This window comes from Pan paniscus, chromosome 3 (assembly GCF_029289425.2).
Source record: "Pan paniscus chromosome 3, NHGRI_mPanPan1-v2.0_pri, whole genome shotgun sequence".
Taxonomy (NCBI): Eukaryota; Metazoa; Chordata; class Mammalia; order Primates; family Hominidae; genus Pan; species Pan paniscus.
In genome coordinates, this window is record NC_073252.2 from 140,752,735 (window position 1) to 140,896,913 (window position 144,179).

Sequence of the window (144,179 nt, forward strand, 5' to 3'; positions counted from 1 at the left end):
AAACTCTCAATAAACTAGGTATTGATGGAATATATCTCAAAATAATAAGAGCTATTTATGACAAACCCACGCCAATATCATACTGAATGGGCAGAAGCTGGAAGCATTCCCTTTGAAAACTGGCATATGAAAAGGATGCCCTCTCTTACCACTCCTATTCAACATAGTATTGGAAGTTCTGGCCAGGGCAATCAGGCAAGAGAAAGAAATAAAGCATATTCAACTAGGAAGAGAGAAAGTAAAATTGTCTCTGTTTGCAGACAACATGTTTGTATATTTACAAAACCCCATTGTCTCAGCCCCAAATCTCCTTACACTGATAAGCAACTTCAGCAAAGTCTCAGGATACAAAATCAATGTGGAAAAATCACAAGCATTCCTATACACCAATAATAGACAGAGAGCCAAATCATGAGTGAACTCCCATTCACAATTACTAGAAAGAGAATAAAATACCTAGGAATACAATTTAGAAAAAATGTGAAGGACCTCTTCAAGGAGAACTACAAACCACTGCTCAAGGAAATAAGAGAGGAACAAACAAATGGAAAAACATTCCATGCTCATGGATAGGGAAAATCAGTATCATGAAAATGGTCATATTGCCCAAGGTAATTTATAGATTCAATACTATCCTCATCAAGCTACCATTGACTTTCTTCACATAATTAGAAAAAACTACTATAAATTTCATATGGAACCAAAAAAGAGCCCATATAGCAAAGACACTCCTAAGCAAAAAGAACAAAGCTGGAGGCATCATGCTACCTGACTTCAAACTATACTATACTGCAAGGCTACAGCAACCAAAACAGCATGGTACTGGTACCAAAACAGATATATAGACCAAAGGAACAGAACAGAGCCCTCAGAAATAACACCACACATCTACAACCATCTGATCAACCATCTGTTTTTGACAAACCTGACAAAAACAAGCAATGGGGAAAGGATTCCCTATTTAATAAATGGCATTGGGAAAACAGGCTAGCCATATGCAGAAAACTGAAACTGGACCCCTTCCTTACATCTTACACAAAAATAAACTCAAGATGGATTAAAGACTTAAATGTAAGACCCAAAACCATAAAAACCCTAGAAGAAAACCTAGGCAATACCATTCAGGACATAGGCATGGGCAAAGACTTCATGTCTAAAACACCAAAAACAACTACAACAAAAGCTAAAATAGATAAATGGGATCTAATTTAACTAAGGAGCTTCTGCACAGTAAAAGAAACTATCATCAGAGTGAACAGGCAACCTACAGAGTGGGAGAAATTTTTTGCAATCTATCCATCTGACAAACTACTAATATCCAGAATCTACAAGGAACTTAAACAAATTTAGAAGAAAGAAACAAATAACCCCATCAAAAAGAGGGTGAGAGATATGAACAGACACTTTGCAAAAGAAGACATTTATGCGGACAACAAACATGAAAAAAAGCTCATCATCACTGGTCATTAGAGAAATGCAAATCAAAACCACCGTGAGAGACCATATTATGCCAGTTAGAATGGCAATCGTTAAAAAGTCAGGAAACAACAGATGCTGGAGAGGATGTGGAGAAACTAGGAACACTTCTACATTGTTGGTGGTGGTGTAAATTAATTCAATCATTGTGGAAGGCAGTATGGTGATTCCTCAAGGATCTAAAACTAGAAATACCATTTGACCCAGCCATCCCATTACTGGGTATATACCCAAAAGATTATAAATTATTCTACTATAAAGACACATACACATATATTTATTGCAGCACTATTCATAATCGGAAAGACTTGGAACCAACCCAAATGCCCATCAATGATATACTGGATAAAGAAAATGTGGCACATATACACCATGGAATACTATGCAGCCATAAAAAAGGATGAGTTAATATCTTTTGCAGGGACACGGATGAAGCTGGAAACCATCATTCTTAGCAAACTAATATAGGAACAGAAAACCAACCACCACATGTTCTCACTCATAAGTGGGAGTTGAACAATGAGAACACATGGACACAGGGAGGGGAACATCACACCCCAGGGCCTATTGGGGGGTGGGGTCTAGGGAAGGGATAGCATTAGGAAAAATACCTAATGTAGATGACTGGTTGATGGGTGCAGCAAACCACCATGGCGCGTATATACCTGTGTAACAAACCTGCACATTCTGCAAATGTATCCCAGAACTTAAAGTGTGATTTAAAAAAAGAGTCAATTTCTGAATTATTTCTCAGTTTGAAGAATATGTCCTATCCATTAGAGGAGAAAAATTTTCACACAGTGTTGTAGTACTCTTTATGACTACAGTTCACCAGTGCCTATGGTCACATAGTTGTGTGTATGCAATGTATGTGTATTCAAATTACTAGCCAAGGGCCACTGATGTTTTAAAGACAAGTGAAACAATAGTTCTTCTAAATGGGAAACATTATTAAAAAAACTATTGACTGGCAAGTTGTAGGTGACTCCAGTCACTCTTGAATTACTGAAAATAGGCAATTTGCTCTTTTCGCTTTTTACCTAAAATAAATGGAGTTCTTTCGACTCATGAATGCTATAATAAAAGGTCAAAATCTTTTATTCCCATCTCAGGAGCAATGTCTCTAAAAGACACCATGCCCTATGCCTTTGCTGAGCAAAACAACTAGAGACGTAGCAATTTTTTATTATAGGATACAATGCTTTTCCAATGACCTTATGACTTTGGGACATTAAAAAGCCTGTCCATTAACAACACACAAAAACAGAAGAAACCTGAAGGAAAATGTCAATTCAAATGTTACATAAAATTTGTTTAACTGTATATGAATAAAAGAAAATGAGTTGCATGTCTTTTTAAAAAATAAATTGTTTAAAAATATTTGAATTTCCTTTTCTTATTTATATTTATTGAATATGTGAATGTGCACTTTTTGTTACCCTACTGATAATTGCTATTGATATTACTTGTGGTTTTGTTAAAGTAACACAAGTTCTAAGTTTAAATTTTTATGACAGAATAGGTATTTTATAGAGAAACATAAGATTTTTTCTCATTGAATCACCATTGATGACTGTAAGTTTCAAGCTGATCTATCTGGTAAAAAAAAAAATTCCATGAAGAGAGTTCACCACTAAATTATTCCTGGTTTTTTAAAAAAGTATAATTACAGAAGTATTAATATTCATTTGGTAAATTCAGAAAAGCATTTTTAATTTAGAAAACCTATTATAACCTACCCAGAGATATCTACTATTAATATTTTGATGGATTTTATTTCAATATTAAGTGGTTAAGAGCATAGGATCAAGAGCCATTTCAAAATACTGCTCTATCATTTACTAACCTTGAGACTTTAAGCAAATCACTTAGCTACTTTGTGCCTTAGTTTTTATATCAATAAAACAGACATGATAATAGACCTAAGTCACAAGGTCATTGACAGGTTTAAGTGAGGTAAAACATGTAAAGTGCTTAGAAAAAATCCTGGTACATAGTAAGAGTGCAATATGTAATAGCTTGAATATTATTGCTGTTTTCCCTTTCATTTTTTTATATTGTTGATTTATTATGTTTGGGATGTCACCAGCTTAAAAACAATTATGAACTTTCTGGAAATTTTGGAAAATATGGTCAAAATTTAAAAGTAAAATTGCACTTCTTATTACATTATCATACATAAGCACTGTTAATATCTGGATACACAGTTTAAAAACCACCTCTGATCATAATAGACTCCAAAATACTCAGATGTGATAAATATATATATATTTATAAATACATAGAAATAAATTTAACACAAGTAGTGAGAGACTTGTACACTAACAATTACAAACATTACTGAAGAAAATTAATTTCTAAATGATTAGGAATACTTTCCTTATACATCAATTGAAATATTCAATAGCATTAAGACTGTATTCTCCCAAAATTAATCTATAGCTTCAGCACAATATCTATCAAAATTCTAGGGGCTTTTTTGGGGCATAAATTGAGAAGATAATCTTAAATGTATATGAAATTGCAAAATGTCTAGAATATACAAAACAATTCTGAAAAGAATAGCACAAGGAGGGGCCAAAATGGCCAACTAGATACAGCTGTGGTTGGCGGCTCCCACCGAGAAGAACAAAAATGATGAGTGAATCCTGCACCGGCAACTGAGGTATCCAGGTTCTCTCATTGGGATTGACTAGGCAGTTGGCACAACCCACAAAGAGTGAGGAGAAACAGGGTGGTAAGGCCCATCTGGGTGCCACACAGAGGCAAGAAGAGATCCCACCCCAAGCCAAGGGAGGTGGTGAGTGATTGTGCTACTCTGACTAGGAAACCACACTTTTTTCATGGATCTGTGCAACCCGTGCATCAGGAGATCCTCCTCATCAGCCTATGCCAGCCACCAGGGCTTTGGGTCCCAAGCACAGAGCTATGCAGATTCTCAGCAGCCACTCTGCTGGATACTGTTTAAGACTATGGGGCTCTGCAGGGGAGGGACAGACATCATCACTGTGACTACCTGCTGCCTAAGGTGACTGAGCTCCTAAGGGGAGGGATGGCAGCCATCGCTGCAGCTCCAGCCTGCCATTTTTCCCCTGCTGGTGCCAGGGAGACTGGGCAGTTTGGATCAAAAATGAATTACCCACAATGCAGCACAGTGGCTGTGGCTCATGGCCCGACTGCCTCTTTAGACCAGACCCTGATGCATCCCTCTTCACCAGGTGGGGCTTCCCTGCAGGAATTTCAGCAACTCCAGCCAAGAGTTTAGGGACAGAATTCTAAACTCCCTAGGACTGAGCCCCTAGGAGGAGCGGTGGCCATTGTCTCCATGGATCAGCTGACTTAGTCTTTCCCCCTGCTGGCTCTGAGGAATCCAGGCAGCCCAGACAAGTAGGATTTCCCCCAGTCCAATTCACCCCCTCCACCAAGGGGCAGCCAGAGTGCTTCATTAAGAGAGCCCCAGATCCCGTGCCTCCTGACTGGGTAAAAGTAAGATCCCTCCAGCAGGGGTCGTCAGACATGTTATACAGGAGTGTTCCTGCCAGCATCAGGTTGGTGTCCCACTGGGACAGAGATCCCAGAGGAAGGAGCAGGCAGCCATCTTTGCTGTTCTGCAGCCTCCACTGGTGACACTTTCAATTGCAGGAGGGACCCAGAAGAATAGGATCTGGAGTGGACCCCAAGCAAACCACAGCAGCCCTATGGAAGAGGGGTCTGACTGTTAAAAGAAAAACAAACAAACAGAAAGCAACAACAACTGCATCAACAAAAAAGTGTCCCCACAAAAACCCCATCCAAAGGTCAGCGGCCTCCAAAATCAAAACTAGATAAACTCATGAAGGTGAGAAAGAATCAACAAAAAAATGCTGAAAACTCAAAAAGCCAGAGTGCCTCTTCTCCAGATGATTGCAACACCTCTCCAGCAAGGGCACAGAACTGGGTGGAGGCTGAGATGGATGAATTGTCAGAAGTATGCTCCAAAATCTGGGTAATAGTGAACTTCACTGAGCTAAAGCAGCATGTTCTAACCCAATGCCAAGAAGCTAAGAGCCATAATAAAACATCACAGGAGCTGTTAACCAGAATAACCCAGTTTAGAGAGGAACATAAATGACCTGATGGAGCTGAAAAACACAACACGAGAACTTCACAATGCAACCACAAGTATCAATAACTGAACAGACCAAGCAGAAAAAAAGAATTTCAGAGCTTGAAGGCTATCATACTGAAATAAGACAGACAAGATTATTTCAAAAAAAAAATCAAAAAGAATGAACAAAACCTCCAAGAACTACGTATAAGATTATGTAAAATGATTGAACCTATGACTGACTGGGGTACCTGAAAGTGACAGGGAGAACAGAACCAAGTTGGAAAACATACTTCAGGTTATCATCTAGGAGAACTTCCCCAACCTAACAAGACAGGCCAACATTCAAATTCAGGAAATCCAGAGAACACCACTAAGAAACTCTATGAGGAGGTCAACCCCAAGACACATAATCATCAGATTTTCCAAAGTTGAAATGAAGGAAAAAATGTTAAGTGCAGCCAGAGAGAAAGGCCAAGTCACTTAAAAACAGAAGCTCATCAGACTAACAGCAGACCTCTCAGCAGAAACCCTACAAGCCAGAAGAGAGCAGGGGCCAATATTCAATATCCTTAAAGAAAAGAATTTCTAACCCAGAATTTCATATCCAGCCAAACTAAACATCATAAGCAAAGAAGAAATAAAATCCTTTTCAGACAAGCAAATGCTGAGGGAATTCATCACCACCAGGCTTGCCTTTCAAGAGCTTCTGAAGGAAGCACTAAATGTGGAAAGGAAAACCAATTACCTGTCACAGCAAAAACACACTGAAGTACAAAGATCAATTACACTATGAAGAAACTACATCAACAAGTCTGCAAAATAACAGGCTAACATCATGATGACAGGAGCAAATTCACACATAACAACATTAACCTTAAGAATAAATGGGCTAAATGCCCCAATTAAAAGACAGAATGGCAAGCTGAATAGAGTCAAGATTCACTGGTGTGCTGTATCCAAGAGACCTAACTCATGTTCAAAGACACATATAGGCTCAAAATCAAGGGATGGAAGAAAATTTACCAAACAACTAGAAAGCAGAAAAAAGGAGGGGTTGCAATCCTAGTTTCTGACAAAACAGATTTTAAGCCAACAAAGATCACTTAATAAACTTAAAAAAAAAATCCCGTAATACTGGAGCTGTACTCAGCTCTGGATTAAGTGCACCTGATAGATACCTACAGCATTCTCTACCCAAAACAACAGAATACACATTCTTCCTACCACTACATGGCACTTGCTCTAAAATCAATCACATAATTGGAAGTAAAACACTTCTCAGCAAATGCAAAAGCACTGAAATCATAACAAATAGTCTCTCAGACCACAGCACAATCAAATTAGAACTCAAGATTAAGAAACTCACTCAAAACCACACAACTACATGGAAATTGAACAACCTGCTCTTGAATGACTCCTGGGTAAATAATGAAATTAAGGCAGAAATCAGCAAGTTCAGCAAACTGCCATGGCACATGTTTACCTATGTAGCAAATTTGCATGCCCTGCACATGTATCCCAGAACTTTAAATTAAATTAAATTAATTTTTTTAAAAAAGAAGAGCACAGTGAGAAGACTCAACCTTTCCATTTCAAAATGTAATATAAAACTAGGCCAGGAAGAGTGGCTCACTGTTAAATGTTAATCCCAACATTTTGGAAGGCTGATATGGTTTGGCTGTGTCCCCACTCAAATCTCATCTTGAATTCCCACATATTGTGAGAGGGACCTGGTAGGAGGTAACTGAATCATGGGGTCAAGTCTTTCCCATGCTGTTCTGGTGATAGTGAATAAGTCTCATGAGATCTGATGGGTAAATAATGAAATTAAGACAGAAATCAGCAAGTTCAGCAAACTGCCATGGCATGTGTTTACCTACGTAGCAAAACTGTACGCCCGCACATGTATCCCAGAACTTTAAATTAAATTAAATAATTTTTTTTAAAAAAGAAGAGCACAGTGAGAAGACTCAACCTTTCAATTTCAAAATGTAATATAAAACTAGGCCAGGAATAGTGGCTCACTATTAAATGTTAATCCTAACATTTTTGAAAGCTGATATGGTTTGGCTGTGTCCCCACTCAAATCTCATCTTGAATTCCCACATGTTGTGAGAGGGACCTGGTAGGAGGTAATTGAATCATGGGGTCAAGTCTTTCCTGTGCTGTTCTGGTGATAGTGAATAAGTCTCATGAGATCTGATGGTTTTAGAAGGAGGAGTTCCCCCTGCACAAGTTCTCTCTCTTTGCCTATAGCTATCCATATAAAACATGACTTTCTCCTCCTTGCCTTCCACCATGATTGTGAGGCTTCCCCACCCATTGGAACTGTAAATTCAATTAAACCTCTTTCTTTTATAAATTTCTCAGTCTTGGGTATGTCTTTATCAACAGCATGAAAACAGACTAATACAGAGGCCAAGGCAGGCAGATTGCTTGAGCTTAGTACTTTGAGACCAGCCTGGGCAACATGGCAAAACCCATCTCTCCAAAAAAAAAAAAAAAAAATTACCAGGTGACACATGCCTGTAGCCCAGCTACTCTGGAGGCAGAGGTGGGAAGATCCCCTGAGCCAGGAAGGTTATGGCTGCAGTGAGCCCCAGTCTTGCCACTGCACTCTAGTCTGGGTGACAGCATGAGGCCTTGTCTCAAAAAAAAAAAAAGTAATATAAAACTGCAGTTAACAAAACAGTGTGTTGTTGGCATAAGAATAAGCATATTCTTGTTTATAGATTTATAGACAATTCATTTCACTTTTTAACAAATGTTGCTTGAACAAGTGGATATCCATATGTCGAAAAATTTAAAAATGAACTTAGACCCTTACCTCTCACCATGCACAAAAATTAACACAAAATGGGTCACATATTTAAAGAGCTAAAACAATAGAACTTTTAGAAGATAACATAGGGGAAAATACTTGAGATCTTGGATTAGGTAAAGATTTCTTAAATACTATACACCACCAAAAGCATGGTTCATAAAAAATTTACTAGGTTGGATTTCCTCAAAATTCAAAATATACCATTAAAAAAATAAAAATGCAAACCACAGAAAGGAAGGAAATACATGCAAAATGTATCTGAGTTTTTAAGTATATCCAGAATATACAATTTAACAATGACATATAAACATTTGAATAGCCACTAAACAAAAACATGAACAACAAATTTGAATAAATATTTTACAAAAAGCAACGTATGGATGGCTGATAATCCCATGAAAAGATGCTCAATATCATTAGTTGGTAGGGAAATGCAAATTAAAAGCACAATGAGATACCATTTCATACCAACTAGAATGGCTATATTCAAAAAGATAGACCATACCAGGTATTGGCCAGGATATAGAGATCAGGAAGCTTCCTACTTTATGATGTGAACATGAAATGGTACAACTACCTTGGAAAACAATTAGGCAGTTTCTTATAAAGTTAAACATAAATTTGCTATATGCTCCAGGAATTCCACTATGAGGTGTCTATCCAAGAAAAAAATATAACATATATCCAGACAAAGATTTGTGCATAAATGTTCTTAACAGTATTATTTATAATATCCATAAATTTGAAACAATGTGGTGTCAATCAGCTGACAAATGGATAGATAAGATGTAGTATACCTGTACAATGGAATACCATTTAGCAATAAGAAAGAATAATACATTCTTTGTATCATGTACACAGAATGTTATGTAAAGAATGATACATAACAACCACTGATACATGTTACGACGTAACTATGTTGGGTCTTTTTATTCGTCACTGACATTTGGTTCTTAACCAATCTTCAAACATTACATTAAGTGAGAGAAGCTAAACACAATACATCACATATTGTATAATTTCATTTTTGTGAAATATTGAGAAAAATCAAACTCTATAGAAACAGAAAAAAATTAGTGATTGCCCAGGACAAGGTGTGGGAGATGAAGTTGGGGATTAGCAGTAAAAGAATATGAAAGATATTATCAGGGTGATGGAAGTGTTCTAAAACTTATTTATGATAATGGTTATACAAGTTGGTAAAGTTGGTAAAAAAATCACTAGATTGTAAGCTTTAAATAGATGAATTATATGATGTCTATAGTATCCTTCAATACAGTTATATTAATAAATACTCTGGTCCAGTTCTGCATGTGAGAAGCTTGGAAGTTGCCTCTCTGTCCTCATATCAAGTAAAAAAGCAAAAAGACTGAAAAATCAGCAACTTTTTTAGTATCCATAAAAGAGTTGAGGACACAGGGCAAACTGCAGCCCCCAGGATTGGAGAGATAGATGGACAATGAAGGGAGTTATGGCTTACCATAGCAGCCACTCAGGAAACCACGGCAGGAATCAGTGCTAGGGTAGGAAAACCTGAACTGTAATTGATGAATTGCTGGAAGCTCAATGTGGACAACTCTGAGATCTAAAAACTCCAGGGGAGTACAATCTGCTCTAGCTTTCCCTGCAGGAGAAGGAAATAACCAACTCCACCTTGCAAGGGGGAATTAAAAATCAAGAAACATTTGTGAAGCTCAAAGTCCAGTGGCACATGTCCACTGAAAGACCAAATCACAAAACTGTAGAATGATGCTTGCCTCCCCCAACACCTCACTGCCACATTTCTAAAGGCCTATTTCAAGTGATTTTGTTTACCTGGTACATCATGTCTGGCTACAAGGAAAAAATTACAAGGCCTACCAAAGGCAAAAAATACAGTTGGTAGAGACAGAGCAGGCATCAGAACCAGACATGGTGATATGTAGGAATGTTGGAATTTCTTTAAAATAAATTTTCAAATTGGAAAGTAAGTGACCTTCAACATCATTTTTAAAATTGTTTTGGCTATTTTGGGCTTTTCTATTCACTTATAATTGATGTTTACTTCTTAAACAAGCAATTGCCTTCAAAGCTTCATTTACCTGTTATTTTTTTAAGTTATGCAAGTGCTTTGCTGTTCACATAACAACAAAGAGGAGAAAACACAAACTTTGTTTTTGAGCCACTATGATAGATTGGTAACTATGGGGATATGACAATGTACATAAAGTACTATATATGAACATGACAAATGTGATTTTGTAGAAAGTATATATATTTAGCACCATGTCACTGAGATAACAGTATAGAAATATTTTTGGCAAACACACGAATAAGAAATGTTAAGGCAGAAATATCTCCATTCAGTTATTTCATCATTAATATCTGATCTTTCTCATAACAGAAAGATGTTTTCCATATATTGTTGATAATAACATTACAAAATAATCAACTACTCAAGAAATTGTTGTCATAAGTACCAGTTAATCCATCAAAACAAGTTAAAATAGCTGTGCAAACTGTTTGTTATGGTTGCTAAAAAGATACAGCAGTATCTCCTGGTAAACATGTTTCTTTTATGTTTGGTACATTTTCTAGGAAATAGGTATGCTAAAGAAACAAGAAAAATATGATAAAAATCAGCATGTGTTTTTTCATTTGATAGATAATATTGAATGTTTATCACTTGCTTATGAATATATTATCCAATAAATCTTTAATGGCTTTTCTATCTGTGAGTAAAACAAAATGAATATCGCAATCTCAGCAGCCCAGAAATGTACAGCTACTAAGAAAAAGATAGCAATTTTGGGGATCAAATCTAGCCTGATGATTCTTAGGTAGAGGTGACTACTTAAAAAAAACTATGGACCACATTTATATACAACCCTATCAGTATCCTGTACTATCTCCCATAAACCCAAAGCATCCTCAAAGTTGTAAGAAATTTTCTGGCAATTTTTCACATAGAAAAGAAATTCCTCACATAACCCTGCACTAGCATTTCCTATGCTGCAATGTATTACTTATTATGAGGGAGGATAGGAGATTTCCTTCTACACAGAGTTTCAAGGAAGATCATGAAACAGACCTTGTGGGTAAAACTTGTCATTTGATGGTCCCTGAAATAGAAACTTTAAAATAACGCCAAATCACTCTTTTGCTAGATTCTATTGGCTTCCCTATTATTCCCCGCTCATGTGTGAGCTAGTTGTGGCAAGTCTCTTCCCTGCTTTGAGTCATTGCAGACATCAAGCATCACCGTCAATCATTCACATGAAAAATACTTACAGCAGGGAGTACAGTTTGTGCACACTTTAAAAATATGTTTTTAAGGTTTTATCCAGGATCCATTACTGCTCACTTTATAGACATACATGAAGTCAAGCTGCCTGAGCTCTTTCACAGAACCTATACAGGGTTTTCTACAATATAAAGGGTCAGCTAATTTACAGAAGAACTTACATAAAGTCTTCCACAATATATGGATCAGCTAATTTATAGAAGAAGCAATATAAAGTCTTCTACACTGTAAGGGTCAGCTAATGTATAGAAGAAATACCTCAACCTTACATGTCATAAAACCATCTGACAAAAGCCATCTGTTACTTACACAATGTCCTTCCCCTCCTCATTCTCTCAGGTATGCTTTTTACATTTAGTGACCCCCCCAAAAAAAGTCAATTAATACTAATCAAGTTAACTGTCAAACCCTTTAACTTCCCAAGCAAAGCATTTCTAAATTCATAATGCCCCAAATACTAAACATATTCTGCTAATATTAGATCTATTTGAAGCAAGTTTTTTTCTTCAGTATTAAATCAACCAGAAGAAACAATGTCAACCAAAACAACTTCACTGTAGCTGAATTCTCTCAGTCTCTAGCTCATAGCCACATGAATGGGGCGGTACATAAGCTCATTCTGGCAACTCCAGTAAGTGTTGTAAACCAGCGCTTCTCAAATTTTAGTACACATATGAATCACCCGGTATTTTGTTAAAATGTAGATTCTGATTCAGTAAGTCTAAGGTGGAGTCTGAAGTTCAGTAAGTCTAGGGTGGGGTCAGCAAGTCTCAGCATCACAACTCCCAAAGTGATACTGAGGCTGCTAGCTGGTGGGCCACCATGAGTAGCATAGTTGAAGTCTTGAATAAGGAAAGCATACTTGTAAGTACGGAAATATTCAGACAAAAAATGCTTCCATTCTTTTAACATTTGTCTACAAGTAGTTTCGGAATTCGAATATCATCAAAGGGTGGAACTTTAGAAAAAAAGATAGGAAGAGTTTATAAGACTAAACATTATTATTCCCCAGTGCAGAGCTTTGAAACTACAAGCTCGTTCATTCCTTTGTTTCCTTATTCATTCATGCACAAGGCATATATGGACTGCCTACTCTATGGTAGGCACTGTGTTGAATTCCAGAGTACAGTGTTGAATAGACAAAATTTTGGGGTTTAGGAAACTCATAATCTCATCCAAACAAATAATCAATTGTGAGATAAAGGGACCTATTTATGATTGCACACCAAGAAAAGTAAAAACACAGAGGAAAAAATACTTCATTCAGCAAGGTGGGGCGATAAGGCAGGTAGCTCAAGGAAGAGTTCACAGTAAAAATTGATGGTGTTTTTTTGATAACTTAATTTGTGCTAGGTACTTTTCTAAGCACTTTAATGCTCACAATGATTCTTTTAAGGTAGGTGCTCTTGTTTTTCCAATTTTTAGAGCTGAGGAAACAAAGGTGGAGAGAAATTATATAATTTACAGAGTAAATAAGTTACTAATGATAACCAATAAGCCGCAGAATTTCCTCTGCTGTCTTCACTAATACCGTTTTACTAATATGTCCCACAAAGTGGACATTACTGGTAATCACTAAGATTTCTGGTTCTCCTTCCCTTCAGGGCACATTCCTCTTTGAATATATGCATGGACACATGCCAATGAAATGTAGTCAAATGCAACACATGTCACTAACAGGCAGAAGCATTTAATAGCCCAGTGCACAATTTTCCATGCTCTCTTTACCAGTCCCCATGGCCATGGGCTTTACCTGCTCCAATGGGAACCTGCTCCCATTGTTGATGTGGAGTTCCTGCAAGATCAAAAGATCTTGCAATGCTAGGCCTCTACAAAAACGACAGCCTCCTCAGATCATCTCTCAGACTCATGCAGGATTTTCCAAATACAAGAAATTTACTTCTGTCTTGTTAAGTCACAGATTTTAATTGTATTTGTTACTGTAGCCTAATTTAACCTATATTGATAAAGCATTACTGTAGAGGCAATCTGTTAGTTACCTTGCAGAATAAATGTAAGTCACCAGAGGAGGGCAGTGTGTGCTGGGGAGGAAGCTCATGGTGGGCATAAGAGACATTCAGAAGTGTTAAATAGAATGATACGTTTAGGAAACTTCAGATCGTCAGGCTTTACTAGAGAATATGATTCTGAAGAAGACATGAAAGAGGAAAGAGAAACAATGTGAGTCTCAGGCCCCTCTGGAGTGAAGGAAAGAAATGGAGAAGGAGTTAAAGTCCAGGCATATCACTCAGGGCTGCATACGGAGGAAGATAATTATCAGATTGAACTCAAAGTTAAATCAAAGAAGTAAGCTTCTGCCTAGGAAATCGGAAATCAGAAAAAGCACTATGCTAGAAAGAGGAGTCAGCCACAAATAAGGAGGTAGAACAGAGGGAAAGAGGAAAGAAGTAAACAGACTAGGAATTTAAAAACCTAGAATAGAGCTAGAGAAGATGGGAGGCATAGGGATGGGAGGGTGGGTTCACACCAGAAAAAAGCTGAGAAGAAATATATGTATCTATTTGTAGGATATGTCTGTTCTCGCCCACATATCTCACACATGCTGCTCTGTGGTTTGCCTTTCCCATATGCCTTCACCTGGATGATGCCTGCTAACTAGGCTCAAAGATGTGGCCTCTGAGAAGTCTTCACCTCCCCACATTCCCATTACCTTCACCCCTGGGCCCACCTGGTATTCTTTCCACATCTTCACAAAGTTCCCTCACTTTCATCACTAAACTTATCTAAGGGAATTTTAGTTGTCTGTTCATTTGTCTGTCTCCCCAGTTATGACAAACTTCTTTAGGAGGGTGATTTTATTTAATTTGTTTCTCTAATTCCAAGACCAAGGTCAGAGTTTGGTCTGTAGTAGTCCCTTAATAATTGTTGGTGACTGTGGAAAATCCAGGGAGAGAATTTCCTATGAATGTTTAATATATTATTTAGGAACTCAGAACAAGATCTGAAATAAAGATAAAAATTTGGTCATCCTCAGTGAATATGCTTATTCAACAACTACTTACACATGCTTATTATACTAAGTGGTGGATATTCTGGTGAGCAAAGAAAACACAGTGTCTGTTTTGTGGTGCTTGGATACTCATAGAAGAGAATAAGTTAATTTAAAAATATGCACACGTAAATATAAACAGCTTTTCTCAAGATCTCCAAGGATCTCCACATTACTAAATGCAATGTTCAATTCTTAGTCCCTGTCTTACCTGACCTGTCATCAGCATTTGACACAGTTGATCACTCCTTATTCCTTGAAGGAAGACCTTATATTCTCCTGGTTTTCCTTTTGTCCTGCTCTATCTCTTAGATGGTTCCTCATTACCTACCACACTCTAAAAGTGGGTGTGCCCAAGATTTTCTTCTTTCCTTCTACATTCACTCCGTAGTGATCTCATCCAGACTCACGGCTTTAAATGCCATCTATATGCTATGATACCAAATTATATTTCCAGGCAAAACCTTTTCTTTGAACCCTAGATCCATACATACCAACTGCCTACGCAACCACTCTATTTGACTAATAAACATCTCAGACAAAACATGTCCAAAAGTGAGTTCCTGTTATTTCCCTCATGACCAGATTTTTCTACAGTCTTCTTCTCAGGTAGTTGTAACTCTATTCTTATAGTTTCTCAGAACAAAAAGCTAAATCTCATCCTAACTTCCTTCTTTTGCTCACATCCTACATCTTGTCCATTAGCAAATACTGTCTTCAAAGTATGTTCCTAACTTTACTACTTCTTACTATTCCCACTGCCACCACCCTGATCTAAGCCAGCATCATCTCTTATCTGAGTTCTCTCATTGGCCTCCTAATTGATCTCTCTGTTTTTGCACTCACTGTCCTTTCTCCACACGGCAACCAGAGTGATCCTGTTATGTCATATTGTGTTACTCTTCAAAACTTCACACTTGCTTCTTATTTCACTCAAACTAAAGGTCAAAATCCTTCCAATTATTCATAACTCTCCATATGATTTAGATGAAATATGGTCTCCCTTAGAATGCATCCTATGATTTTAGTATTTAAAGTACTTTTCTAAAATTTATCTCACCTTTAAAAAAGAAGCCAATAAACATAGAACTATTGAACAAAGTTCCAGTATCTCTTCTTTTTACTTATATTTGTGAATGTCAGTATCAGAGCAGTAAAGTGGAAATGGATCTATTTTATTTTCAATTCCTTGAGAAATCATAGTTCAGTGTTTTTTGAAGGACATTGTAAGTTCATTTATAAAGACTCCCAGAATCTGTTCTTTATTTAGGCAACATCAGACTTGCAAGGTAATAAGCTGGAACAGAGATTTAGAGAGAGAGAAAAAGCCTACTTCAGTTGATAGAGTTCAAAAAGCATTACTTAAGTCAATCTCAGCAATTTTTTATGCTATTAATTTCCTCTTATTCTGTTTCACTACCATATCACAGAGTTCTTCACTGCTAACCTACAAGTATTTACTACTTACCTCATACTAAACAAAAAGCATTTTCTACTCTGATCTTAGAGTGAGTTTATATGTCTGAGTATGTGTATATGTATTAGAGAAAGAGAGAAGTATGGAAAGAGAGAAAATTAATCCAGAGGAAAACAAGGTAGTAGGTTAGACTAGGTCTTTGTACAGGAAGAATAACCACCAAAAAGCCCACCGGGAAGCCAAAATAGAGTTAAAACAGAGGTATTAAGGCATTTCTCTTCCCCATTTTATTCACCAAAACCTGGAGAAAATAACAAATATTAAAAGCAGAGAGAAAAACAATTGTTAGTGATACTAGGAAACAACACAGCCTAACCCAGAATCTATTGAAAACACCTACCAAATTTAAGACCAAGTCAAGAAAAGATTTTGAGAGGAGCATATTTCTATGCAAATTTCAAACACCCTAAGGAGCTCCCCAAAAGTAAGTACCATGAGGAAGTAAACCAATGACCCTTGCATGGAGCTAAGAATATGAGAAGACCAGATGCATTCCTGTGCCTAATTCAACAGCCCTGAGTGACAGAAGAGGACAGCTGAACAAGGAGCGAGACAGACATACCACCTTTGCTGGAAGCAGATGCCGTAGAATGGAGGGGAAAATGAAGATGGCAATCAGGAATGTAGCTGCTGAGGGAGAGCAAATGTCAACTCATGAGGAAAAAGACCTGGGGCATTCAGGCTTCTCTGAGTTCTAGGAATTCCTGACTGATGCAACCAATTATCTCCATATATCCAGCAGAGCCTCTGCCCTTGGTCTGAGCTACTGCAAGAATTTCTCTACAAGAGTTACAAAGAACTTCTCTTCTTAAAGCTGCTTTATGTAGCTCAAAGGCAAATTTGGCACAGGCCACAGTACAACTGACTAGTGCACCAGTGGCCAAGCAGAGACAGCAGCAAAGAATGTTTTTCCCACCATCGCCGGAAACCAATGGAGTTGGCTATCCCTACTCTTTGTATTTATCTGTGCTCAACTGCACATGCCCCACCTACTGAACTTGAAAGGGAAGTGTGATATCAGGTTATATATGGAAAGAGTCAAAATTAGTAAAATGTGTTATTGCCTGTCAACCTTTAGATTTAACTGTATGTTAACTCTGCTCACCGTACATGCATAAGTAGCACATTTCAAAGTGGAGGCTGGAAGTATAAAGTGAAAGTTTATAAAATTCTTCCAAGATTATTTTCATGCAACTATTTATATACTACTTTATTTTAAAATAAAAATAAAAAATCTGAGGCAAATGCAAAATCAGACCGAATCCTAGGGCAGCGGGTCAAACTATGGCGAACTTCTGGTCATACAAGCAAGAGACTAACTCATTTTTAAGGGAGAAGATGAGGCTGGCCTCAAAATTATTCATAGGAATTAACAGCAGAATATTGGGAAGCATTCAACAAAGTTGACAGAGAAATAATAGGAATCACCAAGAATTTTTCAAAGGAAACAATTTCCAATGTAAAGAAGTTAAGGAATATAGCACCACGAACCATTCTTGAAAACACTACGTCATAAAATCCAACAAAACTGGTGAAAAAATTCATGATAAACTGTCATGAATTTGTGTATTACAGAATATACATAGCACCAAAAGTAATAAAGAAAAACTACAGAAAACACCAGGGATATAGAAACAAAATGAAAAAAAATTTAACTTTCCTATTCCATGAGAACAAGGAGAAAAAAAAGTAAGGGAGAGAGACTCTAACTAACAACACATAAGGTAGTTCTAACAGATAAATATTCAGCAATATGTTAGGCATCAACACTTTCTTCTCAATACCCAGGAAAATATATAAAGCTATACATATAATGAACCAGAGAGAAGACCTGCTGCAGATCACATGTCAAAGTGAAGACCTGGATTAGATAGATGGTGAGTGGGATTCAACATTCTTCATTGCTAACCATATTCCAGATCTGCTGCTGGTTTAAGGACTAACTGTGAGTTGTTAGTCTTAAACAACCCTGAGTCGAGAAGCAAAACAAAACCAGTATTTTAGAACATATCACAGAAAAACTATGAGCTAAACTCCATTCAAGTAAATTTGAAAATTTGAATGAATTAGCTTTTTCCAGAAAATACATAATCATCCAAATTAGATTCCAAAAGAGAGATAAATCTAAATAGATGATTAGTGTGGAGAAAAATATTAGTAGTGGTCTTTACAAAATCTACATTTTAAAATGAATGTCATTTGCAGATTTTGTGATCTAGTTTTTGGAATTTCTCCCTCATTAAAAATAATTTGTTGAGATATAATTCACATACCACAAAATTCATCTTTTTATATGTCCAATTCAGTAGTTCTTAGTATATTCACAAAATTGTGCAGCCATCACCACTTTGTAATTTCAGATAGACATATAATTCCAAATTTTTGTAACTCTGAGAATAAACCCTCATCCTTAGCAGTTACTCTCACCATAAACCCTTCTTCCCAGCTTCTGGCAACCACAAACTTACTTTTTGGCTCTGTGGATTTGCCTATTTTGGATGCAGTGGACTGAATATTTACGTTCCTCCAAACGCCATGTGTTGAATCTTAACCCCCAAGGTGATGATGTGGGTCTTCAAGAGGTGATTAGGTCATGAGGGCTTATGAATGGGATTAGTGCCCTTATTAAAGAGGCTGGAGAGAGCTTCCTTGCCCCTTCTGCCATGTGAGGTTATAGTGAGGACAGCTGATGAATAAGGAAGAGGGCCCTCACCAGACACTGAATCTGCTGGCACCTTGTTCTTGGACTTTCTAATCTCCAGAACTATGAGAAATAAATTTATGTTGTTTACAAGCTACTCAGTCTATGGTATTCTGTTATAGCAGCCTGAATGCTCTAAAACACAGAAAATGTCTTATAAATGGTACAATATGTAGCCTTTTGTAGGGGGTTTCTTTCATATAGCATGGTGTTTTCTAGGTTACTTTATTTTGCAGTATATACTGTAAGTTCATTCATTTTTATTGCCAAATATTATAACATTATTTGGATATATCACAAACATGTTATTTATTCATTCCTCAGTTGATGAACATTTCAGCTGTTATTTTTCTTTTTCCCGGGACAGGGTCTCACTCTGTTGCCCAGACCGGAGTGCGGTGGCACAGTCATAGCTCACTGCAGTCTCAACCTCCTGGGCTCAAGTGATCTTCCCCACTCAGCCTCCCAAGTAGTTAAGACTGCAGGTATATGCCACCATGCCTGACTAATTTTTTTTTTTTTTTTTAAAGAAATGAGGTCTCGCTATATTACCCAGGCTGGTCTCAAATTCCTGGCTTGAAGTGATCTTCCTGCCTCAGCCTTCCAAAGTGCTTGGATTATAGGCATAAGCCACCTCACCTGGCCCTGTTTTTACTTTTTGGCAATTATGAATAATGCTGCTGTGAACATGCATGTGTAAGTTTTGGTTGGGCATATGTTTTCAATTTATGTGTATATATATATATACACACACACATATATATATACACACATATATACATATATAGTATATATACATATATACTATATATATAAAAACATATAACTAGAGGTAGAATTATGGATCATATGGTAACTCTGTTGAAATTTTTGAAGAATTGCTGTCTTCATCCATCTAGTGTTGCTATAACAATGTACCTAAGATTCAGTAACTTATGAAGAAAATAAATTTATTTCTTACAGTTTTGGAGGCTGGTAAGTCCAAGGCTGTGAGGCTGCATCTTGTGATTGCCTTCTTGCTGTTGGAGACTCTCTGCAGCATCCAAAACTAGCACAGGGAAACAAATGGCAAAAGGACTCATGAGAGACAACGAAACTGGCTTTTATATCAGACTCACTCTCATGATAACCTATTAATTTATTAAGTCATTAATTCATGAATGGATTAATCCATTCATAAAGGCAGAACCCTCATCACCCAATCACCTCTTAAAGACACAATTTTTAAATATTGTTACATTGGGGATTGAGCTTCAACATAAGTTTTGGAGAGAATATTCAAAGCATAGCAACCGCTAAACTATTTTCTAAAGTGCTCTATTATTTCATATTCACACCAGCAATGAAGGGGAATTCCAGTTTCTCCAAATCCTCACCAATACTTTTCATTGTCTTATTGATTATAGTCACCCTAGTGAATGTAAAGGGTCTCTTTCAATTTTTAAAAGTTTTTTAATGTATTAAAGATATTAGTTCTTTTTCTAAATGTATGTCAATATTATCTCCTTGTTTGTAGTTTTTTTTTACCATGTTAATAATATAGAAAAACAAAGTTTTTCCCCAAGCTGAAGGTTTTTTAATGTAATCAAATTTATCAATCTTTTTTCTATTGCATCTAAATTTTGAGCCACAGTTAGAAAGCCTTTTCCTATTCCCAGATTATAAAATAATTCATCCACACTTTCTCCCAGTGTGTATATGGTTTTGTGTTGTTTTAATACTTAGATCTCCCATCCATTTGGAGGTTTTTTATGCGTGTGACATGGATCAAACTTTATCTTTACCCAGAAGACTATACAGTTATACCAGCACCATTTATTTAAAGTTCATCTTTGCTCAAATGATTACAAATGCCACTACTCCTATATCCAGTAATTCCATGTGTACTTGGGTCTGTATCAGGACTTTCTATTTGATTCTGCAAAGCTATTTATTTATGAGCGATTTACTGTTTCAATTATGGAGGCTTTATAATTTTATATTTTAATATCTGAAGGTCTAGATCTTCCATAACTTTTCTATTTCAGTAATTTTATTTACTATTCTTTTATGTTCAATTGTTTTTACTTATTTCTACCTTTTATTGTATGATACTTTTAAAAAAAACTTTTATTTTAGCTGGACATGGTGGTGGGCACCTGTACTCCCAGCTACTCGGGAGGCTGAGGCAGGAGAACGGCATAAACCCAGGAAGCGGAGCTTGCAGTGAGCCGAGATCACACCACTGCACTCCAGCCTGGGCAACAGAGTGAGACTCCATATCAAGAGAAAAAAAAAGTTTATTTTAGGTTAAAGAGGGTATATGTACAGGTTTATTACATAAGTAAATTGTGCGTTGCGGAGGTTTGGTACACAAATTATTTCATCACCCAGGTACTAAGCATAGTACCTGATAGATAATTTTTTGATCCTCAGCCTCCTCCCAACCTCCACTCTCAAGTAGGCCCTGATATCTCTTGTTTCTTTCTTTGTGTCCATGTATATTCAACATTTAGATTCCACTTATAAGTGAGAACATGTGGCATTTGGTTTTCTGTTCCTATGTCAGTTTGCTTAGGATAATGGCCTCCAGCTCCACCTATGTTCCTGCAAAAGGCAAGATCTCATTCACTTTTATGGCTGCATAGTATTCCCTATTGTGTATATACAACATTATCTTTAGCCAGTTTGCCATTGAGGGAATTTAGATTGATTCTGTGTCTTTGCTATTGTGAATAGCACTGCAATGAACATATGCATGTATGTTTCTTTATGGTAAAATGATTTCTATTTCTTTGGGTATATACTCAATTATAGCATTGCTGGGTCAAATGGTAATTCTGTTTTAAGTTCTTTAAGAAATTGCCAAACTGCTTTCCACAATGGCTAAACTACTTTACATTCCCACCGTCGGTACATAAGCATCCCCTTTTCTCTACAACCTCACCAGGATGTGTTATTTTTTGACTTTTTAATAATAGACATTCTGACTGGTATGAGATGGTATCTCCTTGTGTTTTTGATTTGCATTTCTATAAGGATTAGTGATGTTGAACATTTTTTCATATGCTTGTTGGCCACATGGATGTTTTCTTTTGAAAAGTTTCTGTTCATGCCCTTTTCCCACTTTTTAATAGGGTTGTTTGTTTTGTGCTTGTAAATTTGTTTAAGTTCCTTATAGATACTGAATATTAGACCTTTGTTGGATATATAATTTGAAACAATTTCCTCCCATTCTGTAGGTTATTTGTTTACTCTGTTGATAGGTTTTTTTTTAATTTGTGTGTATTTTTTTTAATGTTCAGAAGCTCTACAGTTTAATTAGGTTTCATTTATCAATATTTGTTGCAATTACTTTTGGCATCTTTGTCAAGAAGTCTTTGCTGGGTCTTACGTCCAGAATGGTATTTCCTAGGTGATATGGTCTGAATTTGTGTTCCCACCCCAAATCTTATGTCAAACTGTAATCCTTAGTGTTGGAGGAGGGGCCTAGTGGGAAGTGATTGGGTCACAGGGGCAGATTTCCCCCTTACTGTTCTCATGACAGTGAGTGAGTTCTCATGAGACCTGACTGTTTAAAAGTGTGTGGCACCTTCCCCTTCATTCTCTTCCTCCATGTCCAGCCATGTAAGATGTGTCTGCTTCCCCTTCACCTTCCATCATGATTATAGGTTTCCTGAGGCCTCCTCAGCCATGCTTCCTGTACAGCCTGTGGAATTGTGAGTCAATTAAACCTCTTTTCTTTATAAATGATACAGTATCAGGTAGTTCTTTATAGCAATGTGAGAATGGACTAATACAGAAAATTGGTACTGGGAAGTGGGGTGTTGCTATAAAGATACCTGAAAATGTGTAAACAACTTTGGAACTGGGTAATGGACAGAGGTTGAAACAGTTTGGAGAGCTCAAAAGAAGACAGGAACATAAGGAAACGTTTGGAACTTCCTAGAGGCTAGTTAAATTGTTATGACCAAAATGCTGGTAGTGATATGGTCAATGAAATCCAGGCTGAGGAGGTCTCAGATGGAGATGAGGAACTTATTGAGAACTGGAGCCAATGTCACTTTTGTTATGCATGAAGAAAGAGATGATCTGAAACTAGAACTTATATTTAAAAGGGAAGCAGAGCATAAAAGTTTGAAAAATTTGCAGTCTGATTGCATGGTAGAAAAGATAAACTCATTTTCTGTGGAGGAATTCAAGCTGGCTGCTGAAATTTGCATAAGTAAAGATGAACGGAATGTTAATAGCCAAGACAATGGGGAAAATGCCTGAAAGGCATTTCAGAGACCTTTGAGGCAGCCCTTCCCATCACAGGCCTGGAGGCCTAGAAGGAAAGAATGGTTTCATGGGCCAGGCCCACAGCTCTGCTGCTCTGCACAACCTCAGGACGCTGCTCCCTACATCCCAGCTTCTCCAGCTCCAACAATGGCTTAAAGGGCCCCAGATATGTCTCAGGCCACTTCTCCAGAAGATACAACGCATAAGCCCTAGAGGCTTCCATGTGGTATTAAACTTGTGGGTCCACAGAGGAAAAGACTTGAGGCTTGGGAACCTCCACCTAGATTTCAGAGGATAACTGGAAGCAATTTGATGTTCAGGTATAAGTCTGCTGCAGGAGCAGAGCCCTCATGGAGAACCTCTACTAGGGAACTGCAGAAGGAAAATGTGGGATTGGAGCCCTCACACAGAGACTCCACTGGAGCACTGCCTAATGGAGTTGTGAGAAGTGGGCCACCATCCTCCAGAACCCAGAATGGTAGATCCACTGACAGCTTGCACCTTGTGCCTGGAAAAGTTGCAGGCACCCAATGCCAGCTTCTGAAAGCAGCTAAGGGGGCTATACCCTGAAGAGCCACAGAGGCGGAGCTGCACAAGCCCTTAGGAGCTGACTTCTTTCATAAATGCGGTCTGGATGTGAGACATGGAGTCAAAGGAGATTATTTTGGAGCTTAAAGATTTAATGATTACCCTGTTGAGTTTTGGACTTGCATGGGGCCTGTAGCCCCATTGTTTTGGCTGATTTCTCCCTTTTGGAATGGGTGTATTTATCAAATGCCTGTACTCCCATTGTATATTGGAAGTAACTAACATGGTTTTGATTTTACAGGTTCATAGGCAGAAGGGACTTGCCTTGTCTCAGATGAGATTTTGGACTCTGGACTTCTGAGTTAATGCTAAAATGAGTTAAGATTTGGGAGACTGTTGAGAAGGGATTATTATACTTCGCAATGTCAGAAAGACATGAGCTTTGGGATGGGCCAGGGGCAGAATGATATGTTTTGGATTTGTGTCCCCACCCAAATCTCATGTCAAGCTGTAATCCCCAAGGTTGGAGGAGGTACCTGGTGAGAGGTGATTAGATCATGGAGGTGGACTTCCCCCTTGCTCTTCTCATGATAATGAGTGAGTTGTTATGAGATCTGGTTGTTTACAAGTGTATGGCACCTTCCCCTTTACTCTCTTCCTCCTTCTCTAGACATGTAAGACATGCCTGCTTCCCCTTCCACCATGATTGTAAGTTTCCTGAGGCCTCCCCAGCTATGCTTCCTACACAGCCTGCAGAACTGTCAGTCAATTAAATCTCATTTCTTTATAAATTACCCAGCCTCAAGTCATTCTTTACAGTAATGAGAGAATGAACTAATACACTAGGTTATCTTCCAGGGTTCTTATACTTTTTGGTTTTAGATTTCTCTTTAATTGATCATGAGATAATTTTTGCATATGGTATAATAAGGAAGGGGTCCAGTTTCAGCCTTCTGCATATGGCTAGCCCATTAACCCAGCACTATTTGTTGAATAGAGTCCTTTCCCCATTACTTGTTTTCGTGAATTTTATCAAAGATCATACTGTTGTAGGTGTATAGCATTATTTCTGGTTTTGCTATTCTGTTCCATTGCAGTATATGTCTGTTTTTGTACCAGGACCATGCTGTTCTGGGTACTGTAGCTTTGTAATATAGTTTGAGATGTGATGATGTGATGCCTCCAGCTTTGTTCTTTTTGGTTAGAATTGCTTTGGTTATTCATGCTCTTTTTTGTTTTATATGAATTTTAAAATTGCTTTTCCTAATTATGTGATGAGTATCATTTGTAGTTTGATAAGAATAGCATTGAAATTGTAAATTACTTAGTGCAGTATGGCAGTTTTGAAATACTAAATCTTTATATCCATGAACATGAAATGTTTTTCTATTTGTTTGAGTCATCTCTGATTTCTTTGAGTAGTATTTTGTAATTTTCATATTAGAGGTCTTTTACCTTTTTGGTTAGCTGTATTCCTAGGTATTTTATTATTTTTGTGGCTATTGTGAATAGGATTGGATTTGTGATTTTTCTGTCAGTTTGGATGTTGTTGGTGTATAGCAATGTTACTGATTTTTGTACATTGATTTTGTATTCTGAAACTTTGCTGAAGTTGTGTATCAAATCAAGGAGCTTTTGGGCAGAAATGATGAGTTTTTTAGGCACAGAATCGTATCATTGATAAACAAAGGTAGTTTGATTTCCTCTCTTCCTATTTGGATGCATTTTATTTCTCTCTCTTGCCCAATTGCTCTGGCTAGGAATTCCAGTTCTATATTGAATAAGAGTAGTGACAGAAGGCATCCTTGTTTTGTTATAGTTTTCAACGGGAATGCTTCCAGCTTTTACCCACTCAATATGATGTTGGCTGTGGGTTTTTCATAGATGGCTCTTATTATTTTGAAGTATGTTTCTTCAATGCCTAGTTTGTTGAAAGTTTTTAACATGATGTTGGATTGTATGAAAAGCCTTTTCTGCAGCGTGTGGTTTTGCATTTAGTTCTGTTTATGTAGTGAATATCATTTCTTGATTTAAGTATGTTGAACCAACCTTGCATCCCAGGAATAAAGCCTACTTGATTGTTGTGGATTAGTTTTTGAAGTGCTGATGGATTTCATTTGCCAGTGTTCTCTTGAAGATTTTTGTATTTACGTTCATCAAGGATATTAGCCTGAAATTTTTGTTGTTGTTGTGTCTCCGCCAGGTTTTGACATCAGAATGATGCTGGCCTCATAGAATGAGTTAGGAAGGAGTCCCTCCTCCTCAATTTTTTGGAGTAGTTTCAGTAGGAATGGTACCAGCTTTTTCTTAGACATCTGGTAGAATTTATCTATAAATCCATCTGGTCCTGGGCTTTTTCTGGTTGGTAGCCATTTTATTACTGATTCAATTTCAGAACTTCTTATTGATCTGTTCAGGGATTCCGTCTCTTCCTGGTTCAATCTGGGGGGCTGTATGTTTTCAGAAAGTTATCTATTTCTTCCAGGTTTTCCAGCTTGTGTGCATAGAGGTGTTTGTAATAGTTTCTGAGGGCTTTTCTGTGTTTCTGTGAGGTCAGTGGAAATGTCTCCTTTGTCATTTCTGATTGTGTTTATTTGAATTTTTTCTCTTTTGTTTTTATTAATCTAGCTAGCAGTCTTTCTATCTTCTTATTTCAAAGAACCAGCTCCTGGATTCACCAGTCTTTTGTGTGTTTTTTCATGTCTCAGTCTCATTCAGCTCAGCTCTGATTTTGGTTATTTCTTCTCTTCTGCTAGCTTTGGAATTGGTTTTGCTCTTCTTTCTCTAGTTCCTCTAGATGTGATGTTAGCTTGTTAGTTTAAGATCTTTCTAACTTTTTTGTTGTGAGCATTTTGTGCTATAAATTCCCCTCTGAACACTGCTTTGACTGTATCTTAGGAATTCTCATATGTTGTATCTTTTTTCTCATCAGTTTCAAAGAATTTCTTCATTTCTGCATTAATTTTATTATTTACCCAGAAGTCATTCAGGAGCAGATTGTTTAGTTTACATTTAATTGTATGGATTGAGTGATTTTCTTAGCGTTTCTATTTTTATTGCACTGTGGTCCAACAGTGTGGTTGGTATGATTTTGAGGTTTTTTTCTTTGTATTTGCTAAGGGTTGTTTTATGCCTAATTGCGTGGTCAATTTTAGATGTGTCACGTACAGATGAGAAGAATGTATATTCTTTCGGTTTGGGGTAGAAAGTTCTGTAGATGTCTATTAGATCCATTTCCTCAAGGGTTGAGTTAAGGTGTCAAATATGTTTCTTAATTTGTTTAGATGATCTGCCTAATACTGTCAGTGGGGTGTTAAATCTCCACTATTATTTTGTAGTTGTATAAATCTCTTCATAGGTCTCTAAGAACTTGTTTTATGTATCTGGGTGCTCCTGTATTGGGTGCATATATATTTAGTTAGTTAGGTCTTCTCATTGAATTGAGCCCTTTATCATTATGTCATGTCTTTCTTTGTCTTTGATCGTTATTAGTTTTAAGTCTGTTTTGTGTGAATTTAGAATAGCAATCCCAGCTGTTTTTCTGTTTTCCCTTTACTTTGCAAATTTTTCTCAGTGCCTTTACTTTGAGCCTATTGAGAGGTGACAGCGTGCTGGCAGTCCTCAGAGCCCTCGCTTGCTCTCTGCATCTTCTCTGCCTGGGCTCCCTCTTTGGTGGCACTTGAGCCCTTCAGCCCACCACTGCACTGTGGGAGCCCCTTTCTGGGCTGGCCAAGGCTGGAGCTCACTCCCTCAGCTTGCAGGGAGGTGTGGAGGGAGAGGCGCGAGTGGGAACCGGGGCTGCGTGCAGCGCTTGCGGGCCAGCTGGAGTTCCAGGTGGGCGTGGGCTTGGCGGGCCACGCACTTGGAGCAGTCGGCCGGCCCTGCTGGCCCCAGGCAATGAGGGACTTAGCACCCGGGCCAGCAGCTGCAGAGGGTATACTGGGTCCCCCAGCAGTGCCAGCCCACAGGTGCTGTGCTTGATTTCTCACCGAGCCTTAGCTGCCTTCCCGCGGGGCAGGGCTCGGGACCTGCAGCTCACCATGCCTGAGCCTCCCACTCACTCCGTGGGTTCCTGGGCAGCCCAAGCCTCCCCGATGAGCGCCACCCCCTGCTCCACGGCGCCCAGTCCCATTGACCACCCAAGGGATGAGGAATGCGGGCGCACGGCACTGGGACTGGCAGGCAGCTCCACCTGCAACCCCGGTGTGGGATTCACTGGGTGAAGCCAGCTGGGCTCCTAAGTCTGGTGGGACCTTGGAAGACCTTTACGTCTAGCTCAGGTATTGTAAATACACCAATAGGCACTCTGTATCTAGCTCAAGGTTTGTAAACACACCAATCAGCACCCTGTGTCTAGCTCAGGGTTTGTGAGTGCACCAATCGACACTCTGTATCTAGCTGCTCTGGTGCGGCCTTGGAGAACCTTTGTGTCAATACTCTGTATCTAACTAATCTGATGGGGAGGTGGAGAACCTTTGTATCTAGCTCAGGGATTGTAAACGCACCAATCAGCGCCCTGTCAAAACAGACCACTGGGCTCTACCAATCAGCAGGACGTGGGTGGGGCCAGATAAGAGAAAAAAAGCAGGCTGCCCGAGCCAGCAGTGGCAACCCGCTTGGGTCCCCTTTCCACACTGTGGAAGCTTTGTTCTTTCACTCTTTGCAATAAATCTTGCTACTGCCCACTCTTTGGGTCCACACTGCTTTTATGAGCTGTAACACTCACCGCGAAGATCTGCAGCTTCTCTCCTGAAGCCAGTGAGACCACAAGCCCACCAGGAGGAATGAACAACTCCAGACGTGCTGCCTTAAGAGCTGTAACACTCACCGCGAAGGTCTGCAGCTTCACTCCTGAGCCAGCGAGACCACGAATCCACCAGAAGGAAGAAACTCCGAACACATCTGAACATCAGAAGGAACAAACTCCAGACTTGCCACCTTAAGAGCTGTAACACTCACCACGAGGGTCCGCGGCTTCATTCTTGAAGTCAGTGAGACCAAGAACCCACCAATTCCAGACACACTATGAGTGTCATTGCATGTGAGATGGGTTTCTTGAAGACAGCGTACCATTGGGTTTTCCTTCTTTATCCAAATTGCCACCCTGTGCCTTTTAATTGGAGCATTTAGCTCATTTACATTTAAGTTCAATATTGGTATGTGTGGATTTAATCCTGTCATCATGTTGTAGCTGGTTAGCTGTAGACTTGTTTGTGTGGTTGCTTTATAGTATGACTGGTTTATGTACTTAAGTGTGTTTTTGTAATGGCTAATAACAGTCTTTCCTTTCCACATTAGCACTCCCTGCAGGACCTCTTGTAAGGCAGGTCTGGTAGTAATGAATTCTCTTAGCATTTGCTTGTCTGAAAAAATCTTATTTCTCCTTTCCTTATTAAGCTTAGTTTGGCCAGATATGAAATTATTGGTTGAAAATTATTTTCTTTAAGAATGCAGAATTTAGGACTCCATCTGACTTATAAGGTTTCTGCTGATGGGCATGCTGTTAGCTCGATGGGGTTTTCTTCATAGGTGACCTGTTCCTTCTCTTCAGCTGCCTTTAACATTTTCTCTTTCATTTCAACTTCAGAGTATCGGATGATTATGTGTCTTAAGGATGGTCTTATTATGCAGTATTTCTCAGGTGTCCTCTGCAATTCCTGAATTCGAATGCTGGTCTCTCTAGCGAGGTTGGAGAAATTTTCATGGATAATATCCTCAAATATGTTTTCCATATTGTTGGTTGGCTTTCTCTCTCTCTCTTCAGAGATGCCAATGAGTTGTAGATTTTTTATCTTTACATAATCCCATATTTCTCAGAGATTTTGTTCATTCTTCTTTATTGTTTTTTCTCTATTTCTCTCTGACAGAGTTATTTCAGAGAGCCTGTCCTTGAGCTCTGAGATTCTTTCCTCAGCTTGGTCAATTCTACTGTAAATACTTATGATTGTATTATGCAATTCTTGTGGAGTATTTTTCAGTTATCAGATCAGATTATTTCTTCTTTCTTATAATGTCCATTTTATCTATTAGCTCCTTTATCATTTTATTGTAATCCTTAACTTCATGGGAATGGATGACTTTCTCCTGTATGTTGATGATCTTAATTCCTATTCATATTCTGAATTCTTTTTCTGTGATTTCAGCCACCTAAGCCTGGTTAGAAACCATTGCTGGGAAATTAATATGGTTGTTTGGAGGTAAGACACTGGCTTTTTGAGTTGCCAGAGTTCTTGCACTACTTCTTTCTCATCTTTGTGTGCTGATGTTTCTTCAATCTTTGAAGTTGCTGACCTTCGGATTTTTTTTTTCTTTTATCCTATTCAATGTCCTTGGGGGTTTGATTGTGGTATAAGGTGGGTTCTGTCAACTGTCTTCATTTCTGGAGAATTTTAGGAAGCCAAGGCTCAGCTCAGGACTCCTGGACTGCAAGCTCTAATTCTTGGGGGCTGACATCTGGCCTCTGGCTTTGTTCTGTGTCCCCATAAGGTTAGGAACATGCCATGCTGGAGGGGCTGAGTTGTTCCTGGACCAGTAGTCAGAACACTCTAATGAGTAATTCCAGCCACAGTGCTTGGTAAGGTTGTAGCAGCAGCATCTGTCCTCAACTGCATGTGCCAGGAACAGCAGCAGCACAGCAGAGTGCACATTCATAAGCTGTAGCAGGGTCCTGGCAGGTGGAGGGGTGCCAGCCTCCATGTGGGCATTCACAGTGGCAATGGTAGAAGTACAGCACAGGAGGGCCAGGGGTTCTGACATCGTCTGTGTGCATGTTTGCACTGGTAGTAGTGTTAGCACAGGGGCAGGGCACTGGCAGGCATAGTCTTGTGCCTGCCAGTGCCCTGTGTACCCTCTATGCATGTGTTCACACATACAGCAGCTACTGCTGGGGGTGAGCAGATCTCCTGCTCTCCCTGCCTAGTTTCACACTGGTGCTGGGTGGGGCACTGGCAGGCTCTGTGCCTGCAAATACTCCAACAGCAATGGTGGCACAGCAGGTGAATTGGGGGAGGGGGTGTACTCCTGCCAGCAGCTGTGGCATGGTGGGCAGGGTGCATACACACATGCATGCTGACAAGGAAGGGAAGGCAAGGTGCACCAGCATGCACACATGGTGGGAGAGTAATGTGAGGGATGGCCATGTGTGAGTGCATGCAGGCCAAGCAACTCCAAGGAGGCTGTGGTTGGGGGAGGCCACAGGCATGCCTGTGCACATTTGCTGGGGTGCTCTAGTGAAGTTCTCCATTGGTCAAGTATAGTCCATCAGTGCAGGAGCTATGATGCAGGACCCCAGGAACCCTCCAACCTGGGAATCTGAGGTTGCACTGCAAGCAGGTGTGGCCAGGCTGGGGCCTCAGGAGAAGTCAGCAGACAAAGGGATGCCCAGGTTGGACCAGCCTCATCTCATGGACAAAACCATCCTGACTCTTCAAGTCCAACAGTTTTTCTAGAGCTAAAGTCTTCTGGAGGAGTAAGGCGAGCCTCAGGGGATGGGTGTCCTGGGCATGCTCCACTACAGATGCTCCCATGCCAAACTATTTGGGCTCCCAACTATCTAGAGTTCTGTCCCTACTATTTTTCTAAGCAGCTTTCCCTGTCAGCTCAAGTGTCTGTGGGGGTTATGGAGTCTCCCGTTGGCAGGATTCCAGAGATCCGTGGTGAGAGTGAGTTGCTCATTGCCTGCTCAACTCCCTAGTTCCCCAGGAGTCACTGGGGGATAGGAAGGAGTCTCAGTGCATGGTAGACTCATGCAGGGTTTCCAGCTTCCACCCCCTTTGGCCCAGCATCTGTGTCCTCCCTTCGTCCACTCTCAGTCTATGTTTATATTTCTACATAAACTTTGGCATTAACTTGTCTAGCTTCAGAAAAAAAAAAGACTAGTTTTAAAATTGGGATTGCATTAAATTAATTACAGAGAAAAAACTTTTCGATGATGCTGCATCATCCTATCAAAAAATAAAAAAATATTTTTTTCATTTATTCAGTTCTAATTCTTTCTTTCAGAAATGTTTTAGAGGTTTTTTTGTTTTTTGCACATAAATTTTACATATTTTTCTCAGGTTTATTCTTTTTTTTTTTTTTTTTCGAGACAGAGTCTTGTTCTGTTGCCCAGGCTAGAGTGCAGTGGCATGATCGTGGCTCACTGCAACCTCCGCCTCTGGAGTTCAAGTGATCCTCCCACCTTAGCCTCCCAAGTAGCTAGGACAACAGGTGCACACTAGCATGACTGCTAATTTTTGTAATGTGTAGTAGAGACAGAATTTTCCTATGTCACCCAGGTTAGTCTCAAATGCCTGGACTTAAGCAATCCACCAGCCTTGGCCTCCCAAAGTGCTGGGATTACAGGTGTGGGCTACTGCATCCAGCCAGATTTATAACTATTTTTATGTTCTTCATTGTGAATGGCATTTCTCAATCATTATACCCTCTACTGGTTATAATTTGTGTATGTGAAACTACTGATTTCTGTATGCAAATTTTATATCTTGCTACATTTACAAATTATTTTATTGTTTGAAGTATCATTAATCATCATCATAAAAGTTGAATTTTATTATTTATTCTTTAGCATTTTTCAGATATATTTCCATGGTATGTGTAATAGAAGTAAAATGGTTTTACATTTTCTTTTCTTATGTTTATGCCACTAATTTATTTCTCTTGTATAATTGCATTAGCTGATATGTCCAGTACAGTGTTAAATAATAATGGACGTAATGGGTATTCTTTTCTGTGTATTTTTGTAAAGACTCCTTTAGTTTTACCATAAAGTAAAATGCTAGCTTTAGAATTAAGATGTGTAATGATAGATCAATAGATCAATTGACTGATATGTAGACACATAAAACTATATGCTGTATGTCTGTAATTTATATAGCTCATAAATTCATATATACAATATTAAAAAACTTTATCTATTAATTCCTATATTTGTATGCTTTTGCTTTTATCTAGAATAAGAGTTTAGTTTTGTCAAAGGCTTTTCAACGTTTATTGAGATAATCATAAGATTTTCCTTCTTAGAACTTTATATGACATATTATATTAATTAATCTCCTAATTTGGAATCTATCTGGCATTCTTGGAATGAATTCCATTTGGCCCTAGCACATTATCTTCTAAATGTGTTGTTAAACTCAGTTCACTAATAGTTTGTTTAGGACTTGTGTATCAATATCAGTGATATTGTTCTGTGACTTTTTCTTTTGTACTATTTTTATCAAGGCTAAATATCATTATTTTATCTTTAAAAAAAGAAATGTAAAGTTTTTCATTGATTTCTATCATTTAAAACAACTTGTATAGTATTAGAGCTATCTGATTTTTTAGATTTTGATGGATTTTCACTGTGAAACCATTTAGGCCCAATATTTCCTTGTGGGGTAATTCCTCTATAACTTTGTCTCATTCTTCTATACAAATTGATCCACTTAAGCTTTCTATCTAAAAGGTAACATGCTGGGTAAAACTATTTTCATAAAAATTAACCATCTAATTCATTTAAATATATATTTTATACAGGAGATCTGCAAAGTAATCTCTTACATTTTCTATTTTTTACTCTTACAAAAGTTATCCTGCCTTGCCATTCTTATTTTGTATATTTGTACTTCCTCACTTTTTGATAATTTTCTTTTCTGTGCACATGTTTTCTCACTGTTTTTTCCAAATGTAGCTAGTGCTTTATTCATATTCTTAATTTTTTAAAAGCACTAGCTGACTTAAGGAAAAAATGGTCACTTCCCACATTTGTAGCTTCTGCTTTTTATTCAGTTAAACAGGCAGTGTTTCCTAATATCTATTTTACCATTATACCTTTTTATTAGAGCCCCTAATTGTTAGTTGAGCATGTGACTACTCTAAATAATGACATTTTCAGCCTAATTTGCAATTTCATATTGCCAAGTGCTAAATTTTGGCCGCTGCAATGTAAGTGGAGATGTTGTTTACAGTTTCCAGAAAATGTCCTTAAAGGGAAATATGCTAGTCTTTTCTTCTTGCGGTCTGAAATGCAAATATAATGATTCATACATAATAATTATACATGTTTATACAGTACATGTGAAGTTTATTTATTTATTTATTTATTTATGTAGAGATGGAATTTCACACTTGTTGCCCAGGCTGGAGTGCTATGACGTGATCTCAGCTCACTGCAACCTCCACTTCCCGAGTTCAAGTGATTCTCCTGACTCAGCCTCCTGATTAGCTGGGATTACAGGTGCCTGCCACCATGCCTGGCTAATTTTTGTATTTTTTTCATAGAGACGGCATTTTACCATGTTGATCAGTCTGGTCTCAAACTTCTGACCTCAGGTGATCCGCCCGCATTGGCCTCCCAAAGTGCTGGGATCACTGGCGTGAGCCACCATGCCCGGCCACATGTGATATTTTAATATATGTATATAATGTGTCATGATCAAATTAAGGTAATTAGAATATTCATTATATCAAACATTTATTATTTGTGTTGGGAATATTTGAAATCTTTTTCTCTAGCGATTTTGAAATATACAATAAATTCTTGTTAACCCTGGTCACCCTACTGTGCTATTAAACATTCGATTTTATTTCTTCTATCTAACTTCTATCTAACCTCTCATTTTCCCCTCTCCTACACTTGCCAACCCCTGGTAACCATCATTCTGCTCTCTACCTCCATATGAGTGAGAACTTTTCAGCTCCCACATATGAGTGAGAACACATGATATTTGTCTTTCCGTGCTTGGCTTATTTCATTTAATGTAATAAACTCTAGTTCCATTCATGTTACATGGCAGCACATCTTACATGGCAGCAGGCAAGAGAGAGAATTAGAGCCAAGCGAAAGGGGAAACCCCTTATAAAACCATCCATATCATGTGAGACTTATTCACTACCAGGAGAACAGTATGGGGGATCCACCCCAATGATTAAATTATCTCCTGCTGGTCTCTCCTACAACACATGGAAATGATGAGAGCTACAATTCAAGATGAGATTTGGGTGGGGACACAGCCAAACCATAAGTATGCAAAATTTTTTTTATTTTTTAGTGTGTCCTCTTCAATTTCTTTCATCTGTGTTTTATAGTTTTCCTTATAGAGTTCTTTCACTTTTTTAGTTAAATTTATTCCTAGATACTTTATTTTTTGTAGGTACTATAAATGGGATTCTTTCTTCTTTTTCACATTGTTCACTGTTGGTGTGTATAAATGCTACTGATTTCTGTATGTTGATTTTGTATCTTGCAACTTCACTGAATTCATTGATTAGTTCCAACAGGTTTTTTTTTTGGTGAAATCTTTAGGTTTTCAATATATGATCATGTCATTTGCAAAGAAGAATAAATTGACTTTTTCCTTTCCTATTTGGATGTCCTTTATTTCTTTCTCTTGACTAATTGCTCAGGCCAGAACTTCCAGAAGTATACTGAATAAATGTGGTGAAAGTGGGCATTCTTCTCTTGTTCCATATCTTAGAAAAAAGGCTTTCAGTTTTTCCCCATTCAGTATATATTAGCTGTGGGTTTGTAATACATGGACTTTATTATCTTGAAGTATGTTTCCCCTGTACTCAGTTTTTTGAGTTTTTGTCATACAAGGATGTTGAATTTTGTCAAATTATTTTTCAGTCTCTATTGAAATGATCATACGGCTTTTGTTCTTGATTTTGTTAATGTGATATATTATGCTTATTTATTTGCGTATGTTGAACCATCCTTGCATATCTGGAATGAATTCCACTTGATCCTGGTGAAAGATCTTTTCAATGTCTTGTGGAATTCAGTTTGCTAGTTATTTGGTGATGATTTTTGTATCTATGTTCATCAGTGATATTGGCCTGTAGTTTTCTTTCTTTCTGTCTCTCTCATTCTTTCTTTCTTTTTCTTTCTTTTTTCTTTTATCTTTCTTTCTTTCTTGTTTTCTTGGTCTTTCTTTCTTTCTTTTGTTCGTTCATTTGTTTTTGTCTGCTTTTGGTATCAGGGTAATACTGGCCCCATAGAATGAATTTGTACATTGTCCCTCTTTTTTTAAAAAAGAGTTTAACACAATTGGTATTAGTTCTTCTTTAAATGTTTCGTATAATTTAGCAGAGAAGCCATTAAGTCCTGTTTTTCCTTTGATGGGAGACTTTTTAGTACTGCTTCCATCTCTTTACTCATTGTAGGTCATTGTATATATTCAGGTTTTCTACTTCTTCGTTTTTCAATCTTCATAGATTTTATGTGTTTATGAATTTATCCATTTCTTTTAGGTTTTCTAGTTTATTTGCATATAGTTGCTCATAATAGTTTCTTATACTCCTTGGTATATCTGTGTTACCAATTGTAATATCTCCCTTTTAATCTCTTATTTATTTAGGTCTTTTTTTCCTACTGTAGCTAAATGCTTGTCAATTTTATCTTTTCAGAAAACAAATTTTTATTTAATTGATCTTTTGTATTTTTTTAGTCTCTATTTCATTTATTTCTGTTGTGATCTTTATTATTTCTTTCCTTCTACTAACTCTGGTTAATTCTTGCTTTTCTAGTTCATGGAAGTGCATCATTAGGTTGTTTATTTGAAGTCTTTCTACTTTTTTGATGTAGGTGCTTATTACTATAAACCTCCCATTTATAATTGCTTTTGCTATGCCCCATAGATTTTGGTGTATGATGTTTCTGTTTTTATTTATCCCAAGAAATTTTTGAATTTCCTTTTAACTTTCTTCACAGCCCCATTAATTGTTTAGAAGCATGTTGTTTAATTTTCATGAATTTGTAAAGTTTTCAATGTTCCTTCTGTTATTAATTTTTAGAATAGAGTTCTGTTCCATTGTGGTTAGAAAAGATGCTTGACACAAATTTGATTTTTTCAATTTTTTAAAAAACTGTGTTAAGACTTGTTTGGTAATGTAGCATATGGTCTATCCTGAAGAATGTTCCACGTGCTATTGAGAAAAATGTGTATGCTGCAGCTGTTGCATGGAATATTCTGTAAATATCTGTTGGGTCCATTTAGCCTAGAGTGCAATTTAACTATAAAATTTATTTGCTGATTTTGTTTCTGGATAACCTGTCCATTGCTGAAAGTAGGGTGTTGAAGTCTCCTACAATTACTGCATTGCAATCTCTCCACTTAGGTCTATAATATTTGTTTTATATATTTCAGTGCTCCAATGTTGAGTTAGGTTCATCTATATTTACAATTATTATATCCTCTTGCTGTATTGACTCCTTTATCATTGTATAATGGCCTGCTTTGTCTTTTTTAAAAAATCATTATGGACTTAAAGCCCATTTTATCTGATATAAGTATAGCTACTCCTTCTCTTTTTGGTTTTCATTTGCATAGGATATCTTTTTCCATTTCTACATTTTCAGTTTGTGCATATCTTTAAGGTGAATGAAGCCAGTGTCCTGTAGAAAACATATAGTTTGGTCTTTTTAAATACATTCAGTTACTTTATGTCTTTTAATCAAAGCATTTAATCAATTTACATTCAAAATTATTATTGATAGGTAAGGTTTTATTATTTTCATTTTCTTACTTGTTTTCTGGTTATTTTGTAGATCATTTCTTCCTTTTCAATCCTCTCTTACTGTCTTTGTTTGTGGTTAAGTTATTTTTCTTTGGTAGTATGTTTTTATTATGTGCTATTTATTTTTCATGTATCTATTATAGATTTATGCTTTGTGGTTACCATGTGGCTTACAAAAAAACATCTTACAGTTCTAACAGGTTATTCTTAACTGATAGTGTCTTAACTTTGATTGCAAAGAAAAATATAAAAAACAAACTACATTTTAACATCATACCCTCCACATATTTTAACTTTTTGATGTTTCAATTTATATCTTTTTATATTGCCTATCTCTAAACCAATTGTTGTAGTTATTATTGTTTTTAAGTTTTGTCTTTTAGTCTTCCTACTTAAGATGTAAGTGGTTTACTTACCATGATTACAGTACTACAGTATTCTGAACTTGTCTGTTTTGTTACTCTTACTAGTGACAGTTATACTTTCAGATGTTTTCTTGTTACACATTAGTGTCCATTTCTTTCCAATTGAAGAACTTTCTTTAACATTTCTTGTAATACAGATCCGATGTTGATGAATTCCTTAAGCTTTTGTTTATCTTGAAAAGTCTTTATCTCTTCTTCATGTTGGAAGAATAGCTTCGCTGGGTATGGTATATTTGGTTGACAATATTTTCCTTTAGCATCTTGAATATAGCTTACTACTCTCTCTTAGCATGTAAGGTTTCTGCTGAGCAATCTGTTGAAAGCTATATTTGTGCTCCATTGAATGTGATATATTTCTTTTCTCTTGTTACTTTAAATATTCTTTCTTTATCCTTGAATTTGCTAATTTTATTATGATATGCCTAAGACAATTCCTTTTTAGGTTGAATGTCATTAGTGACCTTTGAATTTCCTATATGTGGATGCTATCATCTTTGTCTAGATTTGGAAAATGTTCAGCTATTATTTCTTTAAATATTCTTTCAATGCCTTTTCTTACTTGTCTTCTTTGGGAACTCCAATTATGCAACAGTTAGTTAATGTGATGGTGTCCCATAATTTTTGTAGGCCTTCTTCACTCTTTCTATTCCTTTTTTTTTTTTGCAACTCTTACTGGGCAATTTCATGTGTTCTGTCTTCAAGCTTGCTGATTATTTCCTGTGTTTGATCAAGTCTGCTGTTTAAGCTTTCAAATGGGTTTTTGTATTCAATTCAGTTTTGGTATTTAAAAATATATATATGCTGTTGGGTTTTTAAAAATTGTTTCTATTTATCTGTCAATTTTCTCATTTCATTCTTGGATTGTTTTCAAATTTTATTCAGTTTTTTATTTATATTGTCTTGTAATTCCTTGAATATCCTTAAGAAGATATTCTGAAATATCTGCCATACATTTCATAGAACTTCAATTCTTCTGGGTCTATTGCTGGAATTTTGTTGGCTTCTGTTGGTGGTGTCATATTTTCCCGAGTTTGCACAATTCTTGTATCTCTATGCTGATTCTGTGCCTTTGAGGAGGCATCCACCCCTTCCACATTTTTGAAGATGTTCTTTCTTGGGTTTAGACTTTTACTTCTTAGGATCAGTATTTAAACACACATCTTTTTTGAGGAAGACTTACAGTAAGCACCAGAACTTACAGTAAGCACATTTCACTGGAACTAACTTGCTACCCTGTCATTGTTTCTCAGTCTGGGTAAGACTTATGTTGAACAAAGATGCTCGAATACTGCTCTGGAACTGTACTGCTGCCCTGCTGTCGTTTCTCAGTTTGAGGAGAACTTAAGCAGGCCCCAAAACTTAGAACCTATTAGTTCTTTCTGGGCCATGATAAGTCTCCAAGCAAAAACCTGGGCTTTGTGTAAAATCTGGTTAGGGATTCAGGTTTTCTTATGTATTGTGTCCCCTGCAGCACTATGGCACCGGTCAGTCTCCTCAGTGTGGTGTCCCTGATAATCAGAGTGTTGAATAGCCACTACGGTCCACAAGCCAGTCACTGCAACTAGTGACCTGCTCTTTTCCCAATTTACCCCACATAGTTCAGTCTTCCTGGCACTCTCAGTGATTCCTATGGGACAGAACCAGAGTGAGCTTCTCATGAAAATTCTCAAACCAGTGTGGAAATTGAATATTTACCTCTAATTCCCAATTCTTACCTTAGCAAATTGTGCATCTAAGAAAACATTTTGTGAATGGCATTATGCTGGCTTGGGGGACGGGGTGATACAGCCTGAAATTACCATTTCTCTTACCAGTCATGACTTCTCTTGATTTCATGAGTCTAGGGGGTTTCTCCACTTCTCCCCCGAGTTCTGGTATGTTCTGGGTGGCATTCTCATCTTTGAATAGTTTATAGCTGTATAATGTGGGGGCAGTGATGCCAGGGTATTTTCTATTTTGCCGTCTTACTGATGACACTCTCTGATATGAGAATTTAATATTAATAGAAGTGGAACCAATCCTTTTATTAAAATTAAGTGGGCAGAATATAATTGTATCAGTATCTAAAATCTGTCTAACTCATTCTTCTAAAGTATCAGTGGCCAAAAGTGGAATCTGATTTTTCTTTCACAATAAAGAGTTGTCCAGAAAGGGTATTAGCTATAGAATTTAGAAACAAATTGCAGAATTTAGAGTTATGAAAAACTTTATAGACCATGGAATCCAACATTTTTATTTTATAGAAATCAAGATCCAAAAAATTCGTATAGCATACGTAAGGAGGCTATGTAACTAAGCCAGTTTCATTTCATTTCAAATTCAAACTTCTTATTCCCCATGGTAAAGTTGTGCTTTATATTGTAATGTTTTGTTCACTGCCTGGATACTAATCTCCCAGGAATGAAAGTCCACTCCTAAATATAGACCTCAATCCAGCATTGAGACATGCCAACTAAGCTTTCTCCCTATGAACCAACTGGTGCATGCCAAGCCCAGCTAAAGATACTGAATGCAAAGCTTTCTATTCCTCATTGTTTATTTGTAGCCATATGCATTTTAAATATGGCTTCGCATATCACAAAAAGTGCAATTTCACACTTTTTTGTACCTAATTACAACATTCCCCATTCATTGGTGGACTCAATCATCCAATAATTAACCTTGGCATCTGCTACATAGTCTTTCTTATAAAGAAATGTGCAGGAATTATTGTTCAATTAGATTCTATAATTGAAACAAATGAAAAATAAGCCAAGAATTCCAGAGTTAGCAAATCTGTTATTTGTTTGTTTTTTTCTCAAAATATATCACTATATTTCAAAATACTATTTAAGGATAGCTTTTGAAAATAAGGTCTACATTTTTGAAATATAGATAGATCATTCATCAAAAGACAGACAAGTGGCATTTAAATGCATAAACCAAAATACAAATCCACGATGAATTTCTTGTGACAAGGAGCTATTATTACAGATTTGAGTATGATGGTGAGATCCATTGTTTCTATCAAAGAAAAACAGGAACTACCCAAGTTGTCATGAGTACACTCTTTCTCATTTGATGCCTTCTTTTTACCATTTACATTCTGATTATTTGACAATCTATTGTTATTCCAGTTTTTTCTCTAAGGTCCCAGAATATTTCTTTTGCATTTTCTCCCTTAAATTTCCTTCCCAAAGATTCTGATTTTATTCTTACTACATGTACTTCAGAAATTTCTTTTTTTCCTAACAAAGCTTTTGGTTCATGTTCAACCTTTATATGCAGCCACATATGTGCATATAAGTAAAAGCACTCCAGTTTTTAATATTTCTAATAGTTATCTGTTTCTTTTATAACTGCTTGAGCTTTGCTACCAATTTGCATAAGAGTCTTAAAAACTGCTAATTCCTTAAAAATTTATTTTATTTCTTTAAGAGAATAAAGTAGCAGTCAATGTTTTAATGAAATGAAAATAAAGCTTCTTTTCCTTACCATTAAGCAATGAGAAGTTTGATTGTCTAGCCAAGTTTCTGATTTTACTGTTATCAAGTGTAACTATGTGAACTGGGGCTCACTATTTTAGTATTAAAAATAAAGTAAAAGTGAAATAAAAAGTCAGCTTCTGAAAGCTCCAGGAAGTAAGATAATATAAAAGCTACATTTCTGTTGTTGATAGAAGATATTTATCTTTAAATTTGAATCTCTTAACCCATAGAGCTTGTATATAGTAAGTACTTATCATATTGAGTGGTAAAGCAGGATGATATTAAAGTTTGACTATTATAACAGATCTGCGATGCTTGAACAGAGTCTTTGTTAAACATCTGCTTTTAAAAACAGCCATCAGTGGAGGAAAAGCTTATACACTTTCTCAGTCTGTGCTTCATTTTAGTCTAGGTCTATAATAACAAAGTCAAGTGAAATGTTGAAACAGCCAGTTACATCAAGATATAATTCTAGCATGGGAATAGAAGATTTGGGAGTCTGAATTTTCTATGTTAATTTAGATTTTCAACACAAACTGTGTAATTTCTTAGCTCCCATTCTAAAGAGGTAGGCAGTGAAGTGATCTGCTTGAATTCCTGCCTGAACATCTCTCTAAAGCCCAAATTTAGGGAGGCTAAGCCTTCTCCTTCAGCATCCTTCCTACTCTAGGCCCTGAAACCAATGTTATTCCTATTTGGGAAGGATTAAAGTAGCACTACATCAGAAGCTCACTGGCTTAAAATCAAGGTAACCTTTTCCTTAGTTGCTCACCAGACTATACATTTTGAGAACAGGAATTTTTCTGCCTTTTCCAACTCTATGTATTCTGCACCTAATTTTTGACAAATACTGGGTACTCAATAAATATGTATTGAATGAATAAAAAATGGATGAACAACTAAGTGAAAGAACTAATAGATTCTCTAATGTCCTAGTTCCGCCCTAGGCACCAAACCCTTCTTGTAACTAAATTCAAATTAGTGAATCTTGAGGTATTGCCTGATGTCCATCCTGAGGTCCTGCCTTGCTCTGCAATGGTCCTGTGAATAAAAACACTGCTTCCTAACTATGGTTCTGTGGTTGAGTCCTTTCTCCACCTTCTTCCTGATCTTCCTTGGGCCAAATAAATCTTTATTTTCCTCCCATTGCCTTTTTCAGACTCCATGCTGCCACCATGCTCCATCTACTCACTATAATATTCACAAGTAAGAATTTGCTGTGCATTCCTAACATGGATCTTCTCTCTACTTCCCCAGTTGCTGTAGTCTAATACTCTACTCATGATCTTTCAATATAAAAACGAGACTTTTCAGGCTTGTATATAATTATCAACAATTTTATGCTGGAATATTTTTGAAAAGCTGAATGGTTCTTCAAAGTAATAACTATACTTCATTGAATGATACAAATGATTTGTAGCTTAGTATTTATATTTCTGTTTTCTCCGTTCTATAAATGTCATAAAATGTGGAAAGAAGAACAATGATGGCCAATTTGTAATTAAGAAAACTCAACTAAGAGTCACGGGGTGGATGGTATAAGAACAGGATTAATCCCACTAATCTATTGCAACGCTGTCTTTATCTCCAGAGATGTTTTCAGTCATACATAGGGCTTGTATTAGTCTGTTTCACACTGCTCCAAAGATACTACCTGAGACTGGGTAATTTATTATATAAACAAAAGCAGTTTAATTGACTCACAGTTCCACATGGCTGGAGAGGCTTCACAATCATGGCGGAAAGAAAGAGGAATCAAGGCATGATCTTACATGGTGGCAGGAGACAGAGAGAGCGAAGAAGCGCCACACTTTAAAACCATCAGCTCTCATGAGAACTCACTCACTATCACAAGAACAGCATTGGAGAAACTGCCCTCATGATTCAATCACCTCCCACCAGGTTCCTCCCTCATCACATGGGGATTACAATTTGAGATGAGATTTGGGTTGGGACACAGAGCCAAATGATATCAGGGCTGATCATTGGCAAAACTTGAATGAAATGTACTAAGTAGCTATGAATGTAGTCCTGAGCTAGAATCCAAAACAGACAGGAACAACCTGTGCCAGTTTATTAGCACTGTTTATAGATAAAGTACAGTTCATACCTAGTTTCTATTTGTTCTCTTAGTTTCTGTTTTTGAGCTTGGTCATGAAGCCTTGTTTGGGCTATGTGGCCAGAGAGGTTTAAAAGACATCTTACATAGGACTTTGGTTTCTCTGAGATCAAGGCAACTTGCATATATATTGGTGGCTCAAAATCCAAAGACAGAACAAGTCCTATGTGACTAAGAAAGGAACCTGGGAGCTGTACCAGAAAGCTTTGTGACTCTGGTTTTGTATCTTCTTTCTCTTGCTGTACCATATTCTTTCTCTTTATTAGTCTGCTCTCACACTGCTGTGAAGAAATACATGAGACTGGATAATTTATAAAGGAAATAGGTTTAGTTGACTCACAGTTCTGCATTTCTGGGGAGGCCTCAGAAAACTTACAATCACGGTGTGAGGCAAAGGAGAAATATGCACCTTCCTCACAGTGTGGCAGGACAGAGTGAGTGCAAGCAGGAGAAATGCCAGATGCTTATAAAACCATCAGATCTCATGAGAATTCACTTACTATCACAAGAACAGCATGGGGGAAACCACCCTCATGATCCAATTACCTCAACCAGGTACCGCCCTTGACACGTGGGGATTATGGAGATTGCAATTAGAGGTGAGATTTAAGTGGGAACACAGAGCGAAACCATATCATTGAGTATGCATGAAGAGTCTCATGAGTCCTTTTAACCATATAGCTGTAAGAATTGCAGTCCACATAAATTCAAATTTTTTTGTATGTTACTTCCCCTGACATAGTTATTTGTGATGGTGATCTCAACAGCAGATTATATTGACCAGGTTGCTGGTCAAATATGATGCAGCTTGATGGAATAAAAGGCCTGGATATGCCAAATTGTTCTGACTTCCTATGTCTTTGTGGGGTGTACTCGCAACCATGGATTCAGCGGCTTTATAATGTCAGAAACCTACTCTGTTAAAAATGTGGTGTAACGTCAGTGTACCTCTGCCCATCAAGCTATAGCTTTAGGTATTTTTAAAATAGATCTTAGAAAGGCAGAGTCATAACAGGAAGAAACCAAAGACCTTGGTGTATTAGTCAGGGTTTTCCAGAGAAGCCAAACCAATAACATACATATATATACATACATATATATATATACACACACACACATATATACACACACACACATATGTATGTACATTATTAATTCATAGAGAATTCTTTTACTTTCTTGGAAATCACTCTATCCTTAAAGTATGCATATATATTAGGAGTATTCTGCTGATTATTAATCATAGCTAACATCCAGTTAACAGGCTGTAGTTCACTTAAACAAACATGTATTCACATCAGTTGTGTCCTTTTTTAATTTTATTTTATTTTATATTTATTTATTTATTTATTTACTTTTAAATTTTCTTTTTTTTAATTATCATTATACTTTAAGTTTTAGGGTACATGTGCACATTGTGCAGGTTAGTTACATACGTATACATGTGCCATGCTGGTGCACTGCACCCACTAACTCGTCATCTAGCATTAGGTATATCTCCCAATGCTATCCCTCCCCATCCCCCGACCCCACAACAGTCCCCAGAGTGTGATATTCCCCTTCCTGTGTCCATGTGATCTCATTGTTCAATTCCCACCTATGAGGGAGAATATGTGGTGTTTGGTTTTTTGTTCTTGTGATAGTTTACTGAGAATGATGATTTCCAATTTCATCCATGTCCCTACAAAGGACATGAACTCATCATTTTTTATGGCTGCATAGTATTCCATGGTGTATATGTGCCACATTTTCTTAATCCAGTCTATCATTGTTGGACATTTGGGTTGGTTCCAAGTCTTTGCTATTGTGAATAATGCCACAATAAACCAACTTACAAGGGATGTGAAGGACCTCTTCAAGGAGAACTACAAACCACTGCTCAAGGAAATAAAAGAGGATACAAACAAATGGAAGAACATTCCATGCTCATGGGTAGGAAGAAGCAATATCGTGAAAATGGCCATACTGCCTAAGGTAATTTACAGATTCAATGCCATCGCCATCAAGCTACCAATGCCTTTCTTCACAGAATTGGAAAAAACTACTTTAAAGTTCATATGGAACCAAAAAAGAGCCCGCATCACCAAGTCAATCCTAAGCCAAAAGAACAAAGCTGGAGGCATCACACTACCAGACTTCAAACTATACTACAAGGCTACAGTAACCAAAACAGCATGGTACTGGTACCAAAACAGAGATATAGATCAATGGAACAGAACAGAGCCCTCAGAAATAATGCTGCATATCTACAACTATCTGATCTTTGACAAACCTGACAAAAACAAGCAATGGGGAAAGGATTCCCTATTTAATAAATGGTGCTGGGAAAACTGGCTAGCCATATGTACAAAGTTGAAACTGGATCCCTTCCTTACACCTTATACAAAAATCAATTCAAGATGGATTAAAGACTTAAACGTTAGAGCTAAAACCATAAAAACCCTAGAAGAAAACCTAGGCAATACCATTCAGGACATAGACATGGGCAAGGACTTCATGTCTAAAACACCAAAAGCAATGGCAACAAAAGACAAAATTGACAAATGGGATCTAATTAAACTAAAGAGCTTCTGCACAGCAAAAGAAACTACCATCAGAGTGAACAGGCAACCTACAGAATGGGAGAAAATTTTCGCAACCTACTCATCTGACAAAGGGCTAATATCCAGAATCTACAATGAACTCAAACAAATTTACAAGAAAAAAACAAACAACCCCATCAAAAAGTGGGTGAAGGACATGAACAGACACTTCTCAAAAGAAGACATTTATGCAGCCAAAAAACACATGAAAAAATGCTCATCATCACTGGCCATCAGAGAAATGCAAATCAAAACCACAATGAGATACCATCTCACACCAGTTAGAATGGCAATCATTCAAAAGTCAGGAAACAACAGGTGCTGGAGAGGATGTGGAGAAATAGGAACACTTTTACACTGTTGGTGGGACTATAAACTAGTTCAACCATTGTGGAAGTCAGTGTGGCGATTCCTCAGGGATCTAGAACTAGAAATACCATTTGACCCAGCCATCCCATTACTGCGTATATACCCAAAGGACTATAAATCATGCTGCTATAAAGACACATGCACACATAGTTGTGTCCTTCTTACTTACATTTTTTATTTTTGAATTTTTGTTGTTTCTACCGCAGTTTATCATTACTATTGCTAATGTCAAATTGCTAAATCATGAAAGCAGAAATTATAGTTTAGAGTTGACTTATTAAACATAATAGTACTAAAGAAAATATTAATCTAAATATTACAGCTTAAATAATATCATAAACATACAAGATGAATATGAATATACAGAATAGGCTGGGACAATTGCATCTTCAGCTGTGGTTATTTGTGTAAGCCTCAATAGTGAATTTTATTGGACCTGCGATCCATTCACTTCTGGTCCCCATGGCAGTTTCAGTAAAACATTGTAAAGGCTTCTGCTTCATTTTCAAATAAATCACATGGTCTCTTTCGTAAACCAGTTGTGTTTTTCCAGAGATATTACAATATGTTACTGACGGAAAAAAAATTGGTTGTATTACTAAAGATGGAGAAGAGACAAAACTACAGGAGCATTATTCATATTGCACATCATCTAGTGAAAATAGAGAAAGCTTATTGCTCATAACAAGTCTCTAAAGTTAATAAAAAATATTGTGCTAAAAAGAAAACAGAACCTACGTTATTGGTAAAATTCCTTTTATGAAATGAACTTATTGGATATCACCTAGTATCAGTGGCACAAAATGTGGAGTTACAAACATAGATGTATATTATCTTGCATTTGGATGAAACCACTGATGTATTTTATAAATCAGTTCTTATAATATGGTAAGTTTAAAAAATCCATTACAATCAAAGAAATTTTTAATTAAATTTCAAGAATTAAAAATTGGATAATTTAATTATCTAAGAGGAAAAAGTAATGATTTCTTATCACATTTAACTCTAAGATTTCATACTAAAGGACAAAAGACCTTTTTAAAAATATTAGCTACAATTTTCTTTGAGGGATGACATAGTCTAGAAAGGGTGTGTTGGGGTTAGCGCTTAAATAACACTCATTAGCTATGCAGCAAGAAAGGGTGTTACTAAGCTTTTTCACCAAAAAAATCAGTGAAATATCCTGATGTATTCATTTTAAAAATGTGGTTGACTCAGTGTTGCAGAAAATAGCAATTATTTTGAATATAATTAGGTTAAAGTTCTTTAGTTACAAACAACCAAACCAATTTCTGACTGACTTAGATAAAAGTAAACTTATTAAAATGGTAAAAAAAAAAAAAAAAAAAAGCTTACAGAATTGATGGTGGGCTACAGAAGGACCTTTGGGAATAGGAAGGAATGAAATCAGCTTCTGAGGCTAAGAATCAGAAGTCCAGCATTTGTCGCAAATCAGGACCAGGCTGGTGAAAGCCTGCCACTGGGATGAGACAGAAGACCAGCTGTTTAACTCTCTTTTTTCCTCTACACAAGATTAAAATATTTCACCTTAAACTGTAGAAGACGGGGATCTGATAAAGAGTCCCACCAGACTGTATTTCATTCATCAAACTGAAGTGCTAAAGGGGCTAGGTAGGCAAAATGTAACCAATGTCCGAAAGAGGGAGACTCTGAGAACTTTATTTTCAGCATACTACGTAAAGAAATGGTCAGCAAGGACAAGAGACTACATTGCCACATGTTAAAGACAAGATATCAGGGTTTCTTAAGAAAAACAAATTGTGATATAAATGGTTTATCTCTAAGGATTTAACTTTTATAACGTTGGATAATTTTCTTCACACCAAGAAACAGAAACTGACAACATGTTTTACATGCTACATGTTATAAAACATTTTATTATCGTGTGTGAATTCTGATACAGAACAGAGTTAAATGAAACTGCAAAGTAAATTTAGAGGCCCATCAACCTCACCTCCCAAAATAAAACATTTACTTGATGTCCCTACTTCTGAGTGTGGTCTGCTTATAACCGTATCTAATGGAGCAATTAATGTTGTCTTCAGTTAAAAAAAAAATCTGAAAAATCACTAGATATATATTGATCTGAATATCTAGAACTTTTGACATATTCCCTAAACCCCTGCAAATTAGAGGTTTTAAAGAAATAAAGAGAAAAAAAAAAGATGTGAATCCTAACCAGCAGCTCAAAATATCCATCACTGAACCAGATATTGTTATTCTAGGGAAAGGTTAAAGCAATGTGATCTCACCGAGATGAAAAAAAAACTATAAATTTAGAAAGTCTATGCTTTATATTTAATTGGTTTAATTTTTAATTTTAAAATGTTAATTGTAAAGAAATGTTTTTAACTTACCAAAATTAGTGGGCTCCATTTTCTCATGTTGACTGGCCCTTAAGTCAACAGAGATGCCAGAACTTGAGAAATAACCCTCCAGCAGGAGCCTGGACTCTATCTATAAATGTTGAGCATATTAATCTTTGCCCAGCGCTCAAATCTGGAAACACGATGAATAGCATTCAACATGGATCATAAACATGAACACATTTAATAACAGTTACAGGAAGCTTAATCTTAGAAGAAAGGCATGCCATACTCTCTTTTTGGAAATATGTACTAGAAACTAAGGTGATGAGTAATTTGACAGATAGTAGAGTGTATGTTTAAGTATAAATTATCATGATTATTTGTTAATTATAATGAGAAGCAGAGTGGTATAGAAAGTACACAAGATTTGGAGACAGAAATCACCTTATCCCTGGTTTTTCTACCAAGTGAATGTTTGCTATTGAATGAATTATTGTACTTAATATCTCTAAACCTCACTTCATTCCCCTGTAAAATGGCAAAAATAATGATATGCCCAGATACTACATGAAAAGTAAATAAGGTAGCAGTGTGTACATTATAAAGTAATCTAAAAATATTGCTGACTTTTCCACATAACTTCTCAAATCTTCATTCTATTTGGCTTAGGGAAATTAGATTAAAAATGTGTTTTAATCATCCAAAAAAGACTAACCTTTTATCTTACCCTTCGAAATTAAAATTAAGGGAAATAAGCATCATCATAAATGATAATGTCAAGTAGATGTAATTCATCATTCTTATAATATTTCAAGTGCCAAAATAATCTCTTTTTGGCACCAATCCTAATATCAGCCAGAAATGGTAATGTCAAAACCACCATTACACTTTTTATTATTGTGCACATTGTAGTTTTAATATTGCCTTCATTTCAAATTCTTATCTAATTATTGTGAATTACCAACAATAGCATTTAGATGTTCATGAATAGAAGTAAATACATTTCCCTGCTACTTGATTAGAGGAGAAATATGAGGCCTTAAGACCTTTTTAAGTACATAGAAAAGTCTTTTTCAGAGCTTGAAAATGTTACCCATGTTGAATGAAGTAAAATACACTTTTCTGATACCAATAACCTCTCTAGACTTTTTGTCTTTTCATCAGTGCAGATCTTAACTGAAAAGGCTGTTATTGATGTAAGATAAACTAACAAAAATAAATAATGACTGGCTGTATTAGTCTGTTCTTGCACAGCTATCAAGAAATACCTGAGACTGGGTAATTTATAAAGAATAGAGGTTAATTGGCTCACAGTTCTGCAGGATTTACAGAAAGCATGGCTGTGGAGACCCGAGGAAACTTACAGTCATGGAAGAAGGCAATGGGAAAGCAGGTACATCTTCCATGGCTAGAGCAGGAGGAAGAGAGAAGGGGAAGGTGCTACACACTTTTGAACAACACAATCTCATGAGAACTCACTCACTATCATGAGAACAGCAAAGGAGAAATATGCCCCCATGATCCACTCACCTCCTACCAGAGCCTTTCTCCAACAACGTGGATTACAATTTGACATGAGAACTGGGTTAGGACACAAATCCAAACCATACCACTGGCCAACAGCACATATTAAGAAAAATAAATTTTGAGTGTCACTATAAGTTTTAATAATAAAAGAACAGCATTTACTGCATAATTTCTCTCTGATTAATAAGTGCACCCCAGGTTAACTAATACTCATGTCAAAATCCTACACCAAATTAATCCTAAACCAACTTACAAATTCAATCCAGAAACCAACTCCTCCCAGCATACAAGGTTTGTGGGTTCCATGTCATTATCTCATATCATTTGCCCTTATAGATATTACCTGCTGGATATCTGTTGAGGCAGCAACAACAAGTTATTACCCAGATATGTTCTCCCTTTCTTCCTTTTAGTAATAAGATCCACAACATTTCTGTTGGCCTGTGACCACCTAGATCCAGCCTCCTTGAAGCCAGGTGTAGCTAGTGACAGTGTGGTTAATGAGGTAGGAATTGAAGTGATATATGCAACATCCAGGTATCTCCTAAGAGCCAATGCTGCCTACCCTGTACCTTCTCCATACACCTTATCATTTCCTTAGAAATGCAGATGATTGGGACAACGATGGAAACCACAGATTGAGAAAATCAGAGCTTTCCTGTTAACAGTGATCTACTTTCCACTGGACAGTTACTTTAGAAATAAATAAACTTCTCTCTTGATTGAATTTGTGTATTGGGAGTCCCTTAGTTGCAGTAGCATGGCCTGTGTCCCAACACACCGCATCATCAGCTGCAGAGGATGGACTAAGTTGGTCTCAATGTTGTAAGCCAGTGGTTTTCTAAACATTTCCCAGAATGAGCAACATCAGCATCACTTCAGAATGTTCGAAATGAAAATTCTTGAACCAAATTTAATACCTAGTGATTCAGAGTAGTAAGGCCCCCAAATCCGTGATTTAACAAGACTTTCATGTGACTGATGACCTTGAGAAACACAGGTCTAGACAAAAACACACGATGAAGCGTACAACCTGCAGTCTTTATTCAGGGTACCCAACAGAACATTGGTGAAGAACTATTCTGAGAGATGAACGATCAAGTCTGAAATCAAGATAGCTGAAAGAAGGGATTTTCTATGCTAGGTCACTCAATGCTAAGCAATATTAGTAGAGCCCTACAAATTTAAAACACTGAAACACTTAAAACCTAGGGAATTACAGTCTATTTGCAGTAGAATGGAGTGACCCATCCCAGAAAGTACTTTTCAATCACCTCACCATTAGATTAACAGTTGTCTATAACATGAAAGCTTGTATTACTCATTTGGTGTTCAATAAACATTTGTGAAAATAAGAGAAGGAAGAAATAAAGGAATGAAGGAAATAATGGAAAGAAAGAGGGAAAGAGGGAGATTATTAGTAAATATTTGTTGATTAAATTGATGACCAGACTATCACCTCCTAATTGGAATGAATCCATCCCAATGTTAGCACTTTTTTTTTTTTTTTTTTTGAGATGGAGTCTCGCTCTGTCATCCAGGCTGGAGTGCAGTGGCACGATCTTGGTTCACTGCAAGCTCTGCCTTCCGGTTCACGCCATTCTCCTGCCTCAGCCTCCCAAGTAGCTGGGACTACAGGTGCCCGCTACCACGCCTGGCTAATTTTTTGTATTTTTAGTAGAGACAGAGTTTCACCGTGTTAGCCAGGATGGTCTGGATCTCCTGACCTCGTGATCCGCCTGCCTCGGCCTCCCAAAGTGCTGGGATTACAGGCGTAAGCCACTGTGCCCGGCCCCAATGTTAGCACTTTTTAAGTGGCTGAATTTCAGCTGAATTTTGGGCCATAGAGATCGAAGAATGAAAAGGATTTTTCCTGTTTGGTTCATGGAAGGAAAACTTTGTTTTAGAAAATGAATAATTTCATGAGAACATTTAAGACTACAACTAAGAACATGTCAAACTAGCAAGAAAACAATCTTTGATGAGGAACTCAGTTATCAATTTCCATACAAAGGCTTATCCAGCACAGGCATGCAGGTAGTTTACACATGGAGAAGTCAAAAGCAGCTTTTCAGTGTCTGGAAGCCAAGGCGAGTTCTAATCATTTAATCACTTCTGCTCCATATCTTTGTCCTCATTATCAAAAGACTCAGAAAAAGCCTAGCAGTGAGAGAAACAAGAAGCTGGGTCACACCTCTAGGACTTATTCCCAGACCCCAGTTTCGCCCCACAGGGTTAAGATGGCATCACACAGCCAGGTGCGGTGGCTCACATCTGTAATCCCAGCATTTTGGGAGGCTGAGGAGAGCGGATCACCTGAGGTCAGCCTAGCAAAAATGGTGAAACCCCATCTCTACTAAAAATACAAAAAAATTAGCTGGGCATGGTGATGAGGCCCTGTAATCCCAGCTACTCAGGAGGCTGAGGCAGGAGAATTGCTTGAACCTGGGAGGCTGAGGTTGCAGTGAGCCGAGATCACGCCAGTCCACTCCAGCCTGGCGACAGAGCAAAATTCTGTGGAGAAAAAAAAAAAAAGACGGCATCACTCAAAGAATTGCTGAAAGAGGAGTGGGGAAAGCTCCATTGTGAGCATATGAAAGGGGCATGGAGGTTCTGGGTCACAGAAATTTGATAGAAAGTTGATGACACCCTAATGTCTAAAACATGTTGGCCAGAATCTCAGACACAAAGTGGTCATCAGTCTGCTCCTGAAATCTGAGTCAGAGCTAACTCCAAGAAAAATGTTAGAATGTAAAGGCCAAGGCCTTACCAGAAACAGGTTAGAAGGGTTGCAGGTCACTCTTCTCATCCACCAGCAGGGAACATGAGGTCCTGAAGCTCTATCTGTAACATGCTCCACACTCTTAGGTGTTGTTGATGTTTCCTGGGAGAGTACCCTGGCAGAGCCTCGAGAGCTTGCTGAATGTCCACCTACACACCAAATTGAAGCAGCCACACACTTAGTTCCCATCCATTCACTTTCTGGGGTGCCAAAGAATGACACTGTCCAATTGGACTTATGGCTTGTGAAGAACCAGAGAAGCATCTTTTCCTCATTCCATAGGTTTCATTAAGCAGATTTTAAGGATAGTTCTCACTCTTCTGATCATTCTGGAGGGCTTCAATCTGGCCTCAAAATCCCCTCCAAAAATGCAATAATCTGGCCATTTATTTCTTCATTTTTTCAGCTATTCGTTTAACACCTATCAACTATTAACACTTATTTCATACTCAGTTCTGTGTAAGGCTCTGGGAGTCACACTCCCAGGCTTTGAAATGTACTTTCAAACCAAGGGAACATAATTCAATGTATTAAAAGTGCCATGGAAGCAAGAAAAAGATCAAAAAGGAGAAAATCTAACCTGAACCAGAAAGAAAGGTTTAGCATTTACCAGGAAGAGAAGAGCAGGAGAGCAGTTCATGCAAAGGGCACAGCACCAGCAAAACAGGTGGAAAATGTCTTCTGTATCAGGTGAAGTATAAAGCATCCCATGTGGTTAACAGCACTGAGTGCATGGGGTCAGGGTTAGAACATGAGGCCAAAAGAATCTGTTGGGGCTCCATTTGTGAACATGGCTTCAACATAAATGGAAAAATATTCTAGAGTCCCCTAGTATGCACCAGGGTATACCCCATTCTGAATTTCATTACACAATAAACAGAGCTCACTCCATTCCCCACTCCAATTATCTCTACTTCCTACTCTTTTGGAATCATGTGATTCAGGGCTTTTAACTGTTGGCCTTGAGGAAGGAATAATTAAACTGGTGACTGGGAAAGCCTGAATCTTTCAGTCTTGAATGCCAAGGATTGCAAGACACAAGAAGCTTTTGAGCAAATAGCAAAGGTTAAAATAAGCAAATTTCCTTTCTCAACCTTGACAATATTTACTCTACTCTCCTGGCATTCAATGTGAGTAGATGCAGCTCTGAATTGGAAGAGGGATGAAATTCAAAACAGACTGTGAAAGTTTAGGCTTGGAGAAAGGAATGTTTTGTGATCTTTATGGATATTGCTTTAAAAAAAAAAAAAACAGTACGTACATCATTGACTTCGGCTTCTGGACCTAAAAGGGAGAGATTCTCTGAGCTCTCTTCTACTATGGTATTAATACAACTAGGTCCCAGATAAAATACTATAATTCACTGCTGGGTACAAGAAAGAAAGAAAAATCTATTGGAAAACAGTAAAATAAGGTTAGAAATGTCAGCAACAAGCAAACACAATGCCAATGTTATGTTGGAGCCAATGTAAATTGGTAATAGCAATGGGTCAGGAACCTATTTTAGTCTCCTCAAGGTGGAAGAGCTGAACTACAGTCCCACTTGGCTGTACAAAGGGGTTCAGGTGGCCCCCTATCAAGAGCAACCCAAAGACTCCAGGCAGAAAAAATGAAAACATCTCTGCAAGAAATATAAACTAAAGTCACTAAGAAATAACACTGCACAACTGTCATATTGGCAAAAAATATTTTTAATAAGTTTCATAAGCAATGAGGATTCTTATACATATATTTCTAGTAAAGATGTAAATTGAAACATGAATCTTAGACCACAACTTGGCATAAAAGTATTTGTAATGTATTTATAATTCTTAGAGAAACTCCAGGAAATACATAGACCAATATTCATAGTAATATTGTTCACAATAAAAAAAAACAGAAACAACTCAAATGTCCACTGGAAGAATTAATTTTTATATAGTTATATAATCAGACAACAAAATGTTATAGTGCATTGTTTTTTAAATCAAGAACTAAAACTAGAAGCAGAAATAATTTTAACAAATTCTTTTGATTTTTAAGGCAAACTTTTATATCTCATATTATGCTTGAGAGTTTTCTTCAAAGATATGATATAAATTATTTACTCTGGTAACTTCAACCATATTCTTGGAATTGTGTGAATGTGTTTCCTACAGTACGTCTCTGTGCATTCTGAAATCACTAGGTGATTTTTTAAAAATAATACTAAATCTGGGAGGGAAGGACATAGTAATTTCTCAATTAATATTTGTTGGTTATTTAAGTTAAGTCAAATAAACTTTGTGTGTCTATATGATTAATAAGGGATCCTCCAAGAACTATAAAGTATCCAAGAACTAGCACTCAGTTACCTGAGTCTCCAGGACCACCATCTTAAGGGTTATCCTCAGAATAGAGAAGGATTTGCTCTAACTGATCTGTGTCTAAGATATTAAAGACCTCACAGATTTATACATATAAAGTGCACACATTTACCCTGTCTCTGCCTACTGAGAAGGCCTAAAAACAATGACTCATAGTAGCAATGAGAAATCTCATGCCAAGTTTTTGCTTTCTAAATGCCATTTCTTACTAAAACGATCCAGAGATCCTCTGCAGAAATGGCTGATTTCAGGGCTGCTTTAGAGAAAGTACAAGATGAGCTTGGAACATCTTGTTTACCCAGAAAGTCAGGAAATGTTGACAGAATCAAAGGACCACATCAAAAAGTCACAGGAGCCAGCCTAAATAAAAGCCCATTGGCCAAATCTAGGACAATCTGAGCAGCAAACTAATAATGGTAATGGATTATAATCCACTGAATAAAATAATACATGATTTCATTCTGATATGAGTAAATAAATAAAAGGAAAATCTCTCCCTTATAGTATAATGACAACTAATAAATGCAGAAAGATGGACTGTAAAAATCATCAGTGGATGCTAAAACTGGAAGTAAAATCTTGCTATGAAACAATATTTTTATGTATTCACATAATATCTTTTCACAGATATTGATTAATTACCAAAAAAGTAGATTTACAGTGGAGAATCCTGACATCACCAGTATTAGAACAATCTGATATCATGCAGCTCTGGGTACAATGGCCTAAGAAGTAGATGGCATCTCTTCAGTTGTTTTCTTACCAAAAATAACTAAATACAAAAAAAAATTAGAAAACATCAGATAACCCCAATTAAATGTCATTCTAAAAAATAATTTAGTTAACTCAATTATTCTACAAAATAATAATAAAATCATCAAAGTCAAGAAAAATGCAGGCTGAGGAAATGTCCTAGATAGATTGAAACTAAAGAGACATAAGAACTTCCATGCTCCTAGAATAGATCCTGAACCAGGGAAAAGCCATAACGGATACTGGATAGGAAGACTGATGAAATCTGAATAGCTGGTAGATTAGATAATAGCATTGTATCAATAGTAAGTTTCCTGATCTTGACAATAAAGATAATGTTCTTTTTTAGGAATACATGCTGAATTATTGAGGGATAAAAAGGTACAAAGTCTCAACTTACAAATGGTTCAGGAAAAAATGTTTAAACACACATAAGGAAAATAAGCCCATATAAATACAAATATACATACTGAGAGAGAGAAAGAGAGAGAGAGAAAAGATGGTGAAACAGAAACAGAGGAACCTAGCTGATTACTGAATAAAAGGTTTTCAATGACTGGCCAGAAATAGTTGCCCCCTCACAAACTAATGCCTATTCTCATGATTCACCCCAAATTCTCTCATGGATTCTGTACCCTAACAAGAGGTAGAGCCCTTGCATAATCCAGACAGACTAATACAAGAACAGCTCCAAAGGATAGAGTCTACACACTGAAAAAGATGCAATGTGTATGGCAGGGCAGGGAAACATGAATGGATGTAGATTCTGAGTATCAGATCAAGAAGAATGAGGCATAAGGTTTGACCCAGCTGAATTAATTGTCAAGAGTCTGTTCACCCAGGATTCAAGAAAAATGTACTACGTCATAAACATGGCAGTGGTGTTAATAGTCTGATAAGTTGGTCAATTGAAGCTGAATCTCGAAAATTATCTATGTTAGAGGTCAGCAAACTATGGCCCATGAGCCAAATCCTGTTCACCATCTGTATTTGTAAATAAAGCTTCATACGAATGAAACTAAATTCATTTATTTCCATATTATCTGAGATTACTTGTGAACTCAAATGACAGAGCTGAGCAGCTGAGACAGAGACTATGTGGTCCTCATAGCCTAAGATATTCACTGTCTAGCCTTTTACTGAAAAAGTTTGCTGACCCCTGCTCTGCATCACTGAGGTCAAAATGCTGGAACATTTTGAGTACTAGAGAGGAAGAAGCTCTAATGGCAAATGAGAGATTGGAATGAATCTGTTGTAAGTAATTTGCTCACCACTTCTAACCATAATCCATGGGCTACCCAGAGAATGCTTCCTTTACCAAGGCATTGATGAGAACAACACCAAGAGGCTGAAAAACTGTATTGGCCAGAGATAATGATGCTGCATTAAAATTTGTCTTCCTGATTTCAGTGGAAATAATGGGATCCCAGAGGGGTAGAGACAAGGCATTTGCACTAACCACAAGCAATAAGGTGCATGCAATTAAACAATAACCCTCTGGGAAAAATGGGGCCAGACTGTTTTGGCCCAGAGGGATTTGTGGGGATGGTAAATTGATCATGGAATCCCTAGATATGAAGCAGATGGGCTGTAAATTAAGGTATATCTGTACGTGTGTTTGCAGAAATATTCTGGATATGGTCATCAGAAATTTAAATCACCGGAGTAGGGATTTATGGTCTTTTATCCAACCAGGGCAATCAAATTCACAAACTCAGAGGTGCTGCCTTGACTGAGGGAGTGGCTTGGACCCTCGGGGAAGGTCCATACAAGACAAGGAGGAGTGTTTCCCAGTCCTTCCCAGACACATATCTGTGGCCATTTTACTAGGTCGACTATGCACTAAGAAAAGGAAAATACTCAGGCCTTCTGAGGCTTATTAGAGCCTGGTTCTGATCTGCTGCTAAGCTCAGTCACTGAAACACCACCACTGCCCAGAAAGGATATTTATGCAGTCTTGGCTCCAGTTCCTCTAACAATTTATCACTGGGTCCAGTGGAGAGAGTGAGATCAGGGTATTTATTCCCCCAACTCCCTGCAATGTAATCACAGGCTGCCTGCCTCTCTTACTTCAAATTCACAGCTCTGGTCTCCATGTACATTTCTCTTTTTCTAAGTTCTAGTAACCATTTTTTCCCCTTGCCCCTTCAGGCATAGCCATGGTAAATGTACCTTGCCGTTACTACTTCTAAGCTCTGGTTTTCCTAAACTCTAACCACATACCTTTGTAAAAAGTCCCCAAATTAAATTCTCAAGTTATAGTCACAATACTGTGTAACAAAATTTGCAACACTTCAGTAGCATTCAACAATAAGCACTTATTGCTTGAATCTCAGGTATCAGCTAGGCTATCAACTAGTGAATCCTTGGTCAGGGTTGCGTGTATGTCTGACAGCTGTCTGATGGCTGATCTCAGACAGCCTCAGCTCTGTTCTCCGTGCTTCTTGACCTTCAGGAGGTTATCCTGGGCATGCTCCCACGGTGTTGCAAGAGGCATAAGAAAGGAAGCCCCAATGCATAGGTTTCTACTTGTATCCATTCTGCTAATACTGCCTTGGCCAAAGCAAATCACAAGGTTGAGCCCAGTGCCAAAAGAAAAAGGAGGTAAGGAGATATGGCAGGTCACCCTGCCTGTAATGAAAAAACTCTGCAAAATCACGTATCAGAGGGGACAAGTGGAGGAAGAATAAAGAATTCAGACCATCATTGCAAACCAGTACATTCCTCAAATTACTCAATTTGAATGTGCCATCTTTTCCTGATAAAGCCCTCTCTAGTTTGTTTAGAGAGATTAAGAAGGTACTTGAGTTTACCCACTAACAAATCAAAGCTGCGAAACACACCATGTAGACTACCTATGGCATCCATAACAATAACCATTGTCTTGTCTTGGTTATTAACACAAACAGAAGTAACTACCACCAAAGGACAAAGGCAAACTGGTAGAGGCAAACCAACTTTCAGAAGTGAAGAAGCTGCACCACTGGTCAGGTCCAATAGATGAGCGTGGGAAATAAAACAGAAAATAAGGTGGCATTTGGATGCAGGTAAGAGCAGACACAAATGGAACAGAAATATGAGAATCTTCTGGAAGGAAAAATCTCGTGACATTAAATATGAACAATCTGGGGAAGGCCCAGAATTTACATTTATTGGGTCTCTCTACATGGTAGTTCTAATTGATCTACAGGTACAGACTCATGTAGTACAATGGAGAATAACAAAATTTGCAAACATGGAAACTTTATTAAAGTTCTAGAAAGTCATATAGACTTCTTTCCATAATCACACCTATACTTGCTGGCTCACTTCCTTGATCATTGCTCTCCTGCATCCCTCTTTGACACTCTTATTCTTTCTCATGTTGACCTCTCTTCTTCTCAATGTTCTTTCTTGTCCCTTTTCTTGTCTACTGGTCTTAAAGATGCAAGTAAAACAAAATTAGGAGTGGTGTGTCCTAGTATGTATTTATGTGTTTCAGAAGCTGTCCCGGTTCGCTGTCACCCCTTTCAATGGGTTCTCTCTCATTTTCTCATTAGATGGGAGGACTAATGTAAAACTCCTTAAGTTAATCACTAGTGTCACAGTGAGGCGAGGAAACTCAGAAGCCAAGCAGAACATGAGGAAGCCATAGCTTATACAGCAAGTTACTGCCTTAGGCCATAGGAAATTCTTATCTGAATGCTCTTTCACAATTTCTTTATGGTGCACTCAGGAAAACCACGTGTGTCTATGTTTGGGTCAAAGTAAAAAAGAGAAAACAAAAACCTTTCCCTACCCTATTTGGTCAGTAGTGGTGTCAAGTGGAAATGAGGCAAGAGAAGGGATGGGTAGGGAAGAATATCACGAAATGTTACAAAGACACAAGCTATGGCATTTGGAGACAGCTTACACGAAGGTCTCCAAATATCCTTTCATTATCAGAAAAACACACTTCTGCAAACATAACAGGCTACAATTTTCTGCAAGTTCTCATTAATGTTTGACTTTTAACAGATTGCCAAGCACAAGCCAAAATGAAATGTCATCTTTAACAATATGATATGATTTAAAATCCTGTAGAATGCCTACATGACAGATCAACCTTCACATGAAATCTCCTCTATAACAATATTCTGTGTAATCATGCATATTTTGCATTCCACAGTCAGTGTAACACATAGGCAGAATATTGGCAGTCTGAAAAATAGTAAAAATATTGCCAGGCATTAAACTTTTCTGGATACAAATCACATCTTTCATAAAAAATAAATTCTAGAATGTTCAAGGGTGGCATTGGAAGAGGTTCCTCATGTAAGGATGGCAGCTGGACCTCACATCTCACTTGTGTTTTCCCTGGGATCATTTTCTCCTTTCTTAATTCCAATGCTACCACTGCTAAGGGCAGAAAATACTGTTGTTCCTTGATTTTGTATCCTGAGACTTTGCTGAGGTTGCTTATCAGCTTAAGGAGATTTTGGGCTGAGATGATGGGGTTTTCTAGATATACAATCATGTCATCTGCAAACAGAGACAATTTGACTTCCTCTTTTCCTAATTGAATACCCTTTATTTCCTTCTCCTGCCTAATTGCCCTGGCCAGAACTTCCAACACTATGTTGAATAGGAGTGGTGAGAGAGGGCATCCCTGTCTTGTGCCAGTTTTCAAAGGGAATGCTTCCAGTTTTTGCCCATTCAGTATGATATTGGCTGTGGGTTTGTCATAGATAGCTCTTATTATTTTGAGATACGTCCCATCAATACCTAATTTATTGAGAGTTTTTAGCATGAAGCGTTGTTGAATTTTGTCAAAGGCCTTTTCTGCATCTATTGAGATAATCATGTGGTTTTTGTTTTTGGTAAAAATCACAATCAATCTTATACACCAATAACAGACAAACAGAGAGCCAAATCATGAGTGAACTCCCATTCACAATTGCTTCAAAGAGAATAAAATCGCTAGGAATCCAACTTACAAGGGACGTGAAGGACCTCTTCAAGGAGAACTACAAACCACTGCTCAATGAGATAAAAGAGGATACAAACAAATGAAAGAACATTCCATGCTCATGGGTAGGAAGAATCAATATCGTGAAAATGGCCATACTGCCCAAGGTAATTTATAGATTCAATGCCATCCCCATCAAGCTACCAATGACTTTCTTCACAGAATTGGAAAAAACTACTTTAAAGTTCATATAGAACCAAAAAAGAGCCCACATCACCAAGTCAATCCTAAGCCAAAAGAACAAAGCTGGAGGCATCACGCTACCTGACTTCAAACTGTACTACAGGCTACAGTAACCAAAACAGCATGGTACTGGTACCAAAACAGAGATATAGATCAATGGAACAGAACAGAGCCCTCAGAAATAATGCCACATATCTACAACCATCTGATCTTTGACAAACCTGACAAAAACAAGCAATGGGGAAAGGATTCCCTATTTAATAAATGGTGCTGGGAAAACTGGCTAGCCATATGTACAAAGTTGAAACTGGATCCCTTCCTTACACCTTATACAAAAATTAATTCAAGATGGCTTAAAGACTTAAACATTAGACCTAAAACCATAAAAACCCTAGAAGAAAACCTAGGCAATACCATTCAGGACATAGGCGTGGGCAAGGACTTCATGTCTAAAACACCAAAAGCAATGGCAACAAAAGCCAAAATGGACAAATGGGATCTAATTAAACTAAAGAGCTTCTGCACAGCAAAAGAAACTACCATCAGAGTGAACAGGCAACCTACAAAATGGGAGAACATTTTCGCAACCTACTCATCTGACAAAGGGCTAATATCCAGAATCTACAATGAACTCAAACAAATTTACAAGAAAAAAACAAACAACCCCTTCAAAAAGTGGGCAAAGGATATGAACAGACACTTCTCAAAAGAAGACATTTATGCAGCCAAAAAACACATGAAAAAATGCTCACCATCACTGGCCATCAGAGAAATGCAAATCAAAACCGCAATGAGATACCATCTCACACCAGTTAGAATGGCAATCATTAAAAAGTCAGGAGACAACAGGTGCTGGAGAGGATGTGGAGAAACAGGAACAGTTTTACACTGTTGGTGGGACTGTAAACTAGTTCAACCATCGTGGAAGTCAGTGTGGCGATTCCTCAGGGATCTAGAACTAGAAATACCATTTGACCCAGCCATCCCATTACTGGGTATATACCCAAAGGACTATAAATCATGCTGCTATAAAGACACATGCACACGTATGTTTATTGCGGCACTATTCACAATAGCAAAGACTTGGAACCAACCCAAATGTCCAACAGTGATAGACTGGATTAAGAAAATGTGGCACATATACACCATGGAATACTATGCAGCCATAAAAAATGATCAGTTCATGTCCTTTGTAGGGACATGGATGAAATTGGAAATCATCATTCTCAGTAAACTATCGCAAGGACAAAAAACTAAACACCGCATGTTCTCACTCATAGGTGGGAATTGAACAATGAGAACACATGGACACAGGAAGGGTAACATCACACTCTGGGGACTGTTGTGGGGTGTGGGAAGGGGGGAGGGATAGCATTAGGAGACATCCCTAATGCTAAATGACGAGTTAATGGGTGCAGCACACCAGCATGGCACATGTATACATATGTAACTAACCTGCACGATGTGCACATGTACCCTAAAACTTAAAGTATAATAATAATAAAATAAAAATAAAAATAAAAAAGAAAATACTGTTGTTCCACATTTAATGCTCTGGTCCAAACCCTGCAGTCCAAACCACAGCAAAAATCACACTGAAACATTTAAGTAAAAATGTTGTGAGAGTTGAGGGTCACAAAAAGAAAATCTGCTCAGAAGGTAACATTAAACTAGATACATGTGTAATGGCTACAATATTTTATAACTAATATAACCGTGTATTTTTATTTCCCTACAGCTCTCTCATGCAGTGAATCAAGGGTTTTTACTGCTTTCGTGGAAGAACCCATAATACCTTGGAAAAAAATTATTCAGATTTGAGTGTTAAATCATATTTGTTCAATTCATAGTGAGAAAATAGCCTTGAAAGCCTGGTTTCTTTTAGCAAGAGCACCCCTACATACCCCTCCAGGAACACACACACACGCAAACACACACATGCCCCCTAATTTCCAAAAGCTTCTCTTCAAATATTGAGAAACTGGGTGTCAGCTGGAGTACTTACTGGGAAGTGCCCACATTCAGTGGACTCGCCTCGGGCTCCTCCCTTCCAGTAGACCTCTGTGTGGGTCTGCAGCACAGCCCAGATGGCTCTGTCCGCATCACTACCTGTTTACAAGGCCATGGCTGTGATTATGGAGACACCTGGAGTTAAAACAGAGTTGCCTCACTGATTACAAGGAGCCGACACAGTGTTATTTTGCATATTTGCACAATATTTTGCTCTGTCTTATTTATTGAAATTTGTAAAGATGTCACAGATTGTGACTTGAATGTTTCAGCATATGTCATCTTACGGTTTCAGCAGATGATGATGCTGAGTCACAACAGATGACTTATTTCCTGGGCTTGTCCTTAAATTGTCTTCTATGCCCAAATCGCCTATAGACAACTTTTAAAAATTAAATTCAAATAAAATTAAGTTTAAACCTTTGAGAAAAGGTGAAGCCCAAACTTGCATGGTTTAAACTAAATACTTCGAGTGGAACTAAAATGTTTTCCAGAATTATCTGAACAATTCCGGAGTCACTTTTTCTTTGCCAATATAGCTTCAGAGGAATTAACTAGTAACAGAAAATTCTGAGAGAATTAACTCATTTTTATATTTTAAAAAGGAAAAATTCCTGTGGATGTATCTACAGACTAAAGAAAGTACAATTTTCCATTTTCTATTGGCTACTATACTTACAGATGGCTCCTGAGAAAATATGTCTTCCACATAAGCAAAACAAAGTTTATGTCTATGCATATGACTAAGTTTTGTGTATATTTTCTATATATAAAAGTGCATTAAAAACTGGATATCTGTAAGTTCATTTTATGTTTTAATTTTTGAGACAAGGTAATTTCAAAGAATCATTCTATTAAATGTAAGTAAAATATTATTAATTAAGATTTCTATATTCCCTGAAGTGGCTTTTAATTCTTATTTTAGTATTATGGTTTTTATTACCAATAAAAATTAAATGTGCACATTAAATATCTAACATAGTTATGATCTGAATACACTACAAAATGTTCATTGTTATGTTAAGTCAACTAAAAATCAAAATACTTTGAATAGTTAAATACATACCTAAAGATAGTATTTATTTCTCATTCATATATGGAATCAATAGCAATTAAGTTTAAATGTCATTGAGAGAAAAGACCACATGTCATACATCTTTTTTAGTTAAGTCTCAATAAACCCCAGAGTAGGAAAAAGATGTGAGAACAGAGAGAAAAATGGGATTTGTGAGCAACTTGTTCATAGGCAAAGCCATGAAAGTGATTGAGATTACCCAAAGATAGCATAGACAGCATAGACAGTGACAAGAGAGGTAGAAGGAGAACAGAATCCTGGGACACCAACATTTGAAAGGCAGGAAGAGGAGGAGAGCAGGGAGTCCATAAAGCAGACTGATAAAATTTTGCAAAGCTCTAAAAAAACTCCAAGAGAGAAGGGTGCCATTAGGAAATAAACATGGCTGAAGAAAAAAAATTGAGATAAGAACACATGATGAGTAAGAAGGATTTTAAAAGTGTTTGGGAAAAAAAAGAGTGGGCAAGGTGTGTGCCTGCATGCCACACACATGTGAGTGTTGGCCTTTGCTGTGCTGTGCTTATAGTTGCTGAGCAATTAGTACAGTGAGTGGTGATTGGCTTAGGATGAGAACTCTTCCATGGGTGCCAGATAATGCCAACATGACCAGGAGGTAGTCTGTTGTTGAGTGAGCTATTTATATGAACACTCAAGCCAAAACTGAGCTTTGTCTATGGAGGCAGACTGATGTAGAGAGGAATTATAGGTAATGACTGAGGGCACTGTGCTGAAGTCAGACTCACTGGATTCATATTCTGATTCACTTACTTACATCCTTGACCAAGAGAATGCCATCAGCAGAGCAGGGATAATAAAAGCACCGAACTAGTAAGATGGCTATGAGGATTGACTGAGGCGATACACATGAAGCCATTAGAGTAGTGCGTGGCAGATAGTAGTTGCTTAATTAATGTTAGCTACCATTTGGAATGAATTGTGACACAGTGCTCTTGACACTGTGTGTCAGATAAATTAATTCATATGGCTTAAACTCTAGTCTTTTCACATGTCAGTAGATGTCTGTCCTTCACCAACCAGTGCGCACCAAGGATGTCACATTCCTATTTAATATACACATAATGCCCAATTTCTGGAGCTAATCTGTCCCGTTATCTCACAGTGCTTTTGTGCATGTGCAGGAGTGAGTTCTCGAGCTTTCTGGTCAAGTCTTATGATGCCAACACCATCAGTGAGCCTCCTCTGGGGACTACACTGCTAGGCTCTGAAGGCCTCCATAGGGATGGGCTGTTGTCACCACCTTTGAAAAGGGGTAGGGCTACCCACCCCCATTAACACTCAGGAGATGGGAACCTCCTTTACTTCCCCACAGCACAGCTCATATCAACCTCTCACAAGGCTCCACAGAGCATGCACAGATAACAAAAAGCCCAATACAGATTAGCGTATAACTAATTTACTTCCTGATACAGCTGCCCCTGGACCCTTGAAGCCACCTTGTGTTCAGAATCTGTCTCAGGATTTCTCACCATCCCCACATAGCAGGGACACCTTGTACATCTTAAGCTGTGAAATCCAGGCCTGACTTTCACAGCCTCAGAACAAAGAAGGATTGTACCTGTCCTCCAGTCCATGGTTCACCTTCTCAGTATCTCTGTAATCCCTTGCAAAGATGGCTGCCCTTCTCTAATAATCTTCCCCTGAAATGTAGGAACTTAGTTTTTTATTCAAAGCACATGTACACTCAGGGCAGGGCTCCAAAAGATGGTATTTCACAGGCAAAGTCGCCTACAGCATACAGGTGGCATTTCTTTCTAGCATTCCAGGGAGCATGCATGTGGTTCTGGTCAGGCAGAGGTCTCAATCCCACAAGCAAGAGGGGACACCTGATCTTTCTGGGGATGCTCTTTGCTGATCTTCCTCTGCACTTTGGTTTGAGACCAAATGTGTACAGTGACATCTTCTGCCAACCCTTGATTAGGTGTCATGGGCACAGCTAGCCCATCTCTCTACCTTTCTCCAACCACCTAGTTATCAGGCTGACTTCTTCACTCCTCTTCCAGGACCTCATCTGCCTCACTCTGCTCAAGGGGCCACTGTGACTTATCTCAGTAGTGTCCATTGAGTGTCCTCAACACTCTAAGGAAATGGCCATCTCCCTACGGCTAAGACTAAATGGTGGATATTTTCATTTTATAAGTATGTAAGAAGAGCCTCAGGAACTTTCACCTTTAGGTGTTGGGCAATGCCCCTCCAGACTGGGATGGATGTTGAGGATCCACCTTGAACAATTTGAGCTCTACTCACTGACTAAACTTCTGCTAAGAGGACTGCAGAGTGTCTTACTCTTGCTATCATGCATGGTCTCCTCCCTCCCTCTCTTTAGCTCCAGGACACCAGGAAATTGGCTTTGATATTCCTGCAGATCAGCATGCCCTGGAACACCCCACTAAGGAGAACCCCAGCCAGCAGCCACTTGGAAGTGCTTGGAATAAAGCCTATTTGTAGTTGATGGAGTAAGAACCACTAATCAAAATTAATTTTCATAAATGTGATACTAGAAGGAAGGAAATAAACAGAACAGTAACTTCAAGAACACATCAATTTTAGGAGAGAGGATATTTCACTCATTTTTCATTTCACTTAAAAAAAATGCTAAGAATGTACTATGTTCCAGGCACTGAACCAGGTACTGGGGGGCTGGGGGGGAAGTTGAGGTTGTAGCCATGAGCAACAGGAGGTGCCTCAGTCCTCACATGGTTAGAGTCAGTGTAGAGTGGGGGAGAGGTAGACATTAATTAAGTAATCACACAAACAAACATAAAATCACAGTTGTTAGAAATGCTGTGATGAAAGGTTAAAAGGTGCTATAAGAACATATAATAATCATTCCTGAACCTACTCAGAGTATTCACATAAACGCTCCCTAAGGAAGGGATGCCTAAACTGAGACATAAAGGTTGGGGAGGAGGAGAGGAGGAAAGAAGGAAAGAGAGACCACAAAAGCCACATATTTCTTTAAGCAAATCATCTTTAAGTCTGGATGTGCAGAGGCATTTTATTACCACATGTAATATGTGTTATGGATATTATTATTATAATGTGTACATAAAAATATATTTGCACATAGTATATAAGCAGAATTATCTTATTTTCAAAATCACCAAAAATGATCTTTTTGAATACCTTAAACAAATTATCCAGGACCAACAATTCTTGCTAGGATAAGGGCACTTAAAGTCGATGAGGGTTGAGGAGAACTTAGAACCTGGCTTCTGAATTTCCAAGCACTAGCATTGGCTTTCCATAAATTAAATGGCCTTGAACACGTCACTCAGTCCTTCAGAATCTCATTGCTCACTTGTGAAATTTCAGTGTTATAATAAATTATATTGAACTTCCTTTCAAATTCCAAAATTCTATATTTCTGTAGTTATTACCTGCAGTATCTAGAGACCTAAAATTAAGATTAAATAGTTACCCAAAGACTTCCACAGTATGAATACCTATGTAAAACAGCTAGGAAGAAAATTAGCTCAATCCTACTTGGAGTTAAGAATGGCTTATACCTTAAATTAGGCACCTTAAAAGACTAGAATAGGAATAAGTTTTTTCACTAAGCTCTTTTTTTAAATATATCAATTTTGGGAAATGGAATCCATTTTGAAAGTCTGGCAGAAATATATGCTAATGGAGTTCAGGATGTAAAGGAACTGGAAACATCTTGCAGTGTTACAACTCATTAAAGTACTTACTAGACCACAGAGTACAGCATCTGAGAAGAAAATAGGGCTCTGAACACTTTTCTTAATTAAAATTCTCTATTTAATTCAATTGAAATATATAGTAAAAAAGAAATAAGATGAAAATTCAAAGCAGAATAGTCATTTAGAAATACTACCCTAAGTCCTGGCTATTTGTTTTTCAACTTGCAGGGTATTTCAAGTTGCAGAATCATGATGTAGTTAAAAATATAATGAGGAATTGGCACTGGTAGCTTTACAGGAATTCAAGATTGGTTTTTGGTTTTCATGCATCAAGCTTTTTGTTATTTAAACTTTGTTACTGTCATCATTTATCTAGCTGTTGAATTTAACCTTTGAACACCACAGACTGCAAGACTATACAGCGTGCTTGCAAATAAGTGAAAACCGTTACTGGGCCCAGTGATCCATAGGGCATGTCATTCTACGGTGAAGTTTGCATGAAATGAGCCCTCTTTTCTAGTGCATGTGTTGTTAAGCTGAGCATAAACTGCCCAATTTATAAACCACTATATATGAATTTACTTATATGATTCCCAATGCAAAAATAAAACACTTAAAGGCTAGTCGACACACAGATAAGGTAGAGAGGCATTTGAATAATTATAGAATATGTGGGCTGGATGAGACCTCGAGGTCTTCTAGATGAGTGTTTCCCAAATGTGCCTGAAAATAAAAATCATCTGAAAGCATGTTTAAAATGTCTAAAAATTATAAACTGACAAAAAATAATTGAGTTCAAACTCTAGAATCTGAATTTGAATTCTCAGTGCAAAAAGCTTTGACTAAATGGTTACAAGTGCTCTCAGGTAATATCTGAGAAAACCTGATCCAGTCCAACTTTCTACCTGAAATTTCAATCCCAGCTTATGTGGTTCCTAATATTTATGTTCATTAAAATCGCCTGGTGCATTGTTTCTGTTTTTATATTGAGTCCAGTGCTTCTTCCCCAAACATACTGAATTAGAAGAACCTCTAGGGGCTGTGATGGTTAATTTTATATCAACTTAACTAGGTTAAAGGATGCCCAGTTAGCTGGTAAAACAGTATTTCTAGGTGTGTCTGCAAGGGTGTTTCTTGAAGAGATTACATTTGCATTGGTGGACTGAGTAAAGATCACCCTCACCAATGCAGTGGGCATCATCCAACCCATGGAGGGTCCAAATAGAAGAAAATGGCAGAGGAAGGACAGATTTGCTCTCTTTTCTTCAGTGAAGACATCATCCATCTACTCCTGCCCTGTGACATCAAAGCCCCTGGTTTTTGGGCCTTCAGACTCAGACCAGGACCTACATCACTGGCTCCCCTGGCTCTCAGGTTTCGGGGCTCAGACTGGAACTATACCACAGGCTTTCCTGGGCCTCCAGCTTGCAGACAAAAGATTGTGGGATTTCTCAGCTTCCATCATTGAGTGAGCTAATCCCTCATAATACATCTCTTTTGTGTATATCTCTATGCATCCTACTGGTTTTGTTTCTCTGAAGACCCTAACTAATACAGGGGTTTGTAATCTGTTTTTGTTTTATTTTGTTTCATTCTGTTGCGGGGCTGGGGGTGGTGTTTGCCTGTTTATTAGTGTGCCCCAGATAATACTGAATCCCAGGCTGGCTTGGAAGCAGCCCTCAGCCTCACTTTCCCTAACATAATTTAGACCATCTCTGCTTGGACACCTCCAAGCCAAGAGCTCAATCACTCCCCACAACATAATTACAAACCTTTTGTTTTCTCTACCTAGAAAAACTCAAATTTCTCCACTCTCCTTTTGCATACAAACAAACCTAATCTATGAAACAAGTACATAATTTTTTTTCCTACAATCAATGTATTGACAGTGAGTTGGAATAAAGTTTTTGTGTTGTGACAACATTCTCTTCAGGGCAAGATGGGAGGAATGGAAAGGGGAAAAGGAAAATCTAGTCAAAACCTGTTATTTGGCAATGTGCATGAAAAACAATTAGTTGACTGGCGAAATTTGTAATGCTAACTAATAAATCCATCAGAAACAGCTATTTACAAAAAAAATACAGCATTACACATTTTGAATACTATAAAACAGCTATTTAGGAATCTCTTCGAAGAAAAACATTTCATTAAATGAACATATTTCTTATTCTAAATTGATGTTTTGAACCTCCCTAATATTCTGAGAGATCACTAGAAACTTACCAGACTGAATTTTTACTTTTATTTCAGCAAATATATATTGAAGACTTTCTATGTTCAGGCAGCCTTCTTGACACTGGGGATGCAGCAGTAAACAAGATTGTCCAAAGACTCTACCCTGCTGCAACCTCCATTTGGGATGGGATTGGAAGGAAATAACCTATAACAAAATAAACACATATAATAAAATATCTGGCAAAAATGAAGCAATGATGAAAATAAATCAGGATAAGCAGATAGAGAATGACTGGAAGACTTTTACGGAACACAGCATCCAGCACATCACTATTAACTGGCATTGATTAGTATGATTTATGGATGTGCATCATTTTCTTTCACATATGATGTTAATGATTCTGGCAATTCTGCTTTCCACATTTATGGATGTAGCTTTTAAAGAAACTGCAACCTGCTCCAAACAGAGAGTTTCACTGGTCAAACCCAGCTTTCTGACTGCACATACCAAGGCAGGGCCTGTCACTGTTGCTGATTTTCCTAGCCTCAAAGGCTGCTCAATACCTTGAATCAAAATGAGCCACCCCTGTCACATGCCATGTGCCATGTCAGCTCACTGACAACACCCCTCATTCATCACTAATGGTAGCCCCTGGGTGTCATGTCAACATTTCCGGATGGGCTTCTCGGTGAATGCCTCTGTGGAGGTTTTTTTCACCCATCTTATCACCAAGCAGCTGCTCCAGAGTCCTGAGCATCCATCCTCAGCCAGTGTGCAACCAGGCAAAGAGGCACACATGGCACTGTTTGCACACTGGCTGCTTTCCAGGGCAGCTGGTAAAGGCTAGTGTGGTGCTGTGTTGCTATGTATTTATACAGTGATAATCACCTTTGAGGCATGGCTACAGGCTGATCAAACGGTATGTCCAAACTAAACCTGGATACATTCACTACGTCTCTATCTCTTTTTGAAGAGAGAAGCGGGAAAAAGTGAGGCACAAAGAGATGATAGAAATACTAGCTTACAAAAACAGAATTAGCAAGCTTAAAATGTCTTGTATCGCCTATTGTGGTGCTGACAAACATGGTGATACTAAGAGGCCTGGCCAAATACGCCACATACTTTAACTGAGTTACATATACACATCACATCTTTTATGTTTATAGATTGTTTAGATTGAAAGCCCTTTTATAGACATTGTATCATAGTATGTTCACTTGGTTTTCATTGAAAATATTTTTGACTGCATCATACAAATAAAAATTTAATAAAATAACATTTTAAAATCTGTTGTTTAGAAAATTTGACTCTATTACCCAGAGACAGACTATGTCTACAGTTAACTCAAAATTATCTGTGTCCACAGACAGAAACAATGGAATACATTGTAGATAATCTAAAATCCAGTTATACCACACTGTACCACGGAATTCAATTAACTGCATAAGGGATGTATCAAATGTTTTGTTTCACCCATTTCACAACAAATTCTTTCTTCTCCACTAGTTACTGCTGCCCTGACCTCATCTTGAAACTCCCCTGAATTTTCTGTCTACTTCATGCATGACTCCTTTTCTTGCTCCCTTTCTCTAAAGACAAATATGTCCTAAGGTTCAAGATACGTGTTTGGTCCTTATTTGTATCTACTCTTTTCCCCAAGATCTCATCTGCCTTCACAACTTCAACTTTCTTCTCTTTGTGGATGATTAATAAACCTTTATCTTCTACCTGTAAATAGATTCTATGTGGAATGCTCCATAAAAGGTATAAAAACAACTGACCATTTGGAAAAAAAAAAAGTAAATGCAGATTCTATCTTCACATTATGTACAAAATTGAATTGTGCGTGGATTACAGAAAAAAAGTCTTAAAAAGTTTTTCTACAAAAGTACAACACAATCATAAAGTGTGGAGATAGACAGATGATAGACAAACTGAACTGCTTTGATAATATCTTCTGAGATATGCCAAAGGGATAGGTTTATTCAGGAAAATCAGAGACACAAATCAGCACATCACACATGCATGTTCAGGGACTGATGGAAATATAATGTCAATGAAACACATTAGTTGCAACTTTATAATGCATTGAACTATGTGGCACTAAAGAGTGACAACACATTGAACATATCATGCAATGTCATGAAACATATCCATTATAATACAATATCAATAATCCATTTATTATGCATATTTACCTGTGTTTCCAGACTTTCTGATAACCTTGTTTAAGGATAAAGTATATGATTATTTTACTTAAAACCATAGGAAGAGGGAAACATTTCTACATACATCATAAAACTCAAAAGCCATAAAGTAAATATTTTAAATGCATTTTATAAGTCCCCAAAGAATGCAAACTGATAACAGATTATCTTTAGTGAGTGGAAAATTTATATTTATTCTAAAAATGTCTTAGTTATTTTATTTTTTAGTAATGAGAACATTATCACAGTTTATTTGTATAAATTTTAAAACCATAGACATAAAAAGTACTATACAGTACTCAACTAAGTCACTACTAATCAATATTCTTATTGGAATAAATTTATCTGTCAAAACACTTTTTAATATTGCTGATAAAAACACAAAATATGACTTTTCTATAATGTTTTCAACTAAGGAAGAGTAAACATATAGAGAAGAATAAATTTATCTCTCCAAGTTATTCAGAAAGGCAACCAATTCCAGAAATCTATTAGAAATGATAGAAAAAAAATACAGCTATCTTGACTGGAAATGTCAGAAACAAGAAAAGGAAGTTCTGAAAAACAACAGGACAATAAATTATGGATTAAAACAGCTGCTTCTGGCCAGGTGTGGTGGCTCACGCCTGTAATCCCAGCACTTTGGGAGGCCAAGGTGGGCGGATCACTTGAAGTCAGGAGTTCGAGACCAGCCTGGCCAACATGGTGAAACCCTGTCTCTACTAAAAGCACAAAAATTAGATGGGCGTGGTGGCAGGCACCTGTAGTCCCAGCTACTTGGGAAGCTGAGGAAGGAGGAATCGCTTGAACCTAGGAGGCAGAGGTTGCAGTGAGCCGAGATCAAGCCACTGCACTCCAGCCTGGGTGACCGAGCAAGACTCCATCTCAAAAAAACAAAACAAAACAAAACAAACAAACAAACAAAAAAGTCTGTTTCCAAAGGGTTTTTTTTTTTTTCTTCCTTGCAACACTAGCACTTCAGTTTTTAAGTATTCTATTCTACAGGGGAAAAAAAACTACTTCATCATCCAAAAAGTTTGAAAGAAACCTTGGCTAAGCATGAAAGTATTTCTTAACTTCCAGACTTCTTAAAACCCTTAATATATTCATGAACATGGTGAGTCTCAAACCAAGGGAAATAGTATCAAAAGAATGATACATTGATTTGATTACAAATCTTCTTTTCCATGGTAGTTATTAATGGCCCATATTTTCCAAAATCCTTTCAGTATGTCAAGGAAGGTGCTTAAGTTAAGATAATGAGTCCCAAAAATAGAAATTACAAATTGCCCCCCTGATTCCTTAGCTCACTAAATAAACCCAGACCATATATAGCCTGCACCATGTGTTTCCTTGGACAAAAATGAGAGCCAAAAGTTTTAGAAATTCTTAGGAAATAATAGCCTATCTATTTATCTTAATATTTATTCTAAATATTCAAATTTGCATCCTATTTACCAAGGGTGTATCTGAGCTTCAGGGAGTATTTTCTCTACCACTATTACTCATCTTTTATGATCTGTAATTAAAACATATATACTGTTTTAAATGACTAATTTTTTTTTTTTGAGACAGAGCTTCATTCTGTCACCCAGGCTGGAGTGCAGTGGTGTGATCTTGGCTCAATGTAACCTCCACTTCCTGGGTTCAAGCAATTCTTCTGCCCCAGCCTCCCAAGTAACTGGGATTACAGGCATGCACCACAATGCCCATCTAATTTTTGTACTTTTAGTAGAGATGGGGTTTCACCATGTTGGCCAGGCTGGTCTGGAGCTCCTGACCTCAGGTGATCTGCCCCCCTCGGCCTCCCAAAGTGCTGGGATTACAGGTGTGAGGCACCACACCCAACCTCCCATCAGTAGCTTCTGAGTTCAGAACTTTGTATCTCTGGAAGTATTTACACTAAAACACTGCACACCAAAAATTGAGTAGCAAAATTCCTATAATTCAAATTATTTATACTGATTAATAGTGTCTATATTCACAAATAAGTCAAATTACATATAATAAGTACATTATAGATTTATACTCAAAGAGAAGAACTAGCTCTAGAAAAGTTTACACAAATGAAATAAAAGTATATGTAATATGTAGGGAATTTTTACTGTATATTAATTCAAGCACAAGTATATGTGCTAATATACATTTACATGTGAATTTTTATAGCTATTAGGTATCTCCTTTTCCTTTCCCTCTTCATTAAAAAATCAATGAAAATCCTTGGTGGAATACGGCCAAGAAATATCTCTGTTCTAGAATTGCAATGTTCTAAACACAAAGAAAAGATAAATGTTTGAGGTGATGAATATCCCAATTACCCTAATTTGATCATTATGCGTTGTCTGTATGTATCAAAATATCACATGCACCCAAAATATGTACAACTATGATATATAAATTTAAAAATACAAAAAAAGGAAAGACCTCTGTTCTGACCCAGATTCTTTCCCCTTTACAGTAGACTGCAAACACTATAGGTCAGGAATCAGATTGCACAACTGAGCAGAGACGTGGATATATTTACACTTTTGGAATGACATTAAGCATACTCCCTAGTTGCAGTGGCTTGGAAAGTTTACAATTTAGTCACTCTATACCTATAATTAGATGGACTGCAATCAGATTTCAGTATTTTCTAAACAATGTCTAAGAAGAAGAGGCTAGCAAACTATAGCCCTTGGGTCAAATCCAGCCCATACCTGTTTTGTGAGTATAGTTTTATTGAAACATAGCTATGCCTGTTCATTTTAAATATTGTTGATGATTATTTTCATGCTACAAAAGGACTTGCAATAAAATTTCCTTTATGGCCAAGAAAGCCTAAAATATTTACTAGCTTGCCCTTTACAAAAAAGGTTTGAGGAGAAACTAAGATGGTAGACTAGATGCAGCTGCGAACCACCTCACCACCAAAATATTGAGTAAACCATCACACTTAAACAGATCTTTTGAGAGAAAACACTGAAAGTCAATAGACAGACAATGCAGACACTGCAATTTAAGAGGGAGGAAACTGGGAAGGTTGCATGGAGATGCTGAGCACCAGAACCAGCTCCTGGTCCTAAACAGATCCTAAGGAAGGAGTGAGGAAGGAACTCCACGGCACCACATTCCCACCATGGACCTCTGGGATGCTAGCTACAAGAGATCCCATGATCCCCACAGACATTTGAATTGGAAGGGGGAACTGCTCAGAGATCAGGCAGAGTCAAAGCTCAAACCTGTGCAGAACTGAGAAGGTTTCATAGTGCGCAGAGCCCCTGCAATAAAATGCAACCATAGGAGCACATCCCCCAAGGCTCTCTATCTTGGTCTGGTGTCTGCTGCCCCTGCTACTGCCAGGCTGGGAGATAACAAGGCTGCCTGTCCCACAGGACCAGGGCACATCTGATCCATGCACCCCCTTGTCCACTGGCCCCTCAACCAAGATTGCCTACCTGGTCACTCCTGCAGGAGTGCCCACAGCAAAATCTCCACTGTCCTGGCTGAGTGTTTGACTAGCAAATCTGGGAGAAATTTGGCCCCCCAGCACAGCTGGCACTCAACCCTGAGGGGCCAGAGGACAAAACCACATGCCCAGTCCCAACACCTCATGATTCGAACACACCTCACAGGGGTCTCAAGCTGAGATGTGTGGTCTGAACTTGAGCAGAGGAGGAGTCCCCACTCTCAGAACACTGAGAAGAATGTGGGTCAGGTTCATGTGCTGACACAGGAGCTGGGCATCCTTCCCTTAACAAGCCTGGTCCAAGAAAGGTATAGCTGGTTAGCTAGATGCAGCTTCTGCCCCAGGGATCCCCAAGGCCTTGAACACCTGGAGCAGTCCAACAATATGGACAGAGAACGCTTTGGACAAGTTTACCTGGTCAGGCCTGCTCCAGGGACAGATAACGGAAGAAGACCTGGTCAGGGGAGTGTGAGCCATGTAGGGACCACAGTCATCTGCTGGGCTAAAAACTTTAAGCCATGGGCACCACACAGCTGCACACCTGCAGCGCAAACACTCTGCCTGGGGATCCTCCCTGCTGACCCACTGCATCACCAGACCAACAACAGACATACCCCACAACCCACTCTGACTCTGTGAAGCTCAGAGGCCCAGCAGATCCCCAGAGTACTTCAGGTCTCCTGGTGACCTAACCTTAGACTCAGATCACCCCTAAGGGAAAAGGGGGTGCAGTCCACTTAAGAAATGTGGATGCAGAGCCAGTAATTGAAAGGGGATACCCCAAGACCCAGGAACAGACTTGGTGAAGAAGTCACTGACCCCACCCTCATCTCCTCTGTGCACAGCACTGTTGCAAGCACACTGAAACAGAAAAGAGGTGCATGCCTAAGTAAAAGCCTATCTGCTGGCCCATCTACTGGGTCACAGTCTGAATTCTACCACCAAACAAAAGTAAATTCCTTCAACCTGCAATTCCTGTGAAATGCAATGCAGGAAACTATCCAAAGATAAGAGACCTGAACAGAGCCTTGGCCCTCTGAAAGCACCCAGAAAATTTGCAAATCAACTATACACAGCATACACCACAGCCAAACCCTGAAGGAGGAAAAAAAAAAGAATATAAAAACAAAAATCCCTCTCCAAATGACAGCAATTTCAAAAATAAAAAGTAATATCAGCCCCTTCAGATAAGAAAGAATCAGCACAAGAACTCCAGCAATTCAAAAAGTCAGAGTGTTTCTTTATCTCCAAAGGATTGCACTAGCTCTCCAGCAATGGGTCCTAAACAGATTGAAATGTCTGCAATGACAGACATGGAATTCAGAATCTAAATGGCAAGAAAGCTCAATGGGATTCAAGAGAAACTTGATACAATCCAAGGAATCCAGGAAAACAATCCAACAGCTGAAATACAACATAAGAACCAAACTGAACTTCTGGAATTGAAAATTTCATTACAGGAATTTCAAAATACAATTGGAAGCCTTAACAACAAGCTAGGCCAAGCTGAAAAAAGGATTTCAGAGCTCAAACACCAGACCTCCAAATCAATCCAGTTAGAAAAAGGTAAAGAAAAAAGACCTTAAAAATGAACAAATCTGTGAGAAATATGGAATTATGTAGATGGACCAAACCTACATCTCATTAGTATTCTGAGAGAGAAAGAGAGAGAGAGAGTAACCAACTTGGAAAACATATCTGAGGATTTAATCCACAAAAATTTCCCCAATATTACTAGAGGTTTACATGCAAATTCAAGAAATTTAGAGAACTTCTACAAGATACTATACAAGATGACCTTCCCCAAGACAAATAGTCAGCAGACTTTCCAACATCAATGTAAAAGAAAAGTTCCTAAAGGCAGCTAGAGAAAAGGGCCAGATCACTTTTAAAAAATAATAATAAAGAAAGAAAAACTTCCTCAGTCAAACAGTGGATTTCTTGGCAGAGAGTCTACAAGCCAGAAAGCACTGAAGGCTTATTTTTAGCATTCTTACAAAAAAAGAAATTCCAACTAAGAATTTAATGTCCCAACAAGCTAAGCTTCATAAGTGAAAGAGAAAGAAAACATTTTTCAGACAAGCAATCATTAAGGGAATTCATTACCACTAGACCAGCCTTACAAGAAATCCTTCAGGGAATTCCAAACAATGGAAATAAAAGAACAATACCCGCTACCATAAAAACACACAAAAGAACATAGCTGACCGGGCGTACTGGCTCACGCCTGTAATTCCAACATTTTTGGAGGACGACACAGGTGGATCACCTGAGGTCAGGAGTTCAAGACCAGCCTGGCTAAAATGGTGAAACACAGTCTCTACTAAAAATACAAAAAACTAGCCAAACATGGTGGCGGGCACCTGTAATACCAGCTACTCGGGAGGCTGAGGCAGAAGAATTGCTTGAACCTGGGAGGTGGAGGTTGCAGTGAGCCAAGATCGCACCACTGCACTCCAGCCTAGGCGACAGAGTGAGACTCCATCTCCAAAAAGAAAAAAAAAAAAAGAACATAGCCCACAGACCCTATAAAGAAACTATACAATCAAGACTACAAAGCAACCAGCTAGCAATAGCATGGAAGGATCAAAACCTCACAAATTAATATTAATCTTGAAAGTGAAAGACCTAAACATCCCACTTAAAAGGCAGAGTGGCAAGTTCGATTAAGAAAATAAGACCCAACCTTCTGCTATCTTCAACAGACCCATCTCAAATGTAATAAACCCATAAGCTCAAAGTAAAGGGATGGAAAAAGATCTATCACACAAAAAGAAAAGAAGAAAAGGCGAGTGTCATTATTCTTACATCATATAAATCAGACTTTAAACCAACAACAACAAAAAAGGTAAAATAAGGTCACTGCATAATGATAGAGGGTTCAGTCCAACAATAAGACTTAACTATCCTAAATATACATGTATTCAACACTGGAGCAACAAGATTCATAAAACAACTACTTGTAGACCTATGGAAAGACTTAGAAAACCACACAACAGTAGTGGGAGGCTTAAACACCCCACTGACAGCATTAGACAGATCATCCCGGCAGAAAACTAACAAAGAAATTCTGAACTTAAATTTGACACTTGACCAATTGGACCTAATAGACATCTACAGGACACTCCACCCAACAACTACAGAACGTAAGCTCTTCTCATCTGCACATGAAATATACTCTAAGATCAACCACATGCTCAGCCATAAAGCAAGTCTCAATAAATATAAAAAATAGAAATCATATCAAGCATATTCTCAGACCTTGTGGAATAAAAATAGAAATTAATACCAAGCAGTTCTCACAAAATCACGCAATTACATGAGAACCAAACAACTTGCTCCTGAATGACTGTTGAGTAAACAAAATGAAGGCAGAAATCAAATACTCTTTAAAATAAATGAAAGAAGAGACAGAATATACCAAAATCTCTGGGATGCAGCAAAAACAGTGTTAAGAGGAAAGTTTAGAGTGCTAAACACATAAAGAAGTTAGAAAGATCTCAAATTAACAATCTAACATCTCAACTAGAGGAACTAGAAAAACAAGAACTAACCCAAAAGCTAGCAGAAGAAAAGAAATAACTAAAATCAAAGCAGACCTAAATGCAATTGAGATCAAAACTTCATGTAAATAATCAATTAAATGAAAAGTTGTATCCTTTGAAAGGGTGAACAGGATAGCTAGATTAACAAAGAAAAAGAGAGAGAATATCCAAATAAGCATAATTAGAAATGACAAAGGTGGCATTACAACTGATCCCACAGAAATGCAAAAAATCCTCAGAGACTATTAATGACACCCTTTTGCACATAAACTAGATAATCCAGAGAAAATGGCTAAATTCCTGGAAACACACAACCTCCCAAGACTGAATTAGGAAGAAATTGAAACCCTGAATGGACCAGTAAAAAGTTTCAAAATTAAGTCACTAATAAAACAACCTAGCAACCAAATAAAGCCCTGGAACAGATAAATTCACAGCCAAAATCTACCAGACTTGCAAAGAAGAGATGGTACCAATCTCACTAACACTATTCCAAAAAATATCTAGAAGTGGTGCCCCACTAACTCATCCCATGAAGCCAGCATCATATCGATAACAAAATCTGGCAAAGACACACACACACACACACACACACACACACACACACACACACACACAAAACTACCAGCCAATATAACTGATGAACATAGACACAAAAATCCACAGCAAAATACTAGCAAACCAAATCCAACAGCACATCAATCAGTTAATTCCCCACAATAAATTAGGCTTCATTCTGGGGATGCAAGGTTGGTTCAACAAATGCAAATCAGTAAATGTGATTCACCATATAAACAGAATTAAAAATAAAATATGTAGGAATATATATCTTATTGTCAGTGTCACCGCTATTAGATTTGGTTTGGAATTGAGTCTGCATATATGGGAATATTGGAGTCTCTAGTTTTCTGAGTATTCACAATTTATATTAATGAGATTATATTTTAAGGTTCTGACTAAAGAATTTAGCAAAGTTGTGTTTTTTTTCAATACTACCTCATGCTTCAAAAATGTGCTCTTCTGAGAGCAATGAAAACCTCCAATCTCATAGAGAATCACTGGTTCACTTCCTAGAGAAATAAATCTAATGAAAAATAAGTAAGACTTCTATACAGAAAACGATAAAACATTACTAAGATAAATTTTAAAAGATGAGGGAGAGAGAGAGAGACAGAGATAGAGAGAATGCTTCCAAGAACTGAAAGGCTCAATTTTGAAAGTTAACAATTCCTTTCAGATTGATCTGTAAATTTAATGGAATACCAAAAAAATTCACAAGAAGTTTTTATAGAACTTGACATGCTTATTCTATGATTTATGTGGAAATCCTAAAAACAAAGAATAGTTAAGACAACTTACAGAATAAATTTGGAGTGTTTACACTACCCAGATATCAAGACATATTATAAACCTCAGTAATAAGAAATCATGGTTTTCATGCAGGAGATATAAACAGACCAATGAACAAAAACCAGTATCCAGAAAAAGAAGCAAACATAAATATTTACTTGATATATGACATATAAATTTTACTGATTCTTTTGTTAATCTACATGATATAAAAATGAGTCTTAATTCCTACCTCACATAAAAATCAACTCCCAATATATTTTAAGACTGAATGTGAAACGTAAAACAGTAAAACTTCTAAAACATTTAAAAAATCTTCCAGACTGTGGACACGACCCTTACAGGGCCCCCGCAATTCCTGTTTCCTGGTGTTCACATCATATATAGTCCCATCCCCTTTGCTGTGACTTGCTTCTAACTAATAGAACATGGCAAAGGTGAAGAAATTTCAAATGTAATTAAAGTCTCAAATAATAACTAACTTGGAGTTATTATCAAAAGAAACATTATCCCACATGGTCTGACTCACTCAAGTGAAGGTCTTTAAAAGAAGGACTGGAGCCTCCTCAAAAAAGGGACTTTCCTTTTTGACTTGATGAAGTCAGAAGATTGATTGAAGAAGGCTCCACGATGAAGAAGTGCAAGCTGCCTCCAGAATTACAAGTGGCCTCCATCACCTGAGGTTAGCCACCAGCCAAAAGCCAGCAAAAATCTGCAGCCCTCATTCATACAGTCACAGAAAAATTAATTTTGCCAAAACCTGAATTAACTTAGAAGTAGATTCTTCACAGTCAAGTCTCCAGATGAAAATACAGCCCAGCCAACACCTTAATTTCAGCCTTGTGAGGCCCTGAGCAGGTAATTCATCCTCAGACTCTGACACATAGAGGCAGTGAGATCACATTATTTAAGCTGCTGAGTTTATCTAGCAACAATAGAAAACTAACACAATGACTTTACCCTAGGCAAAGATTTTTCGGATAGGATGCATAAAAGCACTAACTATAAAGAAAAAGATTGATAAACTAACTTCACTAAAATTAAGAGCTTCTGCTCACCAAAATTACCATCAAGAGAGTAAAAAAGCAAGCTATAAAGTGTGAGAGTATATTTGCAACCATATAGCCAAAGAATGAACTCCACTCCATAATATATAAGGAACTCCTATAAATCAATAAAAAACATATAGACAACTCAATTAATGGAAAAAAGATTTAAACAGGTACTTCACAGAAAGGATATCAAATGGTTATAAACATATCAATAGGTGTTTAGCATCATTATTCTTTCAGTAAAATAAATGTTAAAGTCAAAATAAAAAAATCGCTACAAATACACCAGAGTAGCTAACAGTTAAAAAAAAACTAAACCAAACAGTGGTCAGACTATGATACAACAAAAACTCTCATACTCTGGTGGTAAGTGTGTAAATTGGCACAACTTCTTCTGAAAATTGAAAATGGCTTTAGAGTGTCTTCCAAAGATGAATGTACACATATCCTATGGTCTGTCAATTCTACATCAAAATACATATCAGACAAAAACATGTACAAATGTCATGTACTAGATTATTTATATTCTTGAATATTCATATTTGGGTATACTTAATAGTCAAGACCTGTAAAGGATTTGAATGTTTGTTAATAATGGTATGGATTAATAATTGTAATATATTCATGCAATGGGATACTATACAACAATTAAAATAAATGAATAATTACCACATGTACAACACAGACAAACATCACAACCAGAAAGATCAATGGAAGAATCCAAACATAAAAGAATCATACTGCATGAGTTTATTTACATAAGGTTCAGAGGAGTCAAAACTGATTTATGGTTATAAAAGTTAAAATGCTAAATACAGTGGGGTACTGAGTGGAAGTGTGGCAAAAGGAAGCTTTCTAGGTACTATTGAATATTCTATTTTTAATCTGTATGGTAGTTACAAAAGTGTGTTTATTTTGAAAATTTATAGAGCTATACACTTAAGATTTGTGCACTTTTCTAGATGTATTCTATATGTCAGTAAAAACTGACAAAGACCATACAAATAAGTAGGTTAATCAAAAAGTTTCAAATCAGAAGAGGATTGAAGAGTTAGAGTTAGGTTAGTGTGATTTTGGCACCAGAATGGGCAAATAAACCTATGAAACAGAATAGAGTGTCCAATATCAGAAGCACACTTGTAGGGTCATTTGATTTATGATACTAGTCCATGACTTGGAAAACTTCAGAGCCCAAATAAACAGAAGAAAAGAGATAAAAATACTAGGCAAAATAATCAAAACGTACAGAGAAACTGAGGGAGTGGATGCAAAGCAGAGAGAATGGATACTAACTCAAGAAGAACTCTGGTGAAGCTTTCCTAAGAAAGGCTTTCTGGAAAGTCTGCAAGCGGTGACACATGAAAGCAGCAGACGATGATTAAGTACAGAGTTACAGAGCGAACCTTGTTCTCTGGGGAAAAGACCACTTCCCTGACAATGGATCCCAGTGCTCAAAAGAATGTGAAATCAATGCTACATTATCAACTTGACTGTATTGACTAGGTAGTAGAATTAAAATCTGAGATATAAATTAAGGTGCTGCCCACCTCGTGTTTTTTGCTACATAACAAACTGTCCCCAAAGTTTAGAGGCTTAAAACAACTAATTTATTATCTCTTATGATTTTGTGGGCCAGGAATTTGGGCAGGCTTAGCTGAGCATTCTTCATGCTCCACAGTGTTAGTAGCTGTAACTTGATGTTACACGGTTTGTGAATGGATTTATCCATGGGGTCCAAGATAGCTTCACTTACATGTCTAATGCCTCGGCTGGAATAACTGCAAGGCTGCCTGGGTTCAGCTGCGACTGTTAATCAGGATAACCACCCATGGCTTCTCCAGAATGGCAGTCTCAGAGTATCTGGACTCCTTATATAGCAGCTCAGGATTCCCAGTGTTCCAGAAGTGAGCATTCCAAGAGATCCACACAAAAGCTGCAATACTTCCTATGATCTAGCCTTGGAAGTCTTATAACACCACTATTGCCCTTTCTTTTGGTCCAGCGAGTCAACTAAGCCAGCCCAGATTTAAGGGGAGAAGTATGAAATAGGCTATCACTTACAGAGGAAATAGCATTCATGTACAGGGAAGAATGGAAGTGATGCCAGCCTTCTTAGAGACATCCTTCATACTAAGTCAGTAACATCCTTTGCATCACTAGAGGAATTACAAAGTTTTTAAAGAACAGAAAAGTCAGATTTTAGCTTTTGCATGAGAATGGATATCAACAACTAAATCAGCCGATGGAAGGTGTGACAACAGATGCCAGCACGGACAGTTGATGGTTGAGGAGTAGATGCCCTGCCCTCTGGCGCTAAGCACTGGAGGAAGCTCCCAGTGTGTGTGTGTGTATAAGTATTATATATAGAGAGTACACTTTTCTATATGTATGCTATACATCAATAAAAATTGACAAAGACTATAAAAATAAATAGGTCAATCAAAAAGTTTCAAATCAGAAGAGGACTGAAGAGTTAGAGTTAGTTTGGTGTGATTTTGGTACCAGGATGGACAAATAAACCATGTGTATCTGTATCTGTATCTGTATCTGTATCTGTATATGTATACACACACACCTTCTTGGGGAGAATGGAAAGGGGAAAATCCTGTATGGTTTGAGAAGTTCTTGAAATGACTAAGTTTAACTTAAAGTGACAATGGTTAAATTTGTGCCAGTAGGCAGAATGGAACAGGGCAGAAATTAATTTCAGTTGTAGGAAAATAAAATCATATTTTTAAACTCCTAAATTTGTGGTAAATTAAATACATACCTATAAAATTGCTTTAAGTGTATGTTCCTATTGGTTTGATTCTCACAGGGCCTCAGCCGCCTCCCTGGGGGGCAGGGCTCGGGACCTGCAGCCTGCCATGCCCGAGCCCCCCGCGGTGGGCTCCTGCACGCCCAAGCTCCCCAGCGGGCACCACCCCCTGCTCTGTGGCCCCTGGTCCCATTGACCACCCAAGGGCTGAGGAGTGCAGGCACAGGGTGCGGGACTGGCAGGCAGCTCCGCCCATGGCCCCAGCGCAGGATCCACTAGGCTAAGCCAGCTGGGCTCCTGAGTCGGGCGGAGACTTGGAGAACCTTTATGTCTAGCTAAAGGATTGTAAATACACCAATCAGCACTCTGTGTCTGGCTCATCTAGTGGGGACTTGGAGAACTTTTATGTCTAGCTAAAGGATTGTAAATGCACCAATCAGCACTCCGTGTCTAGCTCAGGGATTGTAAACGCACCAATCAGCACTCTGTCAAAATGGACCAATTGGCTCTCTGTAAAATGGGCCAATCGGCTCTCTGTAAAATGGACCAATCAGCAGGATGTGAGTAGGGTCAGATAAGGGAATAAAAGCAGGCTGCCTGAGCCAATAGCAGCAACCCGCTGGGGTGCCTTTCCACACTGTGGAAGCTTTGTTCTTTTGCTCTTTGCAATAAATCTTGCTGCTGCTCACTGTTTGGGTCCGCACTGCTTTTATGAGCTGTAACACTCACGGTGAAGGTCTGCAGCTTCACTCCTGAGGCCAGCGAGACCACAAACCCACCAGAAGGAAGAAACTCTGAACATGTCCGAACATCAGAAGGAACAAACTCCAGACACACCATCTTTAAGAACTGTAACACTCACCGCGAGGGTCTGTGGCTTCATTCTTGAAGTCACTGAGACTAAGAACCCACCAATTCTGGATACACTGTGACACCCACCAGATATTCTTGGCAACCTGGCCTTCAAGTCAGGTTGTGACTTCGACCATCACCAGCTCTGAGAATGCCATTTCTCTATATAAACAAAGACTTGTACAATAACATTCATAGAAATCTTATTTATAATGACCCCAAACTGGAAAAGTCCAGGGCCCATCAATAGAAGAATAAATAAGAAACCTGTGGTATATCCCTATAATGGAATATTATTCACTAATGAAAAGGAATAAACTACAGATAGATGGAACCAATTTGGTGGATCTCAAAAGCATTATATAATACTAAGTGGAAAAAAGCCAGACACAAAAAACTACATATTTTTGTACTACATTTGTATGACATTCTAAAATAGGAAAAACTATAGTAGAAAAAATTAGAGTATTTTCTTCTGGGGATAGAAGTAGGGTCTGTTTGGAGAGGGTCCTGAGGAAATTTTCTTGGGTGTGGTAATGTTCTGTATCTTAATATGGGTTTTCTTTCAACGAGTGTATGGATTGGTCAAAACTTGGTGAAGGTGTTGGTAATATTTGTACATTTTAGTTATATATTTTGTGTAACAAAAACAGGCTGGGCACAGAGACTCATGCCTATAATCTCAGCACTTTGGGAGGACAAGGAAGGTGGATCACTTGAGCTCAGGAGTTTGGGACCAGACTGGGCAACATGGTGGAACCTTGTCTCTACCAATAATACAAAAAATTAACCAGTCATGGTGGTGCACATCTGTGGTCCCACTTACTTGGGAGGTAGAGCCGGGAAGATCACTTGAGCCAGGGAAGTGAAGATTGCAGTAAGCCATGATTGCACCTCTACACTCCAGCCTAAGCAACAGAGTAAGACTCTTTCTCAATTTTAAAAAAAAGAAATGAAATTAAAAAGTTAAACAACAACCCGATATTGAATTCTAGTGAATTATATGCATACTGAAATATTTAGAGGGAACTGCACTGACATCTGAAACTTACATTCACATGCATCAAAAAGATAAAATGCATTAATCAATAAGGGAATATATAGATACCTAAGTGATAAAACAGCTATAGGACAACATAAAGGATAGAATTATGCTGTGATTGTATATTTTTTCAATGTAAAGTCCTTTTAACTGTGCTGTATGTTTGAAAAATATTGTAATAAAATGATTTTTTAAAAACCCAGCATATCCTACCTACCCTGCCTGAAAATCTCTTCTGGATTAAAGACTTACCACCAATTGCATCTTCTCCAGATGGGTGGGTCTAAAGGAAAACTTCAAGGTCCTGAAGACTTGGGGCCAGGATATCCAGCAGCTTCTTCTCCAACACTGCTGACTTGTTTAAGAGTTGGACTAGAGTCTTGATCATAGAAACCTTGGCATCCAACTTTAACAAGAATATGGAATATACTATATATTCCTTCCTTATTCCAAAAAAAGGATGGAATAAATAAATAAATCTTTAGAGTTGTGTTCACAAAGTTTTACATAAACTCATATACATGAATGTTCAGATGTAAGAAGAATTATTTCAGCTCCATTGCAATTTTATCTTTTTGTTCTCCTTGTAAAAAATACACTGAAATGTATTGCAAGGATCCTTATAAAAGTAATAATGTAAAATGATCACAAAACCAATCACATATTTTATAGAAAAAAGCAGAATAAAATCACTTTTTGTGAGATGCAGATGCAAAGAAATTTATCACTTAAGATAAAACAATGTTCAGCTCTCTGTAAGCATTTAATCTCTTCAACTTCTTGTGCCCTTGCAGGACTAGAAAGCCAATTTATGATAACCAATTTGAAAAGACTACTGATTACTGATTATGCTTTTAGAACCCTTCAGTGTGAGTTCTGCTAACTGAAAAATCTTTTTAGTAATTGTCTTTATCTTGTCTTTTCAACTATATTTACTCAGTCTCTATCCCTCCACATGCCAGCCAAAATAAAACAAAACAAAAAACTCACGTTTTTTGTAATAGTATTTGAAACAAGTTGTTCTTATGTTATACTAACATTGGGGCCTATGTAGACATGTAAACAAAAGATCACAGAGATCACAGGGCACCAAAAGTTGAGTATAATCCAGGAGTTCAGCATATTTCTAAGCAAATGCTATTTAGAAATGAATTAATAAAAGCATAGAGAGGTTAAATGGAGCATTAGGTTCAATTCAACTAGTGAGACTCTTTTGAGATAAAGATTCAATGGGGATTTCAGAGAAGTAAGCAATGAATACATTTCTGAGAAGGCTCACAAAAACTTAAAGAATGAAGCTGAATAGAAAACAATGAAGAAATCATCGGCAAGAAAAGCAAGAGATAGTAACCATCCGCCCTCCATCTCCACTGGAAATGAAAGAAGAAATCTACAACAACAATAGGTCAAATAAGAGCTAAGGCTCACTCAGTGGTCCCTTTTCAGTCTTCAGTGAACTCAGTGTTCTGAAACATTGTACACTGTCAATTACTCCCTGCTTCTTGAACAACCACGTTTGTCCTCTAAGGTACAATTCTCTGTTCTCATACTACCTTGCAAATCACTCCCTTTGTATCCATGGTATCCATGGTCTCAAGGTCATACAAGGAAGGCAAGAGTTTAGAAACAGTCTGGGTTAGTTTCCACATAATTTTTTAACTTTTACTGTTTACTTTTACTTTTAGTGCCTTTGCTTCTTCTGACCACCTGTAAACTATGGTGTTATTTAAGATTCTATCCTTTTGGGTACCTTTTTACTTTTATTATCTTTTTTCTTCCCTGGGCATCTCACCTACATATACTGGTGACTCCTAAAATTATAATCTACCTTTAATCTCTTTCCTGAGCTCTAAACTAAATTTCTCTCTTAGTTGTCTTGAAGGTACATAAAATTTTATCATGTTGAAAGCCAATTTTATCATTTCTGCCTAAATCTTTCTCCTTCTCTCATGTTTTCTCTTGATAGCATCTCCATCAAAGCAATCCTGAAATGACCTTTAGCAACCATGAAAATGACTTTTAAATCCTCCTCCTCCTCCCTCTCTGCCTCCCACATTGTATATTTTTCATCTCCGCTTCTATGCTGATGCTTCTTGAAAGTGAAGACATGTCTTATACACACTCCTTATCTCTATGCCTAGAAGAATATCTACTATATATTAGGTGCACAAAGTAGGAAGGAAACAAAGAAAAAAGAAAGAAGGGAATGGAGGCAGAGAGGGTCATAATGAAAGGAAAAGGGAAGAAGAAGAAATGAGAAGAGAGAGGCATAAGAAGAAAGAAATTAATAAAGTTACTGAACCCATAATAGGATATTTAAAAGTTGGAATAGCTGACCCTGTCATTCTTCTAAGGACAAAAGCTCTCTTTGCTGGAAAAATATTATGAGTGGTCCTTGGAGTAAACGTTAAACTCCCCAGGACCTAGACATCAGCCAGTGAAAGCTAGGAAGGAGAGGGGGAATTATTCTACATAATAGAAAGACAGAGATTGGATATTTCCAAGGTAAAATAAGAGAAAAAGAGTGAGACACAGAAAGAAATAAAGGTAAAATGAAGCAAGCAGGACCATGACAATGCACTCACCTCTGTGACTTCAAAATTTCCAATCAGTTCTAGGAAATTTATTAAAGTGTGTTGTAAGTAGGTACTTTTGTTCTTGCAATGTAGTGAAATTATGGATTTTAAAATCTAGGCTTACATGGGGTGAAAACTGAGACAAAAAATCATGAACGCAAAAGCCAGAGTACAAGGCAACAGCTGGCATCTGGGTTTATATTCATGATCACATATTGTAATGAAAGTACTTAGCCTTCCTGTAAAGGAATGTAGCAGCTGAAGCATGACCTCATCCTCTTCCAGGTAATTTGATACAGATGATCAGATCAAAGGAACAATGATCCCATCCGAAAGATCAAACCAAAGTTATAAAATCAAGTGCTCAAGATTGTGCAATATACATTGCTAAATAAACCAACTTAAAATTCTAATAAGAACTCAAGCAATTTGATCTTGGTCAATCTCTTCTTACACCCATTCAAAATAGTGATGTAATCTCTGAAAAAGGTTTAAATACTCTGAAGCTACTAGCCCAGGCTTGAAAATAGGCACTGGCATATACTGCATGTATATAAAAAAAAAATCTGTATTAGCTGAAAGACATTTTGGCAATAGGCTAAGAATTAACTTCAATATTGTCCTTTTTCTTTTCAAGAGAGTCTGTGTTGATCAAGGTACACTTATGTTCTCATAGCTGAGTGAGGTGGGAAGCAATAGAAGGAGATAGGGATGTCTAATTGTATGAAGTAGAAATATTCATGTCTGACGATATCAAGTCCTAAAATATAAAATTTCTTACCACTAGACTACTATACCCTTCATCTCATTTTGATGCCATAGAGGCTACTTTATTTCCTTTATACGCTTCAGTCCAAGTTTTATAACCTATAATTATATATGTTGTTATATAAAAAAATAAATGTAACTACTCATTTTGACAGGCTAATGAGGTGCAGGAGTTCTACCATCATACTTGTTTTGTAATAAACCAAATTGTGGACCTCCAAAATGTGCTGCTGTCTCATAATAAAACCACTGGCAGCGATAGCTAAGAGATGAGAATTCTTAATTTTTCAATCAGTTATATTCACCTCTGCTATAAAGAAAATGCTCTGGGTTGTTTTTAAAGCAGAAAAATAAGTAAACACCCAAGACACACTCCAAAACCTGATGTTAGTTATCAAAATAACCTAGCAAAGCCTTGAAGCCATTTGAAAAATATCAGTCTTGTGGAGGTTATAACAATCTTAGTGTCTACTCTACTGTCAGCATTTACAGAACTTTTTTTTTTTCTTCTCTTGGTTTTTGGCAGTGTTCCCAGCTAGTATGTTCTTACTCTAAGACGCTCTGTGTCACATTTTACTTCAGGTTAGAAGCACTGCCAGATATTTTATATTGCATTTTTCAAATGCATGTTTCCTTCCAGAGTACCAACTTTGTACATTAGGTAGACACCTTTTTCCTTGACCAAGAGACAATCCTTTTTCCTTTGAATCAGTCATGTTTGGAAACTGGCTTCCATATTATAGCAGCAAAGAAAAACACTGGTGACAGTCCCTAGTCTTTTTTTTTCTTCCCCTGAAACTTTCTCTCCTGATGATGCAAACAATCAATATGTGAAACAGTAGTCTGTGGGTTTCAAATCGGAAGCCATTAAGCAAACTGCTGTTTGGCCACTGTGAGAAAAAGAATAAATCATCTTCCAATGACAGTGACATCAAATGTAGAAAAAAAGAAATATTTCATTTTACCTTTGAACACCTGCTTTATAATTCTTCTTCTTTTCATACCATAGAACAAGCTCTCACTGCTTTCTAACATAACGGCCCAAACAACCAAAGTGGCCAAAAAACCTCACCTACATGAAGCTTGTCTATCTTGTGAGTCAATCTGCATGCAATATAGCAAGGAAAAAATGCTTGGAAGGCCAAAAGTGCTATTTATATAAGAATGTCCCTCACTCTCTTTCAGAATCTGTTTATTTTTAGTTAGGACAGAATTCTAAGAAGCCTAAAGGCAGTGCAGTGCAGGCTCTGGAGTTCGACTGAGTTGAATGCTGACTCTGCTATTTACAAACTCTGTGACTTTGGGCAAGTTAATTAAACTCAGTGCTCTGTTAGATCACTCATGAGATGGGGAAAATAATAATTCGTATAGGGTTGTTAGAAGAGTATAATGAGTTAAAATATGTAAAACACGTAGAACCAAGCCACGCACATGGCATTTGTTTAATTTCTAAGCTCATAAAACATTATAAAAGGCAAGAAAAAAGACAGAGAAGGGTTTCTGTAAGCAAATTGCACTGACACCAGCCATTAGTATCCACTAAAAGTTTCACGGAGGCAGGGGAGGTATTATTTAAAAATAGGCACAAGAACTGGGGACATTGAGCATAGGAACAAATGCCTGCTGAGTGTCCAAGGGCATCAGTTTATTACATCGCAATAGAGTAGTGAAAGTTTATAAAGAGGAACTTGAAGCATCATGTCCAAGGACATCACTTCAACTCAGTAAAATAGTTAATGTTTGTAAAGAGGATCCTGAATATCCAAGAAATGATTTTAAAAGTTAAATTATTATTTTCAGTAATTTAACTGAAGAGGCAATACATTTTGAACAATTTCTGTTGAGAAGAGCCAAGTAAAAAGTGTTTGTGCCTTAATGAATACCTATTCAGCTATCAAAAAAAAACCCCAGTTATTCAGACTGATTCAATCTTTAAGTGCTCTTTTTATAAGAAGATAATGAAAGTAAAAATAACATATTAACATGGCAAATCATTTCACAAGAAGGTATGGCAAAGACTGCTAATTGTCCCTGAATTTTCACTCTCCAAGTCTTCTTTTGGGAAATAGAAATGTCCTGTGTATTTAGGGAGACAACTACATGCTCATCTGGAAACTGCATGCCCCAGACTTCCTTGTAGCTCAATGAAGCCATGTGACAAAACCTTCATTACAGGAATGTGAATAAAAGTCTTCTGTGTAACATCTGTGGTGCTTCCTTACAAGGGAATTGCTTTTCTTCCATTTCCTCTTTCTCTCCCCACAAGTCGTATTGAAAACAAGAAGCAGATAAGCTAGCTTCAACCATACAGATGAGGCAACAACCAAAGAAATGTCTGAAAAACAAAGACAGAGCACACAAGGTCCCGGGTCAGCTTGTGGAGGGAGCAGAGTGCTCTACCTCCCCGGGACCCATGCCTCCCTCTAGGGCATTAACTTCTATCTCATTGGGGCCAGGTCTTTTTGCTGTAGCAGCCTATCATTATCTTAGCACATTTGGAGAAGATGAGAGAAATTAAATCCAAACTTATTTCAAGTGCAAGTATTGGGTAATTTACTGTTTTCGACTCTACAAAGATGCAGAATTAGTTAGAAGCAAGTTCTGCCTTCAGAAGATTTATAATCCAGAAAATAATGAGAGAAGTACCCAAATAATTGTATTACCATACATTCTACATTGCTTGTCATCTCAGAGTTATAGACAAGGCATTATGGTATTATAGAAGGAAACAGTTTTATCAGTTTGGACCAAAAATTATTCACTCAGGAAAATAAACTTTCATGAGGATGGCCTTTGAGAAGGACCTGTAATTGATAGGATTTCAAATGCAGAAATAAACAATGAAAAGAAAGGAGGGAAACTCTTCAGGAAAGAAAACAACATAAATAAAAGCACTACAGCAGAAAAATTGATACATCTTATTTTGTCCTGTTAGAATAGAAGGTATGGTGGGAAGGCTTTGGAACACGTAAGCTGGAAGAGTAAGTTTAGATTACATTGTGAAGAGCACAAAGTTGTTATAATTATAAAATATTTATGAAGCCCTTTCTATATGCAAGCATGATGCTGGTACTTTATGTGTACTTTCTCATTTTATCATAGGAATAAACTCTAATTTGTTATATATCACCTCTAGTCTGAGACGTCAGTATCTAATTCAGCAGAAAATTTTGAAGAACCACAAGAAACTGAATGACACTCTCTAGCTGGGCTTCTGGAAGGCTAATCACGTAAGAGCATTAAGTACAGGATGCAAAAGGGAGTAATAACAATAAAGGTACTTTTGTAATAGATAAGACACAAGGTAGGATTGAAACAGTGTGGCATTGTTCAAACTGAAGAAGAAGGGCTAGATTCAAGACATTAGGAACAACTTGACAAGTAACTATGCTATGGTGTGAAGAGTCCTATGAAGGAGAAGATGGAGGAAAACCCTAACATTTAGAACCTGAGCCCTGAAATTAATAAAATAAGGAGTCAAGTGTTGTAATTAACAATAAATAGGAAGTAAGGCAGATGCAGTGGGCGTATTAAGATGTTTCTAGAGTCTGTGCAGAGTACTTTTGTTTTTTTACTATGTGGCTTTGAGAAAACAGCTTAATGTCTCAAGCCTGTTTTCTTCTCTGAAAAAATGTGAATAATAACATCCAACTTATATACTTTACAGGGGAATTAAATAAGATAATATTTTTAAAAAAGAAAAGGAAGGCCGGGCGCGGTGGCTCACGCCTGTAACCCCAGCACTTTGGGAGGCTGAGGCGGGCAGATCACGAGGTCAGGAGATCAAGATCATCCTGGCTAACACGGTGAAACCCCATCTCTACTAAAAATACAAAAAATTAGCCGGGTGTGGTGGCGTGCACCTGTAGTCCCAGCTACTCAGGAGGCTGAGGCAGGACAATGGCGTGAATCTGGGAGGTGGAGCTTGCAGTGAACCGAGATCGCACCACTGCACTCCAGCCTGGGTGACAGAGTGAGACTCTGTCTCAAAAAAAAAAAAAAAAAAAAAAAGAAAAGAAAAAGAAAAAAAGAAAAGGAAAAGCACTATGGATAGCACATCTCAGATACTCATTAAACAGTAACTAATACTGTTTTTATTGCTACAGCTATTGTGTCTTCTGGGCATTATGAAAAATTGGGAGTAAAAAGTTTAGGTTTGGAAGATATTAATTGAAGATGTGAGAGAGGAAGAAATCATCAAAGAATTTTTTTTTAAGTTTTGAGGAGAAAATCTTGGATTACTTCCATTTTAAGACAGTATGAGAGAGGGGACTCTGTGAAGGAGAGAGGGGGGAATATTAGTAAGGTAAAAAGAAATGAGAGATGGGGAAAAGAAAGATCATAGAGGAGATGGTTAAGATGTCAAATGCTGCTTAGAGTATAAAAAAAGTTGAGACCTGAGAAAAATGTTAGCGGCAGAGTCAAAAAGTGTTGTCTGTTAGAAGATGGAGACCTAAATGTGTTTATTGGCATACAGGAAAGAGCTAGTAGAGAGGAAGATTAAATTTACAAAGAAAAAAGAGAAAAATTGAAGGAATAAGATCTCAGAGAAAGAAAAGGGGTCTAGATTAAGAGCATAAGTGGAAGTAGGCCTCTGCCAAGAGGAGACAGGCACTTCCTCTCGGCAGGGCATGAGAGAAATGAGGAGGAGGTCAGAGCCGTGGATGAAAAACTGAAGGCCCTAAGAGCAGTGCCACGTGATGACAGAGCTCACTTAAGCTGGCTTTTTAGTAAAGTAATAGGTTAGGTCATCTACTAAGGGGAAGAGAAGTGGATCAAATTAAAGCCTTGAAAATATGTTCACAGTTTATTTTTTTTCCACAGGCAAAGGGTGTTTACCCAGTAAAGGACATTTCTTCATGTTTTCACCTTAATAATATTTTATCAAAGCCATTTTTCTCCTCAAAGCACTCATTTTCCTAGTATTTGGAGAAAGTTTTCAGAGAAAAGTGTCTTAAGTGTCTGAAATTAGTCCACTCCTTAATGTCAACTCTATGTAAAAAAGGACTAAGTGATGGTGATGGGAGTGGTGAAGGGGGTTCCAAATTGCACAACATCACTCTGAAGCATTCACCTTCCTACAGAATGATTATAATACATTTTTTATAGATCTCTTTTCTAAACCCCTCTATTGGGTTGAATGATGTCCCCACAAAATGCATTTCCCCCTGGAGCCTTAGAATGTGACCTTGTTTGGAAATTAGGTATTTGCAGATGTATGCAGTGAAAATGAAGCCATACTGCATTAGGGTGATCCCTGATCCAATAGGACTGGTGACAAAGAGAGAAAATTGGACACAGAAGAAAGACAGAGGCAGAAACTGAAGTTATATTATCACAACCAAGGGATGTCTGGGGCTTTCAGAAGCTGGAAGAGGCTGTATTAGTCTGTTTTCATGCTGCTGATAAAGACATACCCAAGATTGGGAAGAAAAAGAGGTTTAATTGGACTTACAGTTCCACTTGGCTGGTGAGGCCTCAGAATCATGGCAGGAGACAAAGGCACTTCTTACATGGTGGTGACAAGAGAAAATGAGGAACAAACAAAAGCAGAAATCCCTGATAAACCCATCAGATCTTGTGAGACTTATTCACTATCACAGGAAAGAGCAGCCCCCATGATTCAATTGCCTCTCCCTGGGTCCCTCTCACAACACATGGGAATTCTGGGAGCTACAATTCAAATTGAGATTTGGGTGGGGACACAGCCAAATCATATCATTTCAACCCTGGCCCCTCCAAATCTCATGTCCTAACATTTCAAAACCAGTAATGTCGTCCCAACAGTCCCCCAAAGTCTTAACTCATTTCAGCATTAACCCAAAAGTCCACAGTCTGAAGTCTCATCTGAGACAAGGCAAGTGCCTTCTGCCTCTGAGGCTGTAAAATCAAAAGCAAGCTAGTTACTTCCTAGATACAATGGGAGTACAGGTATTGGGTAATTACAGCCATTCCATATGGGAGAAATTGGCCAAAACAAAGGGGTTACAGGGCCATGCAAGTCCAAAATCCAGCGGGGCAGTCAAATTTTAAAGCTCCAGAATTATCTCCTTTGACTCCAGGTCTCACACTCAGGTCATGCTGATGCAAGAGGTGGGTTCCCATGGTCTTGGGCAGCTCCACCCCTGTGGCTTTGCAGTCTCTGTCCCAGCTGCTTTCACAGGCTGGCATTAAGTGTCTGTGGCTTTTACAGGCACATGGTCCAAGCTGTAGGTGGATCTACCATTATGGGGTCTGGAGGATGGTGGCCCTCTTCTCACAGCTCCACCAGGCAGTGCCCCAGTAGGGACTCTGTGTGGGGGCTCTGACCCTACATTTCCCTTCTGCATTGCCCTAGCAGGGGTTCTCCATGAGGCCCTGTCCCTGCAGCAAACTTCTGCCTGGGATCCAGGAGTTTCCATATATCTGAAATCTAGGTGGAGGATCCCAAACCTCAGTTCTTGACTTCTGTGAACCCACAGGCTCAACACCATGTGGAAGCTGCTGAGGCTTGGGGCTTCCACCCTCTGAAGCCACAGTCTGAGCTGTATGTTGGCCCCTTTCAGCCACAGCTGGAGCGGCTGGGACACAGGGCACCAAGTCCCTAGGCTGCACACAGCACAGGGACCCTGGGCCCAGCCCATGAAACCACTTTTTCCTCCTGGGCCTCTGGGCCTGTGATGGGACGGGCTGCCATGAAGGTCTCTGACATGGCCTGGAGACATTTTCCCCATGGTCTTGGGGATTAACATTAGGCTCCTTGCTACTTAGGCAAATTTCTGCAGCCAGCTTGAATTTCTCCCCAGCAAATGGGTATTTCTTTTCTATCCCATAGTCAGACTGCAAATTTTCCAAACTTTTATGCTCTGCTTCCCCTATAAAACTGAATGCTTTTAACAGTACCCAAGTCATTTCTTGAATGCTTTGCTGTTTAGAATTTTTTTCTGCCAGATATCCTAAATCATCTTTCTCAAGTTCAAAGTTCCACAAAACTCTAGGGCAGGGGCAAAAAGCCACCAGTCTCTTTGCTAAAACATAACAAGAGTCACATGTGCTCCAGTTCCCAACAAGTTCCTTATCTCCATCTGAGACCACCTCAGCCTGGACCTTATTGTGCATATCACTATCAGCATTTTGAGCAAAGCCATTCAGAAAGTCTCTAGGAAGTTCCAAACTTTCCCACATTTTCCTGTCTTCTTCTGAGCCCTCCAAACTGTTCTAACCTCTACCTGTTACCCAGTTCCAAAGTCACTTCCATATTTTCAGTAGTGCCCCACATTACTGGGACCACTTTACTGTAGAAGTCTGTTTTCACGCTGCTGATAAAGACATACCAGAGACTGGGAATAAAAAGAGGTTTAATTGGACTTACAGTTCCACATGGCTGGGGAGGCCTCAGAATCAGAGGCCAAGAACAATTTTTCCCTACAGTCTTCCAAGGGAGCATGGCCCTGCCAACACCTTAATTTTGGACTTCTGGCCTCCAGAACTGTGAAGGAATAAATGTCCATGTTTTATGTCACCCAGTTTGTGGTGCTTTGTTTCAGCAGCCCTAAGAAACTAATACACCCACCAAAAGGAACAAGGGATGTAAATCCCGTAACTATTGAATGCTACCTATATTAGGCATCTTAAGAATAAATCAAAAATCAGAAGTATCATTTTCTGCCAGAACTTAGCTTTGTTGAGCCTGCACCCCTCTTTGGAAATACCAGGAAAAATATTTCTTAAACTGTCATTGTAAACAGAGTGTGGTTTATCTGAAAATCCTGGAAAACAGATGGGAGCAGACCTGAGATAAAAGTATCTTTAAATTTCACCATGTAAAAAATTACCCAAGTACTGTTAGTTCCAAAATTCTACAGTAGAGGTCAAATGGGAATGAGAACTAATCACTTCAAATAACGAATTGGTAGAAAAAAAAATAGCTCAAGGTCCTAATCCATGTCTCCTTAAAAAGAGAGACACCAATTAGAGCACTGAACCTGGAGCAACGTACAGTAATGAAAGCAAACAAGAGTGAGGTATCCGTCTGGAACTACTTGATAACACATCAAAGATAATCACCAGCACACAGACGCCAGAGGGAGTGGAAAGGACAAAGCCCACTGCATGTGTGAAGCCTTCCCTGCTGAATTTTACCACATATTTGGATAAAAACAACCTGACTCTCTCCACTTTAAGCCTATGAGATATCACACAAAATAACAAATCAAAATTTAGAGATCAAGGTCTGAGGTTGTGTTGCAATTACTCTGGAGAGGTGGTGAAAAGATACCACAAAGTGCCATGGAATAGCAAAAAAGAAACCTTAGGAGTAAGCTTCTGCTTTCTCTTGAAACAATATATTTGGAAGGGAGATAAAAGGAGAAAACTATTTTTTTTTTTTAATTTAGAGAGCTCCTGGAAAACATGCTGTATTTATAAGTACAAAATGGAAAAAAATTATAATGGAGTGGAAAGGGCCACAGTATGAAGAAGTTATAGAGGATATTACTTGTAAAGAACATTAAAATTTAATTTGAAAATGGGCCAGAATCATTATAGACTTCTACAAAAATTTGTAGATCAAACTGGCTTTTTAGAAAGATGCTTCTCACTGATCTGTGAGCAGCATCATTTACATAACAGAGAAGGCAATAAAAAGAATTCAAGCATGAGGCAATCGAGTATACAGACTGGGCTATGAGTATAAAAACACCAGGACATAGGATTCGAAATGGATTAAATAGAACAGACTTGCACTCAGATCTGCATTCCTTCCATAAACTCTTCAACTGAAACCTCCAGTCTTTTGTTCTCCCACTCTCAAGAGGATAATCCATCAATCCTCTGCCTTAAATCCATTGATCCCAACAACTTTTTTATTGTTCCTGTAAATCAAAGAAAATGACAGAGACAAGTCTCAATCATTTTAGGAGGTTTATTTGCCAAGATTAAGGACAAACCCGGGAAAGACCATAGATCTACAGGAAAAATTGTGGTCCATTGTTTTTCTGAAGAGGGTCTGGGAACTACAATATTTAAAGGAAAAAGAGTGAGTATTGGGGAAAGAGGAAGAAATTTTTTAAAAGGTATGAGTAGATAAGAGGCAAGTGGTTGCATTCTTTTGAGTCTTTGATTAGCTTTTCACTGAATGCACAATTTACATGAGAGAAGGGGATAGAGAAATAGTCATTTATACCATCGTCTAGCTCTGAGAATCTTCATTTTTACATAAAATAAATATAGGGTAGAGGAAGCAATAGATAGATATGCATTTGTCTCAGGTGAGCAGAAGGATGACTTTAGGTTCTATCCTTTGTCCCGTACCTATGAAGATAAGCTATCAATTTACATTGCCAGGGTGAAATGCAACAGAACTGTTTTAGGATAAAGATCATGGGGCCCATGAGGAATTTCTCTGTAGGCAAATTGTGAGGAAGGTATGTAGCTTTTTTTTAATCTTCGTATCTATCTTTTTAGGAACAAAACAGGAGGCAGGTTTGCATGACCCAGTTCCCAGCTTAACTTTTCCCTTTGGCTTTAGTGAGTTTTTGGGTCCTTTTTATATCCTTCATCTCCATTATGTTCTCACTTCTCTGCCTACACAAATTACATTCCATAGATCACCATTATAATCACTCCTTTTCACATGCCCCCAGTGGCCCATCCCCCTCTCCTTCCAATATATTTACCTGGCTAAATACTATTGTTCCCTAAGCTCAAATCATCACCTACTTCACCCTTGCAGCTAAACAACCGAATGGGGCTGAAGAAAAACACACAACCGTGCACAACTCTCTCCCTTTGATTTCATAATCCCTAAACTCAAGAGGGCTCTTGCTCAGCAATCATGCTGCTTTCCTGGCTCATTCACTCTCCCAGTTGCATAGATAATTATTTCATGTCTTTTCTGTCCTCAAATCTCCAATACTATCTCCCCTCAACTGATGATCTTGTTTTCTATTTCTCTGCAAATACAGTGATATCAAAAGAGAAATCTTCACAGTCCTATTGCCATATCTATCTTTATATCTGCCTTTCTTCTTGTTACTAGAAATCATAACATGCTCTTATCTAAGTTTAACCCCTTCTCTTGTACTCTAGGTCTGATCCCCTCTTACACCTAGTCAAAGACATCAACCCAATATTTATCCTTCATCCTTCTTTATTGCCTCATATCTCTATTTTACTTTATAGGTAAACTTAATATTCTGTCCTGAATGTCATTCTTACCTTAACCTACTTCATACAGGCTTTTGTCTTAAACGAAACTAAGCTTATCAGGTCACCAGTTTTCACACCATTGTATGTGCAATGATAAATTCTTAGTCTTCATCTCATTTGACCATCATCAGCATTTGACACAATTGATCACTCCCCCTTTGAAACATTTTCTTCACAAGGCTTCCAGAATAGCACTTCTTCTTGTTTCTCCTCCCACTTCACTGTGGGTCTCTTCTGGTTTTTCTTTCTTTTTATTCATTCCAGCCTATAAATATTATAATGACTCAGGGCTTAGTCGTCAGATACCTTCCCTCCTTTATCTATAGTCTTCCAAAAGTGATGAAATCTAGTCTCATAGCTTTAAAAAATCTTCTATGGCTGGGTGCAGTGGCTCACGCCTGTAATCCCAGCACTTTGGGAGGCTGAGGAGGGTGGATCACGAGGTCAGGAGATCAAGACCATCCTGGCTGACACAGTGAAACCCTGTCTCTACTAAAAATACAAAAAAAAAAAAAATTAAAATTAGCCGGGTGTGGTAGTGGGCGCCTGTAGTCCCAGCTACTCGGGAGGCTGAGGCAGGAGAATGGCGTGAACCTGGGAGGCGGAGCTTGCAGTGAGCCGAGATAGTGCCACTGCACTCCAGCCTGGGCGACAAAGCGAGACTACATCTCAAAAAAAAAAAAAAAAGAAAAAAGAAAAAGAAAGAAAAATCATCTATACATGGATAACTGCCAAATATATCTTCTTTTCCCAGAACTTTCCTCTGAACTCCAACCCTACATGTCCAACAGCCGTATGTCATAATTCCTTATTGCATATCTGTTATGGGATTAATAATAAGTAAACATGGTATATTTACATTTTAATGGGATGCCCATTATTTTAAAAATAACATAATTAAAATGGATTTCTTAATTCCCCCATCTCTACCCCAAGATTTCTACAGTCTTCTCCATTCATTCTTCCTAGTTGCTCCCACCAAGAACCTTGGAATCACCCTTGATTCTTCTCTTTCTCTCAGACCATTCATGAAATTTATTACCAAACCCTTTTTTTCAAGCCACCATTATGTCTCTCCAAAATTATTATAGGAGCTTACCAACCAATCTCCTTGCTTCCACCATTGGCCTTCTACACTGTATGTTTCACACATAAGCCAGGATGGTGCTTTCAAATGTAAGTCAGATCAGATCACAGTCAGAACAGGAAGTGTTAGTGTTCTAAGCTAATAAGTTAGTCTGCTGCAGTTTCATAATAATGGGAGAAGACACAAAACTACTGGGTCAGAGACAAAAGATAATTTATTACTCACATTAATAATAGTCAGTCTAACATTGTTATACCGGTTCACTAAGCCCCAGTTCTCACAGGATGAGGTAGGGCCAGGTATTGACAGCACATGGAGTGAGGTCTGTTATAGGATAGGGGCACAAATGTTAGGAAGTCCTGGTGTTATATGAGTAGCTGCTGACAAAACTGCCTTTCCTCCTTTCCAGATGGAGATATCTCTTTCTTTATTACCCAGCAATATAAACAAATCTGCTCCAGAAAAGAAAAAGAAAACTCCATCTTCCTAGGTTACTTGCTATGTAAACATCATTAAACAGATAGTTCAGAACAAATTATCTGTTAATGCCTTTGAAGATGTACAGAAATGTGAAAGACTCCTGGGGAATTTTGTCCCAACAATTACTTCTCTCCTTAAAGCCCTCTAATGGTTTTCCATTTCATTTATAGTAAAAGCCAAATTCAGTGTAAAGGCTTGCAAGGTCCTATGTGGTGTTATCCTTTGCTCTCTATTAGAGCTCATCTCCTACCACTGTCACTCTTAGCCACTCAGCTGCAGCCACACTATCATCACTACTGTTCTTTAAAATGCCATGTATGCTCCTACCTTGACTAACCATTGGAATATCTCCCAGCTATATATTATGCTCACTTTCTTTAGTTGCTTCTCTGTCTAATGTTAACTTATCCAAGACTCTTCCTAGATCGTCATATATAAAATAAGTTATAAAATAATAACCCAGAAATCCCTATCTCCCTTTACCGTGCTTTAAATTCCTTCATTGTTTGTGACCACTTGACAGATTATCCATTTGCATGTTTATTGTCAAAATTACCTCATTAATATGAAAGCTCCATTAAGGCACTTGAAATAGTGTCTGGTACATAGCACCTAAGAGGAAGGAAGGGAGAAAGGAGAGATGGAGGGAGAGAGAGAATTCAAAGGGAGAAGTTGGGCAGAGTGAAAGGAGGAAAAAAACATGAAAAATTATTCTAAGGTGGCAAGTCTGAGGAAGTTTAAGGAGAGTAGCACCATGGCAAACTTGGCTATTATTCATTTTTTAAGAAAAAAATCACTAATAAGCAAAAGTTTTAGTAGGTTAAATGTAACTTGATAAAAGGTTATTCAAGTGCTCTATTTTAAACCAGTATTTCTCAAATGGGAGTCCATAGACCTCAGAGGATAAATGAGCATATTCGTATGAGCCTAATGATTTTCTAAGAGATTTTTAAACTTTTTAATTTTTAACTTTGATTTTGATAAAAATAAAACATATATGTACTTAGCAATGTAAAATTATACAAATAGTAATTTATGTCAACACTGGGGGTCCACAATATTTTTGCCATAAAAAGTATCCAGTATTTCTCAAATATGAGAGACATGGGTGCCTTAGCTCTTCACAGCTCCAAAGTATACATTCTATTGTATCTTCCACTGTTGCTCTCCCATTTTTTCCTATTCAGGAATGTGACTATAAATTTAGGGGAATTAGATGACTCTCTAGTTAATATGTCCTAATATTCAACCTCTAATGTAACTCGGGCTCTGAAAGCCATAAATATTAAAACTCCCATAATCATAAAACTTTTCAAGATCTGAAGTGTTACCTTCACTGTCAAAAGAGCAATTAAAATGTATTCAGAGGAGTTCAATTAGCTCATTGTATAAGCAATTGTTTTCCATTGCCCACTCAGAGGCCAGTATAAGCTTTAGCCTTGGCAGGATGAATTGCTAATTTGTGTCAGGTGATAACAAGGGTCTACTCCAGAGCAGCATTCAGGAGGTCTGTTTAACTTCTAATCAACCTTTATATTAGTCTTCTTGGGCTGCATAACAAAACACCATAAACTGGGTGGGTTAAACAATAGAAATGTACTTTCTCACAGTTCTGGAGGCTGGAAGCCTGAGATCAGGGTGCCAGCAGGGTAAGTTCTGGTGAAGGCTCTTTTATTGGCTTACAGACAGTGCCTTCCTTCTGTGTCATCACATAGTGAAGAGAAGGAGAGGGTAAACTCTCTGGTGTCTCTTCTTGTGAGAGCACTTAATCCCATCATGAAAACCCCACCCTCATGAACTCATCTCAACCTAATTAGCTCCCAAAGGCCCAGTCTCCAAATATCATCACGCTGAGGGTTAAGGCTCCAACATATGCATTTTGAGGGAACACAATGTGGTCCAGAGCAATACTTAATATGACACAGCTGTTTTGTATTTCAGAGCATTCACAGCTCCCATTCCCTAGGAGCTGTTCGTAACCAGGAACTCATCCTGGCACTCAGCAACTCTACGCAGGGCTCCCAGCTTCCTCCCTCTTTAGCCTTAGCATCTACCTCACCTCTTAATTGACTCTCAGTGTTTTCTCTCTGAAGATGGGCAGAAGTGTGGTCTTGGATGGCTACAAGAGAAGTAGATCTCTGCAAGACAGGTAGAGCTCCACCACAACTTTTTAACATATAGTAACACGAACTTGATATTTTAAAGTGCAGAAATCAAAGTGTAGAATCAAAGTGTAGAACCTACATAGGTTAGTTGCATATATTTAAACATGTATATATGTGTGTGTATATATGAATATAATATGTATATGGTATCATTAAGTAACATACATACCTCTGGAAAAGGGAACTAGATGATCAAGGGACAGAATAAGAAAAATATTTGCTTTTTAAAATAAGCCCTTTTGGACTTTTGGAATGGTGAATGCAGTGCATGGATTTCCTTTTTAATAAACACATAAACAGACTTAGAACCTATCTTCTTTATTGAGTGAACTTCTTAGTAATGTTGATGCAAGGCAGGTAGGCATCCCACGCCTTGGGGGAATGGTAGAGCATGGCATTTGTGTGATTAGATGAAAGCCACTGCTACTAATACCTTTTAGTATAGAGAGCTGTTCTCTATGGAGGATGTAAGCACACAATTGCATAGGAGTAAGGTTGAAGAGTCCCAGGGAACACAGACATTGAGATTTTGATTCTTCTTTGAGATTGTTGTTATTAGAAACTTTCTTGTTGATCAATATGGTATCACTAGTAAGAATGACTTAAAATAGTCCCCAAGGATGACATTACCATTATGGGAAAGGCATCTGGACTGGTAAGCTAGCTCACAGCCAGGACCAATAATTCATGGTGGAAGGGCTAATTGCAGCATAGCAGCATCTGTGGATGGACTTCCTTGCTGAGCCTGCTCCCTGACAGGTGCCCATATTTGGAGTATAATAGCTGAGCATGTGAATATGAACTAAAGCTGAACTTGGCAGCCCAAGTCTGAAGCACCCTTGCAAAGTGTCACAATGAGGGAGTGAGATCATCTTCTCTAGAAGTACCTCTACAGTCTCTCAAATTCTGCCCCATCCTTCATGTTAAAATCATTATAAGTACTGGGAGCCCAGCTGGGCTTAACAGTGTAGGGAGAAACCTATAAAACATCCCCTCCCTACACTAGAAAACTACTAGATCTTCAGTGGTGGCATTGCAACAGTGAAGTGTATGCCAGCGAAAATTATAAGACTTTCCATCTTTAGCAGCAACATATGAAAACAGAAACAAAATCAGCAAATACAATGATGTCTTCTTTCCTGTGACAGTTTAGAACTGTGGCTATCCTTTTGACTCAGTAAGCTCCTGAAGGATTATGAGTAATTTTTAATTTGATGGAAAAGAAGAAAATTTTTGAATCAGATACTGGACTTTCTAGTAATTTGTGCACATGAATAACCAAACCAGTGTCAATTTGAAAAATAAAATAGATATGAACTCCTTTATACTCCAAGCTGGTGAAGTGGACCATACCAGTACCCTAGGAAAGAAGAACTGCATCCGTGAGCAGCCTCTGCACTGCCCAGGAAAAGCCAAACAGTCCTCACAAACCACTGGTTCAGAACAGAGCTGGACCTCTTGGAGCCTGAAACTAGAAAGCGGTTCACTTAGAATTTAAGAAATTAATGAATTAATTCAAAACTTCTTCAAAAGAAAAGTGCAGCCTAAATTTATAGAATTAAAGGTTCTATACATCTCTCTTGTTCCTGAAACCACTTAACGTGCCTAACCCCTTAATGTATGCATTACAGTCTATTATGATTAAATCATAGTTTAATTATGCTCCACAAACATCCTTGTTGTACTAACAGCCCCTAATGAGACTATGAGTTGAATATATTAAATTTAAAACCATTATGCTGAGAATGAAACAAAAAATCATTAGTTATTATGCTAATATGGTGATCTTTTAGACATGAGCTGATTGTTGGGCCAGGCTTTATTACAAAAGGAGGATTAGGGCTTGATTTAATGGCTTCCTCTTTCCATGCCCCAAGGTTACTGTAGCAAACTCTACTGGATTATTGGGCAGAGATAATGGGGGGAAGAATCAAGAAAGTTCACACAGTAGGAAGAGCTCCAAAATGTGTTTTTGAATCTTGGATTTAAAATTATAAGAGTTTCAGCAACTTAAGGAAGGTGAAGATCTCAGCCAAATTGCTTGGCAACAGCTTGGCTGTATGATAACTCTGCGGGCTTATTTTGTGACTTTATTTGCTCTCCCAGGAAAATACTGAGACTACAGCCATGTATAGATACCATAATTCAATACTCAAATAAAATTTGAATTGTTAATTTTTTAAAACAAATTATAAAGAGTAATACAAATTATATATCATTTTGGTTTTGTCTGATCCTGCTGCATACTGCAGAATATCTTAACCAGCCAATAAACCACATGTGAAAAGAAAGAATTTTTAGTATATGTATTCTATTACATGTTATGTTTCTTAATCCTTATTGATTTACTTTGCTCAGTAAAATATTTTACTGTACACAGAAGCAAGCTTAGAAGCTTTCTGCAAATTGAATATTATGTTTCTCTTATTAGCGGCCCCTAGAGTTTTCAGTTATAACGATTTTTATTTTGACCACCCTATTAATTGGTGAGAACCTATATGAGTTTATAAATATATTTCCTTGTGCCCAATATTGCACACTAACATAAAACTTTAAGAGATTAATGGGTACATCACTTCTTCTCCATAGTGAATAAATATTAGGCTTGGTATTCTTGTCACCATGGCATGAGGTGGGTACTTTGCAACCTTATCGTACTTGCTCTCTACCATAAGAGCCTTTTATTTTTGATATTTCACTGCTATTTAGGTATCACAAGTACTACGGAAATGTCATATTCTGAGGTAGAAAGCTCTACCCCAATCAATGACCCATCTTACTTTTATTTAACAACCGTATAGAATACAAGCTTCATTTCCAGCACTACATTAATAATGAATGACAGTAGTAAAGTTGGGAGATCAATGATAAATTAATTCAAATGAATAAAATCACAATAACTGAGAAAAGATGAGACAAAAAGATAAAATCACGATGACTGAGAAACTAAAAAGGCAAACTAAGCAAAAACAAGATGAAAAAACCCTAAAGCAAGAATGATAATCTTATAATGAAAATTGTTAAAAGTTGATCTAATAGAAAGTAGCAAACTTATCAAAATAATTACAAACATAAACCGAGAAGAATAATATTTATGTAAAATATAGAAATGTTTTGACCAGGCATGTTGGCTGGCCTGGTTCGGTGGCTCATGCCTGTAATCCCAGCACTTTGGGTAGCCGAGGTGGGTGGATCACTTGAGGTCAGAAGTTTGAGACAAGCCTAGCCAACACAGTGAAACACTGTCTCTACTAAAAATACAAAAATTAGCCAGGCGTGGTGGCATGTGCCTGTCATCCCAGCTACTCCAGAGACTGAGGCACAAGAATCACTTGAACCCGGAAGGCAGAGGTTGCAGTGAGCTGCAATTGTGCCACTGCACTCCAGCCTGAGCAACAGAGTGAAACTGCAAAAAAAAAAAAAAACTTTAATATACACAAAGAAATTTTAAATTTTATTTAAAGCAAAATACAGAACACTTTAAAAATTACCTTATAAACATGCTAAGATATATTTAAATTAAAATCACGGTAAGTTACCCTTTATAACAGACTCATCATTAGCCTCTGCTCACTATTACTACTGCCTGTGTTAGGGGTCTCTACTCTAGCTTTTTTCCCTTATAGAGTAAATGCTGACTGTGCTAAATTAAGTTCACCAACACTTAAATGTCATACACCTGCACCCTCATGACTCATTTGCTCCCTAGAATAGATTATCAGAATTTCAAAAATGAAATAGATTATACAAGAACAATATGATTCTACAGAGATGAAAAATGTTATGAGAATATGAATTATTAGTAAGTTATCTTAAAAAACCCTGTCATTAATCCCCAGAGACCATCTAAGCTAGATTAACCTCCTTATTTTAAAAGGCAGAATAGGTTTATCAAGATAAGAACATAATTTTTTGAATACATTAGTTTCCCAAGCATAAATATAATACCTACCAATCCTCTTCTTTCTATCTCTTTTACTTCTACTTAGTAATACTTTTAATTTGGTAATTTTATTACTTCTCAGGCAATGTGTGTATATAGTTGGGGGCTAATAATATAACACAAAATATTCTTTAGTAATCCCTAACTTGAAAAAGGAGGTGCATAGTGCATAACTGTGGTCTTGGGTTAGATCCTGAGGCAATCCAAAGGGTTGTACATGCAGAATCTTCTCTCTCTGCAATGCTGATATCTGTAAAGAATTTACTGAGTTTTTGAAAGTCACAGAGAGGAGTGCATGTTCAAAAAGTACTACTGTTTTGTTTTGTTAGTTTTTTATTTCAATGACAGTTATATTATGGACACTGTTTTGGAAATTCTGCGATATCAACATTTTGTTAAATTGTGATATAATCACATTCATACACATAAACACACAGATACGCTGAATATTAATTTGCCGATGGTTTTGTTATTTCAAGACTTTCAGCAGTGAAGATCACAGAATTAAGAGTAGAACCAAATTCAGACAACCAAATGTATGGCTTGGATAAAAGTTAGAGGTCAGGTACTGAAGAAGGCTAGAAACTGATAACAAAGTTGGAATTAGAGGCCAAAAGCTATGTATTTAATCAGGGATTATAGATAATGCAGTTGCCAAAGATTAAGACAAGTCAGCACATTGAGACCAGGAGCTGTGAGAATTTGAGAGACAAAGATGAGGAGTACTGAACTAGAACAAGAGCAGGAAATACAGCTTGGCCACTTCCTTCTAGAATAAAAACCAGTTCCATAATGTGATAGCCTAGGACCTAAAACCAAAGGCTAAATGTGTTAATCTGGTTAGATGTGACATTCAAAGCTAGGGTAAATATGCCCTCTCAGTTCCTGGGAATCCTTCCATAAATCCTGTAAGAGGTTATGCCTGAAAACATTTGTGACCGAAGCATTTTAAAGTTTGAGATAGAAAATGGTTATGCCTTAAACTGTTAGAAACGTTTGTATCTCTCACAATCTTTGAATGCATTTTTGCCTTTGTAGGAATGTTTGTTTAAAGACACTCTAAGTGACCATTTCCACACATTGCTTACTTCTGGGGAAGCCTAAGAAACAGTCCCAATACTCCGAGTGACATGCAAAATTGACCACTATGAATTTCCATGAATGCTCAGAGAATTTTCAAACAAAACAAGTCTTTCCTACAGGCAATTAAACACCTTAGGAAAAGTCAATGACAGCTCTACATGGTTTTGAGCTTGAATTTCAAATCTATTCGTTTTTTTTTTTTAGTTCCAATAAATAAGAACTATTCTCCCTAAAGCACAGAAGGCATAAAACAAAATTCAGGAGAAATACTACAACATTTAGGTTACAATGATGCTAACTAACTGAAACTGACACATATTTTCTGATCTGCCAAGAAAAAGAAAAAGAAAAAAGAGAAAAATGATAAGAGCAATAGAAACTTGTAAAAAAAACAATTATTAATCGTCTACCCCCAATTATGCTTTCCATAGGTTTAATCATTGACAAGACCTCTCAAATGGCAATTCAGTTTTATGGGAAAGAATTGAAAAAGGTCATAACACATCACTTAGGTACTTAATAATGCAGATTGTTTCATTACATTCATCTTTGCCTCTCTACATCCATTCATTAAGGAAGCAACAACTTCTAGTGCTGAATACTAAGTAGAGGATAGGTAGTGGTGCATAGAGGACTTGATGGCAAGTTCAGCCTTCAGTAAGAGCAGAGTGAAGCAGGCTCTCTAGAGATGGTACTGGTAATGAACTATCTCTAACATGTTATTCAAATTTCAAAATATCCAAAAATAAATTTACTTCTTCACACTTTAAGAACCAAAAACTCAGAGAAAAAAAAAAAATCTCACTCTGTATAACAAAGCCGCCCTAAATGAATGTCTGCTATATACCAGAAATTTGTTAGAGGTTGTGCTCACAAACTTGGTTAGAAACTTAAGAGTTCATAAGGGAATTCTAGCAATAAAGGTATAGATAATATATAAACTGAAAGAGAATTAAACTATCACATTACTTTACAAATACCAGGACCAGAAAAATAATTTCTTGTTCAAGTTTGATAAATCATACAGAAATGGGGAAAAAGGGATCTTTAAAAATTTAAAAAAAAAACCCTCTGTGATATGTAAGAAATAACATAGCTATTGACCTGAAAATATAGAGAGATATCTATCTCTAAATAATATTTATCCAATAAGTAAAATAAAAGCTTATTTTCTCTTTGGTTTTATTATATCAATGAAATATAAGTAATCATGGACTCAGTGAAGTAAAAGATAAAACATAAGATGAAAATTGATCTGGCATAAGAAAGTAAAAATACAGAGAAATCCCAAAGAAGCATAAAAAAATAGAATAATTAAAATATGCATTGGAACATGTAAAGGACAGAACTAAGACTGCAAATAATGTAATCAGTAACAACCTAGAGAAGTTCTCTAAGAAAATCGTAAATACAGTGAAAGAGAAAATTCAACATGTGAATAATCACCACTGAGAAAGAAATAAGAATAGAGAAGCAATCATCAAAGAGATATTAGAAAGGAAAAATATAATGTCCTAAGTGAAAAAAATCAAAGCACAGACATTGATATATCAAAAAGGGTTACCAAATTCTAGACAAAATTAATATAAAGTAGGCTAAATTAAATATAAACTGTATAAATTTTTTAGTCTGACATAAGATTTTGTAAAAATTCAGGAAGACAACAAAAATAGTTTTGGAGAATTGAAAAAAGTCAGGCCTGCCTTATTCAACCCAGAATACCAGAACTGTATTCAGAACTGGGGGAAATAAAAGATGTGGTACTTATTTTATACCCAGACAAGATAACATGGACAAATGGCTCAGGGAATATAACTACCCAAGTGTATCTACCTGAAATTAAACAAAATTTGTTATCAGAATATTGAGAGCAAAACCAAAAGTAACAATGAGGGACTATGTCAAGCAATTAAAAATATTAAATATCTGCAAATATGATGTATTAGTTAGAGAAAAGGTTAAGAAGCTAAAACAAAAGGCTGCAAAATACAGGGGCTGAAACAAGACTGCAGCTTACTTTCTCTTACAAGAGTTTAGAGGTAGGAAGCCAGTCCCTGGTGGGAGGCAGACAATCCATTAGGTCATATGGAAACCCCAATTCCTTTGGTATAATTGCTCTGCCATCTCTTAGAGTGTTATCCTCATGAATATGGTGAGAGCTCGCATGGACAATCATGTCCATATTCTAGGCCATGGAAACTGGGAAAAAGAGGGGGTAAAAAAACAATCAATTTCTTTACATAAAATTGATCTGGAAATTGCACACGTTGCTTTGCTCACATCCAATGGATCAACACTTAGTCACATGATCTCACCTAGCTGCAGGGAGATTAGAAACTACAGTCTCTAATTGAGTGGACACATGACCAATTAAAACTCAGAATGTATTTGTATGTATGAAGGAGAGGTATATTTTTTTAAAGAGCTGAGGATAACAAATACTGATGTTCAATTTGCTAACTACTGTCTTTGCCATATATTAAAATTAAATTTTAATATATGCCCAAATTAAAAACAAAACTGAGGCATGAAAAAGAAACAAAGTTGAAATCTGTAATGAAATAAAAATAATAATTAACATTCAGAAATCTAGATTACTTTGGAGAATCAAGAAAAAGTAATAGAAAAATATATGCCTAAACATTCATTTTATTTAGACTCAAAAAGTCTTATTTTTAAATATATTAAACTAGAAAAAGTTTAGTTTTAACATTAAAGTAATTTCCATTTGAAGAAGATAAAACAAGATGTTTATCTTTCAATCACTAGAAAAAGTGAAAGGAGAAGCAAAGAAAAAAATAATGCAACAGCGAAGAAACATTTTAAATTAAAAAAAGAAAGATGAAAGAAATAAGATCACTCAAAAGAATTTGGACAAAAAATAAAATAACTGAACTCACCTATTAAAACAAAATTAAATATGTTCAGCTTCAAAACTCACACATAACACAAGGACACCAAAATGCTAAAAACAAAAGGAAATAGAAAGATTGACTAGGCAAAATCAGACCAAAGGAAAGCAACTAGTAATATTAATTTCAAACAAAGTAAAATTGAATTTAGTAAACTATTAAAAAGATAGTCATTTCTGCCGATAAGCAATTTAAATTACAATGAAGATAAATCAGTCATGAACTTCTTTGCTGGCAGTAGATGTCAAACACTGATAGAAAAATTATTTTTGTTGTGAGAATTTAAAACTCTCTTTTACAGAACAAAGACTGACCAAGGTCTTACAAGGATTTCAATAGTACAATTAGTAAGATTTTTTATTAGACAGAGTAAACTTTATTCTACAGAGAACATTTTGAAAATGTTATCATGTAGCTGTTCATGAAGATAATCTCAATAAATGCCAAGAAACAATATATTTTACAGCTCACATTCTCTGACTGAAAATGAAAACTGGTAATCAACAACAAAAATTTTAAACAGAAACTCCCTAATCGCTTGTAAATGTAAAATTGCCTTGCTCAATAACTCTAGGATGAACAGAAAAATTAAAACTGCAATCATAAAATATTTTTTAAATTAAATGTCTGGTTATTAAATAAAAATGGAAGTAAATGAACTCATAATTCAACTCCAAATGGTGAGGGGGAAAACATTTAAGAAAACAGGATGAGTAAAATCATTTACTCTTTATTCAATCATTTATTCAGCAAATATTTTGACAAAGTCTATAATGTTCCAGACATTGGTTTAGGCACTGAGGATACAGGGAACTTACATTTTAGTAAGCAATAAATAAGTAAATAAGTAAACATAAGTAAACAAGTTCTTATATAACAATTATATAGAAATGAATGTAAAGAAACATATAGCAGGATAAGGAGTCAGAGATGGAAATAGGATAGGAGGAAATAGCTATTTTAGATAAAATAGTCACAGGGGTTTATCTGAACAGGTGACATTTGAAAAGCGATTTGAAAGACAGAAGTGAGCAAAACAAGCAAACATCTGGAAGAATTTGATGAAAAATGCAGAAATTGGTAAATCAGTAAACTGAGAGCTGATTCCTAGGAAAAGTTATGTATACCCCTGAAAACTAATATTAAGAAATAAAAAAGAAAGCATGCACACACAAATGTAAGAGACTGTAACAACAAACATAAAAGAGACTTAAAAAATAAACATATGTATGATATAGCATAGTTAGTGCATTGACTTTTGTTCTGGTTATATTGTGAGGCATTCATTATTCTCCAGAATGATAAATACTGAGCTATTAGCTCAGCTTTCCTCTAAATCATACCTCAGTAAAAAGCCCTGTGATTCCCAGCACATTCTTGTCCAGCAATTTTGCTGCCTTTTCAAACTGTGCTAAAGTTTTAACTCACTTAATGGCCATTTTGCTCAAAGAAACACACATTTCATCACTTACAAAGTTACTGTTGACAAGTAGAGAACAACAAAGCCACAATGAGATAAAAGCGGCTTTGGACCCAGACCTAGACTTGTTCAGTCCAAATTCTTACCTCAGCAAAATTTTAAGTTCCTTATGTCATGGCTATTAAGAGCCAATTGTGAAGAGCTGAAACAAAAATATACTACACCCACTAAATAACTCCATAAAATGATTACGAAGCAAAAAGCCAAGATGATATATAATTTTTCTAAGAAAATAAATATTTTAAGAAATAAAGAAAAAATCAAAAATTTAGGAAATAGGATTTTGAATTAGACATTCCTGTGGTCTGGGAATTTGGGATAAATGTTCAAAGAAACTTTGCTTTAAAGAGAATACCAAGGACTTGCCAAATGTCCACTGTGGGCTTATTAAAAGAAATCAGAATCAGACCTGATCCCTTCACCCCCATTTACCCATGTCCAGCTTATTTTAAAAGAAAGCAATGCTAAAGGAAGTTAATGTACTGCAGAACTGAACTGAGGTGTGAGCTGTCAGCCGAGACAGAAAAGTGTAATGGGTTTCCCCCTCCATTTCCTCACTTCAGTCTAATTAAGGAGAGAGTCCAAGAGAACCAGTTATAGAGATTAGGAGTGCCTAAAGGAAGAGGCGATTGACATTCCCTTCTCTGTCTGATTAGCATAGAATAGCATCCTCTGCCAGATGCAGAGGAGACTATGGTAAGAGAGCTTTTGGGAGAACCTGACACATATTCCTTGTAGCTGACTTGAGCAGGTGGCAAAAGCAGGAACAAGGAGAGAGGGCAGCAGAAGAAGGCCTTCACTAGAAGTTATTTTAAAAAGGTGTTGTGGTCTTAAAGGTGCCCCATAAGAGAACAACCAGAGGACCTCACTATTAGGGACCTCAGATATACTGCCAGGATGGTGAAGAAGTCTCTGTGGCACTCCAAAGAATTAACATCGGCAGTCTGCGGTCTACAAAGACATCAGTGACAATGATAGTTAAGTGGTAAAACTTTTGTTACTCTCTCGAAGTCCCCAAGCACCCCATCCCATCCCTGTGGGAGCCTATTCAGCAGATAGACAGAGAAGAGGAGAACAAATGGGAGAAGGGCAGTGAAATAACAGACCTTGTCTTGGCTCTTGATGCTTTCTAGGATTATATCAGTAAAAAGGATCCAGGAGCTAACTTCAAAGGGTTACCACAGCTCACAAATGAAATCAATTGAGCATGGATAGGAATATTGACTGCAATAATTTGAAATGTATCTAATATGTTAAAATCTTGGATGCTTTAACAACAAAAAAAGGAAAAGGAGCCAATGTTTACCGTAGGAAGATGCTAAATAAACAAATAATTATCCTGAAAACCAATACATAAAGAGAAAAAATCAGAAGTACAAGAATAAAACACCATGGAAGTTGTATAATGAAACTTAAGCTCAGAGTCTCCAGAGTTCAGTGCAATCCCCAGCACACAGTAGCAAATTAATAAATAATTTTAAATTAAAGGCAAAAAAGAGGGACATCAGAAAGATGGGGGAATATGAAGCATTTTATCTTCCTCCTCCCCATAGACAGACAAATTCAACAATAACAATACATGGACCAATTCCCTGTATGAGAAGTCCAGAAACGAACTGAGGGGCTCCTAAACCACAGGCAAGAGCAACACGAGCCTAACTGAAGATGGTGGAAAAATTCAAGGTTCCTCCTCTCAGCCACATGATCAACAACAACAATAACAAAACCAGTTCCCAATTTTCTACCTGGGGAGATAAGAAAAGGACTGGACCATACTTCAAAAGTTATGACTTTTCTGGGTGCTGCCCAAGGTTTATTTCTGCCTGGCTGAATCTGAATGCTGTCAGGAAAGGTCTCCAGTTGGAAGCCACTGAGAACAAAAGCAGCAGGTTGGACTTGCATGCACATACTTTCCATATGCCCTCCCTCTAGCTCAGTCCTGAGTCAGTGGGGCAAAACCCTCAAATCCCAATTTCTCCCTGGAGAGAGAAAGAGTTGAATTGTTCATTCATCATTCCAAATTTTCCAGGGACTGCCTGAGGGATGGTTTTTGTTGTTGTTGTTGTTTGTTTGTTTGTTTGTTTGTTTTTCTCACCTGTCTCAGAATACCCACAGGACCCAGTATACTCTAGGTGCCTTAGGAAGGACTGTTGAGAACAACCACAGAAAAAGAGCTTGGGGCGTGCTGCTGCCCCAGAAGACCCATACAGCAAGAACACCAGAGGGAGCAAGAGATTACAAACTCCTGAAGGAAAAAAAAAAAAGCTGGCAAATCCAGCTAATTTGGATAACACAACTTCAGATAAAATGCATACAGAGACATTTGAGAGGCCCCCAGTATCTCTGGCTGGGCTGACTGGTGAGGGTCTTCTCCCATACAAGGCCAGTCTGTGAAGACTGGTAGGGATGTCTATTTTTCCTAATATGCAGATGCCAACACAAAAAGTCAAGGAAAATGAAGAAACAAGAAAATACAGCCAGAACAAAGGAACAATATATAAAGCATCAGAAACCAACTCTAATAAAACAGAGATGTATGATTTATCTAACAGATAATTCAAATTAACCATATAAATATCCTCAGTGAGCTCAGGAGAAAAATGTATAAGCAAAATGAGAATTTCAACGTAGAGCTAGAAAGTATTTTTAAAGTGCTAAACAGAAATCTTTGAGTAAAAGAATACAGTAACTACACTGAAAAATTCACTAGAAGGATTCACCAGAAGACTAGATGAAGGAGAACAAAGAATCAGTAAACTCAAAAAGCATTGAAAAGACAACCTATGGAGTGGAAGAAAATATTTGCAAACTATATATCTGATAAGGGGTTAAGAGATTTTCTACAAATTATATTATGTAACCTATAAACAGAGATAATTTTACTTCTTCCTTTCTGATTTGGATGCCTCTTTTTTTCCTGCCTAATTTCTCTTGCTCAGATTTCCAATATTATGTTGAATAGAAGTAACAAGAGAGGACATAATTGCTTCTTTCATGATCTTACAGGAAAAGCTTTCAGTTTTTCATTGATGAGTAGCTGTGAGCCTTTTACTTCTGCCCTGTATTATGTATTGGTATTTTTTTTCTATTCCCTAGTTTGTTGAGTTTTTTAAATCATTAAACAGTATCGATTTATATTAAATGCATTTCTGCATCTGCTGAGATGGTCTTGTGGTTTCTATCCTTTGTTCTGTTAATGTATTTTATCACATTGATTGATTTTCATATGCTGAACCATCCTTATGTCACAGGCATTAATACCATTTGACATGGTGTATTTTATTTCTTGGTTTGCTAGTATTTTATAGGGATTTGGTCATCTTATGGTGTCTTTGTATGAGTTTGATATCAGGGTAATGTTGGCCTCATGAGGTTGGGAGTGTTCCCTCCTCTTCAACTTTTTGGAAAAGTTATAGAAGGATCAGCATTAATTCTTTTTTAAATGTTTGGTAGAATTCACTAATGAAGCCATTTGATTTTGGGGCTTTTCTTTGTAGGGAATTTTTGATTACTGATTCAATCACTTACCAGTTATAGATATGTTCAGAATTTCTATTTCTTCATGATTCAATCATGATAGATGGTAAGAGTCTAGAAATTTATCTATTTCTTCTAGGTTATTCAGTGTGTTGCCATATAATTATTCATAGTGGTCTCTTATAATCCTTTTTATTTCTGTGGTATTAATAGTAATGTCTCCTCTTCATTTCTGATTTTATTTACTTCAGTCTTCTTTTTTCTTAATTAGCCCAAAGAATTGTCAATCTTCGTCGTTTTTACCAACTTAAGTTTCATTCATTTTTTCTATTGTTTTACTATTCTGTATTTCATTTTTGCTCTAATCTTCATTGTTTTCTTCCTTCTGCCAACTTTCTATTTAGTTTGTCCCTTTCTAGATTTTTTAAACTTTTATTTTAGGTTTGGGGTACATGTGAATGTTTGTTACATAGGTAAACATCTGTCATGGGGGGTTTGTTGTACAGACTATTTTATCACCCAGGTGTTAAGCCAAGAACCCAATGGTTATCTTTTCTATTCCTCTCCCTCCTCCAGAACTCCCTCCTCAAGTAGACACCAGTGTCTGTTGTTTCCTTCTTTGTGTTCATAAGTTCTTATCATTTAGCTCCCACTTATACGTGAGAACATGCAGTAGTTTTCTGTTACTGCATTAGTTTGCTAAGGATAATAGCTTCCAACTCCATCCATGTTCCCACAAAAGACATGATCTCGCTCTTTTTTATGGCTGCATAGTATTCCATGGTGTATATGTACCATATTTTGTTTACCCAATCTGTAACTGATGGGCATTTAGGTTGATTCTATGTCTTTGCTATTGTGAATAGTGCTGCAATGAACATTCATGTACGTGTGTCTTTATGGGAGAATGACTTATATTCCTCTGGGTATATACCCAGTAATGGGATTGCTAGGTCAAATGGTAATAAAGTGTAAAATTAGATTGTGTACTTGAGATCTTTGTTCTCTTTCAGTGTAGGCATTTATAACTCAGTACTGCTTTTGCTGCACTCCATGTTTTGTTATGCTGTGTTTTCATTTATATCTCAATATATTTCTAATTAATCTTAGAAATTACACTTTGACCATTAGTTTTCAAGGTTGTATTGTTTAATTTACACAAATTTTTGTATTTTCCAGTTTTCCTTTTTCTATTAATTTCTAGTTTCATTCCATTGTGTTGAGTAAAGGCACTTGGTGTTACATAAATGCTATTAAATTTGTTAAGACTTGTATTTTGACCTAACACAATCAATTCTAGAGAATGTTCCCTGTACTCTTGAGGAGAAAGTGTATTCTCCTGCTGTTGGGTTGGTCTCTATTGTTGTTGGTCTTTTGTTTCCTTATTAATCTTCTCTCTGGATGTTCTATCCATGATTGAAAATGGGAAATCTCCTACTACAATTGTGTTGCTATTTTTCCTTTCAGTTCTAGCAATGTTTGCTTCATATATTTGGGTATTCTAATGTTGGGTGCATGCACATTTATAATTGTTATAAATTCTTGGTGATTTGACTTTTTGTCATTGTATAATGTCCATCTTTGTTATTTATAGTTTTTAATTTAGTTTATTTTTTCCGATATAAGTACAGCTACCCTGCACTCCTTTGGTTACCATTTCCTTGGAATATTTTTTCCATCCTTCCAATTTCAGCCTCTGTGTGTTCTTATATCTGTAGTAAGTCTCTTGTAGACAGTATATGGTTGGATCTTATTTTTTATCTACTCAGGCACTCTATGGCTTTTGACTGAGGAATGTAATCAATTTATACTCAAAGTAATTACTGATAGGGAAGTACTTACCACCGCCATTTTGTCTGGTATTTAGTGTATGTCTCGTAGCTTTTTCGTCCTTCTTTTCCTTTCTTGTCTTCTTTTGCAGGGATTTTTTGTGAGTAATGACATATTTTGATTTATTTCTCATTTTCTTTTGTGTATCTTCAATAAAAATTTTCTTTATGATTATCAGATTTAAATAAAATACCTTATAGTTATAACAATCTACTTTGTGCTGATAAAAAGTTAACCTCACTTGCATACAAAACTTTACTTTTTTACTTCTATTCCTCCACACATTTTGTGTTATTGATGTCACAATTATATCTTTTTATATTGTATATCCATTAAAATATTTTCATAATTAGTTTTCTAAATAATTTTGTCTTTTAACTGCTACACCAGAATTAAAAGTGCTTAATGCACCACTATTTCAGAATTATTCTGTGTTTATCTATATATTTACCTTTACCAGTAAGCTTTGTACTTTTATATCTTTTTGTGTTGATGTCCAGCATCCTTCTGTTTCAATTCAAAGGACTCTCATAGCATTTCTTATAAGGTGGGTCTAGAGCAGTGATAAACTCTCTCAACTTTTGTTTGCCTGGTAACATCTTTATCTCTCCTTCATTTATGAAGGACCATTTCATGCAGTATAACATTCTTGGTTGGCAGTTTTTTCTTCAGCACTTTGAATGTCTTAGTCTACTCCCTCCTGGCCTACATTGTGTTGCCTGAGGAATTTGCTAATGGTCTTACGAAGGATACCTTGCATGTGATGATCCACTTTTATCTTGCTGCTTTCAGAATTCCCTCTTTGTCTTTGACTTTTGGCAATTTGATTATAATGTGTCTCAGTGTAGACTTCTTTAGGTTTATCCTAGTTGAAATGCACTGGGATCCAGAATCTGGACATCTATCTTCATCCCCAGATTTGAAAGGTTTTTAGTCATTATTTCTTCAAATAGGTTTTCTTCCTTTTTCTCTCTCTCTTCTTTTTCTATAACTCCAATAATATATATAGGTCTATTTGATGTTTGTCTCATAGGTACCTTAGGCTTTCCTTACTCTTTTCATTCCTTTTTTCTTTTTCCTCCTCTGACTAAATACTTTCAAATGATCTGCCTTCAAGATAGGTGATTCTTTCTTCTGCTCAATCAAGTCTGCTGTTGATCCCCTCTAGTTCATTTTTTAGTACAGTTATTACATTATTTGGCCCTAAGATTTCTGCTTGGCTCTTTTCTGTATTTTCCATCTGTATGCTGATACTCTCATTTTGTTCCTGCCTCATTGAGCAACTTTAACATGGTATTTTGAATTATTTGTCAGGTAATATATATATACCTCCATTTCTTTCAGGTGACTTTCTAGAGATTTATGCTGTTTCTTTGATTACACATTTCCCTGTTTCCTCGTGTGCTTTGTAACTTTGAGTTGGGATCTGTGTATCTGAAAAAAAAAGCCACTTTTTCAGTGTTTATGGGTTGCTTTTGTACAAAGAAAGACTTTTTCCAGTCATCCTGGCTAGAGATTCTGAAAGCTTCTCAAACCCTTTCTGTGTATGTAATCTTCTCTGGATTTTTACATGTAAATTCCCAATTGGAGGGATTTGCCAGTTTCTTTTTTCAGGGGCTCATAATCTCTTGCTCATTCTCGTGTCTGTGTGGGGTTTTGTAAGTTCTCTAACCTGCTACAAGCCGCCCAATCTCTTTTTGGTCTCAGAAGCCTGTAGGCTTCTAGAATATGTCAGGTTCCATCAGTAATCTGGAGATAGGTGAGACAGAAACTAGTACCTCAGGAAGTCTCCTGAAAAGTCAGAACATTGGAAGCACTCTTTTTTTTGTTCTTAAAGCAGCCAGGCGTTGGAATTTGCTCCAGCTCATTTCATGCTAAGTGGAGTGAAGAATTATGGCAAGTGTATAGTAGTCCAAACCATTGCCTTAGTTCTCAGAAGCCTTAGTCTGATGCTCTTTCTTGTCAGCATTTAGATTCAGGCAAGACAGAAACCAGTCCTATGGGTAGCCACCTAAAATGTCTAATCCTTGAATGTATGTTTTAGTCTTCTTTTTCCCTCCCCAGAAAGAAGCCAGGAGATGAATGCTTTTCTCCTGATTGTGCCACACTGAGCCAGGGGAGGAACTATGGCCAATGAGTATGTGTTAATTCATTCTCACATTGCTATAAAGAAATATCTGTAATTTATAAAGAAAAGTGATTCAATTGTCTCACACTTCTGCAGGCTGTACAGGAAGCATAATACTGGCATCTGATTGGTGATTGGAAGCCTAAGGAAACTAACAATCATGGCAGAAGGCAAAGGAGGAGCAGGCACAGTCATATGGCCTGAGCAGGAGCAAGAGAGAGAGCTAGAGGACAAGTACTACACTTCTTAAAGAAGCAGATCTCAGGGTGGAGCCAAGATGGCCGAATAGGAACAGCTCCGGTCTACAGCTCCCAGCGTGAGCGACACAGAAGATGGGTGATTTCTGCATTTCCAACTGAGGTACCGGGTTCATCTCACTAGGGAGTGCCAGACAGTGGGTGCAGGACAGTGGGTGCAGCGCACCATGCATGAGCCAAAGCAGGGTGAGGCATTGCCTCACTCGGGAAGTGCAAGGGGTCAGGGAGTTCCCTTTCCTAGTCAAAGAAAGGGGTGACAGATGGCACCTGGAAAATCGGGTCACTCCCACCCTAATACTGTGTTTTTCCGATGGGCTTAAAAAATGGCACGCCAGGAGATTATATCCTGCACCTGGCTCAGAGGGTCCTACGCCCATGGAGTCTCGCTGATTGCTAGCACAGCAGTCTGAGATCAAACTGCAAGGTGGCAGTGAGGCTGGGGGAGGGGCGCCTGCCATTGCCCAGGCTTGATTAGGTAAACAAAGCAGCCAGGAAGCTGGAACTGGGTAGAGCCCAGCACAGCTCAAGGAGGCCTGCCTGCCTCTGTAGGCTCCACCTCTGGGGGCAGGGCACAGACAAACAAAAAGACAGCAGTAACCTCTGCAGACTTAAATGTCCCTGTCTGACAGCTTTGAAGAGAGTAGTGGTTCTCCCAGCACGCAGCTTGAGATCTGAGAACGGGCAGACTGCCTCCTCAAGTGGGTCCTTGACCCCCGAGCAGCCTAACTGGGAGGCATCCCCCAGTAGGGGCAGACTGAAACCTCACACGGCCGGGTACTCCTCTGAGACAAAACTTCCAGAGGAACGATCAGGCAGCAGCATTTGTGGTTCACCAAGATCCGCTGTTCTACAGCCACTGCTGTTATGCAGCCACCGCTGCTGACACCCAGGCAAACAGGGTCTGGAGTGGACCTCTAGCAAACTCCAACAGACCTGCAGCTAAGAGTCCTGTCTGTTAGAAGAAAAATTAACAAGCAGAAAGGACATCCACACCAAAAACCCTTCTCTACGTCACCATCATCAAAGACCAAAAGTAGATAAAACCACAAAGATGGGGAAAAAACAGAGCAGAAAAACTGGAAACTCTAAAAAGCAGAGCACCTCTCCTCCTCCAAAGGAACACAGCTCCTCACCAGCAACAGAACAAAGCTGGATGCAGTATGACTTTGACGAGCTAAGAGAAGAAGGCTTCAGATGATCAAACTACTCCGAGCTACAGGAGGAAATTCAAACCAATGGCAAAGAAGTTAAAAACTGTGAAAAAAAAATTAGACAAATGGATAACTGGAATAACCAATGCAGAGAAGTCCTTAAAGGAGCTGATGGAGCTGAAAGCCAAGGCTCGAGAACTACATGAAGAATGCAGAAGCCTCAGGAGCCGATGCAATCAATTGGAAGAAAGGGTATCAGTGATGGAAGACGAAATGAATGAAATGAAGTGAGAAGGGAAGTTTAGAGAAAAAAGAATAAAAAGAAATGAACAAAGCCTCCAAGAAATATGGGACTATGTGAAAAGACCAAATCTACATCTGATTGGTGTACCTGAAAGTGACGGGGAGAATGGAACCAAGTTGGAAAACACTCTGCAGGATATTATCCAGGAGAACTTCCCCAATCTAGCAAGGCAGGCCAACATTCACATTCAGGAAATACAGAGAACACCACAAAGATACTCCTCGAGAAGAGCAACTCCCAGACACATAATTGTCAGATTCACCAAAGTTGAAATGAAGCAAAAAATGTTAAGGGCAGCCAGAGGGAAAGGTTAGGTTACCCACAAAGGGAAGCCCATCAGACTAACAGCGGATCTCTCGGCAGAAACTCTACAAGCCAGAAGAGAGTGGGGGCCAATATTCAACATTCTTAAAGAAAAGAATTTTCAACCCAGAATTTCATATCCAGCCAAACTAAGCTTCATAAGTGAAGGAGAAATAAAATACTTTACAGACAAGCAAATGCTGAGAGATTTTGTCAACACCAGGCCTGCCCTAAAAAAGCTCCTGAAGGAAGCACTAAACATGGAAAAGAACAACCGGTACCCGCCACTGCAAAATCATGCCAAATTGTAAAGACCATCAAGGCTAGGAAGAAACTGCATCAACTAACAAGCAAAATAACCAGCTAACATCATAATGACAGGACCAAATACACACATAACAATATTAACTTTAAACATAAATGGGCTAAATGCTCCAATTAAAAGACACAGACTGGCAAATTAGATAAAGAGTCAAGACCCATCAGTGTGCTGTATTCAGGAAACCCATCTCACATGCAGAGACACACATAGGCTCAAAATAAAGGGATGGAGGAAGATCTACCAAGCAAATGGAAAACAAAAAAAGGCAGGGGTTGCAATCCTAGTATCTGATAAAACAGACTTTAAACCAAAAAAGATCAAAAGAGACAAAGAAGGCCATTACATAATGGTAAAGGGATCAATTCAATAAGAAGAGCTAACTATCCTAAATATATATGCACCCAATACAGGAGCACCCAGATTCATAAAGCAAGTCCTGAGTGACCTACAAAGAGATTTAGACTACCACACAATAATAATGGGAGACTTTAACACCCCACTGTCAACATTAGACAGATCAATGAGACAGAAAGTTAACAAGGATACCCAGGAATTGAACTCAGCTCTGCACCAAGCGGACCTAATAGACAACTACAGAACTCTCCACCCCAAATCAACAGAATATACATTTTTTTCAGCACCACACCACACCTATTCCAAAATTGACCACATAGTTGGAAGTAAAGCACTCCTCAGCAAATGTAAAAGAACAGAAATTATAACAAACTGTCTCTCAGACCACAGTGCAATCAAACCAGAACTCAGGACTAAGAAACTCACTCAAAACCACTCAACTACATGGAAACTGAACAACCTGCTCCTGAATGACTACTGGGTACATAATGAAATGAAGGCAGAAATAAAGATGTTCTTTGAAACCAACGAGAACAAAGACACAACATACCAGAATCTCTGGGACACATTCAAAGCAGTGCATAGAGGGAAATTTATAGCACGAAATGCCCACAAGAGAAAGCGGGAAAGATCCAAAATTGACACCCTAACTCACAATTAGAAGAACTAGAAAAGCAAGAGCAAATACATTCAAAACCTAGCAGAAGGCAAGAAATAACTAAAATCAGAGCAGAACTGAAGGAAATAGAGACACAAAAAAACCTTCAAAAAATTAATGAATCCAGGAGCTGGTTTTTTGCAACGATCAAAAAAATTGATAGACCGCTAGCAAGACTAATAAAGAAGAAAAGAGAGAAGAATCAAATAGACGCAATAAAAAATGATAAAGGGGATATCACCACCGATCCCACAGAAGTACAAACTACCATCACAGAATACTACAAACACCTCTATGCAAATAAACTAGAAAATCTAGAAGAAATGGATAAATTCCTCGACACATACATCCTCCCAAGACTAAATCAGGAAGAAGTTGAATCTCTGAATAGACCAATAACAGGATCTGAAATTATGACAATAATCAATAGCTTACCAATCAAAAAAAGTCCAGGACCAGATGGACTCACAGCCGAATTCTACCAGAGGTACAAGGAGGAACTGGTACCATTCCTTCTGAAACTATTCCAATCAATAGAAAAAGAGGGAATCCTCCCTAACTCATTTTATGAGGCCAGCATCATCCTGATACCAAAGCCGGGCAGAGACAAAACAAAAAAAGAGAATTTTAGACGAATATCCTTGACGAACATTGATGCAAAAATCCTCAATAAAATACTGGCAAACCGAATCCAGCAGCACGTCAAAAAGCTTAACCACCATGATCAAGTGGGCTTCATCCCTGGGATGCAAGGCTGGTTCAACATATTCAAATCAATAAATGTAATCCAGCATGTAAACAGAGCCAAAGACAAAAACCACATGATTATCTCAATAGATGCAGAAAAGGCCTTTGACAAAATTCAACAACGCTTCATGCTAAAAACTCTCAATAAATTAGGTATTGATGGGACATATCTCAAAATACTAAGAGCTATCTATGACAAACCCACAGTCAATATCATACTGAATGGGCAAAAACTGGAAGCATTCCCTTTGAAAACTGGCACAAGACAGGGATGCCCTCTCTCACCACTCCTATTCAACATAGTGTCAGAAGTTCTGGCCAGGGCAATTAGGCAGGAGAAGGAAATAAAGGGGTTTCAACTAGGAAAAGAGGAAGTCAAATTGTCCCTGTTTGCAGATGACATGATTGTATATCTAGAAAACCCCATTGTCTCAGCCCAAAATCTCCTTAAGCTGATAAGCAACTTTAGCAAAGTCTCAGGATACAAAATCAATGTACAAAAATCACAAGCATTCTTATACACCAACAACAGACAAACAGAGACCCAAATCATGAGTGAACTCCCATTCACAATTGCTTCAAAGAGAATCAAATACCTAGGAATCCAACTTACAAAGGACTTGAAGGACTTCCTCAAGGAGAACTACAAACCACTGCTCAATGAAATAAAAGAGGATACAAACAAACAGAAGAACATTCCATGCTCATGGGTAGGAAGAATCAATATCATGAAAATGGCCATACTGCCCAAGGTAATTTATAGATTCAATGCCATCCCCATCAAGCTACCAATGACTTTCTTCACAGAATTGGAAGAAACTACTTTAAAGTTCATATGGAACCAAAAAAGAGCCTGCATCGCCAAGTCAATCCTAAGCCAAAAGAACAAAGCTGGAGGCATCACGCTACCTGACTGCAAACTATACTACAAGGCTACAGTAAGCAAAACAGCATGGTACTGGTACCAAAACAGAGATATAGATCAATGGAACAGAACAGAGCCCTCAGAAATAATGCCACATATCTACAACCATCTGATCTTTGACAAACCTGAGAAAAACAAGCAATGGGGAAAGGATTCCCTATTTAATAAATGGTGCTGGGAAAACTGGTTAGCCATATGTAGAAAGCTGAAACTGGATCCCTTCCTTACACCTTATACAAAAATTAATTCAAGATGGATTAAAGACTTAAACATTAGACCTAAAACCATAAAAACCCTAGAAGAAAACCTAGGCAATACCATTCAGGACATAGGCATGGGCAAGGACTTCATGTCTAAAACACCAAAAGCAAAGGCAACAAAAGCCAAAATTGACAAATGGGATCTAACTAAACTAAAGAGCTTCTGCACAGCAAAAGAAACTACCGTCAGAGTGAACAGGCAACCTACAAAATGGGAGAAAATCTTTGCAACCTACTCATCTGACAAAAGGCTAATATCCAGAATCTACAAAGAACTCAAACAAATTTACAAGAAAAAAAACAAACAACCCCATCCACAAGTGGGCGAAGGATATGAACAGACACTTGTCAAAAGAAGACATTTATGCAGCCAAAAAACACATGAAAAAATGGTCATCATCACTGGCCATCAGAGAAATGCAAATCAAAATCACAATGAGATACCATCTCACACCAGTTAGAATGGTGATCATTAAAAAGTCAGGAAACAACAGGTGCTGGAGAGGATGTGGAGAAATAGGAACACTTTTACACTGTTGGTGGGACTGTAAACTAGTTCAACCATTGTGGAAGTCAGTGTGGCGATTCCTCAGGGATCTAGAACTAGAAATACCATTTGACCCAGCCATCCCATTGCTGGATATATATACCCAAAGGATTATAAATCATGCTGCTATAAAGACACATGCACACATATGTTTATTGTGGCACTATTCCCAATAGCAAAGACTTGGAACCAACCCAAATGTCCAACAATGATAGACTGGATTAAGAAAATGTGGCACATATACACCATGGAATACTATGCAGCCATAAAAAATGAAGAGTTCATGTCCTTTGTAGGGACATGGATGAAACTGGAAACCATCATTCTCAGCAAACTATTGCAAGGACAAAAAACCAAACACCGCATGTTCTCACTCATAGGTGGGAATTGAACAGTGAGAACACATGGACACAGGAAGGGGAACACCACACACCAGGGACTGTTGTGGGGTGGGGGGAGGGGGGAGGGATAGCATTAGGAGATATACCTAATGCTAAATGACGAGTTAATTGGTGCAGCACACCAACATGGCACATGTATACATATGTAACAAACCTGCACATTGTGCACATGTACCCTAAAACTTAAAGCATAATAATAATAATAATAATAAAAGAAGCAGATCTCACAAGAACTCATTCACTCTCACAAGAGCAGCACAAGCAGATGGTGCTAAACCACTCATGAGAAATCCACCCTCATGATCCAATCACCTGCCACCAGGCCCCACCTCCAACATGGGGATTACAATTCAACGTGAGATATGGCAAGGACACAGATCCAAACCATATGAGAGTGCCACAGATTTTTTTCTACTGTATTTAATGCAGCTGGTTTTGCATTCATCTGGAGTGCAGGAGCTGCTTAACTTGTTTCTAGATTTCTCACAATTGGTTCATCAGTGCCTCTGTTGTTATGTCATTGCCTCTGTAGTGGAAGGAGGTTCTGGGACTTCCTAATTTACCATTTTGGTGGTGTCACCCAGAAACTTCCTTTTAATTACAAATCCAGTAAGGCTTACATTTCCTGAAAGTCTTTGGAAAAGTATTGTAATGTAGCTGTTTCAATTATAATTCTTCTTAATAAAAAGCAGAGGAAAATAATTAAGGCTGCCTAAATTTCCATGACTTGTAAAGAGAGGATCACAATACAATTAAAATATTTTTCTACATTTAATTTATATGCACTTTTTAATCTAAATTAAGACTATTTGAGTGTTATCTTTATGAGGGTAAATGCAGAAAATTAAATAAATGTAACAAATGCCAGTTTTATAGTCACACTTTATCATATCCACATAAATTTATATATATGCATTACACACAAATACATATTTACACAGATGTATGCACTTATGTAGATATATACACACATATATAAATGATATTTCTGTATATATGTGTAGACGCACACACTAAGCAATAAAGCTACTCTTTTCTTTTGAGAATAAATAGCCAAATTTTTTTTGAAAAGAAAAATACAATCCTATATGAATATTGTCTTTCAGAAATAAATGAAATATGTTAAGTGTTTACTATATAATAAAAAAGGATTGCCTTTTTGTTTTGTTTTGCTTTGTTTTATAGAGATGAGGTTTCCCTGTGTCATCCAGGCTAGAGTACAGTGGTACCACCATAGCTCACTATAGCCTTGACCTCCTGGGCTTAAGCAGTCCTCCTGCCTCAGCCTCCCAAGTAGCTAGGACTACAAGTGTGTACCACTATGCCTGGCTAACTTTTTTATTTTTTAATTTTTTACAGATGCGGTCTTACTAAGTTGCCCAGGCTGGTCTTGAACGCCTGGCCTCAAGCAATCCTCCCACCTCAGCCTCTTACAGGTCTGAGATTACAGGTGTGAGGCACTGTGTTTGGCCAAAAAAGGGTTATCTTTGATAAATATAAGAAAAACATTGATATGTCATCACCTAGATGACATCCAGTTATCAAATTCTAGGGGTTTGATATATTGTCTGATATTATCTAAGAAAGACCAAAACCCAGAAAACTTTTCTTTATTGAAAGATAGAAGAGAAGTATCAACATTTTTAGTTGATACTAATGTTTTGTTATGTTATGACATAGAAAAGTACATACAATGTTAATGTAAAATATCTTGGGTTTTCAGAAATATATTTGTTAGAACTCTTTTATTAACAAGTAACAAAACTAGTTTCTTTTTTTACTTATAACACTAGCCAGGCAGTACCTAGACTACACACATATTAATATATACATGCTCAATAGTTATTAAGGTGTTTCTTACTAGTAATTTTCACCAATCCAGGAACATAAATGGCATTGAATTCACAATAATAACACTGGATGTTGGAAAAAAATGATATAATGTATTACAGTTGAGAGGAAAAATCAAATGTCTCAAAAATTTAACTTTTCAGGCACTTTTTCTGAGGAAGCCACTGAAAAGTATACCATGCTAAAATGAAGTCATAAAGGAAGACAGAGACCAGGAATCCAGGAAACAGAAGACCCAACAGAGGAAAGTGGTAAAAGAAATTTGTACAAACTTGTCAAAAAGAAGTCCCAAGTTGAGAGTCGTGCAGGAAGCCTACACTGAAAACCATCATGTCACAGAAAGATGCAAGTTTCCTAAAAGGATGCGTTTATTAAAAAATAAATAAAAGCAGTGATACCGTTACTAGCAGATTATCTGAAAAATTTTACTGCTTTCAAAATTACATTCAGAGATATTTTCTAGAGCTGTTAGAAGGGGTAGAAAGAAGAGTTGTTGATTTAAAGAAAACCAGGTCAATGGTGGAGGGGAGGCAATTATCAAATTCAAAGAGAAAAGATCTGACTGGAAACTAATCATGCTACAATGCTTGAGTTCAGCAGTAGAGAAAAAATAAACTACATGTACACACACATTTATAAGGGAAACACTGAAAACTGGTTTAACCAAAAACCGTAACATTAACTATATTAGAATAGAAAAAAGATAGAGAAAATTCTCATCTACTGTAACAAGAAGTCAACAGACAGTGTCTAAAAATTTTAAAAGAAACATGAGAATAGTTTGCACATATTTAAAAACAGAGAAGTAAATTCCAAAAAGAAAAATTTTTACGTTGAAAAATGTAAAGTAATAGTCCTTGAGAATGGTAAGTTGGGAGATGAAGGAGGACATTGGCAAAAGAATACAAAGAAATTTTGAGATTCTGAGAAGATAAGTGAGGTGATCATATATTCTGGTTTCTCCAGAACAGGATTAGTTTTTTTTTTTCCTTTTTTTTCTTTTATTTATTTATTTATTTATTTATTTATTTATTTTTATTATTATACTTTAAGTTTTAGGGTACATGTACACATTGTGCAGGTTAGTTACATATGTATACATGTGCCATGCTGGTGCGCTGCACCCACTATCTCGTCATCTAGCATTAGGTATATCTCCCAATGCTATCCCTCCCCCCTCCCCCCACCCCACAACAGTCCCCAGAGTGTGATATTCCCCTTCCTGTGTCCATGTGATCTCATTGTTCAATTCCCACCTGTGAGTGAGAATATGCGGTGTTTGGTTTTTTGTTCTTGCGATAGTTTACTTAATCAAATAACACTGTTTCCGTATTAAATTAGCTTATTTTTCCATTACACATTTTCTTGTATTTGTATGAAAAGCAAATGATAGCAGTTAATAGGTTGGCTCCATTAGCAGAAGCAAAACACGAAAAGAACTCGTTTTGCCAGTTTCATATCTGTGTCATCAGATCCTTCAAGTGGAAAATGCGTTAATGCTAATAATCATTTGATTTTTTTCATAAAACTTATGGAATCAAAATGAGACTTTAGGAAATCCATTCCATTGAAGAGCAAACATCTGACATTATTATGAGTGCCACTGAAAAAAAGTGTTTGTTTTTCCAGTAATAATACATATACAAATTTTGAGCTGAGCACAGTGGCTCATATCTGTAATCCCTTTTACTCGGGATGCTAAAGTGGAAGGGTCCCTTGAGCCCAGGAGTTTGAGGCTCCAGTAAGCTATGATTGTGCCACTGTATTCCAGACTGGGTGACAGAGCAAGACACTGTCTCTAATATGTACATATAAAAATTCTAACGGAGGCCATCATCACAGTAAAAACAATGCTCCTGCTGTATTAAAAACCTATGACATGGAAATGTGCTTAGAACTAATTGTTTTCCACTCATCATTTATAACTGCATTTAAATATGTCATGATATTCTCCCAGTTAAAAAAAGCAGAACTTTTTAAAATGTACAAATATTTTATGTTTACTACAAAATTTTGTAATAAAACTAATATAAAAATAAAGCAACAGCAAAAAGAAAAAAAAAAAGTTTCCAAATGGTGATATGCATTTCCTCTTGGCTACCTCTCACAAAATATTTAACCCTTTGGAAACTTTGTTAAATTAAGTTTTAAATGTCTTAAAAAGACATGGAACTTTTTGTTAGCAAGTGTTTTACATTTTGATTACATCTTGTTCAGACTCGGGAATTTATAATTAAAGATTAAATGATTAGATGTTTTCCAGGTGTTTGGAGAAAGAGAAGATTTAAATAGGTGAAGTACAAGGAATTTTTTGGGGGTAGTGAAACTCTGTATGTGGTAGATACATGACACTCTACATTTGTCAAAACCCTTATAAGGCTGGGCACGGTGGCTCATACCTGTAATCCCAGCACTTTGGGAGGCTGAGGCAGGCAGTTACTTGTGGTCAGGAGTTCTAGACCAGTGTGGCCAATATGGTAAAACCCCTCTTTACTAAAAATACAAAAATTATCCTGGCGTGGTGGCTCGTGCCTGTAATTCCAGCTACTCAGGAGGCTGAGGCAGAAGAACTGCTTGAGCCCAGGAGGCAGAGGTTGTCATGAGCCGAGTTCATGCCACTGTACTCCAGCCTGGGCTTTCTCAAAAAAAAAAAAAAAAAAAAAAAAAATATATATATATATATATATAATTATAACACAAATAATGGACCTTATATGTGCAAATTTTAAAAATCTTAGGAGGTCAGTGGAATCTCACAATAAAATATAGAATGTGACAAAACCATCTAGCTGTATTATGGTATACGAAACAACCTCACTAAAGAAGTTGGGCGGGGGGGATATGTTGACCTAAGTAAGTTTGGAAATTATTGGCATCTGTAAAATGAAAGCCAAAAGAAACTGTAAGCATTGTACTCTAGTTGTCAATGTTGTTTGCCAAAGAAGTAGAGATTAATAATTCTGATATGCCTATCCATGTATAATGAAATTAATTAATTAATTAGATGCCAGGTAGTAAAAGCCAATTTCTCGGTGTTGGAGTGAAAGATTACAGATAAGGAAGGGCAGGAGGCTAGAAGGATCTGCATGGTGATGAATCAGAGTTGAAGACATCCGTATGAACTCATGTTTAGCTTAACATGATAAAGATGGGTACACACAGAGATGTTTATATTTCTGTGTATTTCTAAACATAGATATATGAATGTATAGATATTTATACATATGTGTGTGTGCACAGGTTAGTATACATCCATGTATTTTCTTGCTTTGTCAATTGAAAGGGCAAAAAAAACAACATCCGAATACCAATGAACACATCTAGTACCCGGATTTAGTTTGTAATACCATTCTCCAATAAAAGGAATAAGGGCCCTTGGAGAAATAATTGAATCTAGACCTGGTGCAGAAAATATACAAGATGAACCTGTAGCATCTTATATCTGCAAGTAAATAAATAAATTACTTTATTTAAGAAAAAATAACATATTAAGTTGACAGTTTATTTCATGACTCATTTAAATTTCAAGGGATTATATTAATCTGAAGGGTTAGCACTGCCTCATAATTAAATTATGAAGATAAACAATACGCAACCAATTTTACAATAAATCATTTCTTCACTTCTATGCAATGTTATCTTCTAAGTTTTCTCAAGGATACTTTTGACATTACTTATTAACTGTAATGGCAGTTGTTGAGGGAAAAATGCTATCATCTTTGAAGCCAAGATATTGATAAAAGAAGTGACTCGGGTTTGTGTAACACAGTACTGATGGCCAAATTTTACAATTACCAGTTATTTAATATTGCAATAATATTTGAAATTAATAGTCATTATATTTCAATACTACTCTCATTAAATTGTGTTTTTAGAAAAAGTAGCAAAAGACACATTTCCCTACTCAATGCAAAATAGTGCTTAAATTTATGCAAATTTAGAACAATTGGTTAAGATTCCTTTACTAAGAAAAATAGAAAGAGATCTTGGGTATATTCTGGAATGTTTTAAAAGACAACAAAAGCAAATTCTTTTAACAAATAACAAATGAGAACTATACACTGCAATGTTTTCAATTATCAGAAATTAAAAAGGCTGAACCAATTTTACCAACAAATTTAGGGACTGGAAATATGAAAATCTTTCTACTAAACATTCTGCCTTAGTTTCCTAATATGAAATATTAATCAAATGAAGGGTGAATCGTAGTATCTCAAATAGCTAATTAATATCATTAGACATTTCCTCAATGGTTTGGTTAATTGAGACAAAAAAATTTTTTTTACCTGAATAATCAAACTAAGCATAGCCATAATTGTCATTTACTTTTCACAGCTAAACAAACCCTAAAGGATCCTACTCAGACATTTTTCCTGCGCAGCAGAACTTTCAAGTTATATTATTTACACATCTTCTTTTCTATCCCCCGGTACTCCATTTATCTTTGTACCTCCTTCTACTTCATAGCCTTCTCTTTATTTTATTTTCCAAACACCAGTCCTTGCATTTGTCTTCAAGTTGTCCAACAAGCTGGGCTTCAGAGCTCTTCCAACCTGGAGCACACCATGCTTCAAGGTGACTTCTCCTTTCTGTTGGTATTTCTATCGCAAGGGGTACCACCACACACAGCTACAGAAACCTAATGTTAAAAGACTACAACTGCCTAGTCGGCTCTGAAAACACTCTTGAGTCAAAAACCAAACTCAGTAACATGGTTATATTTCTCATTTATTATCTTGATTGCTCACTTCTCCAAACTTGATACCAAGATATATTGCTCTCTTGTCTAGGACTACAGATTAGGAGACCTGCATGAGGACATTGGTGCTATTTATTTGTCCTTGGCTTTGCTTCTGAGCTAAATCTTTGTATTTCAAAACCAGGGCTTTCAGCTTCTCTACAACTTCAGAGGTCTTCCTCCTTAGAAGTTAATTTGCTCTGTCTCCATTACACCATTGCAGAACTCTGCAATTTCCTATGCTGAGCTAACATCCAAATGATCAATACCTACAAGTCAGTTGGGAAGAAAATTGGACACAAATCTTTGAAGTCCAGTCAGCAATGCTTCTCAAAATTTTTAATTTATAACACTCTTTAGAATTAGAACTTCTGGGACTTTGTTGTTTGGAAGAGATTAAAAGACTCAAATCAACTCTATCATGTCAGCAATAACATAATCACTCCTATAGTTGGCATCTCTACTCCACTCCCTAGGATTTCCTTCCATAGAGTCATGGTAACCGAGAGGTAAACATTCTAGCCAACCATACCAGCAAAATAAATGACAGACACCATATCCAGGATACTCTTGGCAGACTCAATAAATCTCTTTTTTTACTGCCTGTATTTCCCCCAAAAGATTTCATTATTTGTCCTGTATTCCAAACTCTCCCAAACTCCCAAAGCATTCTCATCGCTTTCAAGGTAAAGCTCTGAAGACCACATGCTGCTTTGCTTTTATGATTTTTTTAATTGCATGTGGCTTCTTTTTATTATTGATGAATGGGGTGGAGGCAAGAGCTTCCCATATCCAGGTTGGGTAGTAGTGATGTCAGCACAGTTTAGTTCTATGCAGTTTATTTTGCTTCAACTCCCAATTTTTTTCACTCACCTGATTTCTGTGATCAAAGATGTAACATTCGAGAGTTCTTCCACTTATCTCTTGTATCTCCACATAGCTTATTGACCAAGACATAGTTTCTTAAATCAACTAATTTAATGCATCCTGTTTTATTGTACTTCTATTATGTACTGATTATTCTCAAGTATAAATAACAATAAAACAGCTAACTAAATACATTTTATATATGTATTACCTTCATAGTGGACTTCCTTTCTAGTTACAACTGTCATATTTTATCACATGGAGACTTTAAGCTTCTTTGGTTATCTAACTATTTGGCAGTCATTTGATAGAATTTTTTTTGCCCTGACCACACTTTCATGGTTATTCATGAGGCAAAATGCTCACACATCAGAGTAAACTCACAATCTTTCATAGGCATGGTTTGAAATAAGAAGCATATGATAATATTATAATATGCCTTATATTTACTAACTATATAATAGCTTTTAACTCACTCTGCATGGTGTCAAATGACCCACTCAATTCAATTATCTATCTAATGTATAATCACCACAGTAAGTTAGCAAAATAATTATGCATTGATAAAAAGTTGAAGAGTTCATTGTCACCTGTTAAGCAACAACTGGCACAAGTGAAAGCTGAGTAATGTCAGCAAGATAACAAGAGTAAAAGACCCCAGCATTTGTTTTCCCACAAAAAAATAACAATTAGCCAATTATCCACAAACAAAAATAGCTTGGAGCACTCTGATGTCCACTTAAAAAGCTGCAGCAACACAGTGGAGCAAAAGAACCTGAAAATAAGTACACAGAAAAGGTAGGAAGAACAGTTTCCTTTTGCCTATATCATCCCATCCCCCAGGATGGCACTGCTTAGTGCTGAAAGTGAACTCTCCCTCAGGGAAAAGGAGAGTAGAGTGAACAACCAGTTTTCCCAGCCTTTGAGGGCATTGCCTGAAGAACTCACTTTGGCTTCACTCCACCCAGATCACTGGGGAGACCAACAAAGCTGAGACATCTGAAGACAGCTAGGAACAAAGAAGAAAGGCAGGGGTTTTCACTGTCAACCATGCAGCAATATTCAGCCTGGTTTCCAGTGGCTTGCTCTGCAAAGAACCCCAGTGGCCTTCACTATTGAGGACCTCAATAGCCCTTGTGGCCACTTCAGCCCCCAACACACTTTTGCCATGGAGACACAAAATTTTTGCCCTCACAAGCTTCACTTCTGAAGTAGCAGCACCCTCATCTGCTACTACTATAGGTACCCTGTCCCCAGGAACCACAGCAGCCACTGCTTACATGCCCATCTGCAACTAAGGCTCCTGTTACCAGCCCTGGGTCCCAATGTGGTGTGAAGCTGATCCCACAGCTGCGTGCATACGCATAGCCAACCTCAATCTTTCTGCCAGCTTCCAGCACTATAACATGGCTCCTACTTTCATGCACATACACATAACTAGCCCTAAACCCTACCACAACTGACTGGCCCAGGTTCTCCCCACTGGACTTGGAGGTGCCACTGAGGACCACAATAGCCCTTACACCCACTGCAGACCTCTTACAGACCTCTTACACAAAGACCATATGGTTACCAACTTTATAGACCTCAACTGCCTGAGTCAATGAGACAACATTGCCCCCAAGACCCAGAGCCACTACACAATCCCTAACTTGGTGTCTGCACAGCAGTGCACCTAGCATAACCTACCCCCCTACAGATGAAGGCCTTTCCTTGCAAAAGCCAGCCCATGAAGTCTGGAAGTGGTGCCTGCTTCAAATGTGCTGACATCCATTCAAAGTGACAAGGATTATGAAGAATCAGGAAAACATGACATCACCAAAGGAACACAATAAACTTCCCATTACTGACCCCCTGAAAAATGAAGATACACAGATTTCCTGACAAAGAACTTAAAATAATTGCTCTAAAGGTCAGAGAGCTACAAACACAGAAAAAGAATTTAACAAAATCAGAAAAGCAACACAAGAACAAACTCAGAATTTCAACATGATAGAAAAAGGTAATTTAAAAACTAACAAAAATTTGGGAGCTGAAGAATACAATGGCTGAGCTAAAAAAAAATCAATAAAGAGCTTCAACAATAATTTTGATCAAGGAGAGAGTTAGCAAACTGAAAGAGGGATCATTTGAAATAATCCAGTCATAGGAGAAAAAGAAAAATAAAATAAAAAGAATAAAGAAAGCCTAAAGAATTTATGATACACCATTAAAAGAATGCTAGCATTGGCCAGGCGCAGTGGCTCACATCTGTAATCCCAACACTTTGCGAGGCCAAGGCAGGTGGATCACCTGAAGTTAAGAGTTCCCAATTTTAGGGAAGGGACCTGGTGGGAGATGATTGGATCATGAGGGTTGATTTCCCCTTGCCTGTTCTCGGGATAGTAAGTGAGTTCTCATGAGATCTGGTTGTTTAAAAGTGTATAGCACCTCCCACTTTATTCTCTCTCTCCTTCTCCACCATTGTAAGATATGCTGGCTTCTCCTTCCCCTTCCATCACGATTATAAGTTTCCTGAGGCCTCTCCAGCCATGCTTTCTGTATAGCCTGCAGAACTGTGAGTCAATTAAATTCGTTTCTTCATAAATTACCCAGTCTCAGGTAGTTTTTTATAGCAATGTGAAAATGGCTAATACAAACAGAGAACTTTAAAATCAATAATAGAAAAGAAGCTCATCACCTACAAGAGAACCCTGATAAGATTATCAGTAGGATTATCTGCAAAAAGCTTGGAGGCAGGGTTACAGTGAGATGATGTATTCAAAGTACTGAAATAACAAACTGCCAATCAGGAAAACTTTACCTGGCAAATCTTACTTCCAGAAAGGAGGAAGAGATAAAGACTTTTCCAGACAAACAAAAGCCAAGGAAGTTCACCATCACCAGAACTGCCTTACAAAAAATATCAAAGGAAATTTTTAATGCTGAAAGAGAAAGAGGCTAATTAATAACATAAAAAGTATATCAAACTGTAAAACTCGCTGGCAAAAGTAAGTATGAGGTAATATTCAGAATAATCTAATACTGTGATGGTGGTGTGTAAATCACTTATGTCTTCAATATGAATATTAAAATCAAAACCACTAAAAATAACAATAGCCACAATAATTTAAGAATACACAATATAAAAATATGTAAATTCTGATATCAAAAACATAAAATGTGTGTCAGCAGCAGAGTTAAAATGCAGAGTTATTTCATGCAATTAAAGTTAAGTTGTTATCAGCTTAAAATAGAAAAAGAGGAAACACTTGCAAATGTATTTATTAAGGCTAATATTGTCTTGATACCAAAATCAGACTAAGACAGTAACAAAAATAAATAAATAAATGATTAAATAAAAGAAAATTACATACCAATATTTCCCATGAACTTAGACAAAATTTCCTCAACAAAATATTAGCAAATTGAATCCCACAATAAATAAAGTGAATTCTACATATTTCAGATATGAAAGACTGATTGAATATTTGAAAATTCATCAATGCAATCCACCATATCAGCAAGATAAAAAGGAAAAATCATATGATCTCATCAATATATGCAGAAAACACATATTGATAAGATCCAATACTTGTTCATTTAACAACTCTCAGGATGTTAAGAACAGAGGGAAACTATCTCAACTTAGTGAAGAGCCATAACAAGAAAACCTACGGCATACTAAAATAATGTTATACTTTGTGGTGAAAGACTAAATGTTTACCCTAAGATCAAAAATAAGGCAAGGATGTCCACTTTCACCACACTTATTTAATACAGTACTGGATGTTCTAGATGCTGAAATAAGGCAAGCAAAAGTAATACAACTAATCAAGTTTAAAGAGAAATAAATAAAACTGTTCTTATTTGAAGAGAATAAGATTGCTGGGTAGAAAGACTATTTTTTTAAAAAACCAATATATAGTCCTAAAAGATCACAATATACAAACTCAACACACACACAATTACATTCTATATACTAACAATGACTATGTAAAAGCTAAAATTAAAACACGATATCATTTACAATCATTCCAAAGAAATAAAAAATACAGATACATACTGAGCAAAATCTGTACATAAAATGTATAGTGAAAAATTACAAAATACTGATTTAAAAATCCAAGATAATCTAAATAAATTGAGAGACATACTATATTCATGGATTGGAAAACTCAACATAGTAAAGATATTAATTATCCTTAAATTGATATGTCAGTTTAATATAATTCCTATCAAAATCCCAGATCAACTTTTAAGGCATAAAAAGTCTTATGTTAAAACTTATGTGGAAAGGCACAGTCCTTAGAATTACTAAAATCATCTTGAAAAAGAAAGATAAAATAAAAGGAGTCATTCTACTCCATATTAAGGCTTACTATATAGCTATAAAAATCAAGCTATTATGCTATTACCAGAAGGATAGACACATAGATCAGTGGAACATAATACAGAACCCAGAAATATACATGCAAATGACTTTTTTAAAAAGATGCAAAAGCAATTCCAAGGCTAAAAGATATCCTTTGCAACAAATCATGCTACAGCAATTGAGCATCTACAAGCAATAACAAAAAGAAGGAAAGGGAGAGAGAGACAGAGAGAGAGGGAGAGAGAGAGAGAGAAGAAAGACCTAACAATCATGACTTATGTTTTAAAAAGGTAACTAAAAATTGGTCATAGAATTAAATGTAAAATTATAAAACTTATGTAAAAAACATAGGAAAACTTTTTAGAAATAAGGGATAGACAAAGAATTTTTAGATTTGACACAAAGCGTCATCCATAAAGCAAAATTGATCAGTTGGATCTCATTAAGAGTAAAAACATTTTCTCTGCAAGATATTTTATTAAGCTGGTAAGAGATAGCTAAAGAATGAAAGAAAATAGTTTCAAACCACATATCTGACAAAGAACTGTTATCTAAAATATATAAAGAATGGACAAAACTCAAGAGTGAAAAAGAAAGAACCAATTCAGTTAGAAGAAGGGTAAGGCTTGAACAGATGTTTCACTGCCAAAGATATACAGAAGGCAAGTAAGCATATGAAAAAATGTTCAACTTAATTAGCCATTGGAAAAATTCAGAATAAAAACACAGACAAGTAGACATTACTACACACTTACAAGAATGATGAAAATAAAACATACTGAAAATATCAATTGCTACTTCCATCTGAGACCTCATCACCCTGGCCTTCACTGTCCATATTTCTATCAGCACTTTGGCAACAACCACTTACCAGCCACTAAGAAGCTGCAGACTTTCCCTCATCCTCCTGTCTTCTGAGCCCTCCAAACTCTTCTGAAAGAATCAACCCATTATTTTGGAAGAGTTTGAGGACAGAGAAGTTCCAAAACTGCTTCCACTTTTTCAAGTGTCTTTATAGCAATGCCCCACTCCTCAGTACCAATTTTCTATTTTGGTCCATTTTGCATTGCTATAAAGGAATACCAGATACTGGGTAATTTACAAGAAAAGAGCCTTATATGGCTCACAGTTCTGCAGACTGTACAAGAAGAGTGGCGCTGGCACCTGCTCCTGGTGAGGGCCTCAGGAAGCGTACAATCATGACAGAAGGTAAGGGGGGGGCAGGTGTATCACATGGCAAGGGAGAGCAAGAGAAAGTGGAAGAAGTGCCAAGCTCCTTTAAACAACCCACTGTTGCATGAACAGAGCAAGAATGCACTCATAACCATGGGGAGGGCACCAAGCCAATCATAACAGATCTACCTCCATGATGCAAACACCACCCACTAGGCCCACCTCTAACATAGGTAGTCACATTTCAAGATGAGACTTAAAGGGGACACATATTCAAATCATATCAACACTGCTAGACATTTATTCAAAAGAATTTGAAATTTATACTTACACCAAAACCTGTATGCAAATGTTTACAGCAGTTTTATTCATGATAGCCTTAAAACTGGAAACAAAGCAGATGTTATTCAACAAAAGAATGGTTAAACAAACTGTGGTAGCTCCATACTATTTAGCAATAAGAAGGAATGAATGATTAATACACGCAAAAACTTAAATGAATCTCCAGGGCTTTATGCTGAGTGAGAAGACCAGTCCCACAACCTTACATACAGTATGATTCCATTCATATAGAATTCTTTAAAGGACAAGATTATAGAAATGTGGAACAGATTCATGGATGGCAGAAGTTGGGAATACTGGAGTGAGAAGGGTACTGGGTGTCGTTATAAAGAAAAATCCCAGAAATCCTTGATCCTTGTAGTGATGTAACTACTCTGTTTTTTACGGTGGTTGTGGTGGTGGTGGTGGTGGTAGTGTGCCAAAGATTCTTTAGCCATTCTTCTATTGAAGGACATCTGGGGAGTTTTCAGTTTTTGGCTATCAAGAATAAAGTTGTATGCGCAATTATATGTATATTGAATCTTCTTTGCCTATCTTCTATATATTTTTCTGTCTAATTCCTTTTCTGCTTTATCATATACTTGTTCTCTTGGCTATTTATGTGCCTTTCTCATTCCCTCTTGCTAAATTTTCAGCTGAATCTATTCTCCCTTGTGTTCCTTGTCACATAGTCTTCATTTTAAAGAAAATTTTTGTGTTTTTCTTCAATTTATTTCATATGTTTGGTAAACTCTTCTTTTACGTCTTCCTATTTTCTGGGGCTTTGGTCTTCTTTTTGACCACTTCTATTCTGGCACTTGAAATTTCTAATTCAAGAATGTTTTTTATATCTACAAATACTTTTTTAAAATGTTTAATGAATTGCAAGTATTGGGTTACAGTTTTCCTCTGTTTTTGGTTATTTGGGGAGATAAATTTTTATCAGCTAAATGTTTTGTTCTCATTCTTAGATTTTTTGCTTTTATCATTCTTTTTCATTGACATATTGTACAATTTTTAGAAATACAGTATGATTTTTAAAGCATGCATACAATGCAGAATAATTAAGGATAATTAGCATATTTATCACCTCAAATATTTATTTCTTTGTGTAGGGAACATTCAAAATATGCTTTTCTAGCTGTTTGAAAACATGCAATAAATGGTTATTAATTATAGTCACTCTTCAGTTTTATAGAATACTATAATTTATTCCTCCTATTGAGTTATAATTTTGTATCCACTAACTTACCTCTGGCTATTTTGCTCCCCACTCTTCCCAGCCTCCAGTAACCACTACTGTGCTCTCTACTTCTATGAGATCAACTTTTTTTCTTTCACATATGAATGAGAATATGCAGTATTTGTCTTTCTGTGTCTGGCTTATTTTACTTTATATAATGTCCTCCAAGGTCATTCATATTGCCAAGATTATAGGATTTTATTCTTTTCTAGGCTAAGTTGTGTATATTACCTGATTTTATCTATTTACTTGTTAATGGACAATTAAATTGATTCCATATCTTGGCTGTAGTGAATAGTGCTGCAATAACATCAAAGTACCTATATCTCTTCAACATATTGATTTCCTTTCCTTTGAATATATATCCAGCAGTGTGATTTCTGGATTATATACTATGTCTATCTTTCATTTTCAGGAATTTTTATATTGTTTTCCATAAGAGTTGTACTATCTTACATTCATACCAACAATGTATAAGAATTCTCCTAGCTCTGCATCCTTACCAGAATTTCATTTTTTTTTAGAATAACCATTTTAACTACTGTGAGATGATGTCTCACTGTAGTTTTTTAAGTTAGTGGAAAAGTAATTTCAGTTTCGAACTGTGAACTTTAAATCATTATAACTAGGCTGAAACACATATTTATAAATCAAAATAGGAACCATTACAATCAACACATTTTTGCCAATGAGAAATAAATTTGTTTATTCCTGTAGTGTAAAAATCCATGCTTTGGGATTTGACAAACTTTTGGAAGGCATATTCTGCATCTTGCTGGTGTGGAAGCATTTTCCCTGCAAAAAGCTGTCGAGATGCTTGAAGAACTGGTAGTCAGTTGGTGAGAAGTCAGATGAATATGGTGGATGAGGCAAAACTTCAAAACCTGGTTCATTAAACTTTTGAAGTGTTGGTTTTGTGACATGTGATCAGGCATTGCCATGGAGAAAAATTGGGTCTTTTCTGTTAACCAATGCCTGCTGCAGTCATTGCAGCTTTCAGTGCATCTCATTGATTTGCTGAGCATAATTCTCAGATGTAATGGTTTTGCTGGAATTCAGAAAGCTGTAGTGGATCAAATTGGCAGCAGACGGCCAAACAGTGACCATGACTTTTTTTGGTGCAAGTTTGGTTTTGGGAAGTGCTTTGGAGCTTGTTCTCAGTCCAACCCCTGAACTAGTCATTGCTGGTTGTCATAAAAAATCCACTGTTTGTCATGCATCACAATCTGACCTAGAAATGGTTCGCTGTTGTTGCATAGAATAAAAGAAGATGACACTTCGAAATGACGATTTTTTTTAAATTTTCGGTCAGCTCATGAGGCACCCACTTACCAAACTTTTTCACTTTTCCAATTTGCTTCAAATGCCGAACAACCATAGAATGGTCAATGCTGAGTTCTTCTCAACTTCTCGTGTAGTTGTAAGAGGGTCAACTTCAATGATTGCTCTCAATTGGCCGTTGTCAACTTCTGATGGCCAGCCACCAAGCTCCTCATCTTCAAGGGTCTCATCTCCGCAAAACTTCTTGAACACCACTGCACTGTACATTCATTAGCAGTTCCTGGGCCAAATGCGTTGTTGATGTTGTCAGTTGTCTCCACTGCTTTATGATCCATTTTGAATTTGAATAAGAAAATCAGTGGAATTTGCTTTTTGGCTAACATCATTTCCACAGCCTAAAATAAACATAAAATGAATAGCAAGTAATAAGTCATTAGCAAAATAAAGCAAGAAATGCTCATTAAAATGATGTATAACATAACCACATTTATTTAAGGATATATTCCAATATCAAACAGCAAATTCCAACAATGCAAAAACTGCAATTACTTTTGCACCAACCTATAATTTGCATTTCACTGATCATTAGTGAAACTGAGCATTTTCCATATCCCCGTTCACCATTTGTATGTCTTCTTTTGAGAGATGGCTACTCGGCACATTTGCCTATTTTTAAATAGGATTATTTATTGTCTTTTTTCTGCCATTGAGTTGTTTGAGTTTCTTATATATTCTGGATATGAATCCCTTGTCAGATGAATAGTTTGCAAATATTTTATCTAGTTCTTTAGGTTGTCTCTTTATTCTGATAACTTTCCTTTGTTGTGCAGAAGCTTTTTAGTTTAATACAATTCCATGTGTTTATTTTTGCTTTTGTTTCCGGTGTTTTTGAGGTCTTACACACACACAAAAATCTTTTCCCAGACCAATGTCCTGAAGCATTTTGCCTATTTTATTCTAGTGGTTTTACAGTATTGGATATTACATTTAGGTATTTGATCCACTTTTAGTTGATTTTTATAGAGTGACAGATGGAGGTCTAGTTTTATTCTTCTGCATATGAATATCCAGTTTTCTCAGCACTGCTTATTGAAGAGATTGTCTTTTCCCTAACATATATTTTCTATGCCTTAATCAAAAATTGGTTCGCTGTAGATACATGGATTAATTTCTGGGTCTTCTATTCTGTTTTATTGTTCTGTTTCTGGTTTTATGCCACTATCATGCTGCTTTGTTTACTAAAGCTTTGTATATATTTTGAAATCTGGTAGTGTGATGTCTCCAGCTTTGCTCTTTTTGCTAAGGATTGCTTTAGCTATTCAGGGTATTTTGTGGCTGCATACACGTTTTAGAATTGTTTTCTGTATCTGGGAAATATATTATTGGTATTTTGATACAGATTGCATGAATTTGAATTTGCAGATTGTTTTGGGTAGTATGGTCATTTTTAACCATATTAATTCTTCTCATCAATGAGCATGAGGTTTTTTCATCTGTTTGTATCTTCAATTTCTTTCATTCATTTTTTGTAATTTTTATTAGTAGTGATCTTTCACCTTCTTGGTTAATTTTATTCTTAAGTATTTTAAATTTTTTTGCAGCTACTACAAATAAGATTCTCCTCTTGCTTTCTTTTTGGCTATTTCATTCATTGTGTATAGAAATGTTACTAATTTTTTGTATATTGATTTTGTATCCTGTAACTTTACTGAATTCGTTTATCAGCTTTAGGAGTATTTTGGTAGAGTCTACATTTTTCTTTATATAAGATCATCTGGATCTGCAAACAGGAACAATTTGACTTTCT